Raw genomic sequence first — 144179 nt, 5'->3', positions numbered from 1 at the left:
TACACATGGTTATTTTTTTGCTAATTAATGGTGCTGAAATATAATAATTAGCCAAGAGCAACAAACACTATTTACAATATTTACCAGACACCAGTTAAGTAATAGAAACTAGACTGTCCACAGTCCAAACACTTTCCAAAGATAACAACAAAACATAACCAGTCTGAACTGTTCCAGTTTTGTAAGTTATTTTTTAAAAACAACACAATTTAAAAAGACTTGTTTATGCTTGAAGCTGACCTAGTGTGCTAGACCAAGGAGTGGTATCTGTAATGTAATGTGCTGTAATCTAAAGGCATTATGATGCAAATGAATATTGGCTATATATATACACACACACACATATACAGGGGTTGGACAAAATAACTGAAACACCTGGTTTTAGACCACAATAATTTATTAGTATGGTGTAGGGCCTCCTTTTGCGGCCAATACAGCATCAATTCGTCTTGGAAATGACATATACAAGTCCTGCACAGTGGTCAGAGGGATTTTAAGCCATTCTTCTTGCAGGATAGTGGCCAGGTCACTACGTGATGCTGGTGGAGGAAAACGTTTTCTGACTCGCTTCTCCAAAACACCCCAAAGTGGCTCAATAATATTTAGATCTGGTGACTGTGCAGGCCATGGGAGATGTTCAACTTCACTTTCATGTTCATCAAACCAATCTTTCACCAGTCTTGCTGTGTGTATTGGTGCATTGTCATCCTGATACACGGCACCGCCATTGGATGCACATGGTCCTCCAGAATGGTTCGGTAGTCCTTGGCAGTGACGCGCCCATCTAGCACAAGTATTGGGCCAAGGGAATGCCATGATATGGCAGCCCAAACCATCACTGATCCACCCCCATGCTTCACTCTGGGCATGCAACAGTCTGGGTGGTACGCTTCTTTGGGGCTTCTCCACACCGTAACTCTCCCGGATGTGGGGAAAACAGTAAAGGTGGACTCATCAGAGAACAATACATGTTTCACATTGTCCACAGCCCAAGATTTGCGCTCCTTGCACCATTGAAACCGACGTTTGGCATTGGCACGAGTGACCAAAGATTTGGCTATAGCAGCCCGGCCGTGTATATTGACCCTGTGGAGCTCCCGACGGACAGTTCTGGTGGAAACAGGAGAGTTGAGGTGCACATTTAATTCTGCCGTGATTTGGGCAGCCGTGGTTTTATGTTTTTTGGATACAATCCGGGTTAGCACCCGAACATTCCTTTCAGACAGCTTCCTCTTGCGTCCACAGTTAATCCTGTTGGATGTGGTTTGTCCTTCTTGGTGGTATGCTGACATTACCCTGGATACCGTGGCTCTTGATACATCACAAAGACTTGCTGTCTTGGTCACAGATGCGCCAGCAAGACGTGCACCAACAATTTATCCTCTTTTGAACTCTGGTATGTCACCCATAATGTTGTGTGCATTGCAATATTTTGAGCAAAACTGTGCTCTTACCCTGCTAATTGAACCTTCACACTCTGCTCTTACTGGTGCAATGTGCTATTAATGAAGATTGGCCACCAGACTGGTCCAATTTAGCCATGAAACTTCCCACACTAAAATGACAGGTGTTTCAGTTATTTTGTCCAACCCCTGTATATACACATACACCGATTAGGCATAACATTATGACCACCTCCTTGTTTCTACACTTACTGTCCATTTTATCAGCTCCACTGACCATATAGAAGCACTTTGTAGTTCTACAATTACTGACTGCAGTCCATCTGTTTCTCTACATAGTTTTTAGCCTGCTTTCACCCTGTTTTTCAATGATCAGGACCACCACAGAGCAGGTATTATTTGTCAGTGACACTGACATGGTGGTGGTGTGTTAGTGTGTGTTGTGCTGGTATGAGTGGATCAGACACAGTAGCGCTGCTGGAGTTTTTAAACACCTCACTGTCACTGCTGGACTGAGAATAGTCCTCCAGCCAATAGTGCCCCGTGGGCAGCGTCCTGTGACCACTGATGAAGGTCTAGAAGACGACCAACTCAAACGGCAGCAATAGATGAGCGATCGTCTCTGACTTTACATCTACAAGGTGGACCAACTAGGTAGGAGTACTAGGTGGTACCACATGCCAAGGACATGAACAAAGGGACATAATTAGTGCGTCATCACATTTGATATTAGTATTTACAACGTGGGGTATAGTAACACAGGCCTACAATAAGCCAGCTAGTGTCTTTCTGAATGAGCTATTGAGTGACCTATGTAGAGATTATGTTCACTGGGCTGTCCTTATAAGACAAGTGTTATGTATTGGTCACTGATAAAATGAGAGCAATCCTAATAAATTTGCCCTATAATGCACTTTTCATTGACAATGTCTGTTTTCAGTCTGGACTTTTCACCACCTACAGGTACCATAAGGGTGACGTATGCTATTTATAGCTACCAGTCAACACTGATTCTAAATGACAAGTTATAGGAACGAATCGGCAAGATGATCAGTGGTCCTGTGTTGATTTAGCTAGCAGACCACTGACTACACAGTCCTAATGTAGGATTTATTTTTGTCTGTTATTGCCAGACCTTTCCCTGGGGGTGTAGAGCTGAGTGTAATGTTTAAAAGCTGCAGTAAAGAATTCACACATTGCTACTCAAGTCTCACACTTGATGTCTCAGTTTTTGTACGTTGGCGGCAGGGAGCTAGCTGCACACAGGCTATCACAGCAGCTTGTGTGGCCCACTCTGTGGTAACAGACTGTCACACACATGCACTTCATGAAGACACACTTGGCAAAGCACCTGTTAAGTAGAAATGTAATAGTAATTGAGCAAGTATAGACAAACATGTTCCAAGCTGAGGTCTTAATGCAAACTCTGCTATTTGTTTGAGTCACCACTTGCTATTTGTTAGTGGTGACCTGATCGATCTGTGTAGTGCACTATTATTGCAGTGTCATGAGTTCCTCATTATAGAAGTTTTGTTCACATAAGTGGAATATTAACTTGTGTGTTGAGGTGTACCCACTAAAGTGGCCAAAGAGACTCTTGTTAGTTTTATGTACACTTCTATAATTCTATAAAAATCACTTTGTTTAGAAATTACTGGAAAAGAACATCTTTATGTTAAATCACCTAAAATGTTTCTGTATTGACAATGTAAGTATGGGTGTTTAAGCAGTGTGGCAATAAACCCTGGATGAATACACACCATTTAAACTGTCCTCATTTTTCATGTTGTGTACTGAGCATCTGCTATGTTCTCTTCATGTTCTCCTTGACTTGTTCTACAGAATGCCCCTCATCCAGCGGAAAACCCAACCTTAATGATGTTGTTCTTGTTAATTTAGCATATGTGTCTGATGTGGACGTTATTAACGACCGCGCTGGAACTCCTCCACCATTAGCATCTCTTAATTTCAGTAAGGTAAGACCTGACAAGTTTATTCTGAACTACTAGCTATATAAATCGCTGAGCCAAAACATGAACACCACCCCTTAAAAATGTACATGGCAGTGTCAGTTCAATGTCCGTTTCTTAACAATAGTGCATGTGGGGGTGAGGGATATGTTAAATGCTGCAGATCTAATCAGCATAAAGACCTGGCTGACTTTAATAATAATAAATAGTTATGGCCAGACGACTGGGGTCGAGTTTTTCCAAAACAGCAAGAGTTTCAGTGTTCAGTGTTTTAAGCAAGGACAAGTCAAGAAATGCCAACAGGTTGTTTGGCATCCAAGACTCCTTAATGCCAGAGAACATGAAGGTTAGAGCATTAGGTATAGACCAACAGAAGAGCTACTGTGACTCGAACTGTGGATAATTTTACTACTGGTGATGAGGTGAATGTGAACACAGTGCATCAAACCCTTCTGTGGCCAAAGTGCCCATGTTAAATCCTGCCTCTGAGCACCCCATGCTTTTTCAAAAATCTCCTGCATTTGCCATCTTTACTGTGAGTAACTACAAACACTAATGTTTAATATATCCCGGATAGTCACATGCACAACTGCTACGAAATAGGCACTGCCATGCACTTTTTAGGTGCTGGTAATAATGTTGTATTCAATAGATGTTTTACTGTTGAATACAGTCACTGCCTGGTGTTCACAAAAGCATTTTTATCTGATTGGTACTTATTTCTTAACAGCTGTTATGTTGTTATAATGTGATCAGTATTGAAAGGGTTCTGATAATGTGATTCGTCAGCAATGGGACAGTGGTAATCTAGTGGCTATCTATCTAGTGACATTTGTTGAGGGGGCCCACATTTAGTTTTTTCACTGGGGCCCATGACCACCTAGTTACGCCACTAGTTGGAAGGTTGTGGGTTCAAATCTTGACTCCATGCAGCCACTGTGAGGCCTCTGAGCAAGGCTACTCGCCTTGGGCAATGTACAATGGCTGGCTGACCTCAGCTTCCAATCAAGCTGGGGATATAAGTTAAAAAGACTTTCATTGTACTGTACAGCATTTTAACCTAAAAAAGCAAATATAAATTGACAAAATATAAAGACGAAACACAATAAGCAGAAAATAATATCGATCATGACATTAAATGACATTAAATTTATACCAAACATGGCATTAAAATCCAAACAAACAAGCATTGTACTGTACACATGTATATGTATATATGGCAAATAAAACACTTCCGTCTGCCCCAATATTATAAAATGAGCTTGTGAATGACTGCAGTGATGTTTGTAATGCTCATAGGTCCTTAATTATGTCGTTTATTGGTGTTGAAAGGCTTTTGAGCTGCTCTCACTCTCTTCTTCATTTATCTTCTCCAGCTAGCGAATAGAGCTCGGGCAGAAAAGGAAGACAAGTTGTCCCAAGCTTATGCAATTAGTGTTGGAGTCTCGGTGGAGGGCCAGCAGCTGTTTCAGACTATTCATAAAACGTAAGTGCTGTTATGCCCAGTAACATTAATGAGCGCTGTTTAAATGAGTCTATAAAACATCACAAGTTTAATGCCAGTTGGTGTGACGGGGATAAATCTTTTTAAAGACTGCTGCTGTGAATGAACGGCAGGAACTATGTCGTTAACGTTATAGATCTTTAGATACATCATAAATGCTCTGCACCTTATTAGTTACCACATTCCTACTGAACTCCTACAATGGTTTAATGGGCACAAATTATGATTATACTTAGACTGTGTGCTCCATTTCTTAGGACATTAATTCTGCTGGAAATTTTGATTCTGGTGTGGTACTGCATTGTGCCATGTGATTACATTTATCACGATCCTGACCAGGATAAAACAGTGTTTAAACATGAAAATTAAAGAACTGATGCAATAATTGAGTGGTGCTATGGCAAAAGTATTTATACAAGCTACATGATTTAACAGTTAATTAAAGCTATAAGGGGTGGCTCAGTGGGTCGCCTCACAGCAAGAAGGTCCTGGGTTCGATTTCCAGGTGGGACAGTCCGGCTCCTTTCTGTGTAAAGTTTGCATGTTCTCCCTGTGCCAAGTAGGTTTCCTTCCACAGTCCAAAGTCATGCAGTCAGGTTAATTGGAGATATGAAATTGTCCATGATTGTGTTTGACATTAAACTTGAACTGATTAATCTTGTGTAACGAGTAACTACCATTTCTGTCATTAATGTAACCAAAGTGTGTAAAACATGATGATTAAAGCTATAAAATACCCCAGTACTTTTTTTTTCTGATCACTCCTGTCTGACTGCTCCTTTGTTTATGAATAATATTATGCTGGTCACGGTTGTTCTGGTTCCATTGGAAGCATTGGCCACAAGACAGTAATACCCTGGACAGAGTACCAATCCATTGCATGACTAGCCCCTGACCAGTCAATAGCACTGCTGAGATTCAAACCCCAATTTCAGAAGTTTTCAAACCCTGGTTTGCGCCCCTTAGGTGGTGGCTAGGTGAAAAATAAGAATAATTAAATACACTTCTAGGTGGCTTTGTGGAGACTTTATGTTACATCTTGTAAACCCTAGTGGGACTAGATTGTGCAGAGCAGAATTAAGATGCATTATTTACAGTGCCTTGCAAAAGTATTCAGCCCCCTTGAACTTTTCAACCTTTTGCCACATTTCAGGCTTCAAACATAACGATATGAAATTGTAATTTTTTGTGAAGAATCAACAACAAGTGGGACACAATCGTGAAGTAGAACGAAATTTATTGGATATTTTAAACTTTTTTTAGAAATAAAAAACTAAAAAGTGGGGCGTGCAATATTATTCAGCCCCTTTACTTTCAGTGCAGCAAACTCACTCCAGAAGTTCAGTGAGGATCTCTGAATGAACCAATGTTGACCTAAATGACTGATGGTGATAAATAGAATCCACCTGTGTGTAATCAAGTCTCCGTATAAATGCACCTGCTCTGTGATAGTCTCAGAGTTCTGTTTAAAGCGCAGAGAGCATCATGAAGACCAAGGAACACACCAGGCAGGTCCGAGATACTGTTGTGGAGAAGTTTAAAGCCGGATTTGGATACAGAAAGATTTCCCAAGCTTTAAACATCTCAAGGAGCACTGTGCAAGTGATCATATTGAAATGGAAGGAGTATCAGACCACTGCAAATCTACCAAGACCCGGCCGTCCCTCTAAACTTTCAGCTCAAACAAGGAGAAGACTGATCAGAGATGCAGCCAAGAGGCCCATGATCACTCTGAATGAACTGCAGAGATCTACAGCTGAGGTGGGAGAATCTGTCCATAGGACACAATCAGTCGTACACTGCACAAATCTGGCCTTTATGGAAGAGTGGCAAGAAGAAAGCCATTTCTCAAAGATATCTATAAAAAGTCACCTGGGAGACACACCAAACATGTGGAAGAAGGTGCTCTGGTCAGATGAAACCAAAATCGAACTTTTTGGCCACAATGCAAAACGTTATGTTTGGCGTAAAAGCAACACAGCTCATCACCCTGAACACACCATCCCCACTGTCAAACATGGTGGTGGCAGCATCATGGTTTGGGCCTGCTTTTCTTCAGCAGGGACAGGGAAGATGGTTAAAATTGATGGGAAGATGGATGGAGCCAAATACAGGACCATTCTGGAAGAAAACCTGTTGCAGTCTGCAAAAGACCTGAGACTGGGACGGAGATTTATCTTCCAACAAGACAATGATCCAAAACATAAAGCAAAATCTACAATGGAATGGTTCACAAATAAACATATCCAGGTGTTAGAATGGCCAAGTCAAAGTCCAGACCTGAATCCCATCGAGAATCTGTGGAAAGAGCTGAAAACTGCTGTTCACAAACGCTCTCCATCCAACCTCACTGAGCTCGAGCTGTTTTGCAAGGAAGAATGGGCAAAAATTTCAGTATCTCGATGTGCAAAACTGATAGAGACATACCCCAAGCGACTTGCAGCTGTAATCGCAGCAAAAGGTGGCGCTACAAAGTATTAACGCAAGGGGGCTGAATAATATTGCACGCCCCACTTTTCAGTTTTTTATTTCTAAAAAAAGTTTAAAATATCCAATAAATTTCGTTCTACTTCACGATTGTGTCCCACTTGTTGTTGATTCTTCACAAAAAATTACAATTTCATATCGTTATGTTTGAAGCCTGAAATGTGGCAAAAGGTTGAAAAGTTCAAGGGGGCTGAATACTTTTGCAAGGCACTGTATGTTGCCTGGATCGTGTAAAAAAACACGGACATAATGTGGGTTGCTCGAAAAAAAGTTTGAAAAACATTGGACTAATAGATCACTGCATTACCCAAGTGGCCACTTTGTATTTGATACACTTGAGTTTTGTCACATGCCAGTTTAGACACTGGAATGAAAGCTTTTTTTGTAATTTTGCCAGTGAATTAAAGGTTTATAAAAAAGACCAAATCACAGATTCTTGTTTTACTGCATTTTACTTAATGTCCCAACTTTTTTCAGAAACAGCATTATAGAAAATAAGTGCTTTCACACTTGTTTTTTCTGCTGTGTAATTTCTATTTGCTGGCATTAAGAATAATAATAAAGCAACTGACCTGTGACTTCGAACCAGTGTTTGGGAGAAAAAAAAAAACACACACTTTAATTTTTTCTCTTTTTTAGCAATTTTGCGAAGAGCTGAAACGAGTGCAGTCACAGATTTTTTGCAGTTCTTTCACCTCTGGCTTTTCAAGACTAGATTTAATATAATCAGAACAGTTGATGCATGTTCCTGATGTTTGTTCTCACTTCCATTCCAGTATAAAAGAGTGCAAGTGGCAGGACAAGAACATTGTGGTGATGGATGACGTCATCATAACACCACCTTACCGAGCGGACAACTGTAGAGGCAAAGTGGGCAGTGCGTTGGGACATGTACGCAAAATAGTAAGTACTGTCTGCTAATGTTAAGCTTAAGGCTGCATTCACATGATACTCGCCATTGAGACAAATTCATTATGATGAAGACTGAGGTGAAGCACAGACATGGTGGAGAGAAACTTATTCTCACTGTTTTATGCTTTACACAGTTTTATTTTAAATTAAAACCACAGAATTGTGGGGCAAAATACAGCAGAGCAATTAGTGAGCTGTGAGACTGGGTTTGTATTTTAGATGTAGTTTTACATTTACTTATCCTGGAATCACTTATCACTTGTAATCACTTTTGTTGTCACTCTGTAATATGATTCAATGTGTAATTTTGAGTAAAGGAACAATTATGTTAATGGGTCATGAACCCATTTTCTTTACCTGCTCACGTCTCTAAATGACCACACTGCCAGAACTAAAATACATATGATACTAAACTGCATTAATGGCACTCATTAGGTGGTTCAGCGGTAAATTAAGCTACCCCACTACCACTAATGCCTAGTTCACACTACACGATTTATGCCTTGATTTTCGCTCGCCGACTGGTCGGCACTAGGTTTGCCGGTTCGGGAGCAACTCACCGTTCGCTCGGCGATCGAAACTCGGCTCTCAATCGCTGTGTGTGAACTACTCAACGACTCGATCCGAAGCGAGATTTCTAGCATGTCAGATATCTGAATCTGAGTTGCCCGACTGGCAATGAGTGCTATGTCGAACAGCCAATGAGAACGGAAGATACGGTAAGAGGGGAAACGCAGGGGAGGAGTTGTAAAAAGGTAAGACAGGGGCATAATATAGTTTATATCAGAATACATCTGTACATACACAAGTTTTACAGTATTTCTGACCTTATCGTTCTTTACAAAACAAAACATCAACGTTGCATTGCAAAAAATATTTATTAACCTCCAACTCACTATAGAACAATCCCTGCTGGTCGTGTTGCCAAATCCACTCATTTATTTTTTCTCTTTGATTTTACGCTGCACATCAGCACACAAACTTTGATCGCTCACTACTTGTTGACGTGCATTTTTGGACGTGGTATCATTAAACCCTTCATCACTTCTCGCGTTTGTTTTCATGACAAAACATAGTTTGGGAGACCAGAGAAGCTCACCTGTGATTCCAGTTGGTGATAGATGGTGTAGTGTGAACCCCCCTATCACCTATCAGTCGTGTAGTGTGAAATACACACCGACTTGAAAGACTCCCGATTACAAGAGATCCAGTCATGTAGTGTGAACTGTACAGCGACCTGACCACTTGGAAAGTAATGTAGTGTGAACTTGGCATAAGGTACATTTTTGGAATCTTCAGCATTTTGGATGTGGCAGAATGGGACATTTTAAGCATGACTGTTTATAAGGGCATAAACCCAGGACAAAAACCCAACCGTGAAGTCCAAAGAACTATCTGTGGATCTTCACAATCAAACTGTAAATCTCTAAAGCTTTGAGTGTTTCCAGTACCTCAATGGTTTAAATAATTGTAAAACTGATGAATCATGGTACAACCATAAACCTGCCTAAAGTTAGCCATCCAGCTAAATTGGGCAACTTGTCAGGGAGGTAAGAAAGAACGGTCACCTTTAAAGCTCCAAAAGTCCTGTGCTGAGATTGGAGTACCTGCTTCCCTGTGATGGATTGGCACCCTGTCCAGGGTATTTCTGCCTTGTGCCCAGTGTTTCCCAGTAAACTGAGTACACCACAACATTGACCAGCCATAAAAGTAAAAATGAAAATATAAAATGGTCCCAAAAAGTAAAGACAAGATAAAATATACAAACATAATACCTGGTTTGCCATTAAATGGCCCAAATAAATAAATAATACTGTCTCAAAACAAACATCTGTTTTAGACATGCAGAAAGTGCATCATTTTTGTTTACAACACCTCCCAGCTTTAATGACACACACACACAGAGTGCTGGACACACTACAGGACTAAAAGTGAAGGGTACACGTCAGATGCTTCTACTGGGTTCCTACGGTAAACATGGTTTGTTCAGTGCCCACTCTGCTTGGGTGTGTTCAGAACTTATACAGTATGTGCACTATTCATTCTCATTAGCTGTCTCACATGCTCACGTACTGTCTTCTCTGCAGGTGGAAAAACACTTCCGTGACGTTGACCAGAAATCCCTGCAGCGGTCACAAGCACAGCAAACACAGAAGGACTCGGCCTTGTCAGCATGAGTGCTGCTGCAGCAAGTTTTTTGTTTGTTTATTTGTTTTAGGGGTTTTATTTTTATTCCAGTGCCTGGCCGAGGCTGAGGTAACCACGGCCTGCGTTTTAAGCACGGCCATCATTGAAGTCTGAGGAACACTAAAAAAAGGGACAGAACAGCAGCCCTTTTTTTAATGAAATATTTAATTTAATTACAGAACCTTTCAACCTCTTTTACTTTCCTTTAATATACATGCACCATTCTTCTGTGGCCAACTCGTGCTGACACGTTCTATGTTTGCCAAGAAAAAACAAGGTACAGCAGACTGACTATTAAATATCACATTTTTTATAGAAAGGGGAAATGAAGTCCATTTGAGTCATTTAGCTTGGTACAAGAAGGCTACTTTATTTTTATAATAGCGGAATAAGATGTGAGCACTGATTGTGTGAGAGAGAGTTCAGGTGCTTTTATCTCACCATGCCCTGATACACCAAACCGACAGTTGGTCGCAATTTAGCCCCCCTTAAACATTTGTGTCCTACTGTGATATGTAGTTTTTTGGATGCAACATTTAGCTGGTACACCACAGATCACGTTCACAAAGATATAGCTCTTTTTTGTGATCACCTGATCCATGCATTGGCAGCTGCTTTAAATTTGTGACACTTTCCCACCCAATTTAAGATGTGAATTTCAACCATCATTCCTTCTTATCTGGGACTTTACTGGACTGCTCTCTGGGTGGGTGGGCTGGAAATTCTTTCGACAGTTTCAGGCTTTGGTGATCGGTCATCATAGATCTGCACAATGTGGGCAAGTCATTCCCCTCACCCTCTCAGCTTGGTGGCTGTTGTGGAATAGGGCATACTCATGCAAAACTTATCTAAAATTGGTTGGCATACTTAGCAGCATTTCTGCCTGAATTGCACGTTGGACATATAAATAGTGTAGAATGGCACAAAATTGTGACTTTGGCAAATATTGTTCTAGTTTGTTCTCTTGGTATAAATCTGATATTATGTAACGGACCAAATCTTTGCTAGAGGAAAGCAAACAAATGCATCTTGAGATCAGATGTTGTATGTTTCCAAAAGCTTCATATTTCGGCTTTTGTTAATCTGTTTTACTTTCATTGACTGCTTTATTCTGGTCAGACTGAACCGGTTTCACTGGGAAATGCTGCGTGCAAGACAGGGATTTATGTATTATATTATATACTGCTTTTGGACCAACTTGGGTATGTGTAGTAGACATAGAATGACAGAACATGTGCTTGGTGATCAACAGGAAGGCAATTCTGATTTAGCCTTGCTACTTTTTAGGTGTCGGTTTGGTGTGTCAGGGTCTTTATTTCTGGTGTGTCCAATATTATTTTAGACTTATAGATTTTCATTCCAAACAATCTGTAGTTACACTAAAACCAAATAGTTTAATCAGACCTTAGGAGCAGATTAATCCCCCCAGATTTAGCCTAATCTTCTCCAGGACCCCAGCCAATCTGTTTTTGCTTTTCTGGCATATGATCTCTTTGTTTAGGTATGTTGGGATCAGTACCTGGTTGGAAACTCCCAGGGGTGTGAGGTTGGACACCTGTTTGAAGGAAACAATCTTAACTCTTGCTGCCTTTAAGTAATGCAAAAAATCGGATTGTGGGATTTTTAGCCTCATCATTTCGTGTTAGGGGTGCTCCAGTGAAAAAAAACAAGCCAGCCACCTCTAGTGTTTTATCCCTGCTAGATAATAAGAGTAATTAAAGGGGTCGTTTTCTATTCTTGCTAAATGGTTAATGGTTAAATCCCAGTGAATTCACTTTGTTTTCCTACTGAAATTCTGAGTAGGACTTGAAGGCAACAGCATCCCAGGTGATGTTTCTTATTAAACCATCCATCCTCACTTGCTGTCGCCTTTTTTGACTGTTTCCACTTCAAAACGAAGGCCTGAAGCTCTTGATTCAGAGCAGAAAACAAAAAGGGTCCAAAATCGAACCGGTGGCACTGATATTTTGTTCCATAATGGTCACTGAGTCTGAGTAACGTTCTTTTTTTTTATGATGGAACGTCTGTGACTAACACGTCCGGCTTCAAGTTGCTGAATGAAGGACTCATTCTTTGACTTATTCAAGACTTCCCTTTGCAGTAACAAACCCCAGTGTTGAACTGTAACACATTAAGTGTTTCAGGGCATACTGAGTCATAGTTTGAGCAGTTTTCTTTATTTTCTGCACCATTGTTCTGCTCAGTCTATTTCATGAATGAAGAGTCTAGGTACGATGACAGACATACCATTCATTTATCACCAGACTAATAAACACATACCAGTGGTACTTGCTCACCCAAAAGTAGCAGAAGTGGCTGCAAGTTTTTCTATCAAGTGTTTAACACCATGGACATTCTGATGATCAGTGAGTGGAACAGCATGCCCAGAATGTTTTATGTGTGGAAGATCAATGTGGAGTGTTTGTGGAAAGCCGTACACTCTTGTTCATGTCGGTCCTGATTAAGGTTGGACAGTAGGTGTTGAAATAAAGCCAGGCAATGTTACCTCATTTTAACGTTACGACATTTATTTTTTAATCTTTAGAAATAATAATGCACTCTCGCCTCTTAAGACAGTGACCTCTCAGTTTCCTGAATGAGATTAACTCTGCTTTTCTTTTTGAAAGGAAAAGAAAATGTGAAGTTTCAAATACCTCTAGCTTTATAACCGGACCTTCAAAGGAAGCGTTCAGTAAAAATGACATTTACACACATTCACCCCAAGTGTAATCATGCGGCTAAGACATGTTCAGCATCCAACATTTGCCTCTCTAGTGTTGTGCTGGTACTATGAGGCTAATGTGGATAACAAATTGTAAAATTTTATCTTATCCAAAGCTTTTTTTTCTTCCTTTCATAAATATATGCCCAGCACACCAGCGCTGACATTCTGAGCTCCTAGGTTCTGCTACCGGTCGACTGGGCGCCCTTAGCAGGCATAATTGGCAATGCCTGTAGCAGACAAAATTGGTTCCAGTCTGCTGGGTGGGAAAGACAGGACTAAGGGATGGGGTATCAACAATGTGAAAGGACTTTGGTTGCCCAAGGCGCCTGTACAGAAAGTGGAGGAGCGCAGAGATTGAGGCGTGGCTCTTTGTACGCTAAGCTGACCTCACGCACAATTCCATTGAGTTATGGGTGAATAAGAAGGGATTGGTGGACTGCGCACACATTGCAGGGAGTGTGTCAGGTGAAAATACACCCTCTTTGGGCGCCATCTGGGTCCCCAGCAGTGTATTGGCTACGTTAAATTGGAAGACAAAAGGGGGAAATTCTTTTTACAAATGCCCAAGTGTTTCATTTTACAAATTTAATTCAGTGAGCAACAGTTATCTGCGTAATGTCCACGTTTAGAATGATACCACATTTTACAAACAACTTTGTTTTTATAGATAGCAGCTAATCATTGTGTTTTGAACCACGTTGGCAATGTTACTTAAGAACTGGCTGGAGTTTACGCCAAACGTGGTCAGTTATTCACAAAAAACATTTTGGGTGATCATTTGGACCTCCATTTTAAGTAAGTTTGGACATTCACCTACCCTTAAGCCAGTCAATATTCTAATCAAATTTCATTTTTGCTGAACAATCCCTTTAAACCACTTCATGTGACTGGGTATAAATGCACTCCGCCCCATGTTACTGGTAGCCAGGTATGAAGACCATGTTCCCCTCATGGCAAATGTGGGTGTATTTTTGGAATGAAACCAATCTCTTCTCTCAACAAGCTTCTTTGTATTTTGGTTTTCTCAAAGAGTGTGTAAGAGCTATTGTTGCCATGTCTGAGACTGAGACGGGGTGGACAAAAAGCTTTAGGTGTAGTCCTTCCTTTCTCAGCCTCATCTGAAACTTTTAGCCCGATGGAGGCTTCAACAATGGTGCCAAGCTGGGACGGCCATCAGTCACTTAGGACTCTTTCCCAGTATTTTTATTTTGTTTTTGTTTCATACCTAACATGGAAATAATAATAATAAAAATGTAAAATCATACAATCTGTTTTTGTATTTTTTAGATTGATACCAACATTGTACTACACTCATCTCTGTGACTGATTTACCCATAGCAGCACCACACACTGCTTTGTCAAAGTTGCTGTTGTAGGGTGCCCATGCTGACCCCTGTCCACAGACGAAAGCGCCAACAATGGGCACATGAGCATCGGAACTGGACCATGGAGCAATGTAAGAAGATAGCCTGGTCTGATAAATGACTGTTTTCTTTTACATCATGTGGATGGCCGGGTGCATGTGCATCGCTTACCTGGGGAACACATGGCACCAGGATGCATTAAGGGCAAGTTGGCAGAGGCAGTGTGATGCTTTGGGCAATGTTCTGCTGGGAAACTTTGGGTCCTGCCATCCATGAGGCTTTTACTTTAACACGTACCACCTACCTAAGCATTATTGCAGACCATGTTCACCTTTTCATGAAAACGGTATTCCCTGGTGGCTGTGGCCTCTTACAGCAGGATAATGCTCCCTGCCACAGAGCAAAAAATGCTTCAGGAATGGTTTGAGGAGCACAACAATTCCCCAGATCTCAATCCAATCGAACATCTGTGGGATGTGCTGGACAAACAAGTCTGATCCATGGAGGCCCCACCTCACAACTTACATGAGTTAAAGGATCTGCTGCTAACATCTTGGTGCCAGATACCACAGCACACCTTCAGGGTTCTGGTGAAGTCCATGCCTTGACGGGTGAGGGCTGTTTTGGCAGCAAAAGGGGGACCAACACAATATTAGGAAGGTGGTCATAATGTTATGTCTGATCAGTGTATACAACATAGCATTTTTTTCTGCTGCTTTAAATAATCACTGGTCTAGAATAATCAGCAGGGGTATGTTTACTTGCACTTGTAATCCTGGACAGGCTGAATTTATGTAACAAGCATATCAAGTGCGTTTTGCGACAGCTGGTGGCTTAAATTTTGGTGTTTTAAAGGGCTGAGATTAAAGTGCAGAATTAAAAGGATGTCCACTGTGCAAATACTAAATAAAATGTTTGACGGGGTGATTTAAGCACCTCTCTGTTCATGTATGGGTGAAAGAATCAAATTTCTTACTCTTATGACTCACTTTCCAGGTATTTTTATTCCTGTATTTTTTTCCACATCAGCATCCTCCTGCTTGCTTTGCTTAGACAGTTTGGATAGTTTTTAACCTTAATGCCTTAAGTCCAGTGCAGGTGGTGTTTATGTGATGTGCGCAGTGCAAACAAGGGGTCATTTATGCCCCCACCTCTACAAACAAATCATTACAGGAATATAGAACAGCAACAGGTGTGTTTGAGTAGGTCCTTTTATAGTTCCAGTGGATGTAGTTTTGCAAAGGCGTAATAATAAGGGTTTTCTCAGGTCTGAAGCCACAGACTACCTGGAAACAGCATGTCATGTAGAAACACACTCTGAAAAGGGTGTCTACAGGTCATTGCATACTCATTAGCACCTGAGGTAGTTTAGTTTGGTAGACTTGGCAACCCATGAAACTAAGGTCTATAGCAATTTGGTGTTGTGCAGCATTTAATTCTACAGTTTTACCACCATGCAGACCTTACGTTTACTAAATAAGTGATAATTTGCTAAATGCAGTTGGTCTACAAAACATCCCAGAGCCCCCACATGTAGTTATACATACACCAATCAGCCATAACATTAAAACCACCTCCTTGTTTCTACACTTACTGTCCATTTTATCAGCTCCACTTACCATATAGAAGCATTTTGTAGTTCTACAATTACTGACTGTAGTCCATCTGTTTCTCTGCATGCTTTGTTAGCTCCCTTTCTCAGCACTGCAGTGACACTGACATGGTGGTGGTGTGTTAGTGTGTGTTGTGCTGGTATATGTGGATAAGACACAGCTATGCTGATGGAGTTTTAAAATGCTGTGTCCACTCACTGTCCACTCTATTAGACACTCCTACCTAGTTGGTCCACCTTGTAGATGTAAAGTCAGAGACGATCGCTCGTCTATTGCTGCTGTTTGAGTTGATCATCTTCGAGACCATCATCAGTGGTCACAGGACGCTGCCCACGGGGCGCTGTTGGCTGGATATATTTCTGGTTGGTGGACTATTCTCAGTCCAGCAGTGACAGTGAGGTGTTTAAAAACTCCAGCAGCACTGCTGTGTCTGATCCACTCATACAAGCACAACACACACTAACACCACCACCATGTCAGTGTCACTGCAGTGCTGAGAATGATCCACCACCTCAATAATACCTGCTCTGTGGTGGTCCTGGGAGAGTCCTGACCATTGAAGAACAGCATGAAAGGCGGCTAACAAAGCATGCAGAGAAACAGATGGACTACAGTCAGTAAATGTAGAACTACAAAGTGCTTCTATATGGTAAGTGGAGCTGATAAAATGGACAATGTGTGTAGAAACAAGAGGGTGGTTTTAATGTTATGGCTGATTTTATTTAATTAAAGCCAGTAAAAATTTGTCTGCCCCCTATTATTAACCAATTGAACACCCCTGCTCCCTCCTCTAAGTAATGTGTTTCATGTCTATAAAGCACAAAATGGAGACTCATTGGAGAAGTAAAACGTGACATTCAAATTTGGTAATCCAAGACTTTCTGGGAAATAAATCTTACTTTTGTATTGTTATAACTGTATTTATTCAGGCCTCATGGTCTTAAAAGAAGTACTAGGGGAAATGAGTCTTTCAGTCAAGAGGATTATTTTCACTTTAATCCGAACAGAGAGAAAGAGGGATGAGATGAAGAGATGCAGAATAACACATCTACATAGAAACAGCAGCACTGAGTTATTGACATGTTTTATATATCTGCAGATTGTTATTATAAAAAAAAAATCTGTAAATAATACAGATGCCTTTTATTAATGAAGTCGAGAACAGGTTGAGGTTGGGACGCCATAGCCTGTGGTTTTATCTCAGCGTCTGGTGAGTTGTTTTAACAATGTTGTTTTCTTAACTACATGTACACTAAAACTGAAGTTAATACTCCTGTGTTTGTAATAAAACCCTGTTTATTTCCTAAATGGTTAATATAATGCAAAATGTTTATTATTTATAATATTATAATTTATTATTTATATATTATGTATAAGTTCTCTGGGTGTAACATCAGAAATTAAAAAGACGCTCATATGTAAATATGGCACAGTTTTGCCCAGTGTTATAGCTGAATGTTGTTAATGAAATGCTGGTATCATGACACTGCAAAGCCTTTAAAAAAACAGATTTCTAAATATTACAGGACAGGTGTAGTTCAGTTGTTAAGGTACTAAAATGGTTAGCAGACAGTTGATGGTTCAAGCTCCACTGGTATCAAGTTGCCACTGATAGGCCCCTGAGCGCTGGCCCCAATTGAAAGTTACTTTAGATAAATGCATCTGCTAAATGCTGTAAATGTAAAAATTATATATTATTATAAAAGACAAGAATATATTGTTTTCATTTTAAATTGAATCAGAAAGTTGGGGATTTGTATATTGATGATATATTTGCCACATTTGCTCAGTTGAGTGAAAGATTTGATCTGCCAAATACACATTTTTTCCGCTACCTACAGGTTAGAAGTTATGCCCAAAATCATATCCCAAATGACATTTCCAAACCTGTCGTTCACCCAATTTCAGATTTTTTTCTCTCAAGTCCCATCAGGCGTCATTTAATTACTCAGTTTGTGCCACTTGTATCTCCATCCCCAGATATCAATAAGTACAGGGAGGAATGGGCCCGGGAAATTGGTACTTCAATAACAGAGCAGGACTGGAGTGAAAGCTTGTCTAGAGTTCCACAATGCTCTATTAATTCAAGATATATATTAATACAGTTCAAAGTGCTTCACAGATTCCACTTCTCAAAAACCAGACTAAGCACTCTAGCTCACCTGTTTTGGTTTTGTCCCCTACTCTATAGCTTTTGGACCAATATTTTCTTACTGCTGTCAGACGTATTTAATGTTCGCATTTATCCCAATGTGACCTTAGCACTCTTTGGATACTCTGACTCGATGAACATTCTTTCACAAGCACAACAGCAGGTTCTTATGACCGGCATGGTTGCAGCTAAGAAAATTATTCTTCTTAACTGGAAATCTTCTCAGGCTCCATGTTTCAGAAGATGGCTATCCGAGATGACCAGAGTTGCTCAACTAGAACGGTTGAGGTGCTCTGGTGCAATTGCACTGGGGCAATCTCTTTCTGTTTGGAAGGCATTTTTGGATGTACTTAAGAGGCCATAATTGTATTTTATTTATTTGTTTATTTTTTTCTTTTTTAATCTAATTCTTGTTTTTATCAATTTTTTTTAAATTAATTTATATATTTTATCTATTTAATTTATTTTTTTTTATTTTTTTTAACCTTCTTTCCATATAATACATATTTTGTATTTATATACTAAATATTTTTTTTTCTAAATGCATTATCTATGTATAGTGTGGATGTTTTTGTTCATTGTTGATCTTGTTTGAAAATTTAAATAAAATATTAAAAAAAAATGGAATCAGAAAGGATTGAATATGAACTATAGAACGACAATGACCAAAATGACCTACGTATAAAAGGAATTCTGCTTAATCACATATAACCTTTGCATTGTGAACCTAGTTGGTAGTGCTTTAAAAAGGCTGTGACTGGTACCCTTCATAGTAAACCAGGAGGCACAAATTTAGGATTTCAGTGATTGCAGCAATAGAAAAAATAGAAATTGTCATGGCCTCAAGATTCTTCGTAAGTGGTTAACAGCTGGTGACGTTTTTGTGTTTATACGAAGAGGGATATCCAAAGTGCACACATTAAAAAGTAAAATTAATTATAGAAGCTGCTGTATTTATTTCCTAACCTGGATTTGAATAGTGTATAATATCTTTAACTGGTGTATATTGTACCAAAAATGAGGAAAAACAATATAATTTTTTTATGGCTAAAAGTATTTGGGCACCTGATCATAACCTTGTTGTACATCTCATTTCAAAATCAAATAGTATTAAAATAGAGTGACCTCTATCTTGTGATTAGCTATAACAGCCACTCTTCGAAGGCTTCACACAAGAAAGCCTCAGTTGATGTTCCAGTTCATTCCAAAGCTGTTCAGTGGGGTTGAGTTCAGGGCTCTGTGCAGGTCACTGGAGTTTCTTTAAATCGAGCTTTTCTTCATGTCTTCATAGAGCTTGCTTTGTGCACAGATTCACAGTCATACTGGAACAACAAAGTGCCTTTCCTAAAATGTTGCTGCAAAATATTTTGCTTTATATAAATTATAGCAATTTGTTATGGCTGAAACACGTGAATTCAAAAATTAGAAGGGGTGTCCCAATACTTTTGTCTATAAAGTGTACATTAACTACACTTCATTTACCCTGCAAACTAGGGCCTCAAAAGATTCAGCCTTGAAGCTCACCACCTTTGAATTAATTTTCTACTAATTAAACACTTTGTTTCTTCTTCTCACAGTCACATCTTATGGGACCTTCCCAATCTCGGCCAAGAACTCACATTATATTAAGGAGAGAGCGGCAGAGACATTTGCAACAAAGATGTTTTTATTGGTATTGGTATTATTGTGCATCTCATCTGGCAGTAGTTCCAGACCTTGTGCACGTCAATGTCAGTGTTTGGATCATTCTGAACTGGTGGACTGTCGCACTCGGGGTCTTGCAGTCGTGCCTCATGGTCTTCCTCATGGCACGTGGCTCCTCGATCTGGGAGGCAACATGCTGACAAAGATTCGCAGTCATGCTTTTGCTGGCCTCTGGTCACTTCGCGTTCTTGTGCTGGTCAATAACAGCATCCATGAGCTTCATTCACAGGTAAAGCAAGTTGAGCTTTACATAGGTGGATTATTCAAGCTGACTGAGTTTGTAAGATAAATTTAATAAGATGTATTAAGTTGACGTTTAGCTGGACCAGTAGAATGTTGCTGCTTCATGCAGACCAACAATGTAAAGTGTAAGGCTGGACAGAACAAGCAGAACAAAAAAATTTTTTTTTTTAATGCAATGTGATTGGTTATCTAAGCTAATATTAGCTAGCTAACCCCTAACAGAATGATTTAGACTGAGTTAGCTGTACATAACTTAAAACTATTATGTAACAACAGCATACATACAGTATATTTTCACTAACAAATTTTTATATAATGTTCAATGCTAGCGTTTCAGCCACATATTTCTGATAGCTATGTGTCAGTAGTTAAGCTAATGACTCATAATGTGGTTTAAATATTTATTCATGTATGTATTTATTTATGTTAATTAATTTCCATGCTGTTTTAGGCCTGTAGTTGTACAGTGTCTTTGAGTTTCTTTGAAAGGCGCTTATGAATAAAATTGTATTATTATTATTATTATTATTATTAAATATGCTATTAAATATGTTAATGCAATCCTTTAGGCCCTCTACTCTCTGTCCTTCCTGGAGAAACTTGACATGAGCTGGAACAACATGAGTCACCTACCTGCAGATTTCTCCCACAGCTTGTCCTCCTTGAAGGAGCTGCATCTGGAACATAATGTTTTAGAGCTGCTGAAGCCACCAATCCTGGAAAGACTGGAAAGCCTGGAGAAACTGGACCTGAGCTACAACCGAATTCGCACTGTTGAACCCGGAGCCTTTAGAGGCCTCACCCGCCTGCGCCACCTATATCTTCAGGGAAATCAGCTTGATGTTGTGTCAGATGGCATGTTTTCCCCAATGCCCAGTCTGGAAGTGCTGCTTTTGGACAGCAACAAGATCTCGGTTGTGGAGGTGAATGCACTGTCGTCACTGCACAGTCTGTCTCTGCTGAGCCTTCAGGGAAACCGTCTGGAACGGCTTAAGTTCAAGACGTTTGTGAACCTGCGTTCGGCTGGGACTCACCTGCAGCTCTCAGCAAACCCATGGAAGTGTGACTGTGAGCTACACCGCATCTTCAGCAAGCTGCTGAGTGTTAGGCATCTTTACGTAGATGACTATCGCAATGTAACGTGTCATGATCCTGGGCAGCTGACCGGAGAATCTCTGGAAAAGGTGGACAGCCAGCTGTGCGCAGCTGAGACGCTGACCGTGCTCATTATCACTGGGACAGTGCTGTTTACCGTGCTTGGAGCTCTTATAAAGGCGGAACACAAACGCAAAAAAAAGAGATGGCCACACAGTGAGATACAGAGGCAGGAGAAATAACGAGGACCTACATTTACAATCATTTATACAGTCATTTCATTAAAAAGGTACAAATGGATCGTAAATCAGTACAGTAAACAGTCGTAGTGGCCAAATTGTTAAAATTATGTTTACCTAAGAAGCATTATCTTATTGCTGACAAACAGTATTTTTTCACTTTATTTAGTCATGGCACCAAGACACGAGGGTTCATTAGATAGTTCAATAAGTAAGAAAATAATAAAAATCATATGCTGTGACGTCACAGTCACCAAATCTCAACCGGACTTAACAACTACTGAAGATTTTGGAACAACATTAGAAAGCCCTTTCCAACATTATCCTTTCCACCACTCCCAAAACACCAAGTGAGAAACTCATCTTTGGAAGCATGCTGATGGGATGGAACACCATTCTTCTTAAAGAAATGTAGAGTCTAAACCACGGTGCATTGAAGCAGATTTGGGTGCTCATGGTGGTCCAACACCTTCTTTAAAGACTTGATGGTGTATATTACAGTACTAAAGTATAAAAATTCCAATCAAAAGTTTGGTACCTGATAAAAATGAACATAATTTCACCTGATTGATTGAAAGTTAAAATAAAACAACAACATAATTTCAGCTGCCGGCTGGCCAACACCTACACAGACAATGATTGGCTTGACAGAAGGCTGGAAATGCTTGAGGGGATTCCTTATAACTGCTGCAGTTAGGACCTCTCTTTGCTGATTGATGGCAGCTGCACAGAGACAGGGGATAATGGAGATCAGTGCATGACTACTGTGCCTGTGTTGGAGGGGGCGTGTGATAATTACAGCCCTCCTTGTTCCGGAGTGGAAGTCAGCAGCGTTAGAGGAAATGAACAGCAAAAATAGGCTTATGTCATTTTTCTTTTACGACATCCTTTTCTTTTCGGGCCTGAGCGAGCGCATTAAGTGTAATAACGACTACTCCGACCAACCCGCTCAAATATCTGTTCTATTATCTGTCCATTTCAAGCTGCAGACTTTGTTTTGTGTTTCATTTGTTCCTTTTCTACGATGTTTTGGGCACTTGTTTTGTTTTGTCCATTTTGTTTGCTGCTCTTTAGCCACAGTTTTGTTCCATATTTAAGTATCTTGTTATTGGGCTTATGTATTATGTCCTTGCATGTGAGGGGCTTCACCTGACTGGCCTAATTACAGCAAAAATTTCTTTATTTATATATTTCTTTTTTTCTTTCTTTCTTATGTGTTTATTTATTCATAAAACCAGTATGTTTTGCCTGGGTACCAACTTTGCACACATCAGTTTTCTTTGCCTTCTTCATTGTGATCACATGCAATGCATTTCCAACAGTGTTTCCTGGTGGAACTGGACCCAGCATCTAAATTTTTGTTGATGTTATTTGTTGCTTTTCAGTCTTCTGCTCCTTTGCCACGATCAGAACACAGGCTGTCTCAGGGGCCCCTTACTTCTTTCCACATCCCGGTATGACCAACAATAGCGTTTCATTAAGACTGCAGACAGATTAAGAGATCAGTGTGCATGGATCAGATGCTGCTTCTGTTCCTGGATTAGTCTTTGGCTTAAAAAAGTTGTCACCACACTTAACCTGATTAAATCTTAATCCTCAGTTTGATTCGCTGTATTGAAGTCATGTGAGAAGGTCAACACACAGACACTGGTGCGAATGCTGCAGGACTCAAGTTCTCCTAACTTCACAGAAATAATTGCATGTTAAAAACAGTCTAAAGTATGTAAACACTTGACCATCAGCTTGTTGGACATCCCATTATGAAATATTGTGCATCAGTATGCAGTTGCCACTCCCTCATGTTGCTCTAACAGCCCTCACCTTTAAAGTAACTACCAATAGTGATTGAGAATTCCTGGCTTGGAGTTGATGTTCCCATTCATCCCTAAGGTGTTCATGCGAGTTTGAGGTCAAACATGCTGGAACAGAAAGGACCTTCTCCAAACTGCAAGCATATAATTAATTTAGTAAAATTGATTATTACAATATTAACCCTACAATCTGACATTCATATGAAGTCAATGGCTTCTGCTGGACAATTATGGAACTTGCTGGCCAGGGAAAAATATCCAAACATAAGAAAATGTGCCACATATTTGACAGCATTTTTGGATCAACATACAGTGGGGCCAAAAAGTATTTAGTCAGACACTGATTGTGCAGGTTCTCCTACTTAGAAAGATGAGAGAGGTCTGTAATTTTCATCATAGGTACACTTCAACTATGAGAGACAAAATGAGAAAAAAAAATCCAGGAAATCACATTGTAGGATTTGTAAAGAATTTATTTGTAAATTATGGTGGAAAATAAGTATTTGGTCAATAACAAAAGTTCAACTCAATACTTTGTAACATAACCTTTGTTGGCAATGACGGAGGTCAAACGTTTCCTGTAAGTCTTCACCAGGTTTGCACACACTGTAGCTGCTATTTTGGCCCATTCCTCCATGCAGATCTCCTCTAGAGCAGTGATGTTTTGGGGCTGTCGCTGGGCAACACGGACTCCCCAAATTTTCTATGGGGTTGAGGTCTGGAGACTGGCTAGGCCACTCCAGGACCTTGAAATGCTTTTTACGGAGCCACTCCTTCGTTGCCCGAGCGGTGTGTTTGGGATCGTCATGCTGGAAGACCCAGCCACGTTCCATCTTCAATGCTCTCACTGATAGAAGGAGGTTTTGACTTAAAATCTCACGATACATGGCCCCGTTCATTCTTCCCTTAACACGGATCAGTCGTCCTGTCCCCTTTGCAGAAAAACAGCCCCAAAGCATGATGTTTCACGCCTGGCACTGCAGGATTTGAGTCCCTCTCGGCGTAGTGTGTTTACTGATGGTAGCCTTTGTTACTTTGGTCCCAGCTCTCTGCAGGTCATTCATCAGGTCCCTCCGTGTAGTTCTGGGATTTTTGCTCACCGTTCTCATGATCATTTTGACCCCACAGGATGAGATCTTGACCCCAAGGGAGATTATCAATCGTCTTGTATGTCTTCCATTTTCTTACAATTGCTCCCACAGTTGATTTATTCACACCAACCTGCTTGCCTATTGTAGATTCACTCTTCCCAGCCTGGTGCAGGTCTACAGTTTTCTTCCTGGTGTCCTTCGACAGCTCTTTGGTCTTGGCCATGGTTGAGTTTGGAGTCTGACTGTTTGAGGCTGTGGACAGGAGTCTTTTATACAGATAACGAGGTCAAACAGGTGCCATTAATACAGGTAAGGAGTGGAGGACAGAAGAGCTTCTTAAAGAAGAAGTTACAGGTCTGTGAGAGCCAGAAATCTTGCTTGTTTGTTATTGACCAAATACTTATTTTCCACCATAATTTACAAATAAATTCTTTAAAAATCCTTCAATGTGATTTCCTGGATTTTTTTTCTCATTTTGTCTCTCATAGTTGAAGTGTACCTATGATGAAAATTACAGACCTCTCTCATCTTTCTAAGTAGGAGAACCTGCACAATCAGTGGCTGATTAATACTTTTTGACCCCACTGTACTTGTGTGAATCAAATTTTCCCACATCGGTCAGCCCTTACTGATGAACACTTGAAAGCTGCTTGAGAATTGGTATCAGCAGCTACTGTCCAGACTACATAAACCTGACTGACACCATTCAGTGCAAATAATCAGAATAAGGTTAGTGTGATTTTTCAGTCACTTGCCCTGTAAAGCTGAATATCAGTATAGGCAACTAAAACACATAAAAAAAAAAAAAAAAAGCTTCAAAACTTTTTTGAAAAATGATAAGGCCAATCTTTTTAACAAGTAGATCGTGATGACCTGTTGACTGAAAATAGTAGATCTCAAGCCACAAAAGTATGGGCAGCCCTGGTCTACATACTTTTGGTCACATAGTGTCTTATAATGTAGTTGAAACAACTAACGCCAGGCCTCTGATTGCTGAGGGTGGATCATATATACGCCTAGCCTATTAGGATTATCTGCTGTATGTAGAAAGGTGAGAGATTTAACTGAAGTTTGTGTAACATTTGAAAGATATGGGGTGTGTTCGAAAAACCTAGGGAGCTGCCTTGCTGTCTTACTGTCTACATAGGCAGCTGCTTAAGTAGAGAGGATTCTGAAAGTCATCGACTCATAAGGCAGGTTATTCGAACACACTACTTAGACAGCGATAACATGCGCTAGCATGTCAAATAACATCTCCCTCCGTGTAGCAAAAACGGTTAAACTGTCCCTGACAAGCCCGAACTTGCAAGTAAATACACTTGTACACGTTTATACAAATTAAAAATCAATAATAATTTATTTACATTTAAAAATAACTCCGTTCGGTTCTCCGCACCGTCCGCCATGTTTAGTTTTTTTCTGTGAGACAAGTTGTGCCGCAATGAATGCTGGGATTGCCTCCACCGCTAAGGCAGCATCGGATGGTCCCTTGCTCTTGAGTCAAAATAACATTGAAATTTTAAGATACCTTAGTAGACAACGTTTTAAGGCATCTAGGATTTTGAACAGCCTCCTTCTCGGGAGTGCGCGTAGGATGACGTAAAATGCTGTCTATGTAGAGAGGTCACTAGGTTTTTGAACACACCCATGGTTTATGTATCTTGCATGCAATGTTAGTGTATGATCTGTTTATAGAAGTATTTGTAATGTAGTAAACAATACCTACATTTAAATCTCTTGGTGATTCTTTCTGGCTGTCCTAAGTCTGTATTTTAAAAACCTCTGCTAAGGAAACAGCCTATTTGACCTGATGTGTGCTCACAACGTGTTACACTGGTTAGGCTGGTCTCCCAGCCTGAAAAATATGATGGTCTGTGCTGGTCTATCTGACCGTTCAGGTGGTCTTCAATTCTGACCAACATCCAAAATCCTTGAATGAGCAGTACAGGGCAGCTGTAGCCTAATTGTTAAGGTACTGGACCACTAATCAGAAGGTTGTCGGTTCAAGCCCACTTAACCCTCAATTGTTGACATTGTACACAGCAGGACAGCGTCATCTTCTGGTGATTTTCATTACATCATTTCTCTATTATTCTTAATATTACTTTTTTTTTTTTTTAATCTTCATGAATACATTACGTTTATCTAATTACTACACAACACATATAACATTTAATGTCATTTATGGATATATTTTATGAATAAAGCAGATGTAAAACTGCCCCATTTAACAGCGTGCTAAGCGGTTTCTATGGTAACAGAAACACAAACGTGTTTACAGACAGGGGCTCCGTCTCAAACCGCGTGTTAATGTACAACATAGTAAACAAAGAAAATAAACTCTTATTTTTTATTTCTTTCTCTGATAAACCAGTTTAAATGTCCGCGTTTTTTTGAGTGTCACTTTCCCAAGCTGCACAATGTCGAACAGTATTGTATTTTAGTTCGTTAACTATCTATTTTGCGTTACTTTTCTGGCAGTGTTTAGTGTTTGTTGTGTTAGGGTTCTGTGAGGATTGTGACGGAGCCCTGGACAGTAAAACCCGGTTTTGGTTCTTATATCAGGTGAGTGTATCAATAATTAAGACTGGCGTTAACACAGAACATTAACATACAAACAGCTTTTATTCTCATTTACTCTACGTTTAAACAGTAGTTTTACAACTATTTAATGCAGTGTGTAGCTACATGTTGCAGTTTATCAATTATTGTGTTTTTAATTGTATTTTAATATAATGTTTTTATTTAACGGTGGAAATATCTGTAAAACACAATGAACACGAATTGTTTAAACAATGTAATCAATGTCCTACATAAGCTTGAGAAACTACCAGAATAAAGACAGGTCCTAGCTGGATTCATTGCTTTTTTTTTGTACATCCCTCCTGCATAGAAACAAACGTGTCCTGTTTTTAGTGAACATAAACATGGTAGACTCTTGTGCTAAGTAGCCAGTGTTGTGGTCTCAAGAGATAAACAACACTATTATTTCATTTCAGGCATTTAACAGACACTTTTATCCAAAGCGGCTTACAGTATACAGTCTAAGCAATTGAGGGTTAAGGGCCTTGCTCAAGGGCACAACAGAGGTAACCTGGCAGTGGTGGGATTTGAACAACCTTATGCTTACTAGTCCAGTACTTTAACCCCTAGGCTACAACTGCCCTATCAATGTTTATGTAGTCTACCTGCCCTAACTGCCCTTACTGTCTAACAGCCCTATATGTTTATGTAGTCTACCTATAAATGCTCAATTCTCAAACCACCAACAATTTAAAATTTAGTTTTGTTTTGCTTTTCCCCCCAATAATTTGACTCATTTTAATTTATAAACATTAAAATTTTAATGTTTTAACACTGCTTTATCATAGTCAGGGTTTTGGGAAACACTAGGCCTAATTAAGAAATTCACCCAGAGCAGGGCATTAATAAATCAGAGGGCTTGGCCTCCAGTCTAACATGTTGTATTAAGTTTGTAATATCAATATTACAAAATTAATATTAATATTATTATAATTCCATTCCATGTTTGAGAAAGAATTGTAGGTTTACTCCATTTGTACTACTTAAAAAATCAAATCAAGTCCTCCTCAATACCTAGCATGTTACACTGAATACAGGAAAACCCACAATCGGCTGCTGTGCTTCACCTTGTAAGTAAGTAAGTAAGTAGGTAAATTTTATTTATAAAGCACTCTTAAAACAACTTACGTTGACCAAAGTGCTGTACATCGAATAAGCATACATAATTAACCACTACAGCCAAAAACATTTTTCAGAATACAGTCAATCAATTTCCTCAGCTGCTCCCATTAGGGGTCGCCGGCAGATCATGATCCGCATTGATTTGGCACAGTTTTTACGCCGGATGCCCTTCCTGACACGACCCTCCCTATTTATCCGGGCTTGGGACCGGCACTACAATGCACTGATTTATGCACCCTAGCGGCTAGGTACCTATAGGACAATTCAGTGTCTCCAGTTAGCTTGGCCGCATGTTTTTGGACTGTGGGAGGAAACCGGAGTACCGGAGGAAACCCATGCACGGGGAGAACATGCAAACTCGCACAGAAAGGACCCGGGCCCTTCTTGCTGTGAGGCGACAGTGCGACCCACTTAGCCACCGTGCCACCCTTTCAGAATATACTGTAAGTATTAAAAATTTAGTCATGCAAATTAAATGAAACTAAATTATTGATGACATTTTTTTATTGTATACAAAAATACATTAATACATTTTGGGATGATATAGAAATTTACATTCAGTCAGATTCTTTTGATTAATAGTAACTGATATTAATGATCTCTTCAGTTTATGTGGACATGTATAATATTATTTGATTGTACTTACCAGTTACCAATATTTCACCTCTAGTTAAGATTGTTAATATGTAAAGTGTCTATCTGTGTCCATCATATAGAGGCATACATCACATATAGCACAGGCATGCTACAAATCCATGTGTTACCTTGTCTGTTACCTGCTTAACCTTTCTTTTTCTTGCTATATCAGATGCAGTATGGCACAGAGCAATGTGCCTTTCAGGTAACAAATATTCCTATGTCACTCATTACACACACAGTTATATAATGTGTCCAAACCACATGCAGTCCAAAACTGTTTTATTAAAGTGTGATAAAGAAAAAAAAAAGACCTAACTTTTTCCTTAGTTCAGATATAGTTGACTTACGTTTAGGCACACAGTTTATCTCCTCACAAGTATCTGTGCCAAAACCCACATACTGTGGAGAACAGTGGGAAGAGAGGCGGTGTCACAAGTAAATAATCATGCCCATTTACAGTGATTTGTTTAAAGTAAAACATTTGTTATTATGGTTTCTTCCTTACTGAGTTGGCAACCTGCTTTTCTCTGAAACTGTGATGCTAGACTTGATACAGTCCAGTTCTTTGCTGGCATAGATGCCGGCACTTTTGTTGCTATTGTCAAATCATGTCATTGGTAATTCAATGCATTATTTATTTCAAACAGTGGTTTTTGATCTTTTTCTATTAACAGTTCAGTTAGACCATCTAGCTGCAGGTCTCCTGTAAATACCCATGATACTTCACTTTTCAAGAACAGACCTAGGCCTGATCGTTGTGTATCCTCAGTAGAAATACAGAAAAAAGGAGATACTGCCACGAAACACACTCAGACCTGGAACATAAAGGTAACAAAGTTATGTTTGTGATTAGTTTATAAGAGAGTTCATAACTGGGGCAGCTCAGCTGGCCTGGCATGTGTCTTGTACAGCAATAGGGTAAAGGCCTTAATGCCTGGATTTGTTATGCTTTTGGGAAGGATTTTATTTATATTGTTTTGGTTCATTTGCCCCATAATGCCCTATTGACATGGTACAAGTGGTCACTAAATAGTTAAATAAGTCTTTAAAATGATGTAAATAATATATAAAAATCACAAGATCTCAACCTGTTTGGATTTTTAGACTTTTTAGACAGTGTTGCTCATAAATACATTTATTTAGGCAAAATCTTTGAGCCATTGGTGTTCTATTTCTCTAGCAGAGTTTAGACTCCTGTAGAATATATTATAATCTATTCCTAGTCCAGCAGAAGGTTTTTTCCATTTCCATTTCCATTTTCAGCATTTGGCAGACGCTTTTATCCAAAGCAACTTACAGTTATGACTGAACACAATTTTTTTTGAGCAATTGAGGGTTAAGGGCCTTGCTCAGGGGCCCAACAGTGGCAACTTGGTGGTGGTGGGGCTTGAACCGGCAACCTTTAGATTACAAGTCCAGTACCTTTACCACTGAGCTATCACTGCCCACATAAGTTACAAATTTTCCTTAATTTGTAACTTATCTGTGTATTGATTTTTGATATATACATGAATATTTCCACAGATGCTTCAGAATCAGAAGGAGGATGATAGTAATGAATGGATAAGCTCTGAAGAATGGCTTAAGTGGAGGAGTTTGGAGAGTTGTGGACTTTCTCTATCACACCTTTTGTCTCTCTGCTCCACAACCACTGGGTAAGTCTGGTTTTGGTTAGTAAGTCAGTGATTAAAATAATCTGATTTTAATTTCATACATCAGCAGGGGCAAGTTGCTTGCATGGTTGTTTGTGAAATTCATTTCATGTCCACATCTAAAGGTTTTGCTTTTGTTGTTTAACTAGTCAGCAGTCAAGGATCCGTCACCTTTAGTCCATGTCTGTGGGAACTTTGTATAGCCTAGGACCCAGTTAAATATGTATTAATTTATTTATGTATCATTCATTCATTCATTTCTATTAACAGCTTTATCTAATTAATCTAACTATTACTTTCCAGTAGAAGGCAATTGGAGGTCACATACAAACCAAAGTAACAGCACTACCTGCAGTTAACTTTACACTGAAGACCCTTTTTAATTTGCCATAGTCATGTCTTAAATTTTGAACCATTTATTTTTTCCAAACAATTTTATTATTTAATTATTTGTAATGTGGAATAGAGTCATTTTTGAAAATATATTTAAAAAATGAACATTTTCAATTACAAAACCCAATTGCACCTCTCCTTCACCCCACAGATTTTCAGACCATTGTATTAAGCTTGGGTCCACCTAAATATATGATATGATTTTAAAACCAGGGGATTTTAGCTCCAATCCTGAAGATCCACTACCTACGATGACAAAAAAGAGTCTGGCCATTAAAGAGAAACCTAATAGATGAGTTGCTACACATATGAATAAAAAAGCTGGTTGAAGAGTCTTGGACATTTCACAGTGAATCCCCTGACTGATTTTTGCTAGAGCTGTTTTAGAGTACACTTTTAACATGTCAGATCTGTTGTTTTGACAATAAAGAAAATTGTGCAGGACGTTCGTACATCAGCACTGGAGTTAAGCACCCTATCTTTTTTATTTCATTTTACAAATCCAGTCCACTGGGAATTAAACCTCATTCATGTCATTTAAATCAATTGCGTCTAAAACCACAGAGCAGAGGTTCTGGTGCTGGCATGACTGCTTTGTGTTAGAAAAAGATTTAAAGGTTAGGATCTGGATCTTAAATTAAACTTGTTATAATTCCAGGTCAGAAAGTGAGGACAGTATTAGACCAGAACTGGAGATCGACTCAGAGACCCTCACTGAATTTGAGATGCAGCTGTACCAGTGAGTCCCAGCTTTGTGTTCAATTTATGGTTCTATAGATACAGGTGATGTTTGTTGGAGTTGAAAGGGCAGTGGTAGCTCAGCGGTTACAGTACTGGACTAGTAATCACAAGGTTGCCAGTTCAAGCCCCACCATTGCCTAGTTGCCACTGCCAGGCCCCTGAGCAAAGCCCTTAACCCTCAATTGCTTGAACTGTATTCAGTCACAGTTGTAAGTCGCTTTGGGTAAAAAAGTGTCTGCTAAATGCCTTAAATGTAAACAAAGTATGATTACTGAAGTTATTTAATACAATACAAAAGTTTACTTAAGTATTTACTACTTCTAATACTGACTACTTCCAAAAACTTCCTTTCACAACATTTATTACTAATATTGTTGTGAAGCTACAGAAAAGTCTTTGAAGCTATATAGAAAAGTCTTTAAAGCTTGTTTAAGTAACTTTACAGCTTGTACTTATCAACCTTATTCTATTAGCTTTTCTGTTGAAATAGGAAACAGTTTGGATCCACAGATGATGATTTTCACAATGTTTAAATGAATAATATAGAAATATACAGTGCCTTGCAAAAGTATTCAGCCCCCTTGAACTTTTCAAACTTTTGCCACATTTCAGGCTTCAAACATAACGATATGAAATTGTAATTTTTTGTGAAGAATCAACAACAAGTGGGACACAATCGTGAAGTAGAACGAAATGTATTGGATATTTTAAACTTTTTTTTAGAAATAAAAAACTAAAAAGTGGGGCGTGCAATATTATTCAGCCCCTTTACTTTCAGTGCAGCAAACTCACTCCAGAAGTTCAGTGAGGATCTCTGAATGATCCAATGTTGACCTAAATGACTGATGGTGATAAATAGAATCCACCTGTGTGTAATCAAGTCTCCGTATAAATGCACCTGCTCTGTGATAGTCTCAGAGTTCTGTTTAAAGCGCAGAGAGCATCATGAAGACCAAGGAACACACCAGGCAGGTCCGAGATACTGTTGTGGAGAAGTTTAAAGCCGGATTTGGATACAAAAAGATTTCCCAAGCTTTAAACATCTCAAGGAGCACTGTGCAAGCGATCATATTGAAATGGAAGGAGTATCAGACCACTGCAAATCTACCAAGACCCGGCCGTCCCTCTAAACTTTCAGCTCAAACAAGGAGAAGACTGATCAGAGATGCAGCCAAGAGGCCCATGATCACTCTGAATGAACTGCAGAGATCTACAGCTGAGGTGGGAGACTCTGTCCATAGGACACAATCAGTCGTACACTGCACAAATCTGGCCTTTATGGAAGAGTGGCAAGAAGAAAGCCATTTCTCAAAGATATCTATAAAAAGTCACCTGGGAGACACACCAAACATGTGGAAGAAGGTGATCTGGTCAGATGAAACCAAAATCGAACTTTTTGGCCACAATGCAAAACGTTATGTTTGGCGTAAAAGCAACACAGCTCATCACCCTGAACACACCATCCCCACTGTCAAACATGGTGGTGGCAGCATCATGGTTTGGGCCTGCTTTTCTTCAGCAGGGACAGGGAAGATGGTTAAAATTGATGGGAAGATGGATGGAGCCAAATACAGGACCATTCTGGAAGAAAACCTGTTGCAGTCTGCAAAAGACCTGAGACTGGGACGGAGATTTATCTTCCAACAAGACAATGATCCAAAACATAAAGCAAAATCTACAATGGAATGGTTCACAAATAAACGTATCCAGGTGTTAGAATGGCCAAGTCAAAGTCCAGACCTGAATACCATCAAGAATCTGTGGAAAGAGCTGAAAACTGCTGTTCACAAACGCTCTCCATCCAACCTCACTGAGCTCGAGCTGTTTTGCAAGGAAGAATGGGCAAAAATTTCAGTATCTCGATGTGCAAAACTGATAGAGACATACCCCAAGCGACTTGCAGCTGTAATCGCAGCAAAAGGTGGCGCTACAAAGTATTAACGCAAGGGGGCTGAATAATATTGCACGCCCCACTTTTCAGTTTTTTATTTCTAAAAAAAGTTTAAAATATCCAATAAATTTCGTTCCACTTCACGATTGTGTCCCACTTGTTGTTGATTCTTCACAAAAAATTACAATTTCATATCGTTATGTTTGAAGCCTGAAATGTGGCAAAAGGTTGAAAAGTTCAAGGGGGCTGAATACTTTTGCAAGGCACTGTAGGTATACAAATAATAAAAAATTTCGTATTGTGTTTATACAGAGTGATTGAGATGTACCACAGCAGAATACGATGGCTCACTCAAGGCAGCAGAAAGGTCATTTAAAACTGTTCTATATCTATTCTTTGTCCATGTACTGTTCAGTGACCATTTCTGACATGTAGTGTGGATATTGTACTGTGAATTAGATGTTTGGAGTGGTGACAGGATCCAGAGTTGCAGTTTTAATCGATTCTTCAGATGTGAGCTGCTCTGAAGAAAGACTGGCAGATCTTCAGCACAACCTTCTAGTGAGGTTTATGTTCTTCTTCTTCATTAAATGCACTTTTTTTTTTTTTCTTTTTACATTGAAACACTGGATACATTTCCCTCGGTTTTCAAGCTTCTTGTTGAGGAGCAGTTATGCAAGAAGAAACAGCTGCACTTTATGTCATGTGGTACTGATGTCACCAGCCTGTGGGAAGAACCAAGACAAGTCACCAGGCAGAGGTGTGTATAGTTTCATGTGCTCAGTGGATAATGCTGAAGCCATCACAACCCTAACTGGGATATAAGGCATTTATTTAAAAAATGTACTATACAGCAACATAATTCTTGTGGACTTGGGTTTGATCCTTGCCCGTGGTCACTGTGTTCACATGTTATTTCAGTGCTTGCAAAGGTTTTACTACAGGTTTCCCTTCCATATTCAAATATGCCTAAGGAGGATGAGGGCCTCTAAACTTCCCCTTGGTTTAGGTAAGTAAATAGGTAAATGTGTGCTGCCCTACAGTGGACTGGCACCTTGCCCAATATTCATATACATGTGAATGGTCAGGCTAGTGTGTCCCATGTACTGTAGGGCAGTGTTAGCTCATCAGTTAGAGTACTGGACTACTGACTGGCTTAATCTGAATTTTGTCACAATTGGAAAAAAGCATCTGCCACATGCTATAAATGTAAAATTGGAACGGTAGGATGATCTGTTTCACAAGCTACACAAGTTGATGGACTTGCTGGTATTGTACTGGTACCAGATACCACAGGACCTCTTCAGATGTCCTGTGGAGTCCATGTCTCAGCTCCGAGCTGACCTGACAGCACATTAGGTGGGTGGTTTTAATTTATGGCTGATCAGTGTATGTGTGAGTATATGAATGGGTGATCTTGTGTAATGTTTTTTACACTTGACCAGGCTGCAAGAGGTTCAGGAGTGTGTTCTACGTCTGATACCGAGCGGAGGCTGCAACCTGCTGCAGGCTTTAGAGAGGGTCCAGAGTCACACACAAATCAACAGTTTGCTCATCGTTCTCAGCTCTTGGTGAGAGACCACAAACACACACTTTTCTTTAAACGTCCACTTGGATGCATTTGTTTATAAGTGTGCTTGAGTTTACAAAACTGACATACTTTATATTTGACCTGGCTACACTGAACCCCAAAAGTACTCTACCCATAGCTTAAGTTTATCATATTATTATTTCATATTAAATTAATATACACTTTTATACAAATCCATGTCATTTAATTGTGCACATGCATATTGAAAAATTAGACACGACTGTTTTCCTTACAGTGCCAAAAGTATTTAGACACCTGACCATGAGCTTGTTGGACATCCCATTTCCAAAACAAATGGTATTGAAATAGAGTGACCTTGTGATTATTTCAGCTATAACATCAGTCACTCTTCTGAGAATGCTTCTCATAAGACTGATGTGTATGTCTGTGGGAATTTTTGCCCAATCAGTGAATGGCTGGGCATTGATGTTGGTCAAGTGTTCCAGTTCATTCTAAAGCTGTTCAGTGGGGCTGAGGTCAGGGCCCTGTCCAGAACACTGGAGTTTCTTTAAACTGAGCTTTTCTTTATATGTCTTTATAGCTCTTGTTTTGTACACAGGGGCACAGTCATACTGGAAAAGGAAAGGGCATTTCCTAAACTGTTGCAGCAAAGTTTGAATTCAAAAATGATTAAGCTTGTTTCAATACTTTTGTCCATATAGTGTTATATTGAGAAAAGATTTAGGAAATCCAAAAAGGCTCAGTCTGTGTAAGGCAAAGCTGGAAACCACATACTATACAAATAAATCACATTTGCTCAGAAGAAAAATGCTTATCAATTCTATGCAGTAAAGCCAGGCCTAATTCTGCAAACACTACAAAATGTGCCTTGTAGACACAGAGTGTGTGTGTGCATAAATGCCCTCTTTTCCCTGCAGTCCAGATCTGTCTTCTTTTGAAAGTATGGGGCATCATGTAGAGGAGAATCAGACAACAGCAACCACAGGCTGTTGAGCATTCGAAGTCTTGTATCAAGCAAGAATGGAGAAAATTTTCAATTGTTAAACTGCAACAGTTAGTGTCCTCAGTTTCATAATGATTGTGAAGTGTAATTAATAGGAGAGGTGATGGAACAAAGTGGTAAAAATGCCTCTGTCTAAGCTTTTTGATTGTGCTTCAGGACCTGGACTGCTCTACCTAAAAACCATCGTGCCACCCTACATTTGTTTTTATTATACAAATTGTATATTATTATACAAAATACAGCAAAGTTGGGCATTAAAATAATGAGAATATTTTTGGTGCATTTGTCAGATAAATAAAGATTTAGGACACAGATTTATCACAGAGTTGTTTTTCAGCCCTGACCTGCCAGAGGAACTTCTACTTTCCTACATGGCTGAAGTGGTAGATGCAACACAGCTCTCTGTTCATGCTGTTTCCTACAACACCAGGAGTCCATCTGTCATTGTAAGTAAATAATAAACTGATTCATAGTGAAGTTTAATACTTAATATTTAAGTTTCATTTTGTCATTTTACTAGGTGTGGGGGGCACATGGGGCATCTGGTGAAGTGGGTACAGCGAGTCAACATGGGTTCTGGATACCTGGGATACCTGGGTTTAGTCCTTGCCTTTGGTCACTGTCTGTGATATGCTTTGCATGTTCTCCCTATGTCTGTGTGGATGAGTTGGCTGCTCTAAATAGCCCTTAGGTGTGAGGTTCCTGGTGGGACTTAACCCACTGTGGCCCTTAAGCAGTAGTAAAACTACCTTTTAATAGGTGGATACGAGGCTTTGTCATTTATACAGTATGCTAGTAGTGATACTGAACATGCAGTAGCTTGCTGTGATTAATACTTTAAAATAGTGTACTATATTTTATAATTATTATTATTATATTTTTTGCTAGATATACATCTTGTTTCTGAGGGTCTGGGTGAGATTCTCACCTCTGATCCTGGTTTATATGGAGTTTTGCTTGTTATACTTGTGGCCAAGGGTGTCCTCTGGTTTCCATCCATCTCCCAAAAATTTTTGAAAGCTATATTCACTGCTGTAAATTGGCTCTAGGTGTAGGAGAGTGGATGTGTGTAGCCTTGTAATGGAGTGGTGTTCTGCCTTGTGCCTATTGTTTCCAAGTGGCATCAGAGTCACTGTGACCCTGACCAAGATGAAATGGTTGGTAAAGCTTTGGGTGCTCTGTTTCTCTCTAACATCCCAAAAATGTCCAACAACATCCTAGTAGGTGGTTTGGCTACTTTAATATCTTAAAGTGAGCTTGTATTGCCCTGTGCTGAATTGGTGCCCTGTACAGGGTGTATTTCTGCCTTGCACCCATTTTTGTCAGGATATTTTCTGTACCCACTTTAACCTTGACCAGGTTTAAGTGACTAGTGTAGATAATGAGTATGCCTAATGGAATTTCTTCTCTTTTACAGGAGATGGTAAAGAACATTGCGAAAGTTACAGGAGGAAGATATCATCTGTTCTCTGCTTTACTGGTAATGTGAATAAATATAATCATCATCTCAGCATTTTCTTGTGTAGTGTGTGAATACTGATGTATGCCTGACTGTGTGTGTACTAGGGTGTGGTGGACAGCAGTAGTGACTTAGAGCTTCTGTGGGCTGAAATTAAAGCCGCAAGAGATGTTCTTCACTACATTCAGAAAATGAGACATGGGCGATTTGAAAATCTCCTGGTTTTTGTGGTATCAGAGGTGAAACCCAGTAACCCAGAGGTGAGCCCAGTAAAAGCAGAATCTTTAATGCTTTTAAATAATTTGTTTGCATATACATAAACACTTTTATATGTTGTACTTTCATTTTCTGGCTCTGCAGATCTCCACAGATTTGGACAGTCTGTCTTTGTGTGATGTAAACTCCCACAATAATGGTGGAGATTTGTGCATCCAGTCCCCAAGCCCCCTGCCATCTACTTCTGCTGAGTGGCTAAAAACCCACAGCCTAAAAGGTATGAAATCTAAAAAAGCGGACATGCAGCAAAGATGTCCATTAGGATTTAATATGTAAACAGCAAAATTGAGGATGTAATGAAAGGGCAAAGTGATAATGTGACCAGTAGAAGGAATGTAAACAAAACAGATTTAAGATGTGTGCTTTAGGTACGTTTTAGGCTTATGATACACCTGCTTTCATCACATTGTTTAAATTATTTAAACAATGTCTTATTGGGTTCTGAAAGGGTAAGAAACTGAGAGAAAAGGTTGCTGAAATTAGTCATGTTACAAAGCTGATGCTCTAAGTCTAGGTCTATAATGTCTAAGGTGTTATAGGGTTTTAATGACACGCACCACCAGAATTAAAAAAATATGGATTTTTCCCCAGTGCCATTGTCGAACTGAACAAATACCACCCTCTTACCTTTCTACTTCAACATCACTATAACACAAGTACTGAGCACAACAATATAACATGAGTATAATAACAGTTTCTGTTAGTAGTATTATTAGTTAAACATTTTAGTACAAGTGCAATAGGTTTTTACAAATGTGCAATACTATTGTTGTTTAGTTCCACATGTGCAATACCACTACCTTATATAATGTGAAACCTGTAGCAACTATTACACTGCTATTACTATTACACTTTTTATATACTTTTTAATATTTTGAGGATTTAACTGTTGTGTATATTTCACTATTTAGTGTGTATGTGTATGCAACAGTGTATGTTTTTGTTTACAGTGAGTAGCACAGAATATTTCGTTGTATTTTATATACAGTGACAATAAAGCCATTCATTCATTCATTCATTCATTCATTCATTCATTCATTCATTCTAAGACTCCAGTGAACCACAGTGAAAGCCATTATCACCAAGTGGAAGAAACCTGGAACAGTAGTGAATCCACCCAGGAGTGGCCTACCTTTTGAAATGTTTGGTTGAAAAAAAAAAAAACTTGGGTACAACTTATCAACAAAGTTACCAAAGATCCCAGAACAAACATATAAAGAACTGCAGAAATGTATTACATGGGTAAAGAAGAGTAGGATTTCAGGATTTAGGATATTAACTTAAAAGCTGCTGTCTATGTCTGCCATTTGTGAAAGCGAAAACCATCTGCATGAACCCCTAACCTTTTAGCTTTTAGGATAATGTTTGTATTGTAACTAGACAAGTCAAAAGTAAAACACTTGTAATGTGTCACTTTATGTCAGGCACCAGAGCTGGAAAGTAACAAATTACATTTACTCGCGTTACTGTAACTGAGTAGTTTTTTTTGTGTACTTGTACTTTTTAAAGTAGATTTTACAACCAGTAATTTTACTTTTACTTAAGTATGTTTTGTATTAAGAATTGTAATTCACTACATTTTTAAATAACATCTGTTACTGAGTAAAAAAAAACTTGCGTCTGGGGAAACTGCTGCAGTGAATTCTGCGATGGAAAATAAACCGGTGCTAAAATAAAGCAGCTGTAATCTAGGTATAGAGTAGAGAAGGGTGATTTTAAAAGTTTAACATGTTTGGAGTTTGATGTTTCGTTATGTGATAACACAGTCTGATGTCAAAGAATGGCAAAGTTTTGTCTTACATCTTGAAGGTTTTCTTTGGGTCATTTAGTGAAAGTCACAACACTTGTAACCGTGACTTGTTTTGAGTTATTAGATTTGCAGTTTGACTGTTGTTTGGTATTTGTTAGTGATGAAAAGAAGGCTGGTCTATAGAATCCACAATTAATGCCAACTGCAGTGGTTATAAAAAAATGTATGGGATGGTCTGTACTAAAATTACACATTACACTTCCCTAAGTGTTTTAAATGTTGTATCAACATGTTTTTACTATTATATATTAATTAAAAACAACTATTGTGAGATTTATATCTACTTGTCCTGTTTGCATTACACAGGAGAGACACCCCCGCTGTTAAAAAAATAACTAAGTAACGTTTACTCTGAGTACATTTTAAATGAGTTACCTTTTACTTGAGTAGATTTTTAGACTAGTAATTGTACTCGTACTTAAGTAAAAATTCATTAAAGTAATAGTACTTTTACTTGAGTACAATATTTTAGTTCTTTTTCCACCTCTGTCAGGCACAAAGAAATATAGCATTTTACAGTAAAAACACGACACCAGTTATCAAAATTGGGGATGGTGTGGGGTGAATTGCTGGCCATGGATTTTTTTGCTGTTGTTAATGAAATAACTTAATTCTCAGATCATTCTTAAGTAGAACGTAAAATCATATGTCCATGAGCTGCGCATCAGGACAAAGACTCAAAATACAAAGGCAAATTCACTATACTACTATACATTACTATACATGTTTACTGTCCTACTAACAGAGGGTTTCATTTTTGTAGCTAAGAAGCTTGGATTGTACCAGGTGCTGGCTCCTAATGTCTATTCTCCACTGGAGAGCTTTGTCCCAATCCTGGGGAAGAAGGTTCACTCCAAAGTGCATGAGGTCAGTAGTCTTTGCTATGGTTGAATGGTGGAGCAGAAAATGACGCTAGCTGAATACTGGGGTTAGCGGCCAATCGGCCCTCTACACAGACATGATTGGCTATGTTTGAGAGTGGGTGGTTTAACCACCTAGCCATTGGGAGGTGCACTTAAATATTTGCCCATATATTTTAACAGATATAAAGGATTAGGACTTTTCTGAATGCTTTGTTTATACCCAAGCCTAAATTTATAACCTGTTTAAGATGTTTTTGTAATATTGCACATTTCAACAGTGTAAATCTACCAAACAAACGTAAAAATCTGTTTACATTTTTCTTTGTATTGAGGGTTGTTAATGCTTCTGTTTGCAGAAAGCCATGGTACAGTTTAAGTGGCATGATGGCACAGTGAAGAATGTGAATGTCGATCTGTCCTTACTGCTGAGGTACCAGGTACTCCAGTTTAATTCTTTATTATGAAGTTGAGATTGTTCTCCATGTTATACACTAAGATCTGGCTTTGATTGTATTTGTGGAGGACTCACACTTCATGTTTCTTTTCTTTTGTTTGTTTCCAGAAGCAGCTGCTGGAGGCTGAGCATGTGTTGGAAGACAGGCTGATGTGGTTGAACAGTAAAGGCAGTAGACAAATCTGGGGAACAGTGTGTGAACAAAGGTAAACCACTGCACCTCTACAACCTACAGGGGTTTTCTATACTACTCGTTGGGCTGGGGCACAGCTGAACCTCGCATCACTCAGTCATAATTGTGCATCTGATAAAATAGCCTAATAAACACTAAATAAATAAAAATAAACACAAAAGCTCGGCCATGTATCTCAAACCTCAAAGCTTTACAACAATTATTTGAAGACCAAAAAAGATCGAGGATTGCTTCCTCCACATTCATCTGACCCAAACCTTATCGAGAATTTATAATAGCACCTGACAACGGAAATTGTAATGCTGATTATATATTGTGTAATAATACAAAACACAAGCATTTTCAGTAGTGGTTCCCGTTGTTTATATACTTTCAGATAGCTCTTAATTACAGCAAAGGTTTCTGTCTCTTTGCTCACTTTTATAGGGTACTGGTTATTTTAGACATGTCCAAAATGAGTGTCCACTACCAGCTGCACATCCAGCATGCTGTCCGACTTCTGCTGGAGGAACAACTACCCAACACTCACAGCTTCAACATAATTGTGTAGGAACAAATCTTGATTGTTTAGTCTGATTATATGTACACTATTGGACAAAAGTATTCAGACACCTTTTGTTATTTTCTTTAAATATGTGTTTCAGCCACACCAGTTACTAATCAATTAATTATAAAGGGAAATATACACTGATCAGCCATAACATTAAAATAATTTCTACACTCACTGTCCATTTTATCAGCTCCACTGACCATATAGAAGCACTTTGTAGTTCTACATTTACTGACTGTAGTCCATCTGTTTCTCTGCATGCTTTGTTAACCCCCTTTCATGCTGTTCTTCAATGGTCAGGACTCCCAGGACCACTACAGAGTAGATATTATTTGGGTGGTGGATCATTCTCAGCACTGCAGTGACACTGACATGGTGGTGGTGTGTTAGTGTGTGTTGTGCTGGTATGAGTGGATTAGACACAACAGTGCTGATGAAGTTTTTAAACACCTCACTGTCACTGTTGGACTGAGAATAGTCCACCAACCAAAAATATCCAGCCAACAGCGCCCTGTGGGCAGCGTCCTGTGACCACTGATGAAGATCTCAAAGATGACCAACTTAAACAGCAGCAATAGATGAGCGATTGTCTCTGACTTTACATCTACAAGGTGGACCAACTAGGTAGGAGTGTCTAATAGAGTGGACAGTGAGTGGACACGGTATTTAAAAGCTCCAGCAGCACTGCTGTGTCTGATCCAATCATACCAGCACAACACACACTAACACACCACCACCATGTCAGTGTCACTGCATTGCTGAGAATCATCCACCACCTAAATAATACCTGCTCTGTGGTGGTCCTGATCATTGAAGAACAGGGTGAAAGCAGGCTAATAAAAGTATGTAGAGAAACAGATGGACTACAGTCAGTAATTGTAGAACTACAAAGTGCTTCTATATGGTAAGTGGAGCTGATAAAATGGACAGTGAGTGTAGAAACAAGGAGGTGGTTTTACTGTTATGGCTGATCAGTGTATGCCTCCAACTTTGCATCAACAGTTTAGAGAAGGCCGTTTTCTGTTTCAGCATGACTGTTCCCCTGTGCATAAAGCAAGATCTATAAAGATCTATATAGAAACTGACCTCAGCCCCACTGAACAGCTTTGGAATGAATTTTGGTTTTCAGTGCCCAGCCATACAAATGCTCTTTTCTCTGACTGGGCACAAATTCCCACAGTCATATCTGAGTGTTGTGAGAAGCCTTCTCAGAAGAGTGGCTGTTGTTATAGCTAAAAAGATCACATAGAGGTCACTTTATTTTAATATAATTTGCTTCTAAATGAAATGTCCAACAAGGTCATAGTCAGGTGTCCAAATACATTTGACCTTTTAGTGTAGCTTTAAAGCATAGAAGTAGACATGTGAATAGTTATTAGCTGTCCACTTTTCAGGACTGGATCAGATGTAAAACTGTGGAAGGAGCAAATGGTTCCCCCAACACATGAGAACCTTCAGGATGCCTGGCAGTAAGTGTTGATGATCCTGCAAACAATATATTAAATGTATTGTTAGATCATTAAGACATAGCGATCAAAGTATTTACAGCTACATGCTCTGTCTGTATATTTGTGTTTAGATGGATTCAGGGGTTGGAGTGTGAAGGAGAGCAAGACACACTGACTGCCCTCAAGCATGCTGCTGAAACACTGCTACACAGTGACTCGTCTCTGACCCGGGGAGTTTATCTTTTCACCATCGGCATGTTAGAGCAGGAAATGGTATAATACACACATGATATCAGTCATACAATCATAGTGATGCTCTTCTTTATTTAGTTTTTATACAGTTATACAGCTGATAATTGGTTAAAACCATAAATACTGGTCGCTTTTAGGGAATCCTCCTTGTGTCCTTTCTGTGTGGAGTTTGCATGTTTTTTCCATGTCTGTCAGTGGTCTGGGAGCTCCGGTTTCCTCCCACAGTCCAAAGACATGCAAGTGAGGTGAATTGAAAATAGAAAATTGCCCATGACTGTGTTTGACATTAAAGACTTGAACTGATGAATCTCTTGTAACCATTTCTGTCATAAATGTAAAATCATAATAATATAATAACTAAAATGTACAAATGAATTTACCCACATTTATTTTTGCATTTAAGCTCATAGTATTTTTTACTTAAACAAAATTAAAACATATATTTGTGAAACCAATGGCTTGAAAAAGTCTGAGTCAGACTACAGCTTTTTTTTTAACCTAATTTAGTCAAGTCAAGTCAACTTTATTTATATAGCGCTTTTTACAATAGACATTGTCTCAAAGCAACTTTACAAAATCCAGGACCAACAGATACAAAAACCCCTGTTGAGCAAGCCGAGGGCGACTGTGGCAAGGAAAAACTCCCTGAAAATTACAGGAAGAAACCTTGAGAGGAACCAGACTCAGCAGGGCCCATCCTACTTGGGTGGTCTGGAGGATACTTTAAATAAATACACGATTTACACAAAGCATACAAACACAGAATTAAATGAACTAAAAGTTATAACTGGCAATAAAATTTTTTTTTAGTCATTTCCAGTTCCTCCCATTGTAAGTCTATTGCCGCTTGCACTACCCTTGTTCTGGCCATGAGAAGCCGCTGATCAAAGTCACGAACTCTCTGCTGCAGCACTTGAGTGCCCTACTGTTTTGGTACTGTTGGGTAGTTGCCGAAGTCGGACAGCATGCTGGATGAGCAGCTGGTAGTGGACACCCATTTTGGACATGTCTAAAATAACCAGTATAACCAATAACCCTATAAAGGCAGGCAAAAAGACAGAAACCATTGCTCCTACGATGAGCTATCGAGCAGTGGTAGCTCAGCTGTTAAGGTTCTGGACTAGTAATCAGAAGGTTACTGGTTCAAGCCCCACCACAACCAGATTGGCACTGTTGGGCCCCTGAGCATGGCCTCTTACCCTCAATTGCTTGCATTGTATTTGGTTATAACTGTAAGTGATTTTGGATAAGAGTGTCTGCTAAATGCTGTAAATGTAAATTTTTTTTGAGTGATTAAATTTTTTATTGATTGTGTAATTGATTGTGTACGCTATTGATCCATTGCACAAGCACTAAAATCTAAACGTTGTCTGTATGATTTATTTTACTGAATAATAAAGTGGATATTTAATATAATTTATAAATATAAAGCAGGTATTAATATTGGTGATTCTGAAGGGAACCAGTTAACTTCTTGTTAAGACTTTGTATTGATCTTGATTTAACCTTGCTTTTACTTGGGCTAGATGTAAAATTAGACTCTCAGACTTAAACTTGATCCCTTTTTCATTTCATATTTTTGTTGTCTTGAACATAAATCTACTTGAATACATTTCTACTGCCCACTTCTTCCACCATTATAGACATCGGATTTGTTCACTTGAGTGTCAGGCAACAGTAGTAGAGTTTAGCTCACAACTATCCAACTAAATAAATGTCAGTAAATAAATGCGGTAACACATTTGCTAATATCTAAGCGTTACAAACAGGCACTGCACTCCCGAATATCCAAATTTTAGAATTGCAGTTGTATGCTTATTGTTTACATCTTTGTGTTTGTTGGCTTGTGTCTACAGTTGGCCCTCTCTTCATACAGATCCGAGTTCTGCAGCAATCCAGATCTGCTGGTTCATGTGTGCTTTTTCACCATGGTCGACAAGTCACTTCAAAGCCAGCGTTCCCTCCAGGTGACCCAAGCTGAAGCTGCTCAATTCCTGCGCAACCTGGCACACATGACAAATGGCCGCTTCCACTGGATAACTGACACAGGTAGTGTGAATGAATGAGGATCAGCCAGCATGTTATATAAATATATATATATATATATATATATATATATATATATATGAAAAAAAAACACTTTGCCAGTGTTTTTGGTCTTGTTTCAGCCACACATACTAAGCAAACCATGCATATTTCATAGACAAACACAAAATACTAGAGTGTGTAGCATGAAAAACTCAGCTGGCCTTGGTAGCACCATGCATTATTGCATTTCACCCACTTATGGACACAAGTTTAGCGTAATGTTTATTACAATGCCATGAATTTGATTTTAAGGACTAAGCAGCCACACACAATTGTAAGATCTGCAAAAGCAATGCCAGGCACCACAAGTGAACTCTGTAGTAGTGGAAATACAGTGACATAATGAATGTAATACACCTTACCGTCTGACAGTGGATGCTGGGAGAACTGTAAAGTTATTAAAACAGTTTGATCCCTGAAAAGCTGCTGCTTCATCGGTACTCATCTGACCTGATTAAATATAACTAGGGCCCTACTAAATTCACGGGAATCCACATTAGTTGTCTTCTGGGGCTCAGCTACATCACAGTATGCCAATTAGAAGGTGTCTGCTTTATTGGAAATGATGCTGATTGTTGAAGACGGCATCTGGGTAATGACACCGCTGTTTTCAAATCCTATTTAAGATAAATGACGAATGCTAGGGTGGCATAATAGTGCAGCTTATGGAGTGTGTGTGTTGCATAGCAGCTTAGGTTATGGAGACCTGGGTTTTTATCCTTGCATCATGGGTCCCGTGGACCCTGGAGACCTGGGTTCATTTTTGCATCTGTTCACTGTCTATGAGCAGTTTGGCATGGCATGGTGAATTGACTCTTTAAGGAGCCTATTGGTTTTAGTTAGTGAATAAGTATGTGTTGCTCTGAATTAGATTGACCACTGTAACCCTGGCCTGGTTAGCCACTAAAGTGGTTAGTGAAATAAATGACCTGTTGAATGAGAAATGCTGTTTGAAGATGTGTGACAGTAATGCTGAGGTAAAAGTATTAATCTCACTCCTGTCTCCACCAATAGGCATAGTGGAGAGTGATGACATCATTGCATTGATTGGAGAAATGGAAAAGGCTGTTGACGACTGGCAGAAGGTGAGATAAAGGAACATCATACAGACATGATGTGGCATGACTGGAACACATCACACCACATGTAATTATTATCTTAATCTGTGAATCTTTTTTATTTATAGCCAAACTGTTTCTCATAAGAACACGCTGCCACAGCTGACAGTGGGTGCCACACACTTTTGCATCCAACCACAAAATGTCTTATATTTTCCTGATATGGGATTTGTGTGTTATAGAGAAGCACTTTGGGCCCAGAAGACCTGGATGAAATTCTTACTTCCAGTCACTGTCTGTGAGAAGTTTTGCATGTTCTTTTTGTGTCTATGTGACCACACCTTCCATCTCCTAAAGAAAATAAAACATGCAGAGGGTTTAAAAGCAACTCTTAATCAGCCCTAGGTGTGAGTTAGTGAATGTGTGAGTGTGTATTATTCTACAATGACTCGGCACCCTGTCATGGATGTATTTATACCTTATTCATAGTGTTACTTTTTATATGTTGAATAGTACTTGTAACAGTGTGTGGTAAACCATTCAGCCTCATGCACTGTTATCTCAGCTTTACTTAGCTTTACTAGAACTTATGTAATGTTTTGATTCTGCAGTGCTGTGAGTTGATGGATTATTTGGTACAGCAGAGCTCCAGCAGTGATGCAGAGGATGCTGCTACTCAAGAGTGTCAAAGCCCAGCTTTGTACCATAAGTCAAGGACACAGAAGCAAAAATTACCCTCTCCCAGAGAAACCAGACTTAGTTTGGCAAGGCTGGTAAGTGCAAACATTTCTTAGGTGCACACACTATTAGGCCAAAAACATGAGTACATCTCTCGTAGTTATTGAGTTACACCCACTTTTAACATTGTATAAAATCAACAAATTCCTACAGACACCCTTCAATGTCTTGTGGAAATTGTGGCATAAGTGAACCAGTTTAGGTTGTTTTGTTCTCACAGAACAGAACGGAGGCAAAGAATTCAACAACATGGAGACCAAACAGCGCTAAAGCAGTCATCCCACCAGGTATCACTGATTGCTCTTAAACAACAGCAATAACATGTTTATTTGTGCCTTACAATACTGTACTACTGCTGTTTTATTGTTCTTTCATCCAGTCAGTGATGGTTTGGAACCAGCCAGGCCAGTCAGGTTTGCTAAACCTAAAGAGGTCAAAATATCTCAATCCATGTTCTTCTTGGAGAATGGAAGCCTGGGTAAGTGGGGCTCTCTATAAGGTTTAAGATAAAACAAAGTTTTCCTTATTACCTAATGTGATAAGTGCACACTACATTAACGATGTAAAAAATACTAAATAAGAACTTGGTTTTTTTAACCCATTCGGATGTGATTTAGCTTTTATGTTTTGGATCCATGTTTTTAATGTTTTAATTACATGTCAGCCCAGGGACAGATGACCTTACATAAGAAGTTAAAGGAAAATTTAATTTGTCAATAATAACTGTCACCTACACATCATCATGCTATGATCTTAATGTTTGACCCATTTGTCCACAAAGTTTCAGTTTTTAATTGTCTGTCTGTATACAGATAGGTTAAGTATAATGTAGGTTTGAGTTTATCCATCTTTTATCCGCAGTTTTTATTTTTGTGTTTGTTTTAATGTAGGTTCGGTTTTTAACACATACCTCAAACCAAAGTGTGTGAAGAAGTTTAGCAACACTGTTAGTCTTCCAAAACACGAGGATGTATTGTCTACAAAACAGGTATAACCTGTAGTATGGTATTATTCAAGTAAAAACACCTATATTATTATCTAATATGGCAATTTATCTTTTGAATTGCTTTTCTAGTGGTTGAAACAGTTTGGTATTAGGAATCTGAAACTAGACCTTCACAAACTGGTTTCTGGTCCAGAATGCACCCACCGTAAAAAGATGGTGCCAGCTATCTACAAAAGTGTCTCTGCCAAGTACTGTGCCATTTTTCCCAGTGTGCAAATAAATGTAAGTTCTTAAAGTACTATGTATTATATTTTACAATTTGAATGCATCATATTTTACATTAATTTTTAGCCAAAAGTGAAATGTGTGCTATATTCTGTATTTTATTGAAGCATATTTTATGCAATTACTTGTCAGTGTTACAAAACAGCAGAAGTTTCAGTAAATTTTTCCTCTACATGAGCATTTGATATTTGGAATACTTTTGCTGTTTGAATACTTGCTGCTGTTTGCTTATGGATGCTCCTTCACTCACTTTACTTTTATTTAACTTTATTTTATTCGATATAGGCACTCAGATGGTGCAATGGTTAATTATGCTAACCCACTACAGCTGGGATCCAGGGTTCGAATCCTTAGTAGTGCTACTGTTCAGTCGGGCATCTACATACAGACATGATTGGCTGTGTCTGAAGGGTGGTGGAGGGTGATGGCCAAGGCCTCATGGTGAATTGGCGTCCTGTCCGTGGTGTGTTACTGCATTGTGGCCAGTGATTTTGGGAAAACAGGACCCGCTGTGACCCTGACTGACATAAAGAGGCAGTAAAACATGAAAATGAAATAAAAATTACATTCAATTGTATTTTTCTTCCATTGTTCAACTCCTGAGTGTGATGCTGTGTGGAGTTATATAAAACTCAAGGAAAAAAGTGATTCTAGCTTTATATCTACTGTTACTGCAGTTTTTATTCTTGAGTTATGTTTGTCCATTTAATTTACAGCACTGTGTCATAATGTGTCAGAAACCATATAAGTATAAGTGGTAAGATTACTGAACTGGTGTGCTGATTGGAGATGATTTTGGCATGCAGTGTGCATGATGATACATTGATAGCTATAATATTCAGTCACCAAACTCGTCCTAGCTGATTGACAACATTTAAGCAAAAGTATGTGCATTACATTTTGACTGAGTTATCACATCAACTACTTACCTTGGTTCTATGGGAACAAGGGGCATTAGAAGCCTCAAATTTCACTGTGTAGTACTTTCCATGTTCTACCATGCCGAGTTAATGGTAGACATAATCATCTCTTAATGAAATGATTGAGCCCTCAGGAATAAAAAGTGGCACCCTGGGACAGATGATGTCATGTTATGACGTCAGCTGACGTTAGCTGGCTGAGCATTTGTGCGTAGCTGAGTTTATGGATTGTGTTTTTGTGCTGTTAGGGCCATGTGAGGCATCTGTTCCTGAGTGCAGGTGAGTTAAAGCAGTACCTGATTCAGACTGAGGCGGCTCTGCAGCGATACACTCAGCGGATGCAGTGGTTACTCTCAGGTGAACACCATTTGACATCTGCAGTGTACCTATTCCAGATGCAAGACATCTTATGGATGTGGTGGTCATCGACCCACTCATATACTCACTGCCATTTATCAGGCATGAGTTTCTTCAAGGAGTCTATGACGTTGTGTTTGAGTAAACACCCAAAAAGCTATTATTTATTACATTTAAATCTAAATCAAAATGTACATAACTTTTTCCAGTTGTATTTACACCTCATAACCATCATCACCAAATTAAAAAAATACACTGAAAATATCTGATAAATTATTATAATTTAATTATTAAATACCTGTTTTGGATAAATAAACAGCTTCTTATAGTAACCATTATAATCCTGCTCGTGAGAAGGATGCACTTCAGTGGCTTCAACTATCCCTCTGAGTTCCGTGCAGAGCATTATCAAGAAGCGAAAACTGAATGGTACCACCAACACCTTGGCAAAATTGGGCCTTACTTCCAAAGTAAATGACCAAGTCAGGAGGGACAACTTTTAAGGACATTTAAGTCTATATGACAAGCATTGAAAATACACCATACTTGCCTTGTTGTACAAAGGTGGCAGTGTTATGTTATGGGGATCTTTCTCCTGAGCAGGAGTTGGTCAGTTGGTCAGGATTGAGGGGGAACTGATGCTTTCAAGTACATCCAAATAAAAATGGGCAAAATGTTCACCTTTCAGCACGACCACAACCCTTGGAAGGCAGATGGATTTTTGTACACTGAGACTGTGTCCTATTTCTCTAGGTAGCAGATGTGTGTTTGGCTGTGTGTTGGAGAAGGAAGTGTGTATTGTGCTTGATGTTTCGGGCTCCATGGCCCCCTGCATTCCCAAGCTACAGAAAGAACTGGCCTCACTCATCTGGGAACAGCTACATGCCAACCGTGTCAGGTAAAAGCTGGTCATACTCCTCAAACAAATCAGGGGTGGCCCATTCATTCAAACTAACATAAAACAGGTCCTAGTAATTGTTTACATAATGTGGTATTTTGGGCGATGTTACCATCTGAGAGATGGTTAAGGGAGCAAAAATCTTAGATAGATGATAGATGCTGATACCAAGTGTGCAATGGAGAATCCGAGTGTGTCATTGTATGAGGTGGTGTGTGTGGCAGGTTCAGCATGGTGGCATTCTCTGAGGAGCTGCGAGTGTGGCAGGACAAGCTCCTGGAGGCCTCGGAGGAGAGCTGCAAAGACGCAGTAACATGGCTAGGTCAGCTCAACACTCATGGTGGGACCTCCATCCTAAATGCACTGCAGGTATACACCACACACACACATACACCGACAACACTGCCTGTAAGGATATGAAGAGAGAGCACATGGAGGGATACTGATTTGCACTACTGGTAGTGTGGTGCTAAATTCCTTTGTGGTAAAACTAATAGCATTTCTGCAGTGCATCCATAAGTATTTGTTACTACTTCTGAATATAACGACTGTATTCAGAGGGTGACCTGGAATAAGTACAAATGCTTTTTTTGTATTTAAAGTACTTCAGTTCGGTTATTGCCAAGTACTTCAATGTGGCACAGTAGGTAGTGTGGTGTGTACTGGGGGTATTGGCTAGTCTTAGTGCATGAATGTATTACTGCCTACATATAAATACATCTAAAAATAAATTAATGAATACATGTTTTAGGTTTGTACAGCATGTAAATCAGTGGTAGTGGTAGTTCAGTGGTTAATGTACTGGACTAGTAAGGTAATTAATTATTAATATTTGTCGTAGTAGTAATTATAGTAAAAATTGTATAGCTGTTAATTCAGTTCATTTTCATGTGGCACCACTGCTTTATTCTGGCATCCCTAGAATCACTGAACTCAATGCAGTAACATAGCCCAGACATGACGCCAATCCATCGCGGGGCCTCAAGCACCCCCCAACCCCCAGGCATAGTCTGTGTGCAGATGCCCGACTGGCTGATAGCATGGCTGAGGATTGGGCTAGCGTTATTTACTGTTGAATCATCCAAGGACTATAGCTGTTATTGTTATTTTTTATATTTTGTAATTTTTATATTTTGTTTATGCATTTTCTCCCCTTTTTCTCCCTTTTTAGCGTGTCTAATTGCCCGATTGCATCATGCTTCCTCTCCACTAATGCCGATTAATTACCTTACTAGTCCACTCTGATTGAGGAGAACTAAGCTAGCCCACGCTCCCTCCGTCAAGTGGGCAGCAGCCGTATGCATTTTGTCACCTACACTTTGATGAGTGCAATGCGGATCAGCACTGTGTGTGGAGAGACACACCCTGAGAGCACTCTTTTCTCATCTCTGTGCAGGTGCCATCAATCAGCCAGCAGAGGTCGTAATTGCATTCATTATGAGAGAGTCCCTATCCCTGTCCCTATATTTAATAAAATGTATTCTTTCATCAAGTTTATTATATTTGTCTGGTCAGCTTGCTTTAACCGGGCTTTACCAACCATATACAAGAAGTCTAGCTGAATTACAGTCAATGTTTGTGTGTGTAAAATTTAGATGGCATGTGGGTTTGGAGAATCAGTCGGAGTGTATCTGATTAGCGATGGATGTTGGGACTGTAGCTGTAGTCTGGTGTTGAAGGAATTGGAAGGATTGACAGCGGGAAAACACATCACAATTCATACAGTCACACTGGACTGTCATGACAGGTAGTAAACCAATACATTATTATTATATATTATTATACAGTATATATACATGCAAAAAATTTACTGATTTACTGATTTCAATTTTAAATGATTTAATACACTTCCAAAAAACTTAAAACTCCTAAATTAATACCCATGGTTTTGGAATTTAATGTCCAAAACTCAACAAATGGCCAGGTGCCCACATTCATATAACCATATAGTGAATATTCTAAGTATTAGTTTTCCATTATTGCCCACTGTGTTTACCTGGTTTACCTGTTGGCGGTTGCATCATGTCTTTTATTATGCCAGCATGAACAGAGAGTTTCTGAAGAGCCTGGCCCATAAAACTGGAGGTCGATTTCACCAGACACCATCATGTGCAGACACAGCCAAGACTGTTGATGGAGAGGTGAGCTGACCACTTCTTATATTTACATTTTCATTTACATTTTCAGCATTTAGCAGACGCTTTTATCCAAAGCGACTTACACGATGAGCAATTGAGGGTTAAAGGCCTTGCTCAGGGACCCAACAGTGGCAACTTGGTGGTGGCGAGGCTTGAACCGGCAACCTTCTGTTTACTAGTCCAGTACCTTAACCACTGAGCTATCACTGCCCACTGCCCACTGCCCATTATATAATATGTTTGTCTTGTCTGAATATTCTAGGGGACAGCTGCACTTGTCTTATAAGCTCAAACACATTTTGTGTAATGTGTATTATGTTGCTTTTTTCTGATCCAGCAGCAGACAGTGTTAAGTGACAACTGTTTTCCAAAGTACTCCTGAACACATGGCTATATTTATCACTGGTTCAACTAATTTTGAATGTGTTGCAGGAATCAAATCTAATAACATTTAAATTAGTTTATATTTCCAAAATACAACCAAGTTCTCAGCCAAAGCATTTAAACTTATTGCTTTGTATTTTTGTCAGTTAAACAATGGTCTAGGAGAATAAACAAATCTTGGATGTTTTACCTTTTATAAAATGTCCTTTGTCTGAAGACTTGTCTAGAAATGTGGTTTGTACATAGTCACAATAAATAAGGTGCACATATTATTGTCTACTGTTGATTTTCTATATTCCATACTAAAGGATGCAGCTCTCCCAGGGTTTGAAGGTGATGATCTGAAGAGACTGAAAAATGAGATTGAGAAGTTGAGAATGTTCCACAAACAAGCCAAATCATTCAGGTTTGTGTAAACGTTTGTTTTATGTCAGTATAAATAAAAGACCTGGGTTAATGTCATTGTTTACAGTACATTTCACAGTGCTATTGTCATGAATCCGTCTGTAATTTATTTTCATTTTGTTTCTGTAGGGAAAGTTTGCTAGCGAAGAACCCAGAAGCATCAAGAAGCTTGAAGTAACAGAATTATGACTTATTGTTAAACCATGTTTTATGGACTGTAACAGGTTTAAATCAATGATACTACCTCAGCATTTTGGTATAATTATGTTATTTTAATAGGGCCAAAGAGGATGTTTATACACCGATCAGCCATAACATTAAAACCACCTCCTTGTTTCTACACTCACTGTCCATTTTATCAGCTCCATTTACCATATAGGAGCACTTTGTAGTTCTACAATTACTGACTGTAGTCCATCTGTTTCTCTGCATGCTTTGTTAGCCCTCTTTCAGGCTGTTCTTCAATGGTCACCTCACTGTCATTGCTGGACTAACCAGCAGTGGTTGGTGGTTTTTTGGTTGGTGTCCACCAACCAAAAAAACATCCAGCCAACCGCGCCCCATGGGCAGCGTCCTGTGACCACTGATGGAGGTCTAGAAGATGACCAACTCAGACAGCATGAGTGATCGTCTCTGACTTTACATCTACAAGGTGGACCAACTAGGTAGGAGTGGCTAATAGAGTGGACAGTGAGTGGACACGGTATTTAAAAACTCCAGCAGCGCTGCTGTGTCTGATCCACTCATACCAGCACAACACACACTAACACACCACCACCATGTCAGTGTCACTGCAGTGCTGAGAATGATCCACTAATCTAAAATAATACCTGCTCTGTGGTACATTTTAAATGTCTATTTTACGTAAGTATTCACAACAGTATTGACAACCCCAGAAGTACCAACTAAAATGTAATATTGTATCTGATTCATGCAACCTTTAATTTAGTTAACAAAAAGTAAAATGGTGCAGCTTAGATTGCTGTTAAAATGTGGTCTAGTCTCACAATCATAGTCATAGAAACAGTCAAAATAATAAAACACTATTAATTGTATTTTTCACTAAACACATTCTATGATTAGTCACTGTTCAGACTAGAAATAATATGTGAACATCTGGAATAATTTGTAAATGTTAGGTTTTCGAATTAATAGGTGGTGTGTGGTGCCCTGCCCAATAAAAAAGCACCCAAAACCTGAGTCTACTTTACTCAAGAAAGATCGTTAAATGTGATCAGTGTCCCAAACTTCAGGAGAATAATTAAAATAAATTCTTGCATGATGACAAAAAAACGGCGACTTTAAAAGGGTGCTACTCTTCTTAAAAATAGCTGTACTGTAAAAATCACAAGTAGAAGAAGACAAGCTTAGGAAAGTGAAAATGGAATGTGTGACGTGGTGAAATTTACATACATTTAGTGTGGCAGTTTCTAAGCATTTTAAATACCACCCAGTTTAAAATATTACTATGACCGATGGGGGTGGCACAGTGGCTTGGTGGGTAGCACTGTGGCCTCACAGCAAGTTCGATTCCCAGGTGGAGCAGTCTGGGTTCTATCTGTGTGGAGTTTGCACGTTTGCAAGCTCCATGAGCTCTGGTTTCCTTCCACAGTCCAAAGACATACAGTTAGGTTAACTGGAGATACTAAAGCATTGCTTTAGGTGTGTGTGTGTGTGTGTTATGTAAGTGCGTGCCTGCCCTGTGATGGTCTGGTGACCTGTTTAGGGTGTCTTCTACCTTTTACCCAAAGAATCGTACCCATTAGGTACAATGTAGGGAGAGTGGTAGCCTAGTGGGTAGAGCTTTGGGATATCAGTTGAGAGTTTAAATCCCAGCTCTGCCTTGCAGCCACTGTTGGCACTGTAAAGTTGCAGCAGTGTGGCGCGCTTCTGCTTTAGAAGGTTTACGGTAGGAGTCTCATGTAACGTTGGGCAGCTTGATGTGCTCTTTCTTTAGGAGGTTTACGGTAGAAGTCTCAGGTAGAGTAGTGCAGTTTGATGTGCTCCTGCTTTAGGAGGTTTACAGTACAAGTCTCAGGTAGAGTAGGGCAGTTTGATGTGCTCCTGCTTTAGGAGGTTTACGGTAGGAGTCTCAGGTAACATCGGGCAGCTTGATGTGCTCTTGCTTTAGGAGGTTTACGGTAGAAGTCTCAGGTTCAGTAGGGCAGCTTGATGTGCTCCTGCTTTAGGAGGTTTACGGTAGAAGTCACAGGTAGAGTAGGGCAGTTTGATGTGCTCCTGCTTTAGGAGGTTTACGGTAGGAGTGTCAGGTGAAGCCGCTGGTGATTGACAGGTTCAGGGTATCAGTAGATAAAAACCTGAGCCGAGATGCGCTCACAGGAGCGATGCAGCTGATGGTCATGAGACGCATGTGAGGAGCAACTACAAGGTAATGTAACAGTTTTCTAAAATATGTAACTGTTTAGAGTTTTATAGACAAGCCACAAGTGTTTAGTTGATTTTATTGGTATAATGTTTTAAATTGTTCATTTTGATTTACTGTTCTTAATGTGAATTATTAATATACTATTTATAATAATGAACTTCAATTTCCACATTATTAAAGGTAAATAAATTGTTAAAATGGTAAATAACGGTTTATAATGGGGTGGAATTTAGCACAACAATATTAGTACAAATTCTTTTAGATATACAATTTATCTCCAACCTCAGAGACTGTTTCAGTAGGAGAATTGGCTATTACACATTTTACCTATAATTAGCTGTTAATTAATGAATGAGTGAATGGGGATGTGATGCTGTGCTTAGTGTTAGGCTTTAGTAGGATAAAGCAGTTACTAAAGGTGAATGACAAGAAAAATGACAAGAGATTTAGGTTTTCTTCTGAATAATAATTCAGTGATGGTTTAGTATATATATATATACAGTATATGTATATATATTAGGGCTGTCATGCGATTAAAATTTTTAATCAAGATTAATTGCGATTAAAGAGCCAAATTCATTGCGATTAATCGTAATTAATTGCAAACTGATAATTAAGCAAAATTTTTACAGTTATGCAAATTTTTATTGCAAGAACCATTTCTAGATGCAACACCAGTGGTGTAACTAGGAGCTCATGGGCCCCAGTTAAAAAAAAAAGTAAGGTGAGTGTCTGAGTTCATGTCGTGGAGGACCCCAGAATCCCCCACCCACCCCTTCCCTGGGCCCTGGTGCTTAAGCTTTCTGGCTAACCCAGAAATCATGCTTTCAAAAAAAATTTAATCTAATATTATGCATCAATAACAAAACACAGATATGATTATTTTATAGATCTATAGCTTTTAATACTGTGTTGTGCAGAAACATAACGGGGAAATACTGTTCTAAATTACCATTTAAACACCTATAAATACCTAAAACAATCAAGTTACCAGACATTATATAGAAGTTATTGACTAGCTATAAAAAGTGTTAATTAATACAGTCCATGTAAACTCTTAGTCCATATAAATATCAGATACAAATGTGTTTTTAAAAAACTACAAACATCACAAATATAAATCATGTTTATAGCCATGTGATAGAATAACCTGAATAAACAGGTATAAATAAAGTAGATTAAGCATTATGCAATTTCACTTCTGTCTTAAACAGTACGTGGTTTTGATGGACAGGTCTTGCAGCCAATGGAGATACTCGTTACAGAGATTGCGTGATTTCATTCATGTTTTCATCAACACGTAAAAATAGTGAAAACCGCTAAAAGTAGTTTTTCATCGGACAGCGACGATAATTTATTACTTTTTTCTGTTTGACTGCGCTGGCGGGTCACAAGTAATGCAGTTTAAAACAGAAGATGCGGGCCGTATAAAACCAGATCCGGTGTGGACAGACCACCCTGGACTTTGTGATCCATTTACCAGCAGTGTTTGTAAAGTTCTGTGAACAGTTCATGCGCTTTACATCCAAATTCATCTGAAATACAGTTCATTACCTCAGAGACACATATTTATGTGGCACAAACAGCCAAATAAAAACAGTTAGATTAAAATTTATAATCTTGATTAATTTTTTTAATCGCGACTAAAATTTTAACGCGTTAAACGACAGCCCTAATATATATATATATATATATATATATATATATATATATATATATATATATATATATATATATATATATACACACAGATCTGCACATCATCCGCAAAACAGAGTGAAACTGCAGTCCATATCGCCTGATGATGTTGCTGCCAAGAGGTAGCATGTAAAGTATAAAGAGCAATGGGCCAAGGACTGAGCCCTGAGGGACACGACGAGACAGAAAGCACGGGTCAGATTTATGACCTCCGATCAAGACAAACTGTTGCCTGTCACCCAGATATGACTGGAACCAAGCAAGTGCAGTTCCAGATATGCCAATCAAATTATTTACATTTTCATTTTCAGCATTTAGCAGACGCTTTTATCCAAAGCGACTTACACAATGAGCGGAACATGATGAGCAATTGAGGGTTAAGGGCCTTGCTCAGGGACCCAACAGTGGCATCTTGGTGGTGGTGGGGCTTGAACCGGCAACCTTCTGTTTACTAGTCCAGTACCTTAACCACTGAGCTATCACTTATGAAGCCAAGATATTAATAGGCTATGACGAACAGTGTCAAAAGCTGCAGTAAGGTCCAACAGGACAAGTAGATTTACAAACCCTTGATAGCTGCCAATAAAAGATCATTGACCACCCTTACAAGAGCAGTTTCAAACTAGTATTAGTCTAGTATTTTAGCCAGAGCCAGAGGGAAACATTTCACAGGATGTATTAACTTGTTGACAGTAAAAAAGAGAGCTCTAGAATTGCCATGGGTACCCTGAATGACATTTGAATAGTATTGTGTTTTAGCTTTCTGCAATTCTTCCTTGTAGCAAAGCAAAGGACATGATCTCTGTAAGCAAGGGCATGCACCGCCAAGCCAGTTCTCCTCCAACAACGCTCAAGCTGATGACCAGCAGCTTTCAATTTACACAGTTCTGTTGTTTACCAAGGAGCAGGGTGTGAGGAAGTACATGTTTTAAGAGGAGTCAATTCATTCCAAATACATGAAAGAGTCTTGAGCAAGGCCCTTAACCCTCAATTGCTTAGATTGTATACTGTCAGAGTACTGTAAGTCGCTTTGGATAAAAGCATCTGCTAAATGCTGAAAATGTAAATCATAGTGGGCCACTAGAGAGTTAGGATTTATAGACACTGGTGACGAAACCTGACTGAGCATATCTACCAGGACAGAAGGACTAATATTTTTTACATTTCTAAAAGTGAACTGGCGTGATTCACGATGCCCTCGCTGATGACACGGTAAAAGAAAGTCTTATGATCAGAAATGAACAGATCGATGCCATGCATATTGGTGGGATGAACAATCAATATCCAAGATATTGTGGCGCCGGCGAGCAGGAAGGCGAGCGTCGGGACCTCGAGTGAGCTGCCCTTGGCAGATCTCTCAGTGGTTTAGGACGTACACTCATTCATGCACACATACATCCATACAACAGACAAACATATAAGCTACCTATCCAGCTCTCACCGCAGCCACCCAGTCTCCCACACTGGGATACACGCTGACGGTAAGCCTGGATACCACGGCTCCTCCCACTGACGCTACAATATGACCTTTGTTATGTGTAGGAAAGTCCACATTCTGTGTGATATCAAAGCACTGGAGCAGATTTAAGAATTCAGTGGTAAGGCAGCAGCAAATCAGAATAATTAGGACTGAGTGAGGTGAGTAATTCAGAAATAAAAACAGGAGATAATTTAGGTGGTCGATAGATAAGCACTATCAGTAAAGGATAGAACTTTGATCGATAAACCACAGCAAGTGCTCCACCGCCGCCAGTTAAGCGTGGTTTGTCCAGATATTTACAGTGGGAAGGCACAGTAAAATAGTCATCAGGATGTTGCCAGTTTTCAGTAAAACACAGCACATCAGTGTTATGTTCCAGAATAACATCTGCGATATATGCTCCCTTGTTATTAAGAGAGCGAACATTGAACAGAGCACATTTTACATTCATATCAGCGCTCAGTTGGGGAAGATTGATTTTCGGTACATAGCATAGAGTAGATTCCGACCGTAGTTCGTTGTTCCGGTAGGAGCAGTCTAGCATCACCTTGGCAACCTCACGGCGTTGCAGCGAGGGAATGTGGTTGTTAGCATCAGTGTTGCTCAGTGTTGTTCAGACCCCTCTAGCGACTTTTTTTTTTTTCAAAAAAGCGACTCGCGACAAACCTAGCGACTTTTTCTGGTGTTATTGGAGACTTTTTGAGACTCGGACGTAAAAGCACAGATCGTTCTGCAGTTACTGTTCTGTCGATTTATCCTACCCATCGATTTGTCCTACCGAGTACGCGCACATCTGTTTTTGACTCGTTCAGTGGAACGCCTGTAATTCTGTGCTACCTTTGCCTAATTTATTTATGCTAGCGGTTAGTAATGTGTGGTTTTACTTTTAATTCCTATGAAAGTTTAAAGTGTAAGTGTATGTAATGCCGTTATTATGTGACTTATTTTTTATTCTATTTCAGAACTATGCAAGGTGCTCAAATGAGCTATACTTAATTGCATACAGTTGAATAACAGTTGTTTATCTAATGCTGTGTTAACGTTTTATTTAACCACGTTTATACATGCGTTCAGTGATTTTAGAGCGTTGTTCATGAATCTAGGGAAGCCAATCATTTTTAAATAACCATCTGCGACTTTAACATTACGACAACACAAAATGTATTCGGCAACTACAAGTGCACTAAATAGTGTGAAAGATAATAGATTTATGTTCCCTACATAGTGCACTAGATTGTATATTAGAAAAGAATTTATGTTCCTTACTTAGTGCAGTAGATAGTGTACTAGATAATAGACTTATGTTTCCTACATAAAGCTTTAGGTAGCGTATTAGTTAACGGATTTTGGTTCCCTACATAGTGCACTAGATAGTATTTTAGATATGAATTTATGTTCCCTATGTAGTGCACTAGATAGTGAACTAGACAACTGGTTTATGTTCCCTACACAGTGCACTAGATAGTGAATTAGATAACTGGTTTATGTTCCCTACACAGTGCACTAGATAGTGAATTAGACAATTGGTTTATGTTCCCTACACAGTGCACTAGATAGTGAATTAGACAACTGGTTTATGTTCCCTACACAGTGCACTAGATAGTGTATTAGATAACGCATTAATGTTCACTACATAGTGCACTAGAAAGTATAAATAGATGATGATTTGTGTTCCTTACATAGTGCACTAGATAGTGTATTACATAATTAATTACGTTCCCTACATAGTGCACTAAATTGTATATCAGATAACGGATTTATGTTCCCTACTTAGTGCATCAGACAGTATATTAGACAATTGATTTATGTTCCCTACACAGTGCACTAGATTGTATATCAGATAACGGATTTAATACGCGATCGGGGAAAAAAGTCTGTGTCGCCTGCGTGTGCGTGTGTGCGCTCTTGGCCGCTCGTTCTAGATTCCGGGAGATTTTATCTGACTTGCGGGCATCAGGGAGCCGCTATGTATATGCGGGAGACTCCCAGAACTTCCGGGAGACTTGGGATGTTGTTATACACAAGTGTATGCAGAACGAAATTTCGTTGCAATTAGCTCGCATGGAATTTAAAAAGTAGGTGAAGAAAGCATTGATACATGGTAGCACAGAATTTAGGATAGGTAGGGCAGCTGTAGCCTAGTGGTTAAGGTACTGGACTAGTAATCTGAAGGTTGCCAGTTCAAACCCCACCACTGCCTGGTTGCCACTGTTGGGCCTTTGAGCAAGGCCCTTAACCCTCAATTGCTTAGATTGTATAAGTCACTTTGGATAAAGGCGTCTGCTAAATGCTGAAAATGTAAATGATATAAAAGTATATGAAATGAAATGTACAGCAGCACAAATTTAAACTAAAAGTATATGATATAAATGGCAGCACAGAATTAAAAAATGAAAGTAGTATATGAATATACAACAGCAAAAAAAATATTATAAATATTATAAAGTGCAATAGTAAAAAAGTGGCCTGTGGAGTTAAAAATTGTTCATATACAGGGTGTCCCAAAATGAACTGACATTTTAATTTTTTAATAAAACACATTTTTAATTTGAACATTAATAATGCTTTGGCTTTATTTAAAAGTAAAGATATGGAGGTTATGTATGAAACAAAACATCTGACAAATGACCCCCTTGACCATGGCAGCACATGTTCACACTTTTGATGAAATTTTCCATGACGCGTTGACATAATTACTGAGAAATTTCAGCAATGTTGTGTCGAATTTTTTCTTTGAGGTCCTCAATGGATTGTGGTTTGTTGGTGTACACTTTATCCTTAAGATAACCCCAAAGAAAGAAGTCTAACGGCGTCAAGTCACATGATCTTGGCGGCCAATTCACATCACCATTTTTAATGTGAATTTTTTACAATTTCTATGTGTTGTTTGATTGTGTACCTTTTCATGATTTATCCTCAACGTTTACTAATGACAGCAATTTAAAAATCTCTAACTCAGGTTTTGCCTTAAAAAAAATGGCAGCAAATTTAAAACGTCAGTTCATTTTGGGACACCCTGTATATTTACAGAGGTAGATAAATGAGTGCACAGAAGGACATGGTGTCCAAAAGTTGCACAGATTCCAGCTATCTTATCCCAGCAGCCAAAGGAGCCATCCCAAAACAATCCACATTGCCAGAGAAAGGAGGTTCTCTGACACAGTAGCAGATGTTACACAGAGCAGCGGACACAGAAAACACGTAATCCGCTAACTCACACTGCTCTGGATACACCGCTCCACAACATAGTAGGATAGTAGCGTTAGCAGAGAGAGAACCACACAGTAGAAGCACAGTAAAAAGATCCCGACGTAAAATACAATGCATACAATCCAGTAAAAAGTTCCATGCGGTTAGTGCCCAGTACCTTGCCCAGCTTTACAGAACCGCTAAAAAAAGCTAAAAAATGTTCCCAACTGTTTCACAGGGGGAGAAGTGGCAGCCAAACGCTCCAGCGTATCTCTCACCACCTGCAGCTAGGAGTTCCTTGTCTTTTAGAGATTAAATATGTCTTCCAATTCTGAAATATTAATCCTGCCCTAAATATCCAAAATAATTTGATACCAGGCTCTTGTCTGAACAGTGATGTACCAAGCGTAACTCAGTAAGAACTAGCAGTAATTTGTAAATACACATTATCTTGAGTGTCATTTATTTGACACAATCTATACCCTACATATTATAAAAAAGAACACATTGTATATGTAGAAATGTCTTTCTTAACCTGCCTTTTTATGTAAACCTGGATTTCTGTACCATGACATTGTGGCTATGTATGCGTATGCTATATATACTAGAAGGGTGGCACAGTGCCTCGGTGGGTAGCACAGCAAGAAGGTCCTGGCTTTAATCCCCAGGTGGGGCAGTCTGGGTCTTTTCTGTGTGGAGTTTGCATGTTCTCCCCGTGTCTGTGTGGATTCTCTCCAGGAGCTCTGTTTTCCTCCCACAGTCCAAAGACAAGTGCAAGTGAGGTGAATTAAAGATACAAAATTGTCCATGACTGTGTTTGACATTAAACATTTGAACTGATTAATCTTGTATAACCAGTAACTACTAACTATGTTACATGATGTTAAAATCCTAATAAATAAATATATACTAGAATGTTCATTGGGTGTTTTTACTCATGTGGGTGGTACATGGGTCACTTTCAGCCTGTGACACAGAATAAGTGGAATGACATAATTTATTCAATATAAATTTCTATAAATAACTGCATGTGTGCAGCACACAAGGTGAGCTTTTGCTCACTGTTGTAACCTGTATTGGCGCAGCTACAAAAAGGTTAAAACTACTGGTCTTTTCTATGCACTCGTATGTATCTTCAGCCATGCTCTTCTGTTATTGCTGTTATTTAGCAATAACAGAAGAGAATCTATTTTTCTGTATGGCTTTTCTGGATTACACCACCAAGTAAAAAAACGTCTATTTTTGTTTGGCTTTTCTGTAAAGTTGCATTGCATTACAGTAGAGGTGTATTAAAGAAATACTCTAATGATTTTTTAGCCACTTTTCTGAGATGGCTTCTCACAAGATTAAAATGTGTCTGTGGAAATGTATTTGTATAGCTGGACAGTGATGTTGGCCAAGAAAGCCTCAGTTGATGTTCAAGTTTATTCCAAAGCTGTTCAGTCGGGCTGAGGTCAGGTCAGGTCATTTTCTTTTCACTGAGCTTTTCTTATGTCCTTATAGACTTCGTTTTGTCCATAGGGGCACAATCATGCTGGAACTAGAGAGATGTTTCATTAAACTGTTGCTGCAAAGTATATAATTTCCTTCATATAAGTAATTTATTACACCTCTTAGAAACTGTTGTGGCTGAAACACAAGAATTCAGTGATTAAAAGGGGTGTACTAATAATTTAGTCCATATTGTGTATGTATAGATGAATCTCCATAAATGGCCTTTTGAAGTTGTGACTTTAATATAGAACAGTTTTATTTTTATGGTATGTTGATAAAAATACAGTTTAAACTGTAGATTTAATTAATAAAATGAATAAGGCAGCTAGACTGAATTCCAATCTAATTGATGGGGTGGCACAGTGGCTCAGTGTGTAGCACTGTCGCCACACAGCAAGAAGGTCCTGGGTTGATCCCCAGGTGGGGCGGTCCTGGTCCTTTCTGTGTGGAGTTTGCATGTTCTCCCCGTGTCTGTGTGGGTTTGTGAGGTGAATTGGAGATACAAAATTGTCCATGGCTGTCTTTGACATTAAACTTGTGAACTGCTGAATCTTGTGTATTGAGTAACTACCATTTCTGTCATGAATGTAACCAAAGTGTGTAAAACATGATGTTAAAATCCTAATAAATAAATAAATCTAATTGATGCATTTATTATAAAAGCAGGTCATGACACTGCTCTGATTAACCAGTGTATAAGAAACGGTTGGCTTCACCTATTCTGCTTTTTAAAGTGAATTATGCATTCATTCACTCACCTCCAAGCAGATCTGTTTCATCCATTCTCTTCCTATCTCTTGCCCTGGTTTTTTTCTTCTCTCTCTCTAGGCTGCCTACAGAGTTTGTATCTGAACCTGGTTGTGCATTATGAAGGAGACCGGGTCCCTGTGTCATGTGGAGCAACTGCCCTGCACGTGCCTTCTTGAGTCGGGCACTAACGGGCACCACACTCTGAACCACAAGCGCAGCAGCTGGACATCCAGTGGCTCAGGGGTCAGAAACAGAGCTGGGGCAGGGAGTGCTCTGTGCAGTAGTCCAGAACGTGTCACGTCTGTCAGGCTGGAGAGTACAGAGCAGATCCAAAGACGAGGAGGGGGTAAAGCCCTAGTGACTGGGGGTGCTGGCTTTTTCGGTTTTAGGCTGGGAAAAGCTCTGGCCCAACAGGGCATCAGTGTGATTCTGATGGATCTGCACCCGCCATGCTGGGAAATTCCAGACAAAGCTGTGTACATGCAGGTAAGGCTGAGGGATCAGCATTTGCTCATATGTTAGCTATATCTAATAATAGTTATGTTTTTACCTTTTTATTACATTTACATCAAAATGATTTTGTGATAAAACAATGGCCACAGATTTACCTGTGTATTGAAAAAAGGTAGACAGGTAAAGCAATACTTCATTGTAACATGAGCTCTAGTTATCAAGTCTGTGGCATATATGTGATTACAAGAGACAATATCGTTTAAAAGGTTTAATTTCACTTAACAAAAAATAAGACCTGAGATAAGAAATTGCAAATTATTTTACATTTCCCCTTTTTCTCAGTTTATTGATTTGCAATTTGCCATTGCAGTTTATTTATTGATTACACAATCATGCTAGTCAAGAAGTGCAGCAGGCCAGCGCATGCCCCCTCTGACAAATGGGAAGCCACCTATTAGGAGCAGATTTGTACAGATTTGTATAGGATATTTCCCTTGGACATGACCAACTGTGTCTATAAAGCACCCAATTGAGCCAATGTCAGCACTTTTGCGTCTTATGCCAAGTTCACACTACACGACTTTCTGATTTGTCGGGTTGTGTATATTTCACACTACACGACTGATCGGCGATAGGGGGTTTCACACTACACGATCTATCACCAACTGGAATTACAGGCGAGCTTCTCTGATCTCCCAAACTACATTGTTTTTTTTGTTTTTTACAAAAACACACATGAGAAGTGACGAGGGGTTTAATGATACCACGTCCAAAAATGCACGTCAACAAGTAGAGAGTGATCAAAGTGTTTGTACGCTGATGTGCAGCGTAAAATCAAAGAGGAAAAATAAATGAATCTGAGTGGATTTGGCAACACGAACAGTATAGATTGTTCTATAGTAAATTGGAGGTTAAGTAATATTTTTGCAATGCAGTGTTGGTGTTATGTTTTGTAGAGAACGATCAAGTCAGAAATACTGTATAAAACGTGTGTGTGCTGGTGTATTCTGATATAAACTATATTACAGCCCTGTCCCACCTGTTTACACTCCTCTCCTGCGTTTCCCCTCACGCTGTATCCTGTGTTCTCATTGGCTGTTCGACACCGCACTCACTGCCAGTCACACAACTCGGATCAGATATCTGACATGCTAGAAATCTTGATCCGTCGCTCGGTGACTGCTCGGCGAGCCGGTCGAATTGAGTTGTTGAGTAGTTCACAAACGCCGAGTTGCTCCCGAGCCGGCAAATCTAGCGCCGACCAGTCGCCGAGCGAAAATCAGGGCAAAAGTCGTGTAGTGTGAACTAGGCATTGGCGGTGATGGGCTAGCATGTTGAATTACTCTACTACTCAAATGCCTGCATTATAGCTGTTCTTATACTCAGCTTTAAAAATCTGTCCTTAGGAAAATGGGTTTGGGAATATGTAAATGTTTTTGGGGGGTTGGAAAGCTTTTCTATTTCAAGAAAGATACAGTCGACCCTTGAGTTACGAATGGTTTACCATACGAACATTTTGGGTTACGAACAATTTTTTTCAACTTTAACGTACGAACAAATTTTGGATTACGAACCGAATTCGTGAAACACGTGACGTCACAAACAAGTTAACTCCGACCGTCTCTCTCTCTCTATCTCTCTCTATATATATATACAGTGAGCGAACATTCGGGCAGCGGACGGTGTTTTTCCAGTGTTTTCTTTATATTTTGTAAAATTCAATATTAAAATGGCCTCAAAGAAGTTGCAGAGGAAGCGTAGTGCTAAGAAAATGAATCTATTACATTTGTTGTTGTATAATTACTCCTGCCAGTAGCTGTCACTGTGTATCAGACAGAGTGGACAGTGAGTGAGAGAGAAGAAGGAAATCGCTGAGTAAAGTATTTTTTCTTTCATGCAATTACACCTACAAATACAACACTGTTGAAATAAAGAAGGAAATAATAGAGAAATATGAGAGTTATTGTTGTTTCTGGTAGATACATTTTATAAAAAAAGAAGGAAATTTATTATGGTGTATGGTACAGCACACGTACTGTACTGAAATGTGATGTGTGTTTTATGTACAGTACAGTACTACTACTGTGTATTGTTGTTTATTATTGTTTATTACAGTATTATCTATTCTATAATTTAAGATTTAAGGGAAAATATACTTGTATTTATACCAAAAAAGAGCATTTAAGACATTAGAAGGGTTAGGTAAGGGGGTGGTTTGGGAGGTCTGGCACATGAATTCTGTTTACATTATTTCTTGTGGGAAAAACAGGTTTAACTAACGAACATTTTGACTTAAGAACAGCCCTTCGGAACCAATTAAATTCGTAAGTCAAGGGTCCACTGTAATCTCAGAATAAAGCTTTCAGTCTTCATTGTGACATTCTATTTAACAATTAGCTTTATGTAAGCTTAACATTGACAGCTTAAACATGGGTAAAATCTAAACAGTAAGAGAGGAAATAGCTTGAATAATTATAATTCTAAAAGTAGTCTATTGGTTTCATGTATAAAATGTTGATGTTGACCAAAATATGGCTGCATTAAAATCTTGATCATCTTGATTCTTGTTAAGCGATGACCATGTGAGCCTTTGCTCAATTACTTGAAAAAAAAGGATGTAAGGAAAAGCTGCAATTAACATTATAATTTCCATTCATTCATTGTCTGTATTACCACTGCTTCATTCTGGTCAGGGTTGAGGTGTGTCTGATCCTCTGGCCAAAAGGCAGGAAACACCATGGACAGGTTGCCAGTCCATCACAAGGCACACAGGGCAATTTTTTAATTTGCTTGACTGTATGTTTTTGGAAACACATGCAGACACAGGAAGAACCCAGGCCACTCGGCTAGGGAATTGAATTCAGCCCCTTCTTGCTGTGAGCCGATAATGCTACCCATTGTGCAACTGTGTCACCCATTATAACATACTTTACAATACATTAGTCTTAATTCCTTCAGAAAGCGTAATGCCAGTGCTGCTGGCTGCTGCATTGTTGACAGCTTGGTACCGGTTCACTGCTCGTTGGGATCCTTTTGGTAAAAACAATTTAATACTACGCATTTAGTGAAAGAATCCTAAATTGAATGAAGGGGTATCGACAGTACTTTTAACTTTCCATGATAATAGTATCTCATGCTTTAAACATCAACATATACCTGCTGTCGGGGGATGATAAGCCTTCTGTTTCAGCTTGAGTTAATGTTGCTTTGGGGGGTTTCGAATGCTACGGGGCAGCTGGGTGAAATAGAAGCAGTGCAGTGGCAGGTGCAGAGCAGGGGCAGACTGTAGCCTCGGGTTTCAGGACCACAGTCTTGTGACCCAGAGCCTGCTGATGCACTCAGGTGTCTTACAAAGGCATCTCACAATGAAGTAAAAAAGTGTTTCATGTCATTGTCATAGTATTTAATTTTGTTTTTTAGTCTATAGGAACATTCTGACCAAATTATGTGCTTAACACTGGGCACATCAACTGTTACAATAAAAATAGTATTTAAATTATCTTTATTTATTGCTAATAGTTTTGCATTTTCCCCAATTTTTCTCCCAATTATGTCATACCAAATTATCTAATTGCATTTTGCCTCATCCACTGCTGTTGTCCTGACAACGGAAGGCCATGATTGTTGCACGACCCTGAAACGTGTACAGTGCGGGCTGTTTCGTATTATCTGCATGAGGCTGTACCATATGAAGATCAGTATTGTGCATGGAGAGTCATGCACTAATTTCCATTATTCCCCGTCTCTGTGCAGGCGCCATCAAACAGCCAGCAGAGGTCATAATTGCAGCAGTTTTGAGGAATCCCCTCCAGTTCTTTCCTCTTTGGGCGATCCAGTTACTGTGTGTATATAGGTGCCTGGCCTGCCGGTAGCAGAGCTAAGACTGGAGCTTGTGAGTCTGAGATGCGCTGCACCACCAGAGTGCCTAAAGCAACTAAAGCCAACTTTCCTAATGCACTTTGTTTCTTTGTAGGGTTATGGTAGCTCAACTGTTAGGGTACTGAACTAGGAATTAAAAGTTTTCTGGTTGAAGCCCCACTGCTGCCAGGTTAGAGTTTCAGCATTTTAGTGTTTTACTTTCCTCCATGAATTAAGCATGATAACACAGCAGCAACTGTTGGTACCTCAAAGCCTGAACAAGGACCTGGGTTCTATCATTAACTTAGTTGCTTTATATGTGAAGTCTGACATGAAGTTGTTGCTGCATCTTGCATGGTGGTCCCGCTGGTACTAGTGATTATGCAATGTTGTGCCTAACACAAGGTGTGTGTGTATTTGCAGGGTGACGTGCGTGACTATAACACACTGTATAAAGTGTGTGCTGGGGTGGACTGTATATTTCACACTGCTTCCTATGGCATGTCAGGACCAGAACAGGTAAGTACATGACAATATACACTATAATACACAATATTACATCAATTACATACCAAAAAGGCCAATCTAGCACCAGCACTCCCTAACTACAAAACTATGCTGCTGTAACAAAACATACACATTTTTTCTACCTTCACAGATTGCCAGGGTCTCTCTTTTTTCACATAGGCCTTCCAGTCCCACTGTCCAGCTCTGAGCTCAGTAATAACTAGTATTGCACTTAGAAGTAGATCTACAGTGATGCCTCCTGTAGGTTTAACTGAAGGCTGGCTTATGCTAGCATTAAGAAATAAAGTCAAGAGAACCTACAGAAACACAACTAAACCCCAGTTATCTGTTTAGGTGAATATATCTCAACACTAATCCATAATAGCATCTGTAGAAATTCTTCACTATGATTTTAGACATGCAAAATAGCTAAACTTTCTAAACTCTGCAGTGTGTAGTAAAAATACCTGGTTTTGCACAAATAATAGACTCTATTTATTAACATATATATTTATTACAGCCATTATGTTGTGGTACTATGTTGTCATGTTAATCTGAGTTATTATCTCACCCCTGTAGCTGAAGAAAGAGCAGGTGGAATCTATCAATGTTGGTGGCACCAACAACATCATAAATGGTAAGTATTGTTTGTCTACTACTAAAATCTCACTGTTGATTGGATATTGCAAATTCCAGCATGCAAGCCAGATAGTAAAATCATTCAGGTTGTGCAGTGGTTGATTTTATTGTGATTTCTGATTTTATTTATTAGGAATTTCATTTAGTTTGAGTTTTATTATTTCTGTCAGCTTTTATTTCTTAGAAATAATTAATTCTGAAAAACTACAAAAAACTTCCACAATTTTCATTAAAATCTAAAACAACTGAGTTTTAGAAAATAATCAGTATATCTACATTTATGTAACATATCTTTCTAAGATTACATTAATTCCGTTGTCCAGGTCACATTTAATGATTTAAAGCTGGTGTTTTTGTCTACAACCCCTGGCAAAAATTATGGAATCACCACTCTTGGAATATGTTCTTTCAATTGTTTAATTTTGTAGAAAAAAAATAAATCACAGACATGCCACAAAACTATCATTTTTCAAAATGTCAACCTTCTGGCATTAAGAAACAATAAAAAAAAGAAACAAATATAATAGTTGTGGTCAGTCACAATTGCTTTTTTTAGATCAAGTAGAGGAAAAAAATATGGAATCACTCAAATCTGAGGAAAAAATTATGGAATCACTCTGTAATTTGCAGTTTAAAAACAAAACATCTGCAGCAGATTAGATTTGCTAATTATTCTTCAGTTTAAAAAGAGTGCTTACACCTCGGAGAGCTGTTGCACAAAGCAGATTGTCATGAATCATGGTTCCAACACAAGATATGTCAGTTGAAACAAATGAGAGGATTATAAAACTCCTTCAAGAAGATAAATCATTGTGGAATGTCGCAAAAGATGTTGGTTGTTCCCAGTAAGCTGTGTTTAAAATCTGGACCAAGTACAAACAAAATGGGAAGGTTGTAAAAGGGAAGCATACTGGTAGACCAAGTAAGACATCAAAGCATCAAGATAGAAAACTTAAAGCAATATGTCTTGAAAACAGAAAATGCACAACAAAACAAATGAGAAACAAGTGGCCGGAAAGTGGAGTCAATGTCTGTGACTGAACTGTAAGAAATCACCTAAAAGAAATGGGATTTACATACAGAAAAGCCAAACAAAAGCCATCATTAACACCTAAAAAGAAAAGAACAAGGTTAAAGTAGGCTAAAGAAAAGCAATCGTGGACTGTGGGTGACTGGATAAAAGTGATCTTCAGTGATGAATCGCGAATCTGCATTGGGCAAGGTGATGATGCTGGAACTTTTGTTTGGTGTCTGTCCAATGAAATTTATGAAGATAACTGCCTAAAGAAAACATGTTAATTTCCACAGTTGTTGATGATATGGGCCTGCATGTCGGGTAAAGGCACAGGGGAGATGGTCTTCAATAAATGCCAAAGTCCACATTGAAATTTTGGACACTTTTCTTATTCCATCAGTTGAAAGGATGTTTGGTGATGATGACTTCATTTTTCAAGATGATAATGCATCTTGCCATAGGGCAAAGGACGTGAAAACTTTCCTTCAAGAAAACATATAATGTCAATGGCATGGCCTGCAAATAGTCCGGATCTCAATCCATTTGAAAATCTCTGGTGGAAATTGAAGAAAATGGTCAATGACAAGGTTCCAACCTGCAAAGCTGATCTGGCAACAGCAAGAGACAGTTGAAGGCAGATTGATGAAGAATACTGTTTGTCATTAGTTAACTCCATGCCTCAGAAAGTTTAAACCATTATAAAAGCCAGAGGTGGTGCAACAAAGTAATAATGGTGCAGTATTTTCTAATGATTCCATAATTTTTTCCTCAGATTTGAGTGATTCCATATTTTTTTCCTCTACTTGATCTAAAAAAAAAGCAATTGTGACTGACCACAACTATTATATTTGTTTCTTTTTTTATTGTTTCTTAATGCCAGAGCGTTGACAGTTTGAGAAATGATAGTTTTGTGGCATGTCTGTGATTTATTTTTTTTCTACAAAATTAAACAATTGAAAGAACATCTTCCAAGAGTGGTGATTCCATAATTTTTGCCAGGGGTTGTAGTTGTCTGTAACACACCAAAACCCCGTCCTATCTTAACTGACTAGTTACATCTGTGGTAAGGAAAAGTTATATAATTTTTTGTTATATTAAAAATAAATGAATGAATTTTTTTTTTTACAGTGTGTTGTGAGCAGGGTATCACCAGGCTCGTGTACACCAGCACAGTGAATGTGGTGTTTGCAGGAAGACCCATTGAAGAGGGAGATGAGGACTCTGTACCCTATGTTCCACTGGACATGGTAAGACTGAACAAGGATTGCACTTCTAATGCCATTTCTGAATGTATGATATAGGTACACTTAAAAGAAATGCAGTTACTAACTAATACTATCTGATGCTCTACACAGTATATGAGCCAAAAATGCCACCATGATATTGTTGTGTACATTTTGATATTGCAACGGCACCAGGCACAGGAAAGAGGAAAATAAGGAAATGTTTTCAGGGTCATGTGAGTTAACCTGGCACCTTGTGCATGTGATGGTTTGATACACAAGCCACCTCTGTTTATCACCTGCACATAATGAGCATGTAATGGCACTGGGTAAATAATATAACCATAATTATTTGTCATTGTGTCATCATTAATTATACTGCATGCAGTATTGAATGTCATTGTCAATGTCTTGTAGTCACAGCAGATGTATGGCTAAAACAAACCTTCTTGCTGTGAGGCGACAGTGCTGTCCACCGAGTTGCCATGCCGTCCCAACGAGACACTCCAAAATCTTTAAGAAAGCTTTTGCATTAGTGTGTCCAGTCATTTATTTACATTTACAGCATTTAGCAGACCTTTTTTCATTCAAAGTGACAATTGTGATGAATACAATCTAAGCAATTAAGGGTTAGCTGCCTTTCTCAAGGGCCCAACAGAGGCAACTTGGCAGATGTGGGGCCTGAACCAGCAACCTTCCAATTACAAGTCCAGTACCTTAACCACTGAGCTACCACTGCTAACGTCGATCGCAGGGCATCCCACTCTCACACCCTTGTGCAATTTAGAGTAGTGGCAACCCAGTGGTGACTGGTGAACACTAAAGAGGCTTATGAAGTTAAAGGGAGAACATGCTGAATCCAAATAGTACCAAGGAATGAGGAGTGAATCTAAGACACTAGGGCCAACCCTAATTAAATAAGACCAGACCAGAGAACACACTTGCACTTTGCATGAGTTTAGATGAGTGACTGGGTTGCGTTTCTGGATGTTGTTAATACATGGATTCCACTTTGCAGAGTTGTAACTTACATTTGTAGATGGAGTGATCAGCTGTGTTTATTTACAAGAGTTTTCCAAAGCACTTCCAAGCCCATTTGGTTACATTTGTTACAGAATATTCACATACTTCAATAACAGTAGACATAAAGTTTATTTTCTTTGTTTTCTGTTTTCAATTAAATACCCACACAGTTTACATAATCACCGAGTTTATAAATCACTGCTTTTTGTTTTTATTTTGCATTTCATCTTTGAAATTTAGTATGCACATTACAATAAATGTAGATGGTGTAAAGTGATTAAAGTGTGTTTTTTTCTTAGCACATAGACCACTACTCCCGAACTAAAGCTATTGCTGAGCGCATGGTCCTCATCGCCAACGGGAGATCTTTAAAAGGTATGGAAACTGAACCTGCTGTCTAAAGCTGATCCTGGCATTTGCTAGCAAGAAGAGAAAGCCATCTCTTTTTCCTCCACACATTACTGGTGTGTGTGTGTTCTGACAAGGTATTGTGATGAACTGCTGCTCTGGTAATGTGTAGTGTGCAACCGAATCCAGTTGGACCTACTAACACCAGTTTAAATTTAGAGTCAGCCTTCACAATAAGGCAACCGTACATTGGTGTATTTTATTTCTTTACATCTGTATATGTTAAAGCCAGAGACACATGAAAAATGCTTAGCACCCCTATAGCATCTAAAAAATTTACGAGGTATTGCCATATAGTTTAAAACATAAAATATGTAGTAGTATGAAAGCTACACAGATAGATTTTCTCCCATTTCTACTTACTTGTTGTACATTTCTGACACTCTCTGCAGTGGCTAATAATGCCAAAACACACTGTCCATAGTCAAGCGAGCTTTACATTATTATGGGCTTAGTGGCTTCCTTCTTAATCTGGCATTATGTTAGCTTAGCTTATGTTAGACAACAAATCTACTTGCCATGTTTATACCTACAATATTTATGCAAGCAGCTTATTGAATCTGAAGCTCGTAAAGAAAATGATCAGCTCAAACTTTTCAGAAAGCTGAACAGTTTATTTATTTATTTATTAGGGTTTTGGTTACATTCATGACAGGACAGGTAATTTCTGGGTACACAAGAGTCATCAGTTTAAGTTTTTAATGTCGAACACAGTCATGGACATTTTTGTATCTCCAATTATCCTGACTGCATGTCTTTTGACTGTGGGAAACCCACACAGACACACACAGAGACACACAGAGACACTACTTTACGAGTCGACTTAACTTTGCGGCTGTAATTGCCATCACTTTTACTGGGAGGTCTTCCACAAAATTTTGGATCGTGTCTGTGGGAGTTTGTCTCTATTTAATCACAAGAGCATAGCGAGGTCAGGCACTAACATTAGAAAAGAAGCACTCTATCAAGATTGGCATCGTTTACTAGGGCTGAGATCAAGGCCCTATACAGACCACTAGAGTTCCTTCACACCAAACTAGACAAAACATGTATTTATGGGCCATTCTTTGTAAACAGAGGAAAACAGGAACGAGGCATAGCAGTCTTATAGGCTAGGTCACCACACATACATACACTCACACACACACACACACACATATATGCACACATACTGTATATTCATATATTACGAGGGTTCTTCAAAAACTTTCAGCACTTTTTAAACTCTTTATTAAGAATTTCAAAAACATATTACATCACTTTTCTACATATTCACCTTCCAATGCATTTTTCCCAGCGTTGTACCAACTTGCCATCAGCAAAAAATGTTTTTGGTTAATTGTGTAGCCACTGATGTACTGCTGCTTTCACATCATCATCACATGAAAATCTTCTTGCCCTTAAAGCTTCTTTAAGCGGTCCAAATTAGATGTCACTAAATCCAGCCTCTGTCTCTCAGACACGACAAATTACTACTCCTCCCTCACCGCCCTCACCGTTTCCAACAAAAATATAAGTGTGGAAACTTTTTGAAGATCCCTCTTACATATATGTTTTGTGGAGTGACGAATCATGTTTCTCTATCTGGCAGTCTGTACAGACCACTGGAGTTCCCTCACACTAAATTAGACATTCTGTTGTCACCTGTGTGACCCAGTTGTATTTTTAGGATGAAAAAAGTCGTGTCTTTATGACAATTGGCTTTCTTTACAATGGAATCACTACTGAAATATATTTTTTTTCTATACTATTGTATTTTCTATACTATTTTTCTATTTACTATACTATCTTCTGTAGAATCTTTATGTGACAGATCCACAGCCTTGGATCCTCAGTGAAACATTACACCACCTCATTTCCATATTTAATTAAGAATAGTGTATAGTGTTCAATTCCAATATCAACATACACTATCTATCCACAGTTCCAGCTATTTATTCAATTAGTGAATACAGAAAAAGTAATTTGACGCTATGACTATACTGATATGTGCTGTAATCTCTCATCTCTGACGTGTCATCAAGGTGGCGGACTGCTCAGGACATGTGTATTACGCCCCTCGGGCATTTATGGCCCTGAAGAGAGGAGACACCTTCACAGAGTAATGGTAAGTAATAAGCCAGTCTCTCTATTTTGCTTTCCTTTATTTTCTGTTCATCTATCCTTACTTTCCTTCTGCTTTTGTATTTCACCTGTTTTGTGCCTTAATTACATATCTATTCATCTATTACTGTCCTATTTTTTCTCTCGTTGCTTTACTCTCCTTCTTCTCTCTCAGCGTGCTGATATTGAAACCTCGGCTGGCCTGATGTGTGCCGTCCTGTACAATATTAATGAACTGTGAGAAGCTTCAGTTACATTCCTGTTTCCCCTGGGACTTCCACTGACTTAAGACACACACATACACACACACCTCACACATGACTACCTTGCCTTATTTAGTTAGTGTGAGACAAGTTGGTAAAAGATGTGTCTAGATGAAGACTGGCAACAGTGGCATTTAAATTGATTGACAAGTCACACCAGAAATAAAAGGGACAGAATCAATTTTGTTTTACACATATGCACACCTTTACAGGTGAGCCAATATACGTACACTGATGAGCTAAAATATGAGGACCACTTCCCAAAATATAAATAGCAATGAATATTTTGTTCTGCTTGTTAGTGTTAAGGATATACTGTAATAATGTTGCGCTGATGGTAGTTACTTATAGTTCATGTGTGTAACGCGGCAGCCGTAAAGCCTGAGTGACTTGGTTAGGGACCAAATTGCTGTGGCCAGACGACAGGGTTGAAGTGTCTCTGAAACAGCAAAGAGTGCTCACAGGCAGCTGTGGTGAGTACATATCCACAGTGTTCTGAGGAAACCTTCGACAAGTTGCTGGGTGGCCAGTACTCAGGACATGAGGGCTATGGCTTTTGGTACAGACCAACAGAAGAGCTACTGTGGCTCAAATTGCAGATCATTTTAAAACTGATGATGATGTCACAACATAGTGCATCAAACTCTTACCGGTATAGGGATGGGTAGTTGTAGTCTCCAGTCTATGCTGTCTGTCCACTGTCGAAAGCACCTACAATGAGCATGCAGGCTTTGGAACTATATGACAAATCCTGTTTTCTTCAAGATCAAGTGAATGCTCAGGCCACAATCATGTGCCCCACATCTGCAGAAGAACCAACACCAGGATGCACTGTAGGGCGATCCACCTCACAACGTACAGAAGTTAAAGGACTCAGCTTTTTAATTTAATGGTACCAGATACCACAGGACTCTTTCAGATTTCTTATGGAGTCTATGCCTTTGTGGGTTTTGACAGCATAATAGGCAGGTGCTGCTAATGTTTTAGCTTATCATTGTACAGTGCTGTTATAAATAAGTGCTCTATTTCTGATTGTCTCTGATTGCATAATTAAAAAAAAAGGGAAGGCTGAATGATAAATCTTTGACTCATTAGACCATTAAAACACTATTCCAAAAGACTTGGGATCATTAAGGTGATTTTTTGGCAAATGTGAAATTAGCCTTTAGGTTTCTTTTGTTAGAAGTGGTTACACTTTGCAACTTTCCAATATATGCCATTTTTGTACAGTCTCTTTAATGGTCAAATCATAAACACTATCTAAGCAAGGCCTTAACACACGTCTAGTTGGTGTTGGACAACATTTTCCTTTAAATCAATAAAATAATATGTTAAAATTGTCTTTGTTCTAGAGAGATAGATAGGTAGGTAGGTAGGTAGGTCTAACACATTTGTTATTTTTTCTTTGTATATTTTTCTTTTTACTTTACTCTTTACTTTTTCTTTTATTCCTTTTTTTTTTTTTTACTTTGTCTTTATTGTCCTTTATTGTTCCTTTCTTTGCTGTTAGGTAAATGTGGAAAGCAGGTTATTCAATTTTAGTTTTGGAGACCCTAATGCCAGGATGAACTGGGTGCATGTGGATAATCTGGTGATGGCACATCAGCTGGCAGCAGAGAGCCTGACACCAGAAAAAGGCTGTGTGGCAGTAAGTAGGGACTTTGAAATTATGAGTATAAATGATTGTTTTGCATTCTTATTCCCACCAGTAACTGTATAATACCTTGTTTCAGAATGGACAAGCCTATTTTATTAACGATGGAGAATCTGTGAATGTTTTTGATTGGATGACACCACTGGTGAGTAACAGCATTGTGTATTCACAATAACATAATTTTTTTGTTTGTTTTAACTGGTATGTGCTGTAAATTATGTGTATGTGAGTGTTTTTCTTCTCTCTGAATAGTTTGAGAGTCTAGGCTATAGCCGACCACGGATTCGTCTCCCAGTTTCCCTTGTCTACTCAGCAGGTTGGATGTTACAGTCATTACAACATCAATGATATTCAGTTTAAAGCATTCTCAGATCTAAACAGCATGAATTAAAAAAAAAGTGATATGTAACAAGTTTGCAGTATTGTGGTAAATTCAGGTAGACTCATTATATTTGATTACACTATTACAGACTGATCTGAATTTTTCATTCTTTTCTTTGTTGCAGCATTTTTAATGGAACTGTTGCACTTGGCTTTGAGGCCAATCGTGAAGGTTCCTCTGCTTTTCACCAGAAATGAGGTAAATATGCTACTAATTATTTTGCATTTTTATTACATTCTGTTTATAAAACTGTTCATCATAGTACAACCTGAAAAGCAAGATTGAGGTAGCATGGGTTAGGGTTCCAGCTTATGTAATACCCTAAACTTCACACCCCAAACCAGGGGCAATAATATTTTACATTTTACAAAAGTGTTACAGGCCTTGCTCAGGGGTTGAACAGTGGCAACATGGTGGTGGCGAAATCACCTACCTTTTGATCAATAGTCCAGTACCTTAACAGCTAAGCTACCACTCCCCCAAAAATATGGTGGTACACACTTTGCTTCTATAATAATCTCTACTCTTTTGCAAAGGTTGTTCAATAGATCTGGAACATGACTGTGGGTAATAACCTCAATTAAGCAATGAGAGCATTAATGAGGTTGACTGATGCTGGTTGATAAGAATTGGCCTGGAACTGGAACACAATTCTCTAAAATATATACTCATTTTACTACCAACATTCCTTTTTTGCATGATCGTAGACTTGATTTTTATGATCCTATTATCAACGTGAGGCTAAATTACAAACTTCATTACCAGAAAAGTTGATATCTTTTAAAGAATGCAATAAATACAAAAAACTTTGTTTCATTTCTCTTAAATCTTTATTTAATTGACAAAAATGTTTTGGCTGACAGACTTAATTGTATCTTGTAAGTATAAACATATTTTGAATTCGATACCTGCAACATTCTAAAAAGATGGGACGGGGCAAAATAGAGTGAAACGTTTCTAGCTTATTCAAATGACACAGTTTAGAAACATTCCACAATAAGCAGGCTCATTGCTCTTTGCTAGTCTTTGCAAGCAAATATGGGTATTGGCTCACCACTTTGTGCAAGACACAGTGAATTGTCAATCAGTTCAAAAACAACATGTCTTAATACAAAATTGCACATAATTTAGGTCTTTTACTGTCTACTGTACATAATATTGTGAAAAGATTCAGGAAATTCAGATAAATCTCATTATGTGTAGGGCAAGTCCAAAAACCACTGTTCTTTATACTTTGGAAAACCATTGTCACTTAAAACAGTCTGAAACCTGAAACTGTTATGCATGGAGAAAGTCATATATCATTACTATGCAAAAATGCCACAGAGTATGCAGACTGCAGCTTGTCTCAAAAGTTCAGACAGACAGTGGAAGCGTGCTGTGGTCAGATGAGTCCATGTTACAGCTTATTTTGAGGAAATGGGTGTTGAGTTTTCCATGCCAAAGATAAAATATACAATCCAGACTGTTATCAGCAAAAGGTGCAAAAGCCAACATTTGTCATGGTATGGAGGTGCATCAGTGCCCAGTGTTGTGATGCATCATACATTTTCTATAGAGGACAGATCTAGACAGCAGACAGGTCAGTCAAACACTTTTTATCCACTGTTTATCCCTTTTTATCTTTGGCAGTGAGAACATTTCTCCCAGAAACAAGATGAAATGTGGGCTCATCTGGTCACAACAGCACACGTTTCTACTGTCTTTCAGTCCATCTGAGAGGAGTTCTGGCCCAGAGTTTTAGGTTGCATTTCCTAATATAGCGGCAGGCTGTTTTCTGAAGTACTTCCAAGCTCATGCTTATATATTTATTCTCTTGCAATGCCTGAGCTGCCTAAGGGCTCGAAGGTCACGTACATTAAACAGTGGTTTCTGGCCCTGCCCTTTGAAAGAAGCATAACCCAGACTTTTGGCCAGTAAAACGGAGGATTATTTTTACACCATATGAAAGGCATTTTGTTTGTATTTGTCTGTCCACTAGATGGTGCCACATAACATCTTTCAGACTCTTTTATTAACAGCCTTATCTTGGTCAGGGTTCTCGTGGGTCTGTACAGTGGTTGCAAGTCAGGGGTTTATTCTTGATGCCTGTTCATTACAGGGTGACACACACTTACTTACTCATGTCTCACTCACAATTAGGAGCCATTAGGTAGCCAATCAACCTTGTGCATGTTTTGAGAGGTGGGACTCTGTGGAAAACCCTGTGACCAAACGCAACAGTTTAAACCAGGTTCTTAGGACCCATTCTTTACCCATCCATTAAATCACACCATGGGTCAATTTAAAGTAGCCAGGCTACTTTTACATGTTTTTGGACATGCTTCCAAATTTGTGGCAGCAGTAAGGTACTCTCTCTCTTTTTCTGGGTGGCTCGGTGGGTAGCCATGTCACATCACAGCAAGAAGGTCCTGGGTTCAATTCCCAGGTGGAGCCATCCCGGTCCTTTCAGTCTGGAGTTTGCATGTTCTCCCCATGTAGGTTTTCTTCCGGTAGCTACGGTTTTCTCCCACAGTCCAAAGACGTGCAAGTGAGGAGAATTGGAGATACAAAATCTTGTGTAAGCAGTAACTACCTGTCCTGTCATGGATGTAATCAAAGTGTGTAAAACATGACATTAAAATCCTAATAATAAACTAAACTCTCTTTTTCTCGCTCTCCTAAAAAACATATTCTAAAATGGTCTGTGAGTGAGTATATTTTGAGACCCCAAGAATGGTTTGTTGTTTAAAATGTATTTCTGCCTTGCTTCCAGTGTTTGTAAGTGGTGCCTGATCAGTTATGACCCTAACCAGGATAAATACATTTATGTAATTACATTATCCGTTATTGATATTGGACTCTACGTGTAAAACTGTGGTGCTTGTGGTTCTGGTTTTTAAAGGGTAATTGGTTATGTGCCTACCTATGTGAGTATAAATGTGTAATAGTAGGTGGGTGGGGATCGGACTGACACCAAACCTAATGGAAAGTTTCCATGCTGATACCTAATCTGTATGCAGTAAGAGGATAGAGGTGCTGGGGGCGTTCTGGTGTGCCAATGCCGCACGTCTGGTTAATGGAAAAGTAATGGCACATAAATGGACTTCATCAGAGCTGTTAGTGAACGTGACCTGTGTAGAATCTGATCTGATAGCAATGAGACCAGAGTCAGACAGATTCACATCCAGCTCTCAGCACCGAGTGAGCCAGATCATGACCTGATCCAGATCATGACCTGATCCAGATCTCAGAGATACACTATATGGCCAAAAGTACATGGACACCATAATTAATGAATTTAGATGTTTCAGCCACAGCTATTGCTAAGAGGTTTTAAAAAATTAACCATGTAACCTTATGTAATTGATACCAGCTTTGTGGCAATAGTTTAAAGAAGGCTTGTAAGTGTTTTCTTATTGCTTTGGCCCTGTGCACTACTAGGCAAGATCCAAAAATATATTACTCTAGTAACCTGCACGAGCCCTGACCTCAACCCTACTGAGCACCATGGCTAATAAAATGGAACATAGACTGCTGGCCAAATGTGTTAGTCTTCCAATTTTAACAAGAAAGAATGTGTTTTAAATCTCAACAGCTTAAATCTAGAAGAAAATTAATTTTAGAGCTCAAATGTGGAAAATAAACAGCTATATTTTAAGTATTCAGTCAGAACCTAAGACATTTAAAGTAGATTCAGGGGCTGAATACTTTTCAAATGGTACTATATCTGCTCCGTGGCAGTCTTTGAGGAACTTTTCTGTTAATAGAGGGTTTGTGTGAGATGGTCTGGGGTCTTCACTACCTTTTGCCCACCATGACCCTGAATATGATGAAGCGGACAAGGGTAAAGGATAAAACAGACAATACATGAATGAATGAATGTTTAGCAAGGCTGCTGTGTGTCTCACAGACACATTGCACAAATGGCTGGTATATAACATATATCATCTAAGACAAGAAGTCCCACACTTTGGTTCGTGCAAGCTGTAGCATGTCACAGGTTTGTGTTTTTTCTGGCTCGTACGTACATGTTTTTCAGCCATAAGGGTTTAATGTTATGTAATTACTTAGGTTTATTAAATCTGGCAACACAGCAAAGAAACACTAAGCAATGTCTGTGATGAATGTGAATTTTGTTTTAGGAAAATATAATTGAACATTTATTGCATTCAGCAGACGCTTTTATCCAAAAAATTTTTTAAATTGGGATCAAACACAATCCAAGCAAGGTTCATGACCTTGCTTAAGAGCCCAACACTGGTAACCAAGCAGAGGTGGGACTAGAAACAGCAGACTAGGTTTAAATCACTTGTTTATTAAATCAGAATCAGAATCAGAATCAGAATCAGAATCGGGCTTTATTGGCCAAGTATGCTCACACATACAAGGAATTTGCTTTTGGTTACACAGATGCTTGCAGTGCACGAAAAATACAATACAGACAATCTTATTCACACAGCTCACTCTCTCTCTAACACACACATTCATACCTGTAAACATAGAAAACATTGTAAACATTTAGCATGTGCAATTTACATTGTAATTTTAAAAAGGTGCAGTTTTGTGCAATATAAAAACTATAGAAAATATAAAAATATATAAATATGAAATGCAAGTAAAGGTGAAAATCCTGTGTATGCCATTACATAAATGAAATAGGTAGTTTTTGATGTGCAAGTGTCCCGAGTATTAACAGTACAGTAGTGTTCAATTGTTCATGAGCGTAATGGAGTTTGGATAAAAGCTTCTCTGTAGCCTGGTCGTTCGGGTCTTCATGTGGCTGAAGCGTCGGCCTGATGGAAGGCACCGTAACAGGTGATGACCAGGGTGAGACGGGTCAGTGATGATTTTCTCTGCACGCTTCCTGGTTCTGGAGGCATGCAGGTCCAGCAGTGTGGGCAGCTTTACACCGATGGTCCTCTCTGCAGACTTGATGATGCGCTGCAGTCTCTTGGTGTCATGTTTTGTGATAGCGCTGCCCCACACTGTGATGGATGTGGTGACGATGGACTCTATGATGGCTGTGTAGAACTGCACCATCAGCTCTTGGGGTAGGTTGAACTTCCTCAGCTGGTACAGAAAGTACATCCTCTGTTGAGCCCTCTTGATGATGGAGTTGATGTTGCTGTCCCACTTCAGGTCCTTGGAGATCGTTGTGCCCAGGAACTTGTAGGACTCCACAGCCATCACAGTCCTGTCTAGGATGGTGAGTGCTGGCAGGGTTGGGGGTCTCCTCCTGAAGTCCACGGTCATCTCCACTGTTTTTGCTGTGTTCAGCTCCAGATTGTTCTGACTGCTCCATATGTCTAGCAATATAATTGAAACTTATACATGGTAAGGTTTAAGCTACATAGAGAAAGATATAGAGGGAGGGTCAGTGTATGTAAGCTTTTCAGGGGTTGGACCATGCTAAGAAAAGCTTTTGTTATTGACAAATAGGGGCAGTTGTAGCCTAGTGGTTAAGATGCTGGCCTAGTTATCAGAAGGCTGCTGGTTCAAGTCCCATCACTGCCAGGTTACCACTGTTGGGCTCTTGAGCAAGGCCTTTAACCATCAGTTGCTTAGACTATATACTGTATACTTGCTTTGGATAAAAATGTCTGCTGAATGCTAAAAATATAAATACATATGAAATAGATAACATGATTAAATATTATATTGGTACCTTTTGACTTCCTAACCAAGAATTCCTAAAACCTTATTATTAGTAGTAAGCCAAGTTGGTCAGGACAGTAGTACCTCATGGTCTATGATTAAAAATATCTATACAGTATATGTAAGACTATTTAAACTATACCTGTACTGAGAAAAGAATAGAAACATTTGCTTAAAAATAATCTGTGGGCAGTAGACATTCATGCAAAGCATAGATCATGATTTGCATTTACTGGTGTTAGCTAATATAGCTTTAAGTACTGTAGGCATCGTTCATCCTTTATATAGACAGGAATTTGTTGTTCTATGCTACCACCATAGTTGGTAAGAAAATATACATAACTCTTTTACTGACACAAACCCTGAACCAATAAGAAATGTAAAAAAAGAATGACATAATGAGTCGACTTATTTCTTCATGTGGGTGGATTTATGTTTGAACGAAGCCAAAGGACAGTATGTGCAGCCATTTGGTAGAAGTCTAAAAGGCAGCAAATATGAACTGATTTCACAGGACCACATGCTCTTCATGGTGCCGACACTCTTTTGGCCCTATGCCCCCATACATACTGCTAACACCTTTTAATAGGTGTTTCATAACCACAAACATGAAGCGAAGGATATTTCCATCGTTTTCTTAACCACAAGATTTGAACATCATTAAGGTCATGGTAAGCTTTCAGAGTCCAGATTGTGAAGTGTTTTCCACCTCCATTCTAACTGATGGATTTTTTTTGTTGAAGAATGCTCCAAAACAAACCATTCAGAACTATAATCAGCATTCCAAAGAGTCAAAAATAGCCACATATTGTATTATGGTCTTGACATTAATATACTTTATATTTTATATACCTATATACCTATAGTTTTAATTATTCTTTATCCACCACTGTAATTTTTTAGGGAAATTCACTCAAAAGAGGCCCTGAATATTCTATTGTAACAGAACCTTTACCTTTAGGATGAAGCAATCTAAATAAAAAAATACACTACATACCATGACGTATGTGTAATCGATTGCATTACATATGATGTTGGAAGTGATCTTCATTTTCTGCCAGACACATTTCGACGCAGTGCTCTATGTTCCTGAACGTATCGGCAAGCATATTGGGGCTGCAAATGGAGGTTAAACATTCATCGCTCGGATGCAGGGGCATCCCGGCCTGTTCGATATACTGAGGAGCACATTGCGTTCAGATTGCTTTATAATAATAATAATAATAAATTTTATTTATAGGCGCCTTTCAGGACTCTCAAGGTCACCGTACATAAAAGAATAAACATACAAACAGCATAAAACAGCAATAAAACAGGGAAAGAATTTTAAAAATATATATAGTCAAGAGAACAAGCTAAAGACTGTATGCTGTCCTAAACAAGTAAGTTTTGAGGCGTGATTTAAAAATGTCTAGAGAGTCAATATTACGAATGTCTGGTGGGAGGGAGTTCCAGAGACGGGGAGCCGAACGGCTAAAAGCTCTAGACCCCATGGTAGTCAGACGGGCTGGAGGGACAATAAGACTAATGGATAAGGAAGATCTAAGGGTCCGGCTGGGTCTATTTATATGAAGGAGCTTGGTGAGATATGGAGGAGCAAGATGATGGATAGCCTTAAAAGTGAGCAGTATAAGTTTATAGTCAATGCGAAATTTAACAGGGAGCCAGTGGAGCTGTTGAAGAACGGGGGTGATGTGATGAATGGATGGGGTTCTAGAAATGACACGGGCAGCAGCATTCTGAACTAGTTGTAGCTTATGGAGGGACTTGAGGGGGAGACCAAACAGAAGAGAATTGCAATAGTCCAAACGGGATGTGACCAGGGAGTGGACCAGAATGGCAGTATTGTCAGGAGTGAGGGAAGGACGGAGACGGTTAATATGACGAATATAAAAGTATGCAGACCGAGTGATGTTATTTATGTGAGTTTGGAAAGACAAAGTGCTATCAAGGACGACACCCAGACTCTTTACCTGAAGGGAGGGGGAAACAAGAGTGTTGTCAATGGAAATTGAGAAACTGTCTACTTTAGCAAGGACAGATTTAGAACCAATGAGAAGAACCTCTGTTTTATCACTATTGAGTTTGAGAAAATTAGAGGAAAACCAAGACTTGACTTCCTGTAAGCAATTGCAGAGGGAGGAGGGAGGGAGGGTAGAAGTAGGTTTGCTAGAAAGGTAGAGCTGGGTGTCGTCTGCATAACAATGAAACTGGATATTATACTTATGGAAAATATGACCTAAAGGAAGAAGGTAAATGATGAAAAGAATAGGACCTAGAACCGAACCTTGAGGAACACCAGTAGTGAGGGGAGATGGTTGGGATGTAAATGTCTTTAATTGAATAAACTGAGTGCGATCAGAGAGATATGAGGTGAACCAGTCCAGAGGTATGTTGGAAAAACCAATGGCTGATAGTCTATGGAGGAGAATAGAATGGGAGATGGTATCAAATGCTGCACTCAGATCAAGGAGAATGAGTATGGATAAAAAACCTGAGTCTGCTGCAGTCAAAAGGTCATTTGTTATTTTGAGGAGAGCTGTTTCTGTACTATGATAGGGACGAAAACCAGATTGAAACTGCTCATAAAGGTGATTATTGGAGAGGTGAGAATGTACCTGAGAAGCAACTGTCTTTTCAAGGATTTTTGAAAGAAAAGGCAGATTAGAGATGGGACGAAGGTTATTGAAGTTGTTAGGATCTAGACCGGGTTTCTTTAAAATAGGGGTGACTGAGGCAGACTTTAATGACAAAGGGACAGATCCAGAGGTGAGGGAGGAGTGAATAATGGCAGTTATCAGAGGCAATATAGCAGGTAAACTTGCTTTGACCAGGGGTGTTGGGAAAGGATCAAGTTGAGAAGTGGAAGATTTTGATTTCTGGATGAGATTAGATATATCAGAGATAGTGGGAAGGTGAAAAGTAGTAAATGGATGAATAAGAGGGACCGACACTGGGGAAAATACGGTACAAGAAGTAACAGGAAGCAATTGCTGGTGTATCAGATCTATTTTAGTATTGAAAAATGACATTAACAAATTGCAATGATCGACAGAATAGAAGTGTGAAGGTAAAGAGTCAGGTGGGCGAAGAGTGGAAGTGACCAGAGAAAACAGGGCCCGTGTGTTTCCATCACCAGCTCTAATTAATTGGGAATAGTACTGGGATTTTGCTGTGTGAAGATTATCTTTATATAGAAGAAGATGGTTATGATATAGCTCCTTGTGTATTATAAGGCCAGTTTTCCTAAAGAGACGTTCCAGCTGGTGTCCTGTAGTTTTAAGCTGACGTAGATGGGGTAAAAACCAAGGAGCTGAATGGGTGAAAGAAACAGTCCGGGTTTTTAATGGAGCAAGTGAGTCCAGTAGAGAATGAAGTCCAGTGTTATAGTGACAAACCAAATCATCAGTAGTGGCTGAAAGACTAAGGTTAGGAAAACTGTCAATACCTGATAAAAGAGAAGTTAGATTAATATTTTTAATATTACGATATGTAATGTCACGTAGTGGTCTACTTTTAGATAGAATCATATTGATATTGAATGAAATTAACAAGTGATCAGAGACAGGGAGATCAGTGGCAGTACAGTTGCGGGGAGTTACACCAGAACAGCAGACTAAATCCAAGGTATGTCCTTTAGAGTGTGTTGGAAAGTTGATATGTTGTTGAAATCCAAAACTGTCCAAGCAAGATATAAAATCCTTAGTAGTAATGTGATTAACATTGTCCATATGTATGTTAAAATCACCAAGCACAATGATGTTAGGAAAATGTAAACAGAGCAATGTGAGAAATGCTGAAAAGTCATTTATAAAATCCTTATTGGGCTTGGGAGAACGATAAATAGTGGCCAGAACAGTAGGTTTTGGTCCATACAACTGTATGGCTGCTACTTCAAATGTATGGTAGACAGGTAGAGTGAGAGTGGAGGCTTTCAACTGCTCACGGTAAAGTATCGCGAGACCTCCTCCACGACCAGTGACACGCGGCTGACAGATGTAAACAAACCCAGTCGGCGTTAGCTCGTTCAGCTGGGCGAAGTCACCGGATTGTTGCCACGTCTCTGTAAGACAAAGAAAGTCAAACTTACGGTCGAGGAGGATGTCCCGGAGAAGAAGGCTTTTACCCGTGAGAGACCGAGTGTTGAAAAGCCCGACATTAACTACACAACGGTCCGAGGATGCAATGATGTTAGCCGACCTGGCTACTCTGACTAAGACAGCACAGTCCACTTTCCTGCCAGAATTTCTCCGAGAGCGACGAGTTTTAGACCAGATGGTGTTTATGGTAGTCGAGTCATCAATGTGGAAATTCCGTCGGGACCCACGATGGATGTATCTGCGCTGAAAAGGCCGAGCAATGTCCGGGTGAATGTGGAGTACCGGTGGCATATAGGGCAGGTGGAACCGCAGCTTAAGAAGTTCAGCAGCCGAGTACTGGTGTAAGGTTGCCGATGGTTGAAAAACTATGGACAATACAGCCCAAACAAGGACAAACCTTACAACTGAGTCATTATTCCACATGGTGACAAAATAGAGTTAGGAAGCAGCAGGTAGCGTCTGAGAGCAGAGTGATTCACATACAGGTAAGCCAGTTAAAACACACTGAATACACAGAGTTAATTCGTTCTGGTAGAGGACTGGGTTGGAGTCCAAGATCTCAGAAATCACAAGCTCATAACGAACAAAAATCATAAATAATAATAAAAAATAAAATAAATAAATAACCGGGGAGCAGCGGCAGCTACACGCGCCAGCGTACACTCGAACCGGAAGTGTGTGTCCTGCTTTGTCCTAGCCAGAGTTATTACAGAAGATTTGGGGCCTCTTTCGAGTGAATCTCCCTGTAGTTCATTTTAAGAGTATAGCAACATATCACATCAGCTCTGACAATATACTTGCATGCTTCTGCTTGCTATTAACACAATGATATCTGTCTTCCATATTACAGGTCAGAAACATTGCTGTGAGCCACACGTTCAGGATTGAAAAAGCCCGTCGAGAGCTAGGTTTCTCCCCCAAGAAGTACACATTCATCGACTCAGTGGATCATTACCTGAAGAGTCAACCGGTCCGATCCCGTTCTTTAATCCTGGACTCATTCCTCCTCTTTCTAAAGATGATTCTGGTGGGGTTCACCATTCTGATGCTCTGCTGGTGGCGACATTACCATTAGCTTTGTCCTCTTTGGTTTCTGATTTAAACGTGAGCATTGGAGTGTGAATAATATGAGAAGGACAGCCATACAAAGGAACATGGCATCCTCAGCATATTCCTTACACTTAGTCCAGCTCATTAAAAGCCACTATAAAGAAGGTGAGGGAAAGGGAGAGGTTGGTGATCTAGGGCAAGGCCCAACTCAGCTGCCGGGCAGCAGCTATAGTATTAATAATACCACATGTATTGTAAGTACCTTATATGGATAAAAATACACTGACATGCCAAAAGTCATGGGATAGCAGTGTGTAAATTGAATATGAAGTAGTCCAGGTTTCCGAATAGACCCTAGAGGATTGACAACATGTGGTGTGATCCACTGAGTCATGGTACCAAATGTTTTGGGCTGATGGTAGGGTCTGTGTGTGGTACAGATACCATGAAGTCATGGACCTCAGTTGTCAACAAAACACTGTGCAGGCTGGTGGTGGTTCCATACTGGTGTAAGTTGTTTTCATAGCATGGATTGAGTCCACTGGTTGGATCCACTGGTTCACCTAAATGTGCCATTGACCAGTACCTGCTACATTTCACTGCTTGCTGACTATTTGCAGCCCTTCATGGACTTCACATACCCCCACAATGATGGGATATTCCAGCAGGATAATGCACCGCGCCATTGTGCCCAAGTGTCCAGACTTGGTTTGAGGAGGATTTCCGGCGCATGGTGTGGCCTGCACGTTCACCCAAAATAAGCCCAATCAAACATTTATGGGATGTGATGGAGAGGTCCTTCGCACTCAAAATCTTGCACCACCTACAAATACCACAGAGTTGGCAGTGGCTAGCCAGACATCTTGGCATAACATGCCTTCAGACGTCTTCCTTCCACTTGTGGAATCGATGCCACATCGAGTTGCTGCATGGGGTCCTACACAATACTAGTTCCTGACTCATGACTTCTGGCATGTCAGTGTATATAGTGACCTGTCTATTATCTTGTTGGACATTTTATTCCCAAACATAGGCGTAATTATGAAGTTCCCCTCCCCCTTGTGACTATAACAGACTCTAATCTTCAAAAGAAGGATTTCCACAAGATTTGGAGAGTGTCTGTGACTACCTGAAGTTGCATCTATTCTGTTGAAAGACCATTTGTGAGGTCAGGCACTAATGTCAGACCAGAAGACCTGGTTTGCAACTGACATTCAAATTCATTCCAAAGGTGAAGGTTATTGATTGATTGATTAGGATTTTAATGTCATGTTTTACACACTTTGATTACCTGTCCTGTCATTCATTACTGGTGACACAAGATTCATCTGTTCAAGTTAAATGTCAAACACAATCATGGACAATTTAGTATCTCCAATTCACCTCACTTGCACATCTTTGGACTGTGGGAGGAAACCGGAGCTCCAGGAGGAAACCCACGCAGACACGGGGAGAACATGCAAACTCCACACAAAGGTGAAGGTTAAGGTAAAGACTTTGTGCAGGCCATTGGAGTTGTAAATTTGACCTTACTCTGTGTACAGTAGCACAGCCATTCTGGAACAGGAACGGGCCAAACTGTTGTCACAAAGTTTAAATAATAGTAGTTCATTCTATACACCTGCTAGCACTAATTAGCTGAAATATCAGAACTCACTAATTAGGACGGGTTTCCACATATCAGCTGTATAGTCTATGTTACAGAAATGTTGGTGAATGTAGGATGTTAGTTATGTTGAGTTTAGGGGATTGGTGAGGGAAAGATTCTGAGCCAATGTTCATAGTGGACTAAGTATTATTATTATTATATTTACATAAATATAAATACAAGACAGTAAATGTGGATTTAGCTCAACAAAAGTGTAGCATAATATTACCTACATATTGATGCAATTCCTTTTTTTTCTTTTCCAAAGCCAAGTTGTGTGTGATGTCCGAAGTTTGTGTCCTTACTTTTGCAGTGAAGCCACTAGGCTAATTTAGCTAATCAGCAGTGGACTTGGTTTGGAGTTAAAATAAAACTGTCAGTGAGTCCTTGTCATCTCAATCACTATATTAATTTGCTTCAGGTTCAATAAAGTATCTATCTATACACACATCTATCTGTCTATACACACACACAGACAGTGGAACCTCGATTTTAACAGACTAAAAGGGGGGAGCAGTGGTCCTTAAAATGCGATTTTCCAAAATAGCGAGGTTTTTTTAACTGGGGTGAGAAAATAACGAAAACAGCACTAAGGTCCACAAAAGTGCCAAACATGCACAAATGATGAACAGTAAAATGAACAATGGAAATAAAAAAACCTGTAAATAAATATTAAAATTTGTGTACTGTACTGGGGAGAAATTTCACCATATTTCTCACATACACAAGTCCCAGAAACACCACTTTACACTTTCTTAATAAGTTCTAACTTTTCAGCAATACCCAGATGCCTCTTTCACTTACCCATTTCCTTGTCTTTGAAGCCATAGCTAATCACTAGAACATGCAAAAATTAAGCATAAAACAGAAAGAAAAATGAAGAACAAAGGAGCCTTCCGGCAAAACAAACCCTATCACTCATTTGTAAAATGTAAATGTCATTTAAACAGAGATATGTGCGCCAGCGAGCAGACATTTACTGAACCACTGGTCCTGGTCTGTGGAACTGTATTTGGAGCAGACATGCATTTTTTTTTTCAGATTTTGTCCGTTAAATCCGAAATTCGTTAAATGAAAATCTGTAAAATTGAGGTTCCACTGTGTATGTGTATATATACTGTACATGGACTGTAGTCCATCAATTTCTCTACATACCTTTTTAGCCTGCTTTCATCCAGAAACAAGGAGGTGGTCATAATGTTATACAATACTGAAGACAGAATAGTATTCTGAATTGCACACCAAATTTAATAATAATAAAAGACAAAGTAGATGTTTTTACTTGCAAACATTTTTATTTTTGTTGGTTTAAGATCTAATTAGGGGTTAGTCATTAATCATGGCAATAATTTACACATGCTAAACAGATTACAAAAATGCATTTATGGCATTTAACAAACAAAGGTTAGCACCATTAAGCAGTTAATGCATATTATTACTATTATTATTATTAAAGTGTTTTCTATTCTTTAACAAAGCACTTTTACTCACCTAACAGTGAGCCAAAAAAGAAAGGTAATGGGACTGAATGTTGCACACTTATTTTCACAACTCAATACTAGCAGCATTTTTTATTTAGCTGTTTGCTAAATAGATGTTTCTAATCAAGCACAACGCTTCTCACAAGATTTTTCTATAATTTTTCTCAAAAACACCTACTTAAACAGCACAGGCTTGAGAAATATATGTCATCAACCTCTTAAGGCTCATGTATCCCAACAACAATCAAAATATATTCATGATGCAGGACAGGGGTCATATGAATCGTTAAAGAGCTGCACATAATATTGCTTGAAAAAAAATTTATAACCATGATCACAGAAAATCAATATGCTACTACTTATCCCTTTACATAATCACAACATTTTCAATAGTGTAATTATTCAAGCCACTTTTGTTTTTGTTTAAATCACAAAATATTCACAATCCAAGTAAATAATTTGTTTTTAAATTAATCAGACCCATCCTTACCCACATCACATCAAAACTTCATCAGTGAGAGTTCAACATTGCAAACCAAACAGTAATACCTGCTGCTGTAGTTACAATACCTCACTGAGCTAAGACATTAAAAAGAATGAAAAGTCATTCTTGTCAGATATGGTTCAACCACAACAGAAAAAATCCTTTACCTGCTTTGTGGAGTAGGCCAGGTTAGGCTGACACTGTGGGGCTTTGGGTCCACCACAGAGGAATGAATTCTGGTCTTAATTCTCCTTAAAAGGAGAATAAATTGGAATGAACTGACAATAAAAGTCTGCCTCACCTGTAAAAATGAATTAATAATTCAGTATTAAATGTAGCACCCCCTATTTGGAGGTCAACTGAGCAAAGCAGTTATTGGTCACTCAAGTTTTTATCTGTTTTGCTTTGTGTTTTTTTCACACTAAATGCTGGCCAAGTACAAGAAGTTGTATACGTTAATTTAATTTATTTAAAGCCTTTAAATGAATTAAAAATTCACCACGTCCAAAGATGAATTTGATGCCTGATTATTATCCACCTATGCCAGCAGTGCAAGAGATCATTGCTAAACAAACAATCTTTTTCATTTTCATTAATCAACAAGAACACCAAAGATGACAATAAGAACCATCAGAAAAGACAAGGAATGCCAAATATTACAATACATTCTGAAACATACTATACAATCCACCCACGTTTCTATCCAATAATCCATCTTACTCATCCAATAAGACCTCAACCTTACCACCAACTGTGAAAGAATTTTTCACTCAAGTCACTCAACATTCATTTTCCTCCTGTTTTCAAACTGCATCCACTGTACACTAGTACTAGTAAAATGAGCACAATGGTCATAATGCACTTTCAAAAGTGGCACCTATCATACCCATGACATTTCAATAAGCATATTGTGTCACTAAATAAAACTACTTCTATTCTATTAAATCTTGTAAGTTTAAGCTTGTATTTTGCACACAATAACTCTTGGAGAAAGATTAGAAGCTATACTTATTACTTATGATGCACATTCTAATAAATATTGTCCAGTATCAAACCATTGCATCAGTTTTGGAATGCAGTTGTGCTACAGTACATGCAAAAATTATGAGCTCTTAATACAGTGACTAAACAAAATGATTGCAAAAATGAAAAAAAAAAATACATTTCATATCAAAGCCAGTTATGGAAAAATAAATAAATAACAAATAACAAAAACCCTGAAATTCATAAATTCTGCATAAAGTGCAAAGTACTTCAGCTTTGTGTCAAAGCTCCACCAAGCTGTGAGAAATTATAATACACAAAAAACACTGTAAGCACCCAAAGCGCTGCTTTGACATTGTGAGCATTTTTCAATATTTTTTTGCCATTGATAGTCATGAGAATATGTCATGTGTCTATAATAATCCCCCAAAAATTGTGAAAGCAGCCTCAAAAATAACGATCACACAAAAGCACACTATGAGCCCAAATGTAGCATCTCATCCAAGTGTTTTTGAAGTCTGAAGTTTGCATCTCGAGTTTTGCACTAAAGCTAAAAGGTTAATGCAGCTAATGCTGCTTTGAGCTGAGCTGATGTTGTTTAACAAATACTGAACTATTTATTGCAAGTAAGGCTGGTCAGTGGTCATTTTCCGTTCATAATGCAGCACATGTTCATTAGTGCCCACCACAAATGTGTTCAAACCCACACAAACTAAACTGTGACCCTAAAACCTGTTTAAAAGTTACAAAAACAAAATCTGACCAAACCACAAAGCATGCTGGTAACCATCAATTTCCCCCAGTACGGTCTTCAAATAATTAATGCTATTGCTGTAGTTAATTAGGCAATGTAGTTACAGTTCTAACATACTACTAATTTAATCCTCCTACCAGCTAATCCAATAGAAAACCAGCACAACTCATTTTAAACCATCAATAGCTCACTATATAGCTCACTTCTCCTCAGACAACATCGAGCTGACATGTTAAGACTATTTGCACATAAACAGTTTCAAGACAGAAACGAAATGAACAAATCAACACTCACAAACCTGAGCGCTTCTTTAACAAGTCTCATACAGTATCAGAAACATCAACATGTCTAAGTTTTTAAGTAGAAGCCTGGAGTATAAACAGTAAGAACTGTAACTGGCTTTTCCTCAAATAGCAGCGTTAGCAGCGTTAGCTTCATAGCTCCAGATCAAAACAAAAGTAGCACGCTTCAGACATCAAACATGCTGGAGGATTGACTACATTCAGGCTTAATCAAGTTTAAATTACAATACACACAATAAATGTTACTTTAACTTAGTCACAAGTTGCACAGTAAGCGTTACAATTAGTCGATTTCTCTTTTTAAACTCCTTCATTTCAGCTACAATCTACAGTGTTTATCTACAAAGTTAGGTGCTAATTACGTACATCACTATCCAAAATTTTAACACTACTGTGGTAAAAAAAAAAATCAAAGGTTAAACTAAAGGCTTGCTTCTTGACTAGAAACTGGAAGAGAAGCAAAAATAAGGCAGGGCTACAATCAAGCTAATCCATGAGGTCCATGTGTATGAATGGGTTAGCTAAGAAATGTACAAACATGTTAGCTGTTGGAGAAAATCTGACCAGCTTCTTGATATCTGTGGGGTTCTTGGCTACATATGAGCATGGACAGTAAGTTCTGTGGTTGCTAATATATTGTTTGGGAAATGGATGACATTGTGCAAACCTCATAATACAAACCACATACTGAAACATTCATTAACCAATGAATTAAAAAATGCCTTCCTTAATTAAACAAGGCTTTTTATTAAAGCTGCATTATTAACAGTAATGAGTTTTAGCTTCATCAATGAATCACACTAAATAAACTGCGATACGGGAATGCTTAGCTACAATTAGCATACTGGTTAATGTTAGATATCATTGTTAATTGACTTAATTGTATTATTTGTTTTAAAAATTCACATTTTGGGTTTTGAAAAACTTATAGAGACCATGTAATTAGAACTATGATCATTTAAACCTAAAAATACCTCCTACAGTCATTTGCATCTCCTCTCGACTGGAAAGATTTTCCACAAGATTCTGAAATGTGTATCTATTGGAATTTGTGTACATTTGGTAAAAAGAGCATTTGTGACGCCATGCACTGGTGTATACACTACAGAGTCAAAAGGATGCAAATGCTCCCACTTGATTATTGGGTTTAGGTATTGCGATCCAGGCTTTCTGGTAAAATAAATCAGTGTAAGACCTCACAAAGGCTAACATTAGAACAAAATCTTGCAGAAATCCTTGTGCAGTGATGCAATAATTTTTAAAATACTGTGATATCACTGTAAAAAAAAAAAAAAAACAACCACACAATTTCTGTCTACTGAAGTAGGCAGCAAAACCCAGCAACTCTACAGTTAGTAAGGCAGCCTTACTAACTATAGATTAGGAACAAACCATTTAATTTCTATAATATGGCTCAAGAGTTTTTAGCAAAATCCCCACTAAACCTGATCCTTTTAGAGCGTCATAAAAATGTCTTGCCAAACTTTTCTCCAACCCATTACCATCAAAGAGGAATCAACACAAAGTGCAAAGCCTGTGGACATAATACAAATTAAAGTTGTTTCACTCGTCCAAAACCTGCTTCTGTCTCACTGTGGCCCTGTTCTCCTTCAGGTCCTCTTTGGTTTTCTGGATACATGTAAAAATCTCCTTAAAGAGAGCCTTGTACTCCGGCTGGTACGGTTCATCCATGGGAGACAACGATTGCATTTTTAAGGCAACAGCCGGCGTCTGGACACCTTTGTGGCTGAGTTCGTCGTCGCCGCGCTGGCAGCGGTGCAGCAGCTCTTCATATTTGGTCTTCAATACGCCATACTGCGCATCTACTTCATTAAGCAGCGAGATACCGCGCTGCCTCACCGCTTCAGATCGCCTGATACATGTGAGCTTGTGCCCGCGTCTAAGGTCCTGTGCTGGCCCCTCGTCTTCGCAATCGTCCGGTCCTGTTCCTGACTCCACCGCTTTCTCCAGGTAAAACACGGTGTCTGGCATGAGCGAGTCTGTAGGTTTAGCGCTGGATTCAGAACGCCACAGTTGACGCAGCTCTACCACCTCAACCTCTAGTTCAGCTTGTCGGCGCCGTGCCCCCTCAAGCAATGCCACCCGGTGCTCTAGTGCCCTCTTTTCACGCTCTGTTAGCTCTATAACCTTTTCGGTGGCTTCCCGTCGCTCACGTTCACTAGCCAGTTGGGCGTGCAGGTTACACAGGGTTTTTTTTAGTGCAGATTTTTCCTCTGCCACCAGGCCTGCATCTAATGCCCACAACGAACGATCCTCAAGTGATTCTGTACTGAGGCACCTGCAGAGAAACAAATACATTGTATGTATTACTCATACAGATAGCAGGTATTAACATTAATTGCCCAGAATGACAGTAAAGTGATACATACTCCAAGCAAACCTCTTTAAAGAAGGAACATGCTAATAGTTTATTTTCTATACCTAGTAAAAATGTAATAATTCCTTGAGATTAGGGATGCAAATTGCCCTATGTTTTACTGTTAACTGAGACTTATAAGTTAAGGGGTAACCATTAACCAAACTCATAGTGACCCATTAAAATATTAAACACAAGACAAAAGTTTATATCAAGTCTTCATGCTTAAATAAAAAACACAGCTTAACATATTTAACATGGCCATATTGTAAGAGAATAAGATGAGCATAAACCCCCCAAGCACAACTACATTTCCATTACAGCCTTTAGCAGATCTTATCCAGAGCAACTTACAGAAGAGTAAACATTTCCTAACTCTAGTACAAATACACAATGGTCTAAGAACATGACTCTGCTATGTAACCTTTTAGTAAAGAGGTGGATCTTTAATCATTTATTTATTTATTAGGATTTTAACATCATGTTCTACACACTTTGGTTACATTCATGACAGGACAGGTAATTACTGGTTACACAAGATTAATCAGTTCAAGTTTTTATTTTATCCTATTTTATTTATGCATTTTCTCCCAATTTAGTGTAGTCAATTTGTCTTCCATTGCTGGGGGATCCCTGATTGCAGTCGAGGTGGGTATATTCTGCTCACGCCTCTTCCGACCTGTGTGCAGCCCTTAGCGGAACCCTTTTTCACTCATGCATTCTGCACAGGCGTATCTGCTAATCAGGGTCCTTACACAGCGTTTGAAGTCCCCACCCACATAGTCTGGTCATCCCACCCTAGCAGAACCGTGTCTGCTGCAGACACTGCCAATTATGCCCGCTAGATGGCACCCAGTCGAGGAGTTCAGAATCTCGACGCTGGTGTGCTAGCGGAATATCCCGCTGCACCACCTGGGTGCCAGTTCCAGTTTTTAATGTGAAACACAGTCATGGACAATTTAGTATCTCCAATTCACCTCAGTGGCATGTACTTTTTACTGTGGGAGGAAACCAGAGCTCATGGAGAAAACTCACACAGACACTGGGAGAACATACAAACTCCACACAGAAAGGACACGGACTGCCCCACCTGGGAATCGAACCCAGGACCTTCTTGCTGTGAGGCAACAGTGCTACCCACCGAGCCACCCTGCTTCCCCCAATCATCATTTAAATGATACAAATGTATAAAAGTTTCTTTTTTTTAACAGATGCAAGCTCCCCAAGAAAGAAGAACATGTAAACATGTAAACCAAGAGTGGGTGAAGGTCAATCATGTTTCAGCACTGTTTACTCTGCACGCCTTGTTTTTGTGGAATAGGAGTATGAATCATGGACATGAGTATAAATCATAAATCAAACAGCAGCAATAGATACTGTAAGCGATCGTCTCTGACTTTACATCTACGAGCTGGACCAACTAGGTAGGAGTGTATAATAGAGTGGACAGTGAGTGGACATGGTATTTTAAAACTCCAGCAGCGCTGCTGTGTCTGATCCACTCATACCACAACACACACTAACACACCACCACCATGTTAGTGTCACTGCAGTGCTGAGAATCATCCACCACCTAAATAATACCTGCTCTGAGGGGGTCCTGACCATTGAAGAACAGGGTGAAAGCAGGCTAAAAAGGTATGTAGAGAAACAGATGGACTACAGTCAGTAATTGTGGAACTACAAAGTGCTTCTATATGGTAAGTGAAGCTGAAAATGGGCAGTGTGTGTAGAAGCCAGGAGGTGGTTTTAACGTTATGGCTGAGCCGTGTATGTATCATTGTGATGCAAGAGGGGTGCAGTAAACCGACTGTAAACTGCTTAGTACTGTTTAGTTGCTGTATTTAATCTAACTGTACACAGGCCCAAATCTTACAATTAGACCAAACTTTCTAGGGTTGGTTTGTTGTTAAAAGCTCCACAACTTTGGAATCCATTAGTAGAACAAAATAACAGAAACTTAATAACAGAAACAGACATAGCATCAAAATCACTAATAATAATTAGTAATTATATAATGCTTAATACAAAAATCTCAGACAATCCTACATGAGGTCCTGACCCAAAGTTAGGAACGGCTAGACTAGACTTATTCACTTATATTTAAAAACAAAACTACTCTAAGGCTGCAAATATCTCTAATCTTAGCTGTATCAGTACATCAGAATCTAGGGCACATGAGCAGGTTGAGACTCATCCACAGAGGTGCACTCCCTCAGCATGCTGAAGCACGAGAGTTTTAATGCCAACCTGGCAGCTTGTTTAAAACAGACTCACGTGTCCTGGTGCAGATCATAGAGCTCCTTCAGACAGGAGATGCTTTGAGCAGTCAGGGCGTTGCGAGATTCAGTCCGTTCCCTCTTTAAGCGCTCAGACTGAGTTACCTTCAGCTCCTCCACCTGCCTCTGCAAACTCTCCATATAAGTCTGTAAGCCATCAATGGTCTCGGTCAGGCTGAAGAAAAGACAGACATGTAAAGGAATAAAACAGAGAAGCTTTATATTTTAGTAAAGTGGCTCTAGATTAGTATAATATCCTAAATTATATTTAACATCTATGTAATAATAAAACATGACTAGGAGAATAATAAAGCATGTAAAACAGGAGATGAACATTGCACTACTCATTGTGTCTTTATTACTCTGACTATCAAGTGAATATTCAACCCTAAGCCTAGTCACATCATTATTTATGTGTTTAATATTTAAAACTAGAACTGATGTTTGTTTGATTATTAGGATTTTAACGTCATGTTTTACACACTTTGGTTACGTTCATGACAGGACCGGTAGTTACTGGTTACACAAAATTCATCAGTTCAAGTTTTTCATATCATACACACTCATGGACAATTTAGTATCTCCATTTCACCTCACTTGCACATTTTTGGACTGTGGGAGGAACCAGAGCTCCTGAAGGAAACCCACGCTGACACAGGGAGAACATGCAAACTCCACACAGAAAGGACCCGGACCTCTTCACCTTCTAGGACCTTCTTGCTGTGAGGCGACAGTGCTACCCACCGAGGCAACATGCCTGCCCATTAAATAATGTATTAAAGTCAGCTTCAGCTTCTCACCTGTGGATTTTTCCCTGTGCTGTGCGGTTATCCTGCACCAGACTGTGGTTACTCTTTTCCAGCTCTCGTGCAGCAACGTCCAGCTGCTCGTACATTTTAGCATGCTGGTCATTCACCTGCCTCAGCAGCTCCACCTGCTTATTCAGGTACTAAAAAGAAAAAAGGAAGGTATTAAAAATGAATGTTGTACAATATTACTTACATTACCAAGCTAAATAATAGTGGATGGCTGTCAATGGAATGATATTTTTCATCTACTGATGCTTCTGAATACTCACATTTTAAACGTGAGTTGTTTGGTTATAATTGTGCTGTTTAATCCTCAGTTAAGCCTCTCCTTCACATATTAGGTATTTTAGTGTATTTAGGGATAAAATGAAGGGTGGTGCGGCCTGCCTGTGTAACTGTACCCAGATATGGGACAGTGGTAACCTAGTGGGTAGAGCTTTGGGCTATCAACCGGAAGATCGGTGGTTCAAATCCAGGCTCTGCTATGCAGCCACTGTTGGGTCCTTGAGCAAGGCCCTTAACCCTGTCTGCTTCAGGGGCACCGTAGCATGGCTGACCCTGCGCTCTGACCCCAGCTTCCAAACAAGCAGGGATATGCGAAGAAAGAATTTAATTGTACTGTACACCTGTATATGTATATATGACAAATAAATAATATCTATATCTATCTGTATCAATCAGAGAATTCTCCACCTTAGCATACTTGCGATGCAACAAGTGTAATCGTCATCCACCTAAGTATCATACAGACTTTCTTTATGTGTTTGGGGAGATGCTTTCCAGGGTTACCACAGATTTTGACAGTGTTTTTTAATCACTGGAAACTTTAATAATCACATGGACAGGCACACAGATCCAGTGTGTTAGGCTGTCAAAGTCCATGTCAGGTCCCACTCATAAGCAGCTTGATTATTTCACATCTCATATACATAAAAGAACCTGGAATAGTCAATTGTGCAATCTCAGATCAATGTTGTGTCTTTTCCTTATCATGATAGCATGTACAAAACCAGAAGTGATAAGAGTAACTAAGCGCTATATAACTACAGATACTGCTGTAGCGTTCATGGATCTAATGCACTCTCTACCCAACCTTTCACCTTTGTCATCAGCTAATGCTCCAAGCAGGGACATTTAACTCTAGGCTTATCAACAGCGTTGATACCGTCACACCACTAAAAACCAAGGTTGTTTTTGACAAAAGGCAAAGACAAAAAAGCCCTGGAGAAACAGTCTTTATCATGAAATGTAAACAGGGCTCTAGAGTGCGACCAATTTGGTCGCACATGCGACCTAATTTCTCAATGGTGCGACTAAAAAAAATCTGAGGTCGCACCGGTACGACCAGCCGTTCGAGGGGAAAAAAAGTCTCCGCTACTCTGAAAGTCTCCCTGTGGTACAACAGACACACATCAGGCCCAAATCATGGTCTAAACCAATCAGAGACAGTGAAGGGCAGGACAATATTGTAGCGGCGATATGTGAGCGACATTCAGCTCAGCCAATCAGAATGCAGCACCAGGTTTATACATGTGCGTTTCGACGTTCAGTTGGTTTAGTTTTGTATATGAGACTCGCCGGACAGTCCCAGCATTAAAGTTCGGTTTCTGGAGCTAGACAGTGAAGTCTACCTTGTCGTGTGCTTTTATTCCCACACCTCCATCACCACACAGCAAGAGACCTGTAACATCCCGGACAGTGGTGAGCCGACCCTCTAGTAGCAATAGGCTAATGCTAGCGGTAAAGTGCGGCGATAGCGAAAGTAAAAACACCACAATATTTTCGTTAAGTAAAATATAAAAATAACTAAAAGACAGTGAAATATTAGAATAAGTGTACCGCAGTAAGTGCACCGCAAGTGATTTTGGGAATCTGTGTAAAAGATCCAGTAAAGCCGATAATATAATGCACTGCATTTAAGATTACACTCTAACACTCTAGAGCCCCATACACACACACACACAAATATATATATACATATCATTTTAAATATACACACACATATAAATAGATAGACACACATACATACACACATTTACTCTATTATTATTGTTATAATTTTTATAATAGTGTACTATAATTAGACTATAATACTATAATTAACTGTAAAGACCATGGGAAGACCATGGCCGGCAATAGTGTATTTGTGACTGGTTCTAATACATTTCGAATTGAAAGGCTGAAAAGCACAATGCATCTATAAAACACATTACGTGCCCCAATAAATGCACTGCCCCAGTGTCCCCTCTCCCCACTGCCTTTCAGCGGCAGGCAGCAGCAAACAGATCATCAGAGGAGGCCATGTTGACCATATTGTTAGTTAATCATTTACAAGTCAATATTGCCTATATGGACAGCGAAAAAAAAAAGTGAACCTGTAAAACTGCGGTGTTAAATGCGATGCGGTCGAAAATTAGGGTGCACCTAACTTTTGTGCTGGTGCACCTAAGAAAAAAAGTTAGGCGCACCAGTGCAACCAGTGCAACAAGTTAGTCTAGAGCCCTGGTAAACATTTAATCTTGCTTTATATAAAGCAGAATTTAAAACTTTAACCATGAGATGAGGTCAGTGAGAATTTATTATTTTAGTAACTTGACAAAAACAATGCAAAAGTTTTCTTCTCCACCATAAATGTGGATGTATTGCAATTTCCTGCAGTTAAACAGAGATAAGACAGAGGTTCTCATTGTGGGAAGTGAGACACAAACAAAGGACGTACAGGCTTATCTAGAACCTATGAATCTGGAGGACAAACAATGTCTAAAGAATCTTGGAGTTATTTTTTTGATAATAATATCTGATATCTGTAAAACTGCACATTTCCATATTTTGAATATCTCAAAGAAAAATTCTTTCTGACTGTGTATGGGGTGATATTTACCATAATAATACAAATACAGGACACAGAACAGGTCCAGTTCCAAAGTCCAGTTCCATATTTGGTCTGCCAGAGGCCCAACATGAGGAGTACAGTCTTTTGCATGCAGTTTTCCTACATTTACCAGTAACAGAGACATTTTCCCCAAACAGCAGGACTGGTTTAAAAACCTGCGGCTGCAGTGACATGCTGATTTACAGTGTGTAAATCATTCATTTACTCAACTTTAATCAAGCGTTTCTTTTCATTTGATTTTTGACTTATCATTGTATTTGAATTTGTATCTGTGCCATTTTTTGTCCTGTAAAACACTTTAAAGTGCTGCTCCCTCAGGCCATAGAAAGACGCTGTCCTCCCCTAAACATAGCCAATTGTGTCTGTGTGGACACCTTGCTAGGTCGGTGACATGGCTAAGATACAAACTCACGGCCTGGAACAATTCAAAGTGTTGTTCTAGCATCTTAGCCCACTGTGCCACCTAAGCGCCCTTGTCATACTTATTTAACATTTTGTTGTTTGCATTAATATTTCCTCCACTAAAATGACCCATAAGTATGTAACCTCTAAATATGCTGGAATGCAGCATGAGGGCAGGAAGAGGAAAGCAATGTAACCGAGATGTAGTCAATAGTACCGCAGTACACAATACATTTCTCAAGAAACAGGACATTACAGAAGGAAGTACGGCTGGTGAAATATCCCGTTTCTTAACAACATTGTATACATCATACGACAGCACTAAAGAGGAATGTAACCTCAATCTCCTGCAGCTGCTCCTGGTTGGTGGAGTACATCTGCTGAAGGCCCTGCTCCAACTCATGGTTCCTCTCCAGCAGTGACTTTCCCAACTCTGCAGCCAAGTGTAGATCTGCACACACACACAGTAAGAGTAAACATTTACCAGAGAGTATGTGCACAGCTTAGGACATCCTATCAGCCCAAGGGCAGGAATTTACAGAGCCACATTCTGGACAACATTAGTGTTTGAGTTACAAGTATCCTGAGGAAAGAGCCACACAAGAACTTTACACATGTGAAAAATAATGGTCTACCTTCTCATGGCTTAAATGATTGTTTAAAAATATATACTTTTTACATGAATATAGCCTCTTTAAATATCAGCCTGCAATTCGTAAATACTGTAGCAAATCTACCCAGGAGTGGCCAGTCTGCTGACATTTTAGCAAAGGCTAAGCAACAAATTAGAAAGTCACAAAAAACCCATCTAAAGACTTGCAGCTGTTTATAACACCAGCTAAAGTAGTTGATCTTTACTCTACAATAAAAAAGAGGAATCAAGTAAACAAACTCTGAAATGTGGTAACATCACTTTGGTCACTACAAGCTATGCAACTACATTTAATCTAATAGTAGTAGTCTGCCGACACCAATGTGACCGTTATACCACTCTTATGACAGCCGAATTCTATGAAAAAGGTGCATTTTACTGTAGGCAAATTCAGCACTACCCCTGTGGCATTTAAACTCTCATCAACTTGAGAAATGTCTCATTGCCTGCACAACAAGCATTGTCATATATTACCAGTGAGAACACACAGTAATATTAAACAGTCATATACATACTGTAGCTACATGGCAGATTTTTTACACAATATCACACAGTTATCAACAAATGCTGTAAAATGTACAGACCATCTCTAATACAAAAAATCATTTACTGTACAGACAGTTGTTTGTTAAAAGGTGACTTGTCTTGTTTGGGTATTTTTAATACAAACCCATTTTAGAAAAGTTGGGACATTTTATAAAATGCAATAAAAAGAATATCTGTTTATCTGTAATTACACTGTTAGTGAGATAAATGCTAGAAAGCAAGTTGTTTAAGGCTTATGTTGGCTTGAGTCTACCAATGTGAAGGTTGTGTACCATAGTAAATATATGTATGTATACATTTAAAAAAAACAGCTGGTTCAAGCCTCACCACTGCCAGGTTTCTACTGTTGGGCCCTTGAGCAAGGCCCTTAACCCTCAGTTGCTCAGACTGTATACTGTAACTGTAATGTAAGTCACTTTGGATAAAGGCATCTGGTAAATGCCGTAAATGTAATGTAAATGTTATACAAATAATTTACAGACTGTACAGTTGTTTGTTAAAAGCTGAATTGTAGTTTAGCTTTAAACAAACAAACCCACTGGCTCATTTTCTCTGGTTCGCAACAAAGAAAGAAGACGCAGTAAAACACAACCAAGAGAAGATGCAAAGATCAAAGAGAGAAATGGCTTAGACCCCCAAGCTAAACACCAGATTTCACTTAAAGTTAGGACATGGGAATATTCAGGGTCTCAATTCACTTGGCAAGTTATGAATACTTGGTAGTGAACTGGGGAGACTGGGTTTCTCTCAGACTAAGTAGTCAGGCATTAGACACTTCAAGACGCTGGATGGACACGGTGCTACTGGGCAAAAAGAGCAGCAGACATGAAGTTGCTACATATCCTGCAACCCAGTGAGTAGCAGAGTCATATCAGCCACATTTGCCACAAAGCCCAGAGCTGTGACTGTTATCCAGTGTTACACAGCAACTGCTGACAAACAAGATGAAGAACAACTCTACAAGGAGACTGAGCATGTACTTGAAAGGATTCCTAAATAAAACCTAGTATTGATATGACATGAATATGTGCAACATATGTGTCGTTTTTATTTATAACAAATGCAAGTTAAATCGTTTTAAAATGGGATAAGGGCGGCACGGTGGCTAGGTGGGTAGCACCGTCACCTCACAGCAAGAAGGTCCTGGGTTCGATCCCCAGGTGGAGCGGTCCGGGTACTTTTTGTGTGGAGTTTGCATGTTCTCCCCGTGTCTGCGTGGGTTTCCTCCCACAGTCCAAAGACGTACAAGTGAGATGAATTGGAGACACTAAATTGTCCATGACTGTGTTTGATATAACCTTGTGAACTGATGAACCTTGTGTAATGAGTAACTACCGTTCCTGTCATGTATGTAACCAAAAGTGTTTATTAGGATTTTAACGTCATGTTTTACAAACAAAATGGGTTAAATAAAATAAATGTTAGCTTATGATGCTAACGGCGCTACGGTGCAGGACAGGCTCGGTTGCTACACGCGTGGCCTTTATCTGACGCGGTTGCTCTGGGAACACTATGGCAACCCGCATTGGTTCCAAACCGCATACCACCCACTCGTCCGCATACTACCCTACTAAACAGTATGCTAAAAATAGTACTGAAGCTGCCGTATCGCGCTGTTGTCACATACTGTTTAGTATGCGAGTATGCAGTTTCGCACGAACCAAGGTCCTCTACTAAGGTTACGGTGAGGACAAGTTTTGATTCGGTAAATAAAGTACATAAGAAATGTACAATATATTAATACACAAGCATCTATTTTATATACGAAAGACGAGGAAATATGTAAATGCAGTGATATATTCTTACTTAAAACAGGCATTTACAAATGACATAGTGTATGTTACAATACAGTTGTATTGGGGTTTTTGCTCTCAAAATGTACAACATATGCATATGCACACATTGCAATTCATCTGGATCTAATAAAACACTTTAATAAGCCGTAATCTTTCCTTCACATATTATCTATCTATCTATCTATCTATCTATCTATCTGTCTGTCTGTCTGTCTGTCTGTCTGTCTGTCTGTCTGTCTGTCTGTCTGTCTGTCTGTCTGTCTGTCTATGTATCTATCTATATATCTATATATGTATATATCTATATATGTATATATCTATATATCTATATATGTATCTATCCATCTATATATCTACATATGTATCTGTCTATATATGTATCTATCTATATATCTATATTTGTATCTGTCTGTCTGTCTGTCTCTAATCTATATATATATATATATATATATATATATATATATATAATCTACATCTATGTCTATCCCTATTAAGTTACCAAAAAACAAGCTTTTGTACGTAAACTAACAGTACATATAACAACAGCACTGATACAAAAAATAAATACATAGTGTCAAAGCAAACAACATAACTGACTACAAATTCTGCATCAACATTAAAATATTAAATAAATCACCTTACCTGTGTTTGTAAGGCATTTAATACATTAATACATAGTGGCTTTGTCACAATTAACACAATACATACCCCATACATCCTCAAAAATGGCAATATAATTGAAACATTAATTCAAACATACACTTTTCTCCCCTTTATTTACCAGTCTGACTGAATAAAGACCCTTACCATGTTCCAGATCTTCCCTGCTGTACCACAGATCTTCCTCCTTCCCTTCAAATTCCTTCTCCACTATTCTGTCCGTCAGCATTTTTATCTTTTATAAACGATCCAGTCGGATTTAAATACTCCAATTCCGCTCCTCTGTAACCATGCACCGACCTACATCAGGTCGCGTTGTCGGGTTTCTCACATACAACCCCTAAAACCCACACAACAGTACAATACACTACATCACATCTTATAACACAACATTACACTGCACTGCACTACATCACATCTTATAACACAACATTACACTGCACTGCACTACATCACACACCGGGTTCAGCAAACCAAGCAACGTGGCTCTCCTGTAAAATGTGTGTCGCACCCCAACATAAACAAAACCAATAGCGGAGTACACTAGATAGTGTGCAAACTGCCCTATTGTACTGTCCTATATAGCGTGATTAGATAGCCAAAAACAGTGGTTTGCGATTCAGCCAATGGGAGCGGCGACTAGCAATCATATGACGTGTGGTAGCCAAAGAGATCAGGAGGTGGAGCGTCAGTCACTGTCTGTCCAAAATCACACACTGTTCACTACACAGTGCACTACATACGAGTTTAGTTTTATTGGGGTATTTTGTGGTCGTCTGGTTTTAGTGTTACAATTTTAATGTGTATAATATGGATAATTGTATAAATGTGGATAATTATTCAATTGCATTGTAAATGTTTCTTTGTTATTTAATGTAAATTTAGTTCAATGTAAATGTTTTGGCCTGGTAGTAATTTTATATTTTTAAGATATTTCATTTGTTTTGTTTTTTTAATAATAATAATAATAATAATAATAATAATTACATACTACACTTGGTGTAACAGTAGGTAGGTAGGTAGGTATATACTGTAGATAGATAGATAGATAGATAGATAGATAGATAGATAGATAGATAGATAGATAGACAGACAGACAGACAGACACATAGATAGATAGATAGATAGATAGATAGATAGATAGATAGATAGATAGATAGATAGATAGATAGATAGATAGACAGACAGACAGATAGATAGACAGACAGACAGACAGACAGACACATAGATAGATAGATAGATAGATAGATAGACAGACAGACAGACAGACAGACAGACAGACACATAGATAGATAGATAGATAGATAGATAGATAGATAGATAGATAGATAGATAGACAGACAGACAGACAGATAGATAGACAGACAGACACAGACAGACACAGATAGATAGATAGATAGATAGATAGATAGATAGATAGATAGATAGATAGATAGATATTTAGACAGACAGGCAGACAGACTGATATATATATATAGACAGACAGACAGACAGACAGATAGATATATAGATAGATAGATTCAACTTTATTGTCATTGCTCAGTACAAGGCAAAGACATGCAGTTAGCATCTACCAGAAGTGTAAATAGTAGCATTGTGCAAGAAAACAGCGATATCAGTACACTTATATATCTATGATTAATATAATAATTATAATCTATAGCTATTTACATATGTGGCATTACATCTATATACATAGTACTACTGTATATACATAATAGTAACAGTAATAATAATAATAAGCACAAGCATGAGAATAAGAATAGGTTTAGCTAGGTAGGCATTATAATAATGATAGTAATAATAATAGTAATAATAATAATAAAGATGTGTAAAATAACTATACAACTATTACAAAATAAAGACGCTGCTAAATGACTATACATATGTGGGTAAATAACTGTGCAGATATGTATATGTATGACACTTTGTGTAAAGTGCAGGTGTGACCGATAAATAATAAATAATAGGTCCAATGTGTAGTCCAGTGTGTTACTGGTGTTAACGATGTAACCGTGGATTAAAACTAAATAAAACTACAAACAAATACATTCTTTTAAAAGTGAAACACCAAATGTAGACCTATAAGGTCATTAAGTGGGTTTTATGTTGCTTAACTAAACGTTTCTGCAACTAAAATATGAATCCAGTTATATAAACAGGACACTAGCAGACGTGTGGTTACCTTACAGCAACATGAGACCTGGGAACTTGATCTTAACCTCTGCACGGTGTTTTGCATGTTTTGCATGTTGCATATTAGGTGGGTTGCGGTGGGTGTGATTCACTCGGCCAAAGGTAGGAAATACTCTGAACAGGCAAACACACACACACACACACACAAAAAAAGCATGAAGAAGATATAAAGTACATTGATGAGATTTCACATGCTGTGTCTGAGGGAGGGGTGGTGGCCTAAGCGATGGATTGGTGCCTTGTCCAGGGTATTCCTGCCTTGCATCCAGTGTTTCCCGATGAAACCCATCACCACCCTGACCAGGACAAAGCAGTTGATGAAAAGTTCATGAAACTATTATATTACACAGTGTATTTATTTATTGGGATTTTAATGTCATGTTTGGTTACATTCATGACAGTACAGGTAGTTACTGGTTACACAAGATTCATCAGTTCACAAATTTAATATCAAACACAGTCATGGACATTTTTGTATCTCCAATTTACCTCACTTGCACATCTTTAGACTGTGGAAGGGAACCCACACAGACACGGGGAGAACATGCAAACTCCACACAGAAAGGACCCGGACCGCTCCAGCCGGGAATCGAACCCAGGACCTTCTTGCTGTGAGGTGACAGTGCTACCCACCGAGCCAACATGCCACCCTCCCACAGTGTAAAAAGTTAATATCCAAAGCTGCACAGTCAGTAGATACACTATAGCGCACTATGCAGTTCGTAGGGAATAGGGAGTACATGATTATTTAGGACACAGCCAGAAACTCCTGAGCTACTGGCGTATCACTGAGGCAGCTTCCGTACACAATACAGTGAGCATGAAGTTAGTAAGAGTCTGTAGATAATGTGCATGAGTTTCCTGACCATCTAGTAGCTAGATCTACCTGATATTGTCTGGTTTTAATCCGGAGTGGTTTTTCATGTAGTGATTTTGTACAGCTCAGGTGATTCAGGATATCAGGAGATCATGATGAAACTGTGGAGATCCTCAGCAAACCCAGCTGCTGTAGCCTATTCAATGACCACACTGGGATCCAGTATGATGAATAGTATTTTTAGTTTTTATTATGTTAAACTCTTCCTAAACAAGTACAAAATCTCAGAGGGAGCCTTCCACAAGTCCCAGGTGAGTCTGAACATTTTACTAATATAAATGATCACTCATTAATATACATGTAATTCTAGACACACTGATTGTGCTTAAATAGTATTGGGTGATTTTGGTAAAAGAGAACACTGTAGTTCTTTAGTGTAGGATTTTAAGGTCATATTTTTACTCACTTTGGTTACATTCATGACAGGAATGGTAGTTACTGCTTACACAAGATTCATCAGTTCACAAGGCTATATCAAACACAGTCATGGACAATTTACTATCTCCAATTCACCTCACTTGCACGTCTTTGGACTGTGGGAGGAAACCGGAGCTCCCGGAGGAAATCCATGCAGACACGGGGAGAACATGCAAACTCCACACAGAAAGGACCAGGGCCGTTCTACCTAGGCATCGAACCCAGGACCTTCTTACTGTGAGGCGACAGTGCTACCCATCGAGCCAATCTGCCACCCCTGGACATTGTAGTTAAATTTAAATCCTCCTCTTCTCACAAACACCTTCTTTACATTTACATTTAGCAGACACCTTTTTCCAAAGCGACTTACAGTACTGCAACAGCATACTGTGACAGCATGGTAGTGGTGGGGTTTGAACCAGCAACCTTTTGATTACTAGTCCAGTACCTTAACTGCTAGGCTACAACTGCTCTTCTTAAAAAACATCCTGGTCAACAGGATTAGCTGGAAGGCAGTCATGTATACAGTATGTACTGATGAGCAACATTTGTGTTTTTACCCAGCTTTCTTTATTCTGTGATTAAATAAAAGGTATGCGTATTTCTAAAAACACTGTAAATGTGTTTATTGTGGCTTTTTCTGAAAAACTATATACATACAGCATGTTCGGTGGTATAGACACTTTAGTTTAAAATGAGTTTGATCTTTACCCACTTAAATACGGTGGCCAATTAGTATCTGCTGCAGGCGCTGCCAATTATGCCCGCCAGATGGCGCCCAGCCGACCGGTGACAACATCGAGTTTCGAACCCGAGGAGTTCAGAAACTTGGTGCTGATGTGGTAGCGGAATATCCTGCTGCACCACCTGGGCTTTAGAAAGGAACCACTTAGGGCACCTTCAAAGGTGTATAAGCTGTATAAGAGTCCACAAAATGCAGCAATGGCTTTACTTAGTCAACACATTTCATTGCTAGGTGTTTGCTTTGGCATGCTTAAAGCTGTGTATAAATATACACTGATCAGCCATACCATTAAAACCACCTCCTTGTTTCTACACTCACTATCCTTTTTTTTAGCTCCACTTACCATAGAGAAGCACTTTGTAGTTCTACAATTACTGACTGTAGTCCATCTGTTTCTCTACATACTTTTTTTTAACCTGCTTTCATGCCGTTCTTCAATGGTCGGGACCCCCACAGGACCACTACAGAGCAGGTATTATTTAGGTGGTGGATCATTCTCAGCTGACATGGTGGTGGTGTGTTAGTGTGTGTTGTGCTGGTATGAGTGGATCAGACACAGCAGAGCTGCTGGAGTTTTTAAATACCGTGTCCACTCACTGTCCACTCTATTAGACACTCTTACCTAGTTGGTCCACCTTGTAGATGTAAAGTCAGAGACGATCGCTCATCTATTGCTGCTCTTTGAATTGATCATCTTTTAGACCTTCATCAGTGGTCACAGGACGCTGCCCACGGGCGCTGTTGGCTGGATATTTTTGGTTGGTGGACTATTCTTAGTCCAGCAGTGACAGCTGCGCTGCTGTGCCTTATCCACAACACACACTAACACACCACCATCATGTCAGTGTCACTGTAGTGCTGAGAATGATCCAACACCCAAATAATACCTGCTCTGTAGTGGTCTTGGGAGAGTCCTGACCACTGAAGAACAGCATGAAAGGGGGCTAACAAAGCATGCAGTGAAATAGATGGACTACAGGCAGTAATTGTAGAACTACAAAGTGCTTCTATATGGTAAGTGGAGCTGATAAAATGGACAGTGAGTGTAGAAACAAGGAGGTGGTTTTAACGTTATGGCTGATCGGTGTATATGTATTTAAAAGCTTTACTGTGTTAAAAAAAAGTTTGAAGGCCTTGAATTTAGGTAACAACCCCCATCTTCATGTTTTTCATATTTCTGGTTCTATTTGTCCTTCACAGGTGGTCTTCATGATCTGGAATGCTCTGAATGATCCGCTCTTCGGCTACCTGCAGGATAATTCACGTGTGCCCTGCTGCTCTCGTCGACGGCTCTCCATCCTGTACGGTGCTCCCTTCTATGGCCTGGCCTTCTTACTCGCCTGGTTCCCCTGGAAGACGTACGAAGCGGGCGACTGGCTGAGTGGCATGCACCTCATGGTTACGCTGTGCGCCTTCGACGGCCTGCTTACGTTTGTGTTGTTAGCTCAGTGTGCGCTCTTTGCAGAGATCTCGGAGCACCACCAGAACAGGTTAAGGCTGATCAAGTACAGCCAGGTGGCATCTCTCATTGGCTCCTCCAGTGTGCTTTTCTGTGGTCTAGCCTCCAATAACATGGAGGACTTCGGTACTTTTCAGGCTTTCTGTGTGCTTGTGGCACTGATGGGTTGTGCCTGCATGGTCTACACTGGCTTTTACTGCGAAAGCCGCTTTGACACCAAAGTATCAGAGGATCGCTGCCAGCATCCCCCCCTGTCGCTGTCCTCAGTGCTCAGCATGACGTGGCAGATCCTTACCAACAGGGATTTCCAGCTGTTTGTGTTCATGAACTTTTTCCAGGTCTTCCTGTTGACCTTTTTTAACAACTTCGCCATGATTTTTACAGAACATCTCTTACCGCCAAATGTCCTTCCATCGTTCACCAAGAGCATTATGTATGGTGCTGGCTTCATATGCCCTCAGGTACACACATCTTAATTGCATTTTGATGGGAAACAATGCTGCAGTTTTTTGGTGCTGACTGGTTGTCTGGACTATCATGACTAAAATAATTACCAATTTTAAGTATTTAAGAAGTGCATAGATGCAGAAAGATGATGAGGCATGGAAAGGTGGCTGGCTAAAAGGTGTTGATGAGTTGAAGCCAAGTGGGTGGCAGTAAAGACGTAAGGGTGCAGGGCCAGATGTGGAGGTGAAAAGACCTAAAATGACAGGGCCAGATGTACAACTGGCTTCTGAGAGCTAAGTTGGTGGGTGCAGGTAGATGAATCCTGAAAACTAAGAAGGTGGGCTAAGTGGATGTCTTTAAAAAGCTGAAATGGTGGGACAGAAACAAATGTTGTATTTATAAACTGCTGGGCCCTTGAATTGTGCAACAGAAAAGTATTTGCCCTATTAACCAGAGTTTGCAAATTTAGAGCCCAGATGATGTCACAAGACATTATAGCTGGGAGCTGGATGGCCTTGTATACGGGTATTTTGTAAATGTTGGCATTCCTGTCCTCCCTGTTGTAATAGTAAGTTGTTTGGTGCCTTGATCTCTGTATTAGTAGCAACTTGTACACATTAGTTGACTGGCTTAATGTGTCTTGAAAGGAAGCATGTGTTAGCCTTACCCTTATTGGTGGTTGTAATGTGTTAGGGGAGACTTAGGAAATTAGCTGTGTATAAAAACAAACAAACAAAATGTTGGTAAAAGATAGACACAGTGTATATCATTCATACATTGAGTATTTTCAGCACTGCAGCATATCAGCCACCACCCTGACCAGAATAAAGCAGTTAAAGAAAATCAAAATACAGTATTTACTTACAACTTTGTATTTTTACAGGTTGACATTAAGTGACATACACTGATCAGCCATAACATTAAAACCACCTCCTTGTTTCTACACTCACTGTCCATTTTATCATCTCCACTTACCATATAGAAGCACTTTGTAGTTCTACAATTACTGGCTGTAGTCCATCTGTTTCTCTACATACTTTTTAACCTGCTTTTACTCTGTTCTTATATATCCCCACAGGACCACCAGAGAGCAGGTATTATTTAGGTGCTGGATCATTCTCAGCACTGCAGTTACAATGACATGGTGGTGTGTTAGTGTGTGTTGGGCTGGTAAGAGTGGATCAGACACAGCAGCGCTGCTGGAGTTTTTAAATACCGTGTCCACTCACTGTCCACTCTATTAGACACTCCTACCTAGTTAGTCCACCTTGTAGATGTAAAGTCAGAGACGATCGCTCATTTACTGCTGCTGTTTGAGTTGGTCATCTTCTAGACCTTCATCAGTGGTCACAGGACGCTGCCTATGGGGCGCTGTTGGCTGGATATTTTTGGTTGGTGGACTATTCTCAGTCCAGCAGTGACAGTGAGGTGTTTAAAAACTCCATCAGCGCTGCTGTGTCTAATCCGCTCATACCAGCACAACACACACTAACACACCACCACCATGTCAGTGTCACTGCAGTGCTGAGAATGATCCACCACCTAAATAATACCTGCTCTGTAGTGGTCCTGGGAGAGTCCTGACCATTGAAGAACAGCATGAAAGGGGGATAACAAAGCATGCAGAGAAACAGGCAGTAATTGTAGAACTTCAAAGTGGTTCTATATGGTAAGTGGAGATAATAAAATGGACAGTGACTGTAGAAACAAGGAGGTGGTTTTAATGTTATGGCTGATTGGTGTAGATCAGATTAATATGTTTTCAGCCTCATCATGCCGCTGGTAAGCTTATGGATACTGATCTTCTCCAGCTTTAATAAATCTTCATACCCTCCCACCTTCAGAACACCTGGACATATTTATCCAGATGTGTATTTTCTATTTATACTACAGTATTAACAGGGTACTATCACATTAAATTGTTTGTGTAAAATAATGTATTTGATATTATCCACACTGTAAACATGCATTTTAGGTGAAGTATTCCTATTCCTCACTTCATCTCATAAATTGTGTTTCTTTGTGTAGTTACTTGTGTTGGGCAGTCAGAATCTGCTTCATGAGGTTGGCTACTACCAGATCATCCTCATGACCTTCTTTGTGGAAGCTGTTGCTGCTGCCGTAATGCTGCTGCTGGGATCGAGCCACTACTATTGCCTGGCTCTGTTCATCACCGCAAACATGTAAGACATGATTATAACTCACTATAACACACCTTCCAGCTGTAATTTATCACACTTGACCTTCCAGATAAACAAGACAATCTGGACTGTCTAATCATTAGCACCATATGTGTTAAATCTATGTTCTGCAAGGTGGTAGGTCAGCAGAAATGGGGCTGGGTGAAATTGATGTTAGACAAAAATCCAAATTTTCTTTATTGTGAATCGTCTGACCTGTTTATAACGATTGAAAGTCAGTAATTAACCACATTAGTTTTGGAAAATTATAATAAAATTATGTTAATGTGTTTTTTTTTTTTGCTTATGGTTATTAATACATACATTTATTTATATTTGTTAGTACAAGATCAAAAGATATTATGTGTAAAATTTAAATTTTGGGCATTTAGCAGATGCTATTATTCAAAGCGACTCACAGTTGTGACTATACAATTCAAGCAGTTTTGGGTCTTGCTCAAGGGCCCAACAGTGGCAACCTGATGGTGGTGGGGCTTGAATCGGCAACCTTCTGATTACCAGTACCTTAACCACTAAGCTACAACTGCCCTAAGTACAGAGCTGTGAAACCCCTTCCCCAATTTCCTTTATTTTGCACACCCATACATTTCAGATCATCAAACTACTTTTAATATTAGACATAGAAAACCCAGGTAAACACAAAATGTTTATTAAACAAAGAAAAAAACATTACCTGGCCCTGTGTGGAAAAGCAAATGTCGCCTTAGCTACTAAATAAGCCAGTTACCCAAATTCAGTTTGCAACTGGGTTTAATTTCACTAGCCACACCCAGTCATAATTACTGTCAGACCTGTTGAACTTAAGCATCACTTAAATAGAACCTGACTGTCAATGTAAAGCAGGCTACAAGGTCTTACAAAGCAGCACACAATGCCATTTTCTAAAGAGATTCAAATAAAGATGCCAAACAAAGTCATTAAAAGGGTTACAAAGCCATTGCTAAGGTTCTGGGACTCCAGTAAACCACAATGAGAGACATTATCTACAAATGGAGAAAACCTAGAACAGTGGTGAACCCACTTGCCTCAGTTAAGGTCAATGTACACGATTCTCTTATTTATTCATTAGGATTTTAACTTCACACTCTGGTTACATTGATGACAGGACAGGTAATTACTGGTTACACAAGATTCATCAGTTTTAGTTTTCTGTTTGGAGTTTGCATGTTCTCCCCATGTCTGCTTGGGTTTACTCCGGGTGCTCCGGTTTCCTCCCACAGTCCAAAGACATGCAAGTGAGGTAAACTAAAGATGCTAAATTTTCCATGACTGTATTCGATATAACCTTGTGTGAACTGATGAATCTTGTGTAATGAGTAACTACTGTTCCTGTCATGAATGTAACCAAAGTGTAAAACATGACGTTAAAATCCTAATAAACAAACAAACATCAGTTCTAGTTTTAAATATTAAACACAGTCATGGACAATTTTGTATCTCCAATTCACCTCACTTACACGTCTTTGTATTGTGGGAACATGCAAACTTCACACAAAAATGACCCAGACCGCTCCACCTGGGAATCAAACCCAGGACCTTCTTGCTGTGAGGCGACAGTGCTACCCAACGAGCCACCGTGTCGCCCCTCCCCAATAAGAAAGAAACTGGCCATAAATGGCATCCATGGGAGAGTTGCAAGGCTCAAACCAAACAAAAAAGTGCATAGACTGAAAAACATCTAGATCATGGTTTGAATTACAGGGGGGAATGGTGGGGTCTGTCCCAAAAAGGGGTAAAAACAACAGTTTCAGGGAAACGTTGGTTAGCTAAACTGTAACTTCAGGCAAAACCTCAGGCGAAACTTGCTGATGTGAGCATTTGTCAATATGCAGTTGACACAATCTAATGAAGAAACTCATTAACGTGTGAAAAGATAAACTATAAACTCTGAATCACGTCTGTTGTTGCTCATCATTCAGACCATCTCCAACCAAGTGGAAATTCACAATTTTACAGTGAGAAGGAATAACAAATAGGGATACTTCAAGACGGTTGCCACTCCTATCAAATTCAGTGCAAAGACAGACATAACAAAGATAAGACTGATCAGTTGTTGGTACTCACTGTACTGTCTTTGTTTTGTATAAATACTGTAGATATTAAATATGCCCTGTTTGTCTTTTTCTTGTCTTTGAATGTGGAGTAGGGTTTTGGTCCAGGCTGCTTTTAGTCTTTTTGGCCTACCACTGGCTGACATCATAGACTCGGACCTGCAGAAATACAAGCGCAGGTAAAAGTCTTTGTATATTTACACTGATCAGCCATAACATTAAACATAACATCCTTGTATCTACACTCACTCTCCATTTTATCAGCTCCACTTACCATATAGAAGCAGTTTGTAGTTCTACATTTACTGACTGTAGTCCATCTGTTTAACCTGCTTTCACCCTGTTCTTTAATGGTCAAGACCCCCACAGGACCACCACAGAGTAGGTATTATTTGGGTGCTGGATTATTCTCAGCACTGCAGTGACACTGACATGGTGGTGGTGTGTTAGTGTGTGTTGTGCTGATATGAGTGGAGCAGACACAGCAGCGCTGCTGGAGTTTTTAAATACCGTGTCCACTCACTGTCCACTCTGTCAGGACGCTGCTCACGGGGTGCTGTTGGCTGGATAATTATGATTATATAATTATGATTGATGACTATTCTCGGTCCAGCAGTGACAGTGAGGTGTTTAAAAACTCCATAAGCATTGCTGTGTCTGATCCACTCAACAGCACAACACACACTAACACACCACCACCATGTCAGTGTCACTGCAGTGCTGAGAATGATCCACCACCCAAATAATACCTACTCTGTGGTGGTCCTGGGAGAGTCCTGACCATTGAAGAACAGCATGAAAGGGGGTTAACAAAGCATGCAGAGAAACAGATGGACTACAGTCAGTAACTGTAGAACTACAAAGTGCTCCTATATGGTAAGTGGAGATGATAAAATGGACAGTGAGTGTAGAAACAAGGAGGTGGTTTTAATGCTATGGCTAATCAGTGTATATTAATGGAATTTGCATACCATTATACAGGATGTGCATAGTGAACAAGATGTGTATGTATTAAAGTATGTAGGTTATAAGCCATGATGTCATGTACTGTAGTTTGAAAATACTATGTATAATTAACAGTCATTACTAATCCCATATTTAAATGGCCCACCCAATAGTTATACACAGTACATGCATATTAGTCAACTAATGCTATGGTTTCAGTCACTGAGAAATGAATTCTGCTTTTAAACTCAGACACTTTAATTTAGTACTAGGATTAGAGTTCAGAAATGGCTTTACAGACCTTTTAAAGGTCTATCTTTGCTTAATTTCTGCTGTTTTGCTTTATCTAGCACCCCACTGTCATCAATGGTTTTTGGGACCAATGCTCTTTTCACCAAACCTGCCCAGTCTTTAGCCCCTATGTTGGTAGTCTTCATTCTGAATATGTACGGCTATGAGGATATAAAGGATGGAAATATAAAAGATCAGAGGTAAACACAGCACAGCAATCACAGCAATGCTCTGTACTTGACTTACATTACATACTACACACATAGTAGGGCTGGGTATCGCCACTAATTTCCTGGATCGATTCGATTCCGATTCACAAGGTCCCGATTCGATTCGATCTTCGATTCGATCTTCGATTCGATCTTCGATTCGATCTTCGATTCGATCTTCGATTCGATCTTCGATTCGATTTTCGATTCAACACATTTAGGCATATTTGAGTTACATTAACAGGCTTTGTTTAAATATGTACAGATGTTCAGAGAACGAATGTGATAATTGTACAAAGAACACTCATTATTAAAAATATTTGTGTATTTTGTTTACATAAATAATTAATCCAAAACAGAAAACAGTAACATTCATTTTTTATTATTATTTTATATGTCTGACACGCTACAACATTGTAAATGTAATGTAAACATACACCTGGCTGTTGAACAGCTTATGCCAAGTTTACACTACACGACACCCTGATTAACACCTGGTCGCTGTAATGTTCACACTGACTGATCGGCGATGGGGGGTTTTACACCACACCATCTATCACCAGGGGGAATCACAGGCGAGCTTCAAAACTACGTTTTGTCACGAAAACACACGTGAGAAGTGATGAAAGGTTTAATGATACCACGTCCAAACATGCACATCAACAAGTAGCGAGAGATCAAAGTTTGTGCGCTGATGAAATAAATGAATCTGAGTGGATTTGGCAACACGAGCAGCATGGCTTGTTCTATAGTGAGTTGGAGGTTAATAAATATTTTGTTTTGTAGAGAACGATCAGGTCAGAAATACTGTAAAACTCGCGTGTGCTGATGTATTCTGATAGAAACTATATTGCGCTCCACCACCTGTTTACAACCTCTCCCCTGTGTTTCCCCTCGCTGTTTCTCACATTGATTGAGAGCCGAGTTTTGATCGCAGAGCGAACACAGAGTTCCTCCCGAATCCAGCACCGACCCGTCGCCGACCGAAAATCAGTGCAAAAAGTTGTGTAGTGGTCATAACTTGAGCTTCTGCCATGCTGAACTGATGTGCAGGTCAGATCTCGTTGCATGAAAAAACACTGGCTGGTCACGCGAAATTAAAGGGGGTAACAGATTTCCGTGTGCACCATAAAAAGGGGTGTATTTAAAAGATCGATCTCGCGTTTATATGAATCGATATCGGATCGTTCAAATATTTCGATTCGAATCGAAAAATCGATTTTATAAACCCACCCCTAACACATAGTATATATAGTGTTCTCTTATATAGTTGTAATTGTCATACTGCTGTACAATAGTAATTGCATTATAGAGTCAATGTTATATATGTATGTGTGTATATGTGTATAAATATATATACATATATTAATCTTATTCTATTTATTGTACTTACTGTAATTACACTTTACTGGAGCTGCTGTAACACTTGACTTTCCCTCACGGGGATCAATACAGAAATCTTGTCTTATCTTAGGTAAACATACATTTTAAAACAGCATTTAAGTTAGAGTTCACTTATTGAAGATAATTAATTAATTGTGCAGCCTTGGCAACTCCCTGGTATTTCTAGTGTGTTGCTAAGGTTTGTCTAGTGGTTGCTATGCTGTTCCAGGTGCTTGCTATTGTGTTTTAAATAATTGCAGGTTGTTAAAGTGTTTTAGAGCAAACCTGTTTTTCAAGCAACCCACATTTTGTCTCAAGCAACGCATCTTACTCTCTCTGTGGTTTACAAGATGTAACATAAGCCTCCACAAGGGGCGTTTGCGTACAAGTTTGTTTAATTATTAGTATTTTCTCTGCATTTTTTTCGGAGACCCAGGGTTTGAAAAAACCCTGTTTTAGAGGATGCTATAGTATTTAAGCTGATTGCTATGGTCTTTCAGGTGGTTGCTTTATTGTTCCTAAGTGTTTGCTGTTGTATCTTGCACCTTATTTACTAAAAAATCTGATTTGAATTATGACCATATGAAAACGTACTTCCAATTAATAAGCTGTATACCACTTTCCTTATCGAACAGCTAGACTAATTACTCTGTGGTTAGTTCATTGCCTCTATCTTGAAAACTGTAGGACAAGTTGGCAGCCTAAATGTGCCAGAAAGAAGAAAATTGAAGGAAAAGAACAAGAAAACTGTATTTTTGTCAATATAAGCCCTATAGCAGGCCTCTCACTTATACTTTACCACTTGATGGTAAAGTAACTGTAGATGTCACTGGCCCTGCAGCAGACGCCAACTGAAACATTTAAGTCAGAGTCACACTGTTATAGAAAGTTCAATGCTCATGTATTCCATGAATGAAGGCTATTTGATGATATTAAAACTCTGTCACTTTGTTTTGTACTCACAGTGCACTGGAAGCGCTTCACAGTACCATGTTCTACTTGGTGTGCTTGGTGCCAATGTGCGTGGCAGCTATGCAAGTCCTGGCATGGAAGCCATTCTCGATCAGGGACAGTCACACAACTGACCTAAAGTATATAGATGGATAATGTTTTACATAATTGTTTTACATGATTATTCCAAATTATAAAGAAGGGGAGGTTCAAAGGACAGTAATTTTGTATGGGGGTTTTAAAGCTGTGCATTACTAAGTTACTACTGTTTCAAAACTAGTTATTAAAGTTGCACATTATATGGCCAAATGTATGTGGACCCTTGACCATGAGCTTGATGAATGCAGTTCATCGCAAATGTGTTTAGTAAGGTTGAGGTTAGAGCTCTGTTGACCACAGGATTGCCTCCAGTGATTAGACCAAGTTTTAAGCACCTTGTTTTGTGCACAGGGGAACAACTATACTGAAACAAAATAAGAAGGCCTTGTTAGCAATAGGTGTAGTAGAAAAAAACACCCAAACTTCATAACATAAGTGGTGTCCACATACGTGTAGCCATATAGTGTATGTCCACTGGTTTCCTAATGGAAATGTCATTTTGGGTAAATATGGATATGGTACCAGGGTTTGAGAAATCTGAAAGCAATTGAACTTGTTAAATTAATATTATTGGATATTTGTAATGTTCCTAAGCACTTTATGTACCCTATTAAAATATATATTTGTAAATAAATTAAATTGTCCATTACCATGTGATTACTAAATTATGCTTGGTATTGTTTACAAAGTTGAATGGGATGAATGTAAGTTTTTTTTTAAATAAATCATTTACACTATAGATTTGTACTGACTTTATATGTTTTTTGTAATTATGTGCCTTTAATTGTTTATCTAATCATGAAAGTTAAAACAATATATATTTTACAGTTTTTCTCAGTCGATTTGGTTCATTTCTCAGATCAGAATTGAAATTCTCAAAACTGTTCATTCAGTCTCCACATCTCCTTGTCACTTGTGCACATCATAATAGCATTTCTCATTGTGTTTCACATTTTGCAAATGCGTTTGTACATTCATGCAAATGGTCATGTACAATTGTCTGCTGTTTTTTGCATTATCAATTGCTTATGTCATGTTTATCAAAATGTGTTCTACTGATTGTCTGTTGAATTGTCTTACCCTCTAAAACATTTAGGCCTTGGGTCATTGCCTAGGTCATTACATGCAAAAGTGCTGAACATGTTGTCATAATCTCTCAGGCATAATTTGTACATTTCTATGAAACTTTTTTGGTAAATTTTGGTAATTTATCCTAAATTGATTAAATTGTTCTCAGGTGAATCTTGGCTTTCAGTTAAGAAGAGGAATTTGTGAAGGTTTAATCAATTAATAGACAAACAGCTCTCAACCATAGGTCAGAGGTGCATCTCATGAACCTTCAATTGACAAACATATATAGACACAAAACATTGCAGTGTCACAAAGTCTCACAATGGAAAGACAAGGGTGAACAGCCAAGAAAAGGGGTAAGGCTGCGTGGTGGAAGGTTGAGGGGACAAAACAGAGGAAGAGGTAGGAGAGTCCATGCCCATAGGTTTGTCCCAGATGAAATAAGGGCAACAATTGTGGACCATGTTTTAAATCATGGTCTTACAATGGCTGAAGCTGGTTGCGGGGTACAGCCGAATATTGGAAGAACAACTGTGTCTTCAATCGTTCAAACGTTTAGTAGAGAAAACAGGTATGTAATTCAGAAATGTGCACTCTGCTGTAATGCTGCACATTGACATAAATTCTGAAATGTTATTGACATAAATTCTGAAATGTTATTCAATCTTATGTTTTGCATTTTTGCATTCTTATACCATATAGGACTGCAAGACTAGCTCATAGGGGTGGCAGAGGTCCCATTTTCACACCTCAACAAGAGGAGGCTATATGTGCTATGGTCATAGCAAATAATGCCATTAATGTCATTTGGGATAATGTGAGTTTTTACCACTCTAACACCATCAGGCAATGGTTTGCCATTCATCATAGAATGCTGATGGAATTCCTCCCACCCTACTTCCCATTCCTGAACCCAATTGAGGAATTCTTCTCAGCCTGGAGATGGAAGGTGTACGATTATCAGCCGCACACCCAGATGAACCTGCTGACTGCCATGGATGCAGCTTGTGAGCATATCACAGCAGATGCCTGCATGATGCATTGCAAGGGAAGATATCCAGTGTGGCTTGGATGAAAACATGTGGCCCAACAGAGAGGAGTGTCAGGATGTATAGAAAAGAAAGCACTATAATTCCTTAAGTTGTTGTCTCAGGTTGTTTTGAATGTTTAGAGTAAGTTTCTAATTTTGTAGTTTTTCCTTTGTGTTATAGAGTGCTGCCAAACAGTTGTCTGTCTTTCCTGAATTTCTATCTGATTATTTTGTCAACAAATTGCCGTGCGAACAATACAGTAAAAGAATATTACAGTATAAATTTGATTCCAGTCCAATTTCTTACTGTCAGTCTCCCACATACAGTCATGTGTAACTTTGTGTTCTGTGTAAGTTTGTATTTTGTGTGTAACACGTACCGTTTCAATTAATATGCCACAGAATGTGCAGCGTTCTTGTAATCAAAAGCTTAGCTAGTTTCCATCAGAATATACTTACAGTGTACACTGTTGCACTGACATGACTAATTTTTTTGACTGCCTTGTTCATAGGCAATGACACACAGACTAGACATTCTGATGGCACTGACAAGTTGATTAACATAAATATTTGCTTTTGAGGCAAAAACAAAGAATTCTGAGCGAGGTACATGCTTTTGCAGGTATTTCATTGAGTTTTGCTGTTTGCACTAACTGTTTTGAGAAATGCACTTGTTGTGATGCCAATGTAAATCATGATGTGAGAAATGTACCAAATCAACTGAGAAAAACTGTAAAAGATTATTTGGAGTGCAGTGTGTGATAATGTCATAACAACAAAAAGTCTACAGCTAGGATCAAGAAATTTTGTTTGTGCATTAGGGGCACTCAGGTGGCCCACTACCATTGAGATCATTGGTGTGTGTATATATTTAGCCATGGATTTATATGGATGGCCAATCTCCCATGAATATGAGCGCAGTAAGCACAACTGTGGTTTCTATAAGGAACACTAGATGGCAGTGTAATATCGTCAGAAGTGTAAATAACTGACTTGGGTCTTGCTGTGGAGGTTTAGAAGGATGATCTTTTATATAGAACTGCTGGTGCAGTGTTTAGAAAACTAGGTTTCATCATATTTTATACTTTACCCTGGGCAAACGGATTATGCTATAATGCTGCAAATGTATTGACCATCTTTTTAGATGCCTAAAAGCCATTTCCAAATTTATCATCCATTATAATAAAAAAATACACTAAGCCAACAGTTTAGAATTATTAATAGTGTTTCTTGTATATGGGTAAATCTTTAGAAGTAAAAATTAATATAAATTAATAATGAGCACCTGTAAATGAATCATGCTGCCTTAAAGGGGTCTACATAGACCACATACCATCTCTGACCACAACTACAACCTTAAAGATTTAACAAAATGTTTTGGTGATCCCATGGACAATGAGAAAGCATTAGCAGGGCTAAGGTAAAAGTTTGGGTTTTCCTTCCAGCCTTGCCAATAGACCACTTTTAATTTAAGGTGCAGTCAAACTAGTTATATATATACAGTGGGGCCAAAAAGTATTTAGTCAGCCACTGATTGTGCAAGTTCTCCTACTTAGAAAGATGAGAGAGGTCTGTAATTTTCATCATTAGACCTACAATAGGCAAGCAGGTTGGTGTGAATAAATCAACTGTGGGAGCAATCGTAAGAAAATGGAAGACATACAAGATCTCATCCCATGGGGTCAAAATGATCATGAGAATGGTGAGCAAAAATCCCAGAACTACACGGAGGGACCTGATGAATGACCTGCAGAGAGCTGGGACCAAAGTAACAAAGGCTACCATCAGTATACACACTACGCCGAGAGGGACTCAAATCCTGCAGTGCCAGGCGTGTCCCCCTGCTTAAGCCAGTACATGTCCAGGCCCGTATGAAGTTTGCCAGAGAGCATATGGATGATCCAGAAGAGGATTGGGAGAATATCATGTGGTCAGATGAAACCAAAATGGAACTTTTTGGTAAAAACTCAACTCGTCGTGTTTGGAGGAAGAAGAATGCTGAGTTGCATCCCAAGAACACCATACCTACTGTGAAGCATGGGGGTGGAAACATCATGCTTTGGGGCTGTTTTTCTGCAAAGGGGACAGGACGTCCGTGTTAAGGGAAGAATGAACGGGGCCATGTATCGTGAGATTTTAAGCCAAAACCTCCTTCCATCAGTGAGAGCATTGAAGATGGAACGTGGCTGGGTCTTCCAGCATGACAATGATCCCAAACACACCGCTCGGGCAACGAAGGAGTGGCTCCGTAAAAAGCATTTCAAGGTCCTGGAGTGGCCTAGCCAGTCTCCAGACCTCAACCCCGTAGAAAATTTGTGAGGGAGTTGAAAGTCTGTGTTGCCCAGCGACAGCCCCAAAACATCACTGCTCTAGAGGAGATCTGCATGGAGGAATGGGCCAAAATACCAGCTACAGTGTGTGCAAACCTGGTGAAGACTTACAGGAAACGTTTCACCTCTGTCATTGCCAACAAAGGTTATGTTACAAAGTATTGAGTTGAACTTTTGTTATTGACCAAATACTTATTTTACACCATAATTTACAAATAAATTCTATAAAAATCCTACAATGTGATTTCCTGGATTTTTCTTTCTCATTTTGTCTCTCATAGTTGAAGTGTACCTATGATGAAAATTACAGACCTCTCTCATCTTTCTAAGTAGGAGAACCTGCACAAGCAGTGGCTGACTAAATACTTTTTGGCCCCACTGTATTTTAACCTAGTATATAATAAAATGCAAATAAATGTTCTATACTAGTGTATAAACTAGTTCCATGTGTATTTTAGTCATGTTCCAGTCAATCAAAAGAAAAGGCAACTGCAGAAATTGTATATACGACAGACATTTACATATGTATATGACATTTGTTGAGGGGCCCCGAAAAATTTTTTTGCACTGGGGCCCATGAGCTCCTAGTTACGTACATGTACTGTATGTACATGTAAATGTGCTAATACACTATTATTTTACATTTCTGTATTCTGTATAATACAGTCATTTACACCCAATATAACTAATGACAATTGTGTACAATAACGGAAAATATTCATGTAACAAACTGCCAGTATATTTTATGTAACTGTATTCCCGTATTTGAAATGTATGTTAACTTGTTTGTCATTAGTCAATGACAAAAGCAATGACAAACACATTTTTCAAAAAATCATTACAATTCATTGTGTGATATGAAAACATCTTAATTTGATTGTACTGTATTGTTTTTTTTATATCAAGGCATTACATACATACACATGACCCTACCCTTTAACAGAGACTAAACTAAATTGTTACAGTGCATATTTACTAAATTCACTAGGTAACTTATGGTTTACTATTGTCACTTTTTTACAGGAGTGTTTTTGGTCTGCACCATATGCAGAGCACAATTAGTAAAAGGTACCAGGCACACTTTGTGTGATGAGTCACAGCTTTAATAAACTGAATGTTAACACAATAATTACATTAAATATTTATTAGTGTAAATCACATGTGAAAATAAGTATGCTTGACACAGTTGCTGGGTTCCATTTCAGTTCTTGCAGATGTGTAGATTCACCTCACGCGTCAGTAGCAAGGTGCATCCAGCCCCGTTTAGTCTAGGGCAGGGGTCTCAAACTCGCGGCCCGCGGGCCAATTGCGGCCCGCAGGCCGATATTTTGTGGCCCCCGACTTAACGTCAAAGTTAATTGTTATTGCGGCCCGCGCGGTTTTCTCACTCGCACCTGTTTTGCCGAGTCTTTGCGCAACTCATTATTTTTTCACTTAGCAACGTATTAGCAACGTCACTTGGCTGAAACGTGATTCAGAGCGACACCAAGTGGAAGGAAAATACATCCTGTCAGCCAGTGCAAGATACAGAGGACAGAAAGGTGCGATCGCTAAAGAAAACAAATTTACCAAGAACAATTTAATCAAAAAGAGCAAGAATTTAAAATATATAAAACAGACAATGCACTTGATATTAAGAATTAAGAGAGGTGAAGTAACATGGACACCAGAGTTAGCTCAGTGGCGGAGAGATTTGGTAGAGCAGAAGGATGTGTAGGATGTAAACAAAAAGAATAAAATCTAGATCACTTTATTTATGAATGTGAAATGTATAAACACCTGAGAGATAAATTTAATAATGATAAGAAGAACAATGATAACATGTTCAAATTCCTCTCAGAATATATAGAAAGGGCTTTCTGAGTAATATCCCCAACACTCAGGTACTGGGCAGAGGTGGAGAGAGTACTAAAATATTGTAAATAAATTTTTTTTACTGAAATACGAGTAAAATTACTAGTCTAAAAACCTACTCAAGTAAAAAAGTAACTCATTTAAAACGTACTCAGAGTAAACGTTACTTCGTTACTTGTGTTAGTAAAAAACAATTCTTAACAGCAGGGGGGGGGGGTCTCTCCTGTGTAATGCAAACAGGACAAGTGGATATATCTCACAATAGTTGTTTTTAATTGAAATATAATAGAAAAAAACATGTTGATAGAACATTTAAAACATTTAGGAGTGTAATGTGTCATTTTAGTACAGAACATCCCATAAAACATTTTCAAACTGTATAAGCACTGAAGTCGGCATTAATTGTGGATTCTATAGACCAGCCTTCTTTTCATCACCAACAAATACCAAACAACATCATACTGCAAATCTCATAACTCAACACAAGTCACGGTTACAGCTGTTGTGACTTTCACTAAATGACCCAAAGAAAACCTTCGAGATGTAAGACAATTCTGGGAATAATGGATCTTTAGGTTTCTGGCAGCAAAGAGTAGGTAAAAGAAGCCTCTGTTCTGAAGAATTGTTCATGTTCTGAACTGTTAATAATAAAGATTGAGAAGTTTGGATCAGTTGTACTTTTGTTTGGAATACCTGAAACCCTTTTTTTATGGAATACTTGATGCGGCCCAGCCGCTCCTAGACTCTACCTCCAGCGGCCCCCAGATAAATTGAGTTTGAGACCCCTGGTCTAGGGTAATCAGGGGTTTCTATAAAACATACCTTAATAGTGATACGAACACCAATCCTTTAGTTTTCATACTGGAATACAACTGATCATAATCAAGGAGCAGGAACTTGAGGGTCCCCTTGAAAGAATGTCTGGTTGGTTAACTAACCTTACAGTTCTGAGGCATATAAACAAAGATCCAGGAAATTTCCATTAATCTTTGCATAATTTCTTGCAAAACAACATTTTGCATAATCGCATTCAAAGAACCTTTTAAACGACTTATCTGATGGAGTACATTACGTGCACACTCATAACCTGATCTACAGTATATCAGATGTCAGCAGTTATGTTATTGCATTCGAGAAATTCATAAAGACACCAACATATGAGCCAAGTACTTTGATTATTTACTGCATATACTGATAACTAAATAGAATTGATAATGTGATCTCTTAAATAAATACATGTGTGAATAAAAGAAACTATAGAGTGAAATAGAGGAAAGTCAGCCCTATATGCTACTTGTAACCATAAAATGTAAAAGAACAGTGACCAGACAGTTAATTCTCTGCATCCAATAACCTCAAGTAATTGTGCTTTTATCCCATTGTCAAAAATTCATGACAAGCATGCATACAACCACATTTATCCTGATAAGGATTGCAGTGGGTCAAGAGTCTATCCCAGTAACAATGGGTATAACAGACATCCTAGACAAGCTCCCAGTCCATTAAAGAGCACCACAGATTTAACCACTAATTCAAATATTCATAAATAAGAGCATTTTAGTATTTAGAGTAGCCAATTTATCTACAGACCCAACTTGCATAATTTTAGGATGCTGACAGAAAACGAAAGGCCCTGAAGGAACGTGCACTGAAAGAACATAACAGAACTAGAAGTAACTGGAGGCAACAATACCTGCTGTGCCACTGCAGTCTAGTTAATTTTTGTAATCTTTTAACCAATCACATGTACAGTGAAATTAAACAAAGAGTTATTTAATGTTATTATTTATTATTATTATTTATTAGGATTTTAACGTCATGTTTTACACACTTTAGTTACATTCATGACAATTTAGGCAGTTACTGGTTACACAAGAATGATAAGTTCAAGTCTTTAATGTCAAACACAGTGATGGACAATTTTGTATCTCCACTTCCCCTCACTTGCATGTCTTTGTACTGTGGGAGGAAACCGGAGCTCCCGGAGGAAACCCACGCAGACTCGAGGAGAACATGCAAACTCCACACAGAAAGGACCCGAACCACTCCACCTGGGAATCAAACCCAGGAACTTCTTGCTGTGAGGCAACAGTGCTACCCATCTAGCCACCGTGCTGCCCAGTCATCTTTTAAATACAAAAGTGATAGGTGTAAAAAATATTTAGAAACCACAACGATGGTTCTGTTGCAAAATTAGAAATTATAGCTTTATGTGCTAATTGATATGTGACAATGTGCAGATGAAATGAAATTACATAAAGTATTTATTTATTAGGATTTTAACAATATACTGTAATACCTAATAGCCACTAACAACAAACCATTGGTCAGAAAATTAGCACTGACAGGTGCCTAGGTGGTGCAACGGGATATTCCGCTTGCACACCGGTCGGCTGGGCGCCATCTAGCGGGCACAATTGGCAGTGCCTACAGCAGACAATAACTGGCCACCGTGTCTGCTGGGAGGGATGACTGGACTAAGTGAGTGGGGTCTTCAAACGCTGTGCAAAGACCCTGGTTAGCAGACCGAGGCACCTGTGCAGAAGCACGGGTGAAAAGAATGGGTCCGCTAAGACTGCTCATGCGTCGGAGGGTACGTGAGCAGCAATATACTTTCCTCAAATGCAATCAGTGATCCCAAGCAGTGGAAGACAAATTGACTATGCTAAAATCAGGAGAAAAAGGGAGAAAATGCATAAATAAATAATAAAAAACAGAAAATTAGCAATGACACATTAGCAATGAAAGAAAATGTACTCCAGAGACCTGTGCCACTATTTAACTTATTCTTTATAGCTTATATCTTTGTTGCTGCAGTGAACTAGATTGGTCTCTGTGAATGCCAAGATAAATTCATGAAAATATTTAAATGTTTGATATAACTCTGACATGTCTGGGTGTTCAATATCTTCCTAAATATCCTCCGGCTTTTTTTTTTCTTTTAGTACAAATAGTGCAATTGTACAGTATATACTCACTTTAGTTACATACACTGATCAGCCATAACATTACCTCCTTGTTTCACATTCACTGTCCATTTTATCAGCTCCACTTACCATATAGAAGCACTTTGTAGATCTACAATTACTGACTGTAGTCCATCTGTTTCTCTACATACTTTTTAGCCTGTTTTTACCCTGTTCTTCAATGGTCAGGACCCCTACAGGACCACCACAGAGCAGGTATTATTTGGGTGGTGGATCATTCTCAGCACTGCAGTGACACTGACATGGTGGTGGTGTGTTAGTGTGTGTTGTGCTGGTATAAGTGGATCAGACACAGCAGCGCTGCTGGATTTTTTAAATACTGTGTCCGCTCACTGTCCACTTTATTAGACACTCCTAACTAGTTGGTCCACCTTGTAGATGATCGCTCATCTATTGCTGCTGTTTGAGTTGATCATCTTATAGACCTTCATCAGTGGTCATAGAACGCTGCCCACAGGGTGCTGTTGGCTGGATATTTTTGGTTGGTGGACTATTCTCAGTCCAGCAATGACAGTGAGGTGTTTAAAAACTCCAACAGCGCTGCTGTGTCTGATCCACTCATACCAGCACAACACACACTAACAGACAGTGTCACTGCAGTGCTGAGAATGATCCACCACCCAAATAATACCTGCTCTGTGGTGGTCCTGACCATTGAAGAACAACATGAAAGGGGGGCTAACAAAGCATGTCGAGAAACAGATGGACTACAGTCAGTAATTGTAAATCTACAAAGTGCTCCTATATGGTAGGTGGAGCTGATAAAATGGACAGTGAGTGTAGAAACAAGGAGGTGGTTTTAATGTTATGGTTGATCGGTGTACATTTACACATATAAAGTCTTTTTACCACTACAGGGAGGTGGAGACTCCGTGCTTAAAGTACTGAACTAGTGTTGGCTGCTAATTCAAAAAAAATCTAGACAAAGTATTTATGGTACAATTTCATGTCTGCTGCCCTTTCCAACCCTGTATGGGTCAGGCGTTATGAGGGTCAGCCTGAACTGCCTTGCATTTTACACCGCCTTGCATACCATATTGTGAGATAATTCCACTGATAGTTCTGGTGTGAGTTAAAGACTTGTTTATCTGCTGCCAAGCGTAATTACACTTCAGATACCAGTATAGCACCTGTCTCTGACCCTGGGTATTCCAGTCCAGATTTAGCTGCTATGTGCACAGTTTACAATGCTGCAACTCTGTGATTTATTACAAGCAAGGTCAGAATGCAGCTACGCCTAATACTGTGCTGATAACATGCTGAGTGTAATAGGTGAGAGGAGATCAGCTAAGAGCCTGAAATATGTGACAGTCTGGACTGACCAAGCCAGATTTACACATGGTAGATTAGGAGTAATCTAATTTTACAGTCAATGAGCTTCTCACAGATATGTGAGAAATTATGTGAGTGTTCTAAACATGCACACTAGTTCACCTTTTACAAGCTAACTGTGTAATAAGTAAACAGGGTCTAGGAAAAAAGCAAAGCGATATGTGTATACAAGAGATAATATAAAGATAAAGATTATCTTTCACTGATAGACATGCATGCACACACAGTTACTTTGATTATTTTTACAACCACCTTTCTTATCTACTTTTAATTTCTTTACCCATTTTTGTTTACAGACCCAGTTTTGGGGGAAAAAAATAGACATATATCACCCACAGGTACTGATTCACCATGACAGACGTTGGCTTTTACAAATTTTTCTAATAACAGTAAAATGATGGTCCCTACTTGACGTTGTTATTCTCTAAAACAAGCTAAAACGTGGGCTCATATAAACACAGCACGTTTCTATTGTCTTGTTTCTGCATGGAACTGATGTACAGCGTTTACCTTCTATTATACTGTAGACTTTCAGGTTGCATTTGTTGATGAAGCGGTTGGCTGTGTTAAGTGACAATAGTTTTCCAAAGTACTCACATGGTGCTTTATCATAGTAGCAATGCAAAAGATGTCCTGGCCTTGCCCTACACAGACTGACATTTCTACTGATTTCCAGTGTTTCACAATATTATGTAAGGTAAATGTTAAAAGACATTTTTGCTAGCAAAGACTGAGCCTTTCGTGGATCCTCCTTTTATACCCAATCATGATTCAATCATTCAATCAAATCAATCCAATCATTTTTTTCAAGTGTTTTAGGCATCAAATTCACATTTTTAAATGCATTTTCTCCCTTTCTCTCCCGATTTTTAGCACGTCCAATTTTTACTGGACTTCACCATGCTTCCTCTCTACTGGTGCTGACTCCCGCCCCGATTGAGGAGAGCAAACTGACACACGCCCCCTCCGACACGTGAGCAGTAGCAGACTGCATCTTTTCACCTGCACGAGACGAGTTCATATGCCGTCAGCCTTGTGTACGGAGAGCCACACCCTGATCAAGATTATTCCTCTCTTTGTGCAGATCCCATCAATCAGCCAGCAGAGGTCGTAATTGCATCAGTTATGAGGTCCCTATCCAGCTCCCTTCCCTGGATGAACAACAGCTAAATGTTGTTCATATAGCCGCCCAGCCCAGACGAATGGCAGAGCCGAGATTCGATACTATGTATTTTAAATCCCAGCTCTGGTTTGCTAGCGTATAACAGTAGCAGTAACAAATCACAGACTCTTACCTTTATTGTATTTTACAAAATAGCCCAACTTCATAAAACACTGGGTTTGTAGTTTTTTCATGATGAAAAATCAATAAATCTGCACATGATGAACAGGAAGGCCTTGATTTTAACTGACATCCCAATTTATTTTAAAGATGTTCAATGGGTTTCAAGCAGGGCCGGCGCTAGGGGGGGGCTGAGGGGGGCATTGCCCCCCCAAATTGTGTCTTTGCCCCCCCAAGCACAATGCAAGCAACGGCTATTTTTAAAATTATCTCTGAACCAATCACAAAAATGCATTTTGTTTTACAGTGTGAAGATATTTCCTTGCTTATTCCTGATTGGCTCTTTGAGTCATATAAAAATGGGCAGACTGCCCCAAACAGTTCAGTTCGGCAGTATATGTTCTGTTAGTGTGAGCGAGAGGCAGGTATACTGGTAAACACTTTTTTTTTACAGAATTAGTATTCTTTTGTTTTCTTTATATTTTAATTTCCCAATAATATAAATATTCTCACTCATTCCTATTTCCACGTTTGAATATTCTCAGTCTGTGTGTAGGTACATTTGTCAGCTTTGACTTAAATTTGTATTAAAGCCTTTCAAGAAATAGAGTGGTTCTATTAGTAATGGCAATTTAATTAAGGGGGCGTATTAAAATGAAATACAATTAGATAATCTTTTTTCTCCATTTACATAATCAACATGTATTTTTTAATCATTGGGTTTTAAGTTTAAGTTCGAAAACATGCATTTTTATTTCTTTACCTCATACATCACTTTAAGCCAGTATCAATAGCTTGGCTGTCATCATTCATGCACAAATCAAGCCTTGAATATATTTCTGGCTTCAAAAACATGACTATCAACATGCCCCCTCATTAGGTTTTACTGCCCCCCCAAGCAAAGCAGTCCAGAACCGGGGCTGGTTTCAAGTCAACTAGCCAATAGAGTTCCTCCATAAACAAACGTCATTAAACCATGTCTTTTATGGACCTCAGTTTATGCTGGACAGGAAATGGCCTTCTTTAAACTGTCACTAAAGAGTTGGAAGCATATCATTAACTTCATTTTATACACCCTTAGCAATATGTGTGATTGAAACCTTAACGCAATAATTAGGAGGGTTGTCCACATACTATTGGCAATGTAGTGTATGTATTAAAAATCTGACTTATCTTAATTAGAAATCTGACTGTATTATGTTATAAATGTAAATAATCCCAGCAGTTTTAGCTGACATGACAGTCTATATTTATTACTCGTAAAACTCCAGGCACCGTGTTTATTCTGCAGTTCTGTTGAGCTGCTATCATTAAGCACCTGTAGCTTATTTGTTTCCCTTTGTTTTTGCAGGCTGGTTGCATCACACCGCTCTGACTTTTAGCAGGTCAGGGGTCATGACCCAGAGGCAACTACAAGGATTTCCTCAGTCCAAAAAAGGCAGTGTCATTGCTCAAAGATACTATACTCGCTCTCCTTAAGTCCATTCCTAAAGTAAGTGTGAGCTTTCTCTGCACTTTCCCTGAGCTCAGCCATTCTTTATACAGCTGACCTCTCAGCTGTTCCTCACATTTGTTTATCCACGGTCCTGTGGAGACACCCTCGGCCACATATAGCTCCTGTAATGCTAATGATTTGCTGATGTCCATAGCAAACACTTTTACTGGCACACGTTGCTCATAATTCATCAAGTGTCCTGACATGAAAGAAGTCTGAAATTGCAAGTGATTCCTCTATTGTTCAAAAGTTTAAATACATGTATAACATTTTTTTAAAATTGAAGAATATTCATTTATATATACAGTAGTTACATTGTGTACAAAATTAGAATGAAAACATACATGAAGAATGGAAACAAAGAAAAAATATAAATTAATACAAGCAATTTTGAGTTGAAATAAAATAACATCTAGTTCTCTAGATGTCCATGTGCACTATTATTCAACCCTCAGTACTTAGTGGAACACCCTTTTCCTTGATAACATCTAATAAGCAATTTTAGGAAGGGCTAACAAGCCTCTGAAACCTCTCTTGTGCAATCTCCACCCATTTTTCTCATGTAAAGTTTCCAGCTCATTGAGGTTTGATGGCTTTTATGATGAAACTGCTTTGTTTAAATCCCACCAAAGATTCTCTATGGGATTTAAATCTGGAGACTGCAAAGGCCACTCCAGAATAGTCCAGGACTGACTCCTTAACCAAGCTTTTATTGACTTGGAACTATGCTCGGGATCATTGTTTTACAGGAAAGTCTATTATTAGTCTAATTATTAACAAGATTCAATTTCACCATAGAAGGCAGAACATTCATACTCACAATGTCTCAGTATGCATAAACTTTGCCTTTCTTGCACCAGACAAACCGCTGATCCATATAGCTAAACGGTTCCAGCTTTGATTAGTCACTCCATAGAACTGTGTCCCAGAACTCTGCAGGCCTATACAAATTCATTCTGGCATATTCCAGTCCACCCTTCCTGTACCTTTTGGTCAAGAGTGTTGTGCGTTGTTGAGTTCAGCCATGAAGTCCTCGATTGTTAAGTGATCTTCTTATGGTTGCCACTAACACATTTGTACCAGCCTTCATCAGGTCACCCTGTAAGTCTTTTGCAGTGTTTTCGTTTGTTGTCCGGATGAGATTGGCCTTTGAGCAAAAATGTAAGCTTTTTTTTTTTTTTTTTTTTACAGCCAGACAGGTTTGCTGCTGGAATGTATGGACAATAGTGTCTTTAGGAATGTTCAAGGTCTTAGAAATCTTTTAATACCCATTGTCCATTTAGTGCAATGTAATGATCTCTCTTAGCTTCTGTAACAGCTACTTATTTTTACCATGATTGTAACACACATTGAACACGTGAACCTCTGAGTGGTGTTTATATAACACGTCACAGCTAAAACACATTCAGGGTGATTATTGAGTTCCCAATGTTACAATTAGAGATGCATGAGTACCGATACTGGTATCGGGTATTTGCCCTGATATCTGATTGAGATGTGCGACTGGGAATGAGCGACATGTCGAACAGCCAATGAGAACGCAGGATACGGTGTGAGGGGAAATGCAGGAGAGGAGTGTAAACAGGTGGGACAGGGGGATAATATAGTTTATATCAGAATACACCGGCACACACACACGTTTTACAGTATTTCTGACCTGATCGTTCTCTACAAAACATAACAAAACACCAACATTGCAAAGAATATTTATTAACCTCCAACTCATTAACTCCATTTACTCATTAACTCCATCATTCTAAATAGGTATTGGTATTGGAAAGTACAAAAATACATGTACTTGTACTCGGTTGGGAAAAAATGGTATCGATGCATCCCTAGTTATAATCATGTTGTGACCCCAATTTATGTAATACAGACTAGTAGTAGGTTTTAAGATCAGCAATACTGTGTAGGGGTTGAATAATTGAGATGTGGCAGTATTAACACAATGTCCGAACGCTCTGAAATACTACATTATTCATTTTTTGTTAATTAGCTTTTTTACTTGTTTCTATTATTTAAAGCAAAATATAGCTCAGCAGAACACACATATATATATATATATATATATATATATATATATATATACGTATATATACTGTATATATATATATATATATATATATATATAGAGAGAGAGAGAGAGAGAGTTATAAATCCTTATTGTCTTTGGTTTCTTTTGTTGTGTTAAATGTTTCCTGTTTTTTGCAACTTTTCTGAGCCTTGGTTTTTATTTGTTTATACCAACATGTAGAAAAATGTCAAGAATGCCTAACATTTAAATAGGCGACCTCTTAAACTCCATGAACAAGCTAACGGACCCAAAATTAATCATATGTTTTTATATAACAGCATATACACTGATCAGCCATAACATTAAAATCACCTCCTTGTTTCTACACTCACTGTCCATTTTATCAACTCCACATACCATATAGAAGCACTTTGTAGTTCTACAATTACTGACTGTAGTCCATCTTTTTCTCTACATACCTTTTTAGCCTGCTTTCACCCTGTTTTTCAATGGTCAGGACCCCCACAGGACCACTACAGAGTAGGTATTATTTAGGTGGTGGATCATTCTCAGCACTGCAGTGACACTGACATGGTGGTGGTGTGTTAGTGTGTGTTGTGCTGGTATGAGTGGATCAGACACAGCAGCGCTGCTGCTGACTATGCCAGATGCTATACTCTTAAATCAATGTGAACAAAGAAGCTGCACCAGCAGCACTGTACAATAACATGTTTTGGGGTATGGGGTAGGGATGGGACGTACAATCAACATGCATACCTTTAGATGAGAAAGAGAAATCACAGACATTTATGCCCTGGGTACGAGTAGATTAAAGTCTTACTGTTCCTACATTTTTAAAATAAGGAAAAGAACTAAGTTAACTTTTATAAAAGAGGAAAAAGGTTAGTGGTAGTTGATGGTGTGGTTTACACTGGAATTCAATGCCCAGCTCATGTGAAGAAATTTACTAAACAGAAACTGAAAGATCAGTCCTGACAATTCAGAGTAATTGGATGCATTTTTGTCTAAACAAAGCACACACTTCATTAATCTGCTTATTTGTGGAGGAACACTGTTCCATCTTTGTCCTACCTAATCAGTACTAATCTGTAGGTGCCATGGCTGGACACAGAAGCCGTTTTGTTTCCTTGAAATAAACAGGGCATTGATCAGGTGATTACACACAAAGGCCAGAGACCCTGGTTTTGATTGGCTCACTGAGCTCATTCCTAACAGTGCTGATTTGTAGTCCTGTTTGGCAAAGAGGTGAGTCAGCAAAAGACCAGCTTCCTGTATGAGACAACGACAGTATTGTGTGGTTAGCAGCTCAGGAAAGGGCAAGGATGATGAGAGATGGGGTGCTTGATTATTCCAGCTATTAGAAAATGTCATTTGCACTTTATTTTAACATATTTTAAACCCCAAATTTTTCACTGTAATTGGATTGACAGCGATATGTAATTATGCAATTCAAACTTCCTTTGTTAACATTTCATGCATTTTTTTTATTTACTTAAACATCTTAAGTGTTACACTAACTGACTGTAATATATATACTGTATATACTGTATATACAGTGGGGGAAATAAGTATTTGGTCCCCTGCTGATTTTGTAAGTTTACCCCCTTACAAAGACTTGAACAGTCTATAATTTCAGAGAGAGACAGAATATCAACAAAAAATCCAGAAAAAAAACATTAAATAAAAGTTATAAATTAATTTGTATTTAATTAAGGGAAATAAGTATTTGATCCCCTACCAACCAGCAAGAATTCTGACCCCCACAGACCGGTTATGTGCCCATGAGGCACACAAATTAGTCCTGTCCCTGTATAAAAGACTCCCGTCACAGAATCAGTTTCTTCCGTTCAAATCTCTCGATCACCATGGGCAAGACCAAAGAGCTATCAAAGGACGTCAGGGACAAGATTGTAGACCTGCACAAGGCTGGAATGGGCTACAAGACCATCAGCAAGAAGCTTGGTGAGAAAGAGACCACTGTTGGTGCGATAATTCGAAAATGGAAGAAATACAAGATCACAGTCAATCACCCTCACTCTGGAGCTCCATGCAAGATCTCACCTGGTGGGGTAAGAATGATTCTGAGAAAGATGAGGTCAGTCCAGAATTACACGGGAGGAGCTTGTCAATGATCTCAAATTCTTGCTGGTTGGTAGGGGATCAAATACTTATTTCCCTTAATTAAATACGAATTAATTTATAACTTTTATTTAATGTTTTTTTTCTGGATTTTTTGTTGATATTCTGTCTCTCTCTGTTAAAATAAACCTTCCATAAAATTATAGACTGTTCAAGTCTTTGTAAGGGGGTAAACTTACAAAATCACCACTGTATACACACACACACACACACACACACACACACACATATATATATATATATATATATATATATATATAAAATATATATACAATATATACTCTAAGATATACTCTAACCACAGCCATTTTTTCAAAATGTTATCTTTATCTTTACCCATTTTCACCAAGGCTGAAAATAATGAGAATAAAGAATTAAAGTGTGTGGTAAAATACCAAAATACATTTATAGTTCATATTTTAGAACATATTTTGGGCACCTAATCACTTTTCTAAAACTGTTAGTTGTTAAGCCATAGATACTTTATTGGAAACTTGAAAGTGGTTGTACAAACCCCATTTTTTTCAAAATAGAAATACAAAAAAAGATCCTGTCATTGACTAGCCCTCCAGAGCCTTTATTTAACTGATTAATGTACAAAAATGTACATTTTTAATGGCCAACTTAATTGCACCTAATTGTATAAACAAATTAAGAATTTCATGCCTCTAAAACACTCTGGCCACTGTGTGCCATCAACAGAATTTTTGCCCATTCTTTCTCGATACAAGACATCAGCTGCTTAACAGTCTGTGGGTGCTGTTGTCTTAATTCCCCTCTTCATGATTTCCAACAGGAGACAGATCCGGACTTCCAGTTGTGAACAAATACATTGCAAGCATTTAAGGATTAAAGACCACTTGGCAGTGGTTGAGTCAAGTCAAATTTATTTGTATAGCGTTGTTTGCAGTGGACATTGTCTCAAAGCAACTTTACAGATCCAGGACCAACAGACCAAAAACCCCTGTTGAGCAAGCCAAGGGCGACAGTGGCAAGTGGTAACTAGGCCAGAACCTTAACCACTGCACCTTCTGTGTCTACAAAGCCACTCTGTTGTAGTGCATGCAAAATGAGGCCTGGTATTGTCTTGCTGAGTAACCATTAATGCCCCATGAAAAGACATCAACTTAATGGCAGCGTATCTTTCCATGAATCGGCAATGTTTGTTCATAAAATTATTGTATGGCTTTCTCCATAATAAAAGTAATAAAAGTTTTAAGTTGCTTTTGCTGATGCACTGGTGGATTGTGTTAAGACAATTTTCCAAACTTCTGAACTCATTTAACAGTGGTTTACATTTACAATTTGCGAATTACAGAAGTGCTTCCATAGTAAACATTACCTTACTCTAGTTTAAGTGGACAACAGTCAAAGAATACAAATCTGCTGAAAACCTTTTTTGCAAGAAATGAATAAGTGTTCATAAGTAAGTACAAGTCAGCTTAAGTGCTTAGTAAAGAGGTGATAAAGGTTTTTAATCAACATTTGAAGACAGCGAGTAAATATTTAAAATTCCTATCTTAGTTATTTCTTCCAGTTTTTAAGTCTTAAGTTTTATTTTTACTAAACATAGTTTCTCTTGCTATTTATATTTTTATTATGTTTACACACACCGAGACCTAAGTAACTGCATTTCATTCTAATCATGTACATGGTTTTAATGACAATAAAGCTGAGTCTGAGTCTGAGTCTGAGAGACTCAGATGTTCGGACAGAGTTCATTCCACCACTTGGGTGCCAGTACAGAGAAGAGCATGATGCTTGTCTTCCTCAAGTTCTGGGTGGAGGATCAAGTCGAGCGAGACTAGTGGCTCGGAGGTTGCGTGGTACAGAGCGGGGTTTTATTAGACCTCAAAGGTAGTTTAGAGCTGGTCAATTTTTGGCTTTGTAGGCGAGCATCAGTGTTTTAAACGGAATGTGTGCAGCTACAGGTAGCCAGTGAAGAGAACGCAGCAGTGGGGTGATGTGGTGGTGTTTAGGTTGGTTAAAAACCAGGCGAGCTGCTGCATTTTGGATGAGTTGCAAGGATTAATAATGAACATAGGAGCACCCACCAGGAGGGAGCTGCAGTAGTCCAACCGTAAGATTACAAGTGACTGGACAAGAATCTGAGTGGCTTCCATGGGGAGAAATGGATGAAACTTCTTCATGTTGTAGAGGAACAAGCATGATCTTGTCATGAATATGCACAAAACCAGACAGACAGACATTAAAAATTTGAACTGATGAGTGTGTGTAACCAATGAGTATGTAAAACATGACATTAAAATAAAAAATAAAAAAATTGTATGTTTAGTCTATAAAAAAAAAAAAAAGGCTAATCATGTGTAAAATCACGATTGTAATAGTGTGAAGTAATACTCCCGTTCACACCAAACGTATAATTTCTAATTCCTCCCCTCATCCATCCATCATTCTTACTTTGTATCTGAACAAACAGGTCACATCCGTTTATAAGAGCTGGATAAAGTGTTTCCCTGTCACTTCTTTACTGCACCAACCTGTCAATCTGCTGGACCATTGTACCAAGCAGCAAGCCATTCATCATCAGGACAATCTGAGTGTGTCTGTCTGCTGCTTCCTGCTCAGCTCAGTCATCATTGTAGCTTCACAATAGCCACTGTTTGTGTCCCTCTGACATGTTGAGGACCATGACCTCATCTGGTCCTGTCCTGATGGCTGGACTTCACATTTTCTTAGTCCAATTTTCACCACGAAGGGTCAAAGTTCGGGGGTTAAAGGAGGGATCTGGTTGCTAAGAGAGGCACTGAAGTTGGAGACACTGTGTGAACTAAACAAACGGTCTGATCCTGAAGAGTGAAAGAGGCCAAGGCCCTGTCTGAGTCTGAATTAATGGTGGGTTTGTCCACAAATGGAAATGCCTATACATTCCACACATTTTAAACAGGGTCGGCCTAGTCTTGATAAACCGCAGCGTGAATGGAGATTCTTCCGAAAGAAAGCTTGATTTAATTTAGAGTCACTAAAGATAATGTAGGGCTGAATGACCTGAAGACTCAATGGAATTCCAGACAGTCCTTAAAAAAGTTTCCTCAGGCGAAGAAACTATAATTGAAATTGATTAAACAAAAAGCCATAAAATGGTCTGAGAGATTTATTTTCAGTAATGTGGAATGTAAGTTTGATATAATCTAATGACTTCATTAAAATTCCCCTTTCTGAATCATCATCTTGAGTTCAGTCAGCTTTGAGCTGGGATTTCTGGTGATAATGTCACATTAGTTTTGAATTACTTACACTTATATACACACACACACACACACACACACACACACACATATACAGTATATACATACTGTATATACCGATCAGCCATAACATTAAAACCACCTCCTTGTTCCTACACTCTTTGTCCATTTTATCAGCTCCACTTACCATATAAAAGCACTTTGTAGTTCTACAATTACTGTTTCCATCTGTTTCTCTACATACTTTTTTTAAACCTCCTTTTACTCTGTTCTTCAATGGTCAGGACTCTCACAGGACCACTACAGAGCAGGTATTATTTAGGTGGTGGATCATTCTCAGCACTGCAGTGACACTGACATGGTGGTGGTGTGTTAGTTTGTGTTGTGCTGGTATGAGTAGATAAGACACAGCAGCGCTGCTGGAGTTTTTAAACACCTCACTGTAACTGCTGGAATGAGAATAGTCCACCAACCAAAAATATCCAGCCAACTGACCAACCAGATGACCAACTAAAACAGCAGCAATAGATGAGCGATCGTCTCTACAAGGCTGACTTTACATCTACAAGGTGGACCAACTAGGTAGGAGTGTCTAATGGAGTGGACAGTGAGTGGATATGGTATTTAAAAACTCCAGCAGAGCTGCTGTGTCTGATCCACTCATACCAGCACAACACACACTAACACACCACCACCATGTCAGTGTCACTGCAGTGCTAAGAATGATCCACCACCTAAATAATACCTGTTCTGTGGTGGTCCTGACCATTGAAGAACAGAGTAAAAGGAGGTTAAAAATGTATGTAGAGAAATAGATGGACTATAGTCAGTAATTGTAGAACTACAAGGTGCTTAATTACATTTACACATGATTTGTGTTTTTTGAGGGGTGGTGAACTGATGGGTATGTGCTTGTATGGTTATACTAAATGATTGCTTTTAATAATTTAATATAACCATGCAATGAGTTTGACAGTTGAATTGGGGAGGAGGGTTAATCGAGTAAAGCAACTATACAGCATTATCAAAACACATGACAGCCATGGGTCATACTTTCCATAAAATTCCCCAGCACAATCACACAAACGTACATCTTATGACCTGACCATGAGCTTGTAGAGCCAAGGATTTTCTCTACTGAGTAAGGTTTCCACAAGTGGGTCTGTGGTTTGGAGAGTGTCTGTGGAAATTTGTGCACGTTTAATCAAAAGAACATTTGTCAGGTCAGGCAATAATGCTGGATAAAAAGGCTTGGCTTGTAATCAATGTTCCAATTTAACATTAGGATGTTCTTCTGGAATTTCTCCACAACTAATTTGTCAAACTACTTCTTTATGCACTTCGCTTTGTGCACTTGGTTACACTCTCTCACTTTCTAAACCGCTTATTCTAATCAGGGTCGCAGGGGGATGGGGTGGTCGGGTGTTGGGGCCTTTCCCAGCTCTCAATGGGTGCAAGACACACACAGAAACACCCTGGACGGGGTGCCAGTATGTCTCAGGGCAGACATACACACAATCACATTCACACCTTAACATACACTCACATTCACACCTTAACATACACACACACTCACAAACACTCGTACCTAGGGTAATTAAGTATCTCCAATTATCTCTTTGGACTGTAGCAGGACACCAGAGCACCCAGAGGAAACCCATGCAGACATGGAAAGAACATGCAAACTTCACACACAAAGGACCCGGACCGCTCCACCTGGGAATCGAACCCAGAACCTTCTCGCTGTGAGGCGACAATGTTACCCACCAAGCCATCGTGCCACCCCATATGGTTACAGTAATGCTACAACAAAGAAGTGTCATCCACAAAACTATTGCTTAATATTACTTTTTAAAACAGTAATGTTACTATAGGTTAATTAAATCACAAGACACATATATAAAACACAATGCAAAATTTTGGTATCAACAGTGTTACGCTAAACAGCTGTATCAATATCGACAAAAAGTTTTAATACTATGATGGTATTTTTGACACCCACATTTGTCTGTAACTTGCCAAAGCAACGAACTATGATAAAGGTTCTTTGCTGGTTTGACTGTGGAGTGTGTCACACAGGTCTTCACACAGCTTCTTCACAGCAGACCTGTTATTGGCATTTAATAGATTGGATCTGACCAACCACAAAGTAATATTTTGGGTTTCC

At 39.0% G+C, this 144179-nt stretch overlaps 6 protein-coding genes across 13 annotated transcripts in view; 5 read left to right on the top strand and 1 right to left on the bottom strand.

The window, feature by feature from the left end:
* lsm12a (LSM12 homolog a) overlaps positions 1-11473 on the top strand; it is a 15104-nt gene extending 3631 nt beyond the window's left edge. The window contains exons 2-5 of the mRNA XM_063015990.1: positions 3246-3379; positions 4750-4859; positions 8141-8267; positions 10364-11473. Coding sequence (XP_062872060.1) covers positions 3246-3379; positions 4750-4859; positions 8141-8267; positions 10364-10453 — 461 coding nt within the window. The 3' untranslated portion in view covers positions 10454-11473. The remainder of the gene's footprint in view (positions 1-3245; positions 3380-4749; positions 4860-8140; positions 8268-10363) is intronic.
* An 8504-nt stretch (positions 11474-19977) lies between these two features.
* si:ch211-237i5.4 (slit homolog 2 protein) lies at positions 19978-21601 on the top strand. The gene is made up of 2 exons (XM_062986446.1): positions 19978-20250; positions 20834-21601. Exons 1-2 carry the CDS (start codon positions 19978-19980, stop codon positions 21599-21601), a joined length of 1041 nt encoding a protein of 346 aa, XP_062842516.1.
* A 5375-nt stretch (positions 21602-26976) lies between these two features.
* On the top strand, positions 26977-53940 carry vwa3a (von Willebrand factor A domain containing 3A). Of its 4 annotated transcripts, none has more exons than XM_063015974.1 (33): positions 26977-27065; positions 29014-29046; positions 29519-29672; positions 30369-30499; positions 31548-31628; positions 33834-33888; positions 33981-34082; positions 34175-34281; positions 34967-35092; positions 36414-36522; positions 37494-37556; positions 37643-37795; positions 37896-38028; positions 40385-40488; positions 40841-40921; positions 41047-41144; positions 41558-41677; positions 43076-43150; positions 43261-43402; positions 45238-45430; positions 46484-46554; positions 47139-47300; positions 47486-47552; positions 47645-47743; positions 48156-48253; positions 48341-48493; positions 49665-49773; positions 50527-50671; positions 50896-51040; positions 52267-52418; positions 52713-52812; positions 53502-53599; positions 53728-53940. In XM_063015974.1, the coding sequence occupies exons 2-33, from the start codon at positions 29021-29023 to the stop codon at positions 53774-53776; spliced, it is 3501 nt and encodes a 1166-aa protein (XP_062872044.1). In that variant the 5' UTR covers positions 26977-27065; positions 29014-29020; the 3' UTR covers positions 53777-53940. The 4 variants fall into 4 exon arrangements, with proteins under 4 accessions (XP_062872044.1, XP_062872037.1, XP_062872030.1 ...); XM_063015967.1 differs by having other exon boundaries at positions 47468-47552; positions 52722-52812; XM_063015960.1 differs by having other exon boundaries at positions 47468-47552.
* A 5305-nt stretch (positions 53941-59245) lies between these two features.
* On the top strand, positions 59246-90957 carry sdr42e2 (short chain dehydrogenase/reductase family 42E, member 2). Of its 5 annotated transcripts, XR_010015414.1 has the most exons (13): positions 59246-59320; positions 64674-65081; positions 69330-69425; positions 69993-70050; positions 72196-72314; positions 73613-73688; positions 75746-75828; positions 77598-77735; positions 77821-77886; positions 77994-78057; positions 78248-78321; positions 83034-83156; positions 83245-84738. XR_010015414.1 is itself a non-coding variant. In XM_063015920.1 (12 exons), the coding sequence occupies exons 2-12, from the start codon at positions 64713-64715 to the stop codon at positions 88933-88935; spliced, it is 1368 nt and encodes a 455-aa protein (XP_062871990.1). In that variant the 5' UTR covers positions 59246-59320; positions 64674-64712; the 3' UTR covers positions 88936-90957. The 5 variants fall into 5 exon arrangements, 4 of the variants coding, with proteins under 4 accessions (XP_062871990.1, XP_062872013.1, XP_062872005.1 ...); XM_063015920.1 differs by lacking the exons at positions 83034-83156; positions 83245-84738 and adding an exon at positions 88711-90957; XM_063015943.1 differs by having other exon boundaries at positions 83034-84738.
* A 5143-nt stretch (positions 90958-96100) lies between these two features.
* On the bottom strand, positions 96101-107380 carry cdr2a (cerebellar degeneration-related protein 2a). The gene is made up of 5 exons (XM_062990855.1): positions 107125-107380; positions 103662-103774; positions 100020-100168; positions 99218-99394; positions 96101-96862 (listed from the first exon to the last, which is right to left on the bottom strand). Exons 1-5 carry the CDS (start codon positions 107204-107206, stop codon positions 96127-96129), a joined length of 1257 nt encoding a protein of 418 aa, XP_062846925.1. The 5' UTR covers positions 107207-107380; the 3' UTR covers positions 96101-96126.
* Positions 107381-110145: 2765 nt separating this feature from the next.
* mfsd13al (major facilitator superfamily domain containing 13a-like) lies at positions 110146-121987 on the top strand. Its single transcript, XM_062990854.1, has 6 exons — positions 110146-110301; positions 112413-113132; positions 115147-115301; positions 117466-117549; positions 118666-118806; positions 121164-121987. Exons 1-6 carry the CDS (start codon positions 110146-110148, stop codon positions 121303-121305), a joined length of 1398 nt encoding a protein of 465 aa, XP_062846924.1. The 3' UTR covers positions 121306-121987.
* The last annotated feature ends 22192 nt before the right edge of the window (positions 121988-144179 follow it).

This window comes from Trichomycterus rosablanca, chromosome 2, assembly GCF_030014385.1.
Source record: "Trichomycterus rosablanca isolate fTriRos1 chromosome 2, fTriRos1.hap1, whole genome shotgun sequence".
In the NCBI taxonomy this organism is placed as follows: Eukaryota; Metazoa; Chordata; class Actinopteri; order Siluriformes; family Trichomycteridae; genus Trichomycterus; species Trichomycterus rosablanca.
Note: the sequence above shows the minus strand (reverse complement) of the source record. Positions and strands in the feature narration are given on the sequence as shown.

Bases quoted from the DNA above. Each gene is read 5' to 3' on its own strand.
- vwa3a (XM_063015960.1), top strand. From the start codon at position 29,021: ATGGCACAGAGCAATGTGCCTTTCAG. The intron at 34,083-34,174 runs GTGAGGTTTATG...TCGGTTTTCAAG, and splicing joins ATCTTCAGCACAACCTTCTA to CTTCTTGTTGAGGAGCAGTT. The intron at 47,553-47,644 runs GTATCACTGATT...TCTTTCATCCAG, and splicing joins TAAAGCAGTCATCCCACCAG to TCAGTGATGGTTTGGAACCA.
- cdr2a (XM_062990855.1), bottom strand. From the start codon at position 107,206: ATGCTGACGGACAGAATAGTGGAGAAGGAATTTGAAGGGAAGGAGGAA. The intron at 103,775-107,124 runs GTAAGGGTCTTT...GTGTGTGTGCAG, and splicing joins CAGGGAAGATCTGGAACATG to ATCTACACTTGGCTGCAGAG. The intron at 100,169-103,661 runs GTTACATTCCTC...TTTTCTTTTTAG, and splicing joins AGCAGCTGCAGGAGATTGAG to TACCTGAATAAGCAGGTGGA.
- mfsd13al (XM_062990854.1), top strand. From the start codon at position 110,146: ATGAAACTGTGGAGATCCTCAGCAAACCCAGCTGCTGTAGCCTATTCA. The intron at 113,133-115,146 runs GTACACACATCT...TTCTTTGTGTAG, and splicing joins CTGGCTTCATATGCCCTCAG to TTACTTGTGTTGGGCAGTCA. The intron at 117,550-118,665 runs GTAAAAGTCTTT...TGCTTTATCTAG, and splicing joins CTGCAGAAATACAAGCGCAG to CACCCCACTGTCATCAATGG.
- sdr42e2 (XM_063015920.1), top strand. From the start codon at position 64,713: ATGAAGGAGACCGGGTCCCTGTGTCATGTGGAGCAACTGCCCTGCACG. The intron at 70,051-72,195 runs GTAAGTATTGTT...TTTTTTTTACAG, and splicing joins CACCAACAACATCATAAATG to TGTGTTGTGAGCAGGGTATC. The intron at 73,689-75,745 runs GTATGGAAACTG...CGTGTCATCAAG, and splicing joins CAACGGGAGATCTTTAAAAG to GTGGCGGACTGCTCAGGACA.
- si:ch211-237i5.4 (XM_062986446.1), top strand. From the start codon at position 19,978: ATGTTTTTATTGGTATTGGTATTATTGTGCATCTCATCTGGCAGTAGT. The intron at 20,251-20,833 runs GTAAAGCAAGTT...GCAATCCTTTAG, and splicing joins TCCATGAGCTTCATTCACAG to GCCCTCTACTCTCTGTCCTT.